Below are 144,179 nucleotides of genomic sequence, written 5' to 3'. Positions count from 1 at the left end.
GAATTCAACATGATGAACTAGAAACTGGAGAGGTAAGGAAGGGCAGAAGGAAGATAGGAAATTGTGTGAGGGAGGGAGGGAATAAAGAAAGGGCCAAAATGGGATGTGAGAATGAGAGGAAAAAGGCCGACAAAAGAAAGAGAAGACAAAGGGTTTCAGGGCAAAATACAAAAACATTGATATCTAAAATCAAACTGGCAGAAAATTGAAATTTGATGTAATGAAGAAAAACATAGTGAAGACAGAAGAGAGTGCAATGGTGGGAATAACGAAAGTGCTTAAAAAGAAAGATGAAAGAGGGAGACAGTATAGGAAAAAGGAACAGCAGAGAAAAGATTAAGGGCCTAATATGAGTTTGGCCGCACCAGCGGAACGCCTGCCGTATTCTGAGTTGGGCAGTCAGATGGCCATGGGACCGCTACTACCGGCAGGGATCCGCGATCCCTGTCAGTCTTGCAGCAGTCGGAGGCCTGCAATATTCTGGTGGTGCCGCTGTGGCACCGCCAAACATATTACAAGTTTCGTCACCACCACAGTTTTCATGGCCAGCTACAACATGTGCCCCACTGTCTGCATGCATCCCCAGTTCCTGCACGGCATGGACTTCGCAGTCCATGCCGTGCAGGAACGCGCTTTGGCGGTCCCAAGGTGATGCCTTGCTAATGCTCACATATGAGCCTTAGCACGACGCTGCCGTGGGACTGCCAAAGCAGGACCGCCCAACCTGGATTCCAGTCGGAATCCAGCGGGCAGTCTCAGTATGGGTTTGGTGGTGTGGCAGCGGGGCGCTGACGTGGCAGCCCGCTGACACACCTCCAAACTCGCAATCAGGTCCTAAGTCAGGTATGAAAAAAGGCAGCTGGGAAGGCAAGAGAGATAAGGGAGACAGTGAAGGGGAAGAGCAAGAGCTAAGGTAATGGAAAGAAAGTAAGAAAGAAAGAAAGAAAGAAAGAAAGAAAGAAAGAAAGAAAGAAAGAAAGAAAGAAAGAAAGAAACAAACAAACAAACAAACAAACAAACAAACAAACAAACAAACAACTATTGCTGGAGGGAAGAAGGATAAGAGAGAGAAAGAAAGAAGGAAAAATAGGAAGAGAAATAAGTAGAAGAAGTGCTGAAACACCGGAAATGCACCGGAAAACATGACATTAAGGAAACGATAAGGCGGACGGAAAGGGCAGGGGGGAAAAACACGGAGAGGAAGAGAGGGGGCAGAAGTAATCAGATTTTGTGTCAGAAAGACAAAGAAGCGGGAGGTGGGAGGAGCGGAGTCACGGCTGAGAGGCCCTGTGGCGCTAGTCTGGGCGGCAGAGCACGGCTCGAGAGCGGGGCGCCGCGATAACTTCCAGTTTCTATGTAAGCGCTGATATCACTCCAGCTGGCACTTGAAATGAAAGCTTTGGCGCATTTCTGAAAGCCGCTCCTTTGTGGCCCGAGCTCTCTTTGTTGGGCTAAACACAGGCCTGGGAGCTGCCTTTGAAAGCGAAAAATGAAGCAATCATGTCCTCTGGTTTCAGAAATCACCCGAGAACCGCTTATCAAACCGAGATTGGAGAAGGGGAGGGGGCGAGGAGCCAGGTGGTCCCGCGGGAGCTTGAGCCGACTATCTCAGCCTCCCCCGCCCCCCATCTTACTGGGGGGGGGGGGGGGGGGGGCTCGGAAAGGCTGGTGCTCTGAACAGAACAGGTCGCGCCGAGCCTCGTTCCAAAGCAATGATAATATGGCTGAAAATGCTCTTATCTTTCAGCCTTTCTCTGTGTATGCGGGAGCTGCAGGCTGGTGTTTACTGATGAATCCACCCTAAACTACCGCAAAGATTGCTCCGTGGGGTTGTGTGCCAGCTGTAGAGAAATGCGCACAACTTGCAGGTGCATTCCTATTTCCTACAGGGATAATCTCAGCCTTTCATCCATTGTATATATATTTATATACAGAGAGCACTGTTCTCCCATAGCTTGTACTTCAGTTTGGAAAAATCATAAAGGCAGCGCCCCAAATTATTTCTTGGGAGCTCACTGCTGCCGAATGCCTGGGTTTCTGAATAGTGTTATGAAGTGAAACGGACACGAAGGTAAGATTTCAGTCCTTTATTCTTCACTCCTCTCTCCATCAATGCTCCCTGTCACCAACATTCTAATGTCCCCTTCAGGGACATGGGGCAAACCATATACAATGGTGTGGTCCGGGAATGTACCAACTATGGTCATATCTATGGTAACTTGCCCTGGTGTACATAACATGGCGTTAACCTGGCAAACTAGATACGTCGTAACACATCTTCCCCCTTAACGTGAATGAACAGAATTAAACAATACAAACGGTTACATTTTTTTCCTACTTGTACCTAATCAAGTCTTTGTGCCACCCTGGAGCCCTGCATGATCTTCGTGTGACAGGTAACCCCTCGATGTCAAGGTTATGTTGCACTTCTGCTTGGACATTATTTTGGTTGTGTGTGCTTTGTGGTTTCACTAACCTGTCCATGCTCCACATTTGGTTATTATCTAGTATGGCTGTGTTGTTTCTTACATCCTTGATGCGCATAGGTCCTGTAAATTTGGTTTCACCTTCGCACCTCCTCGGCACCCTAACACATACCCAGTCTCCCACTTCCCACTGGGGAGCTTTGGTCCCGTGTTTGTTGTCATACTGGGCTTTGTATTTGCCTTGATGTGCATCAACTTTTTCCCTGAAAGCGTGCTTGTCCCTTGTTACCTGGGATCCCCCTCCTAACCAATACGGGAAGAATTTGGTACCTGGTTTCCTCCCTCTCAGCCCTGAAAAAGGGGAAACTCCCGTGACCGAATTGGGAGTGGTGTGATACGCCCACAACATTTCCTGTAACGCCTGTTCAGTGGGTATCATGTTTACTACCGCTAACTGTATGCACCCTTTGACCATGCTGTTCATTCTCTCCACCAATCCATTAGCTCTGGGACAGTACAATGCTGTTCTTAAGTGTGTGATATTAAGTTTACTCAAGAACTCTGTCATGGTATGGGATGTGAATTAGACCCCATTATCTGTCACTATTGAGGACGGTATCCCCTCCTGTGCAAATGTGTCCTTCAGAAATTGAATTACCGATATGGTCGTTATCTGATGGACCATTTTGACCACCGTCCAGTGGGAGTGAAAATCAATTAGAACCAGAGCAAATGGTTTCCCCACCCCCTTCAAGTTGAGGGGACCAATGATTATTATGATTATTATGATTATTATAATTAAAAAAAATTATAAAGCGCGTAGTCACCCGGAGGTATCCCAGCGCTAAGAACCCTACCTCTACAGGTCAGAGGGCGGGAGGGGAGGGGGGGGGTAGGAGATCGGGGTTCCGGAAGAGTAAGTTGCTTTTAGGGAAAAAGGTGGGTTTTCAACCGCTTCCTGAAGCGTAGGTAATGTGGTTCAATTCTCAGGTCGCGGGGGAGTGCATTCCAGAGGCGGGCGGTGTGGACTGAGAAACGTCTTCCACCTGAACGTGCCTTCTTAAATCTGGGAGTGATGATGAGATTCTCCTTGTCAGAGCGGAGGGATCTAGAGGATTTATAAGGTTTGATAAATTTTCCGAGAATAGGGGGGCCTTGATTTTGTAGCAGTTTGTGGGCTAGGCACAGGGCCTTAAATTTGACCCGCTCCCTAATTGGGAGCGAGTGAAGGAGTTTTAGTGCTGGTTTGGCCGTGGCTCTGGCAGGAGTATTAGTGAGAATCCTTGCGGCGACATTCTGAGTTCTCTGAAGCTTGTTCATTGTTGCTTCAGGGGCGCCCAAGTAGATCACATTGCTATAATCAAGCCTACAGAGAATCAGGCCTTGAATTAGCAATTTTTGCGAGTTGGGGGGCAAGAGGGGCAGGATCTTCCTCAGTGATTTCAAGAGCCCGAAGCACGTCCCGGCTACTTTTTTTGCTTGCGTGGTGAACGAAAGGTCTGTATCGAGCCACACGCCTAAGCTTTTTACTTCTTGTTTAGGGTCAGGTGGGGGACCCAGACATCCTGGCCAGATGTTCGGGGAGAGAGTGGGTCCTTTCTTGCCAAGGAGGAGAAGGTCAGTCTTTGCTCCGTTCAGTTTTAAGGCTGAACTGTTCATCCAGCGTTGAACCTGCGTAAGGCAGTTAGATAAATCTGCTGGTTGTTGGCTGGGATGGGATAATGACACAACTAATTGTGTGTCGTCAGCATAGCTGACGACGCTCACTCCGAACGGGGTGATAACCTCCTCCAATGGGGCCATGTAGATATTGAATAATGTGGGGCTCAGGGAGGAGCCCTGAGGCACGCCACATTGGAGGGGAGTTTCGGAGGAGCAGGTGTTGTTTTCCCAGACCTGGAAGGTGCGCTGGGCCAGAAAGGATGACAGCCAGGATAGGGCGGAGCCTTCCACACCGACTCTCTTGAGCCGCTTAATGAGAAGTTGGTGGTTGACGGTATCGAAGGCCGAGGAGGATCACTGCCACTGATCCTCCTTCGTCTAAGAGTGCTCTGGCCTCCTCTACCGCTGCCAGGAGGGCGATGTCCGTGCCCTGCCCCGGACGAAAACCTGTCTGTGAGCTTTTTAGTCTGTTGTTGTCCTCCAGGAACTGTGAAAGTTTCTTGTTGGCCAGTTTTTCAGCAACCTTGCTGATCCCTGGGAGAAGAGAGATTGGCCTAAAATTGGCCAGGTTTTCGGGATCAAGGGAGGGTTTCTTCAGTAGTGCTTTAACTACTGCCGCCTTCCAGCTCGGGGGCACGACTCCCTGTTGGAATGAGGCGTTGATCAGGTGGGTAAGGGGGGGAACAATGATGGAAGCTACTTCCTTAAGGGTCCGAAGCGGGGCGGGGTCCCTGGGAGATCCGCTTTTAATGGAGTTTAGAGTATTTCCCACTTCTTCGATAGTTACTTGACCCCAAGAGGGGAGGCAGATGGATGTCCGAGTATTCGGGGGGTCGTTTTCCTCGCACGAACTAACAGGGGGGATTGAATCAAGGATTTTTAGTATCTTTTCTTGAAAGAAGTTGGCCAACTGATGGCATTTTTCCTGATCGGCCTTAGGATCCGGGGGGTTTCTCGGTCCAGGATCTGGGGTCTTCAGAAGTTCTTTTAGAATGACGAAGGAGTCTTTACTCGAGCATACTGCTTTTTCTATTCTCTCCTGGAAGAATGCGCTTTTGATCTTACGAATGGATGTTTTGTAAGTTGAAAGGGAGGTAGAGTAAGCGTCTTTGTTAGCTTTGGACTTATCTTTCCTCCAGGAGCGTTCCGTTCTCTTACATTCCTGGCGTAGAGCTTTGAGCTCTGGGGTATACCACGGAGCAGAGGACACTTTTGGTATGCTTAAGAGTGTCTGTTTTAGGTATTAGTTTGTCTAGCGAAGATGTGATCCAGGAATTAAACTGTATATCGGCCGTACCAGGCTCGATGGAGAGCTCAGGGATGGTGTTTGAGAGAGTGGTGGCCCATTCCGTGGGTACAAGTTTGTGCCACCGTCTATCGGTGACCTGGATTTTCGTAGTTTGAGGGGTTATAATGGGGGCGTCCCAAGAGATGGGGACTAGGAAATGATCAGTCCATGGCAAAGTCAGGGGTGGACTGGTGGTGATGTTAGCGACATTGGTGAGGACGGGATCTAGTAGGTGTCCCTTATCATGGGTAGGCTCATTGTTGACCAGTCGGATATTAAATGATGACAGGTCCTGAAGAAGATCTGAGGCTATCCGATCAGTGGGGTCCATAAAGTGCAGATTCAGATCACCTACGATAAGGAAGTTAGGAGCAGAGGAGGCTAATTGTGAAACCGATTCGGTAACGGCATTAAGGAATTTCCCAGGAGCACCTGGAGGGCGATAGATCAGTAGTCCCGACAGGGTGTGGGCCGGGGAGGTATGGATGGAAAATTGGCAACTTTCACAGTCTTCGATGTGAGCGTTGGAGGTTCTACAGATAAGCTGCTCTCTGTAGATTAAGGCTAAGCCCCCTCCTCTCCCTCTGGGTCTATGTAGGGCTTGACAAAGATAGCCTGAGGGGAGAGCAATGACGATGTCTGAGTCAGAGCTGTCAGATAGCCACATTTCGGTAAGAAACAGCGCGTCTAACTCCTGATCTTGTATTAACAGGTTGGTCTCGTGTGCGTGCTTAGGAAGGGAGCGGCAGTTAAGAAGACCTATCTTAAGTCCGAGTTTGGCTGAGTTTAGGGTGGTAGGATTACAACGCCTACAGTTGGAGAAAGGTTTACCTGCGGTGTGCGTGTGGTGACAGGGCAGAGTTTTTTCCGGTTGGAGAGCACGGAGCATGTCTCCTGAATACACCAAGCGGTCAAGAGGTGGATCCGACAGCGTCCCTGGGCCTGGGTCCGGTCGGGCCCGGACGGGCCCAGACGGACTTGCCTTTGGCGCGCTGACGGCGCGCCCGCTGCGCCCGTCCGCTGCGCGTACGGAAGTGACACATACTTTTATACAGGTGAGGGGCGTGGCCTCCAAGGGGGCGTGGCCTAGTCGCACGCCGGCAATGGCGCCGTGTTTGTCAGGGGAGAGCCGTTGTCAGCGCAGGGCAGCTGAGTGGTAGATTTACAGGGTCGAGTCCTGTGCAGCCAGGTAGGAGATGATTATTTTTTAAAAAACACAAGAAAATAAAGTGACACACAATATCACACGTGCATCAAGTTAAAACAAAAGTCTCTGTCTCCCGGCTTCCGCCTCAGGAGTTTCTGGGTTCTGGCAAGCAGCGCTCGTGGGTCAGCTTAAGTACCAGATGAAAAAGGGGGCGTGGCCTCCAAGGGGGCGTGGCCTAGTCGCACGCCGGCAATGGCGCCGTGTTTGTCAGGGGAGAGCCGCTGTCAGCGCAGGGCAGCTGAGCGGTAGATTTACAGGGTCGAGTCCTGTGCAGCCAGGTAGGAGATGATTATTTTTTTTAAAACACAAGAAAATAAAGTGACACACAATATCACACGTGCATCAAGTTAAAACAAAAGTCTCTGTCTCCCGGCTTCCGCCTCAGGAGTTTCTGGGTTCTGGCAAGCAGCGCTCGTGGGTCAGCTTAAGTACCAGATGAAAAAGGGGGCGTGGCCTCCAAGGGGGCGTGGCCTAGTCGCACGCCGGCAATGGCGCCGTGTTTGTCAGGGGAGAGCCGCTGTCAGCGCAGGGCAGCTGAGCGGTAGATTTACAGGGTCGAGTCCTGTGCAGCCAGGTAGGAGATGATTATTTTTTTTAAAACACAAGAAAATAAAGTGACACACAATATCACACGTGCATCAAGTTAAAACAAAAGTCTCTGTCTCCCGGCTTCCGCCTCAGGAGTTTCTGGCTAACGCAACCTTCTCCCACGGTTTGTCCGGTACAGCTACAGGTGACAAAGGTGGCTTCCTGGTTACCCTAGACTTGTCACTGTTGGAGCATGTGGTACAACTCCTCACCTTTGCCTCTACTAAGGAGTCCATCTTGGGGAACCAATACCTCTCTCGTAACCTTGCTTTCGTCAAGCTTCTGCCCAAGTGGCCCTCATGTACCAGATCGATTATCTTATCCCTCATGGGCTCTGGCGGAACTATTTTCTCGTTTCTGAACAGGATGCCTTGATCCACACTAAGCTCCACCCGTATCTCCCAGAACGCTTTTAACTCTGCACTAATCTGGTCTGAAGACTCGGGCCAACCTTGTATGGTGTAATTAATGATTTGCTCATTTTGGTATCAGAGTTCATGCCTTCTAGCCACTCTTGCGTGGTGATGGTGTCTAAATTGACCTGGAAAACTGGGTATTCATGCGTTTCAAATTGTTCCTCTTTGTTAATGGGACTTCTAGACAAGAAGTCAGCTGCCACATTTTGAACCCCCGGTACATATTTGAGTGTGAAGCAGAACCCTTCCAAGCCAAGCAACCACTTCGCTATGCAGGGAGTGTTACATGGACTATTCTTGGGATTAAACATGAAAATCAAGGGTTTATGATCAGTACGCAAGCAAAATTGGATGCCCCACAGAAAGAATCTGAAATGTTTCACGCCCCAAAAACAAGCCAATGCTTCTCTCTCCACCACAGAATAGTTCTTTTCGGCTTTGGTAAGTGACCTTGACGCAAATGCGACAATTCTCTCCTTGCCCTCAATAATTTGTGAAAGCGTTGCACCCAACCCTTTCCCACTAGCATCCGTTGTGAGGAAAGTCTTGCGATTGTGCTCGAAGTTGCACAAAAATGGAGCAGATAGAATGCCTTCTTTCACTTTTGAAAATGTTGTTTCATGCTCTTCTGCCCACTTAAATTGCGTGTTATTTTTTGTGAGGTCCCTCAGGTTGGCCGTTATATCCGAGAAGTGGTCTACATACTTTGCCATATACTCGGCCAACCCTAAAAATGACTTTAGCTCGTCTTTGTTTGTAGGTGCAGGCGCGTCTCTTACCGCTTCCACTAGGCAGTGTTTGGGTTTGAACCCTTCCTTTGAAATGCAATGTCCTAAGTACTCCACTGATTCCACCCCAAACTGACACTTCTCTCTCTTTAGTGTTAGCCCTGCATTTCTGAATCTGGATAGAACTTGTCTTAACACATTGTCATGCTCTTCCATATTCGCACCATATATCAGCACGTCATCTTGGAAACAAAGCGTTTTCGGTACCCCTTTCAAGATATGCTGCATAATTTTTTGAAAGACCCCTGCCGCAGAAGCCAATCCAAACGGCATGCGGCAGAACATGAAGGTGCCCATGGGTGTGGTGAATGCGGTGAGCTTCTTGGAGTCAGGATGTAGCTCCACTTGGTGGTATGCCATGGAGAGATCCAGGACGCTGAAGTAACTTGCCTTCCCCATGGTGCTTAACATCTCGTGGATGCGTGGTAATGGATGTTTTTCCACTAGTATGCTATTATTTAGATCACGAAGGTTGATGCACACCCGAATGTCCTGACTATGACCTTTTTTTGCGATCACGATCGGGGCAATCCATTCAGAGCAATCCACCGGCTGAATGATGTTATGTTTTTCTAACCTATCTAGTTCCTTCCTTAACGGTTCACACATAAGATGTGGAATGGGTCTAGTTTTGTGGATCACTGGTTTAGCATTCTTTTTTAGCTGAATTTTGTGCTGGAAGTTCCTAAGCAATCCCAAGTTCTCCGAAAACACCTCTGGAAACTCACCAGCAATGTTCCCACTCAGACCTGAGGGATCTATTATCATCACTTGTTCTGGGTTATTCGGGTCCAATTTGATCCCTAGTTCCCTTTGATGCTGCCACCCCAGTAGGTTAGACCCGTTCTCCACTACGTAAACTTTACCTACCGTTCGTCTGCCTTTGAAGGAAATGAGCGACTTAAACATTCCCTTCATGGGTATGGGATCTCTATTATAGCCGCTAGGAGCTATATCAGCTTCATCCAGCTTGTCCTGTCCTTTCTGTAGAACAGCTTCAAAATCTGCGAAGTTCACCAGTGTGAAAGGCGAGCACGAATCGGCGAACATCTTCACACTTTTCCCATCAAGAGTCACCTCGCATACCGGGTAGCTCTGGTGCTCTTGAACCCCATTCTCATTCACTTGTAGTACTATTTTCTTTACTTGTGTAGGCGTCGTGGTGACTTGGCTTCCCCCCGATGTCTTCGGGAAGCACCCACAAACTCTCGCAAGATGCCCTTTCTTATTGCACTTCCTGCACCAAGCATGCCTCGCCTGGCAATTGAGATCATTTGCCAGATGGTTGTTGCTTCCACACCGGTAGCACTTGAATTTTCCATTCTCTGAGCTCGCCGTCTGGCCACGCCAACTTTCATTCTTCTTTGCCGAATCATGTTTGATTTTGTACACTTCAGCTTCTTCCTCCGTATTAATTATCTCTGAAACCTGCCCATTGGACTCCGTCGAATTTCTTTCTTTCATACAGATCGCTGTATGCTCGATCGATTTAGCAATTTTAATAGCTTCTATGAGATCCGGTTGTTTCTCCAATAGCTTCCTTTGTATTTCTTTGCTGTTAGTACAGCGAACTAACTGATCTCTGATCAGTGAATCATTGAGATCATTGAAGGCGCACAGTTTGCTCAAACCTCTGAGGACCGCAACGTACGTGGAAACATTTTCCTGCTTGCCCTGTATGCGACTGAAAAATTTATGTCCCTCGAAGACTACGTTTATTTTGTCCCCAAAATGATTCTGTAACTTAGTTAACGTTGTGTCATATGCATCGTCATCTTCTTCCTCTCCCTCAGGCTCCGGTAGTGATTCAAACATTTTCCTACCATTTGACCCCAAATTATGTAGTAAAATATGCTGTTTCCTGAAAGCGCTGAATTTTTCCCCTCCTATTGCCACTAGGTAAGATTCAAATACTTTCTCCCAATCTTCCCATGGAATAGTTGGTTCCCCCATCTCATTCAAGAACGGTGTCGGTTGTAGCATGCTTGCAGCTGTCATCATGAGAGAAACAAGATAGTTTGATTGGGTAAAACGGAACCAGGCGAGAGGCTTTAAAGAATAATGCCTAAAAGCCACCCCACTAATTACTAAGCAGGAACAGCCCTAATTGCATATGTACGTTAGGCAAACTGGCATACAATATAATCTCAGACAGTAGTAGCACTAAGCATGAGAATGGCTGAACATATGAGTTTGCTGTAGCGTCACTACCTAGCGAGAACACCAGAACTATGAGCTGCACTTCACCGATGGCTCATAGTAGAGTATCATTGCTGGAGGTGTGCGTGCCACCGGTCATAGGCACGCCCCAAGAAAACTCCAACTTCCTCCTCAAAGATGAATAGCGACTGTTTGAGAGTTGTCATGAAAATCAGAGGTGTGCGTGTCACCGAAATGCTGCCACGCAGAAATACAAAATTTCCACTAACAAGGTAAACGCACTGCCCCAGTTCTCTTATTGGTGAAATACTTCCAAAATCCCTTTAGAAACGTTGCCCCTACCAAATAAAGTGTACTCCCAAAAGAAGAAGGGACGTGTGCTGTGGTGTGCGCGTCACCGAAGATTTAGTTAGACACCCACAGGAGTGCGTGTCTCCGAAATAATCACGTTGCCTCTACTGACAAGGGGTGTAATGTGGTGTGCGTGTCACCGAAGAATGCATCAGGCACGCCAAGGAGTGCGTGCCTCCGAAAATAGACGAATCACCTTACCGGCGTTATGACCCAGGACAGCCTTCAGACTCACAGGCGAACGTCGGCTGGATGCTTCTTGAGGTAACCCGGCAACGGCGTTTGACGGAGGAAGTGTCTCCAGGCTGCTTCTGCGCACGCTGCCAGGAACCAGGAACGCCGTTCTGTTGAGAACTGCACCACAGTTCACTGCCAGCAACGGGACTCGGGTAGTTACTGACACATCTTAACGAGGCGATTTGCGGCACCAGGGCACTCCCAGCACCAGGGCACTCCCGACAGGTAGATGACCAGGTGGAAAGATCAGGCGCCCCGCAGTAGATTACGATTCCTCGGTGACCAGGAGACTGCCAGTCCAAACGTGAATAGAAGCTTTCCAGGAGCTTTGACTTCTCCACACGCTGTTCCCTGCAGAATCACTGCTTCCAGAGCTTGAACTTCTTCACACGCCACCGCCGATATGAACCGAAGTTCTCAGAAAGTACACCGTCAGTTCCGTGATTGATAATGCGGCATTGCGACACCAGATGCGACACCACACGAACAACTGATGGAGTGATGCAGAAGGGGAGGAGTGAGGTACATCTGCCCCCTCACGCAGATCGTCGCCAGTGTTATGAAGTGAAACGGACACGAAGGTAAGATTTCAGTCCTTTATTCTTCACTCCTCTCTCCATCAATGCTCCCTGTCGCCAACATTCTAACGTCCCCTTCAGGGACATGGGGCAAACCATATACAATGGGGTGGTCCGGGAATGTACCAACTATGGTCATATCTATGGTAACTTGCCCTGGTGTACATAACATGGCGTTAACCTGGCAAACTAGATACGTAACAAATAGCAAGGCTACCTACTCTTGATTCCACCAGATGGCCTCTTTCTTCCACCACCCTATCCCTTTGTCTCTTTGTCTCACTCTTGACGGCTCCTTTTCACCCCTTCCTTCTCCCTTTGTCACTGTTTTTCTACCTTCTTCTTCATCTTCCTTTCTTCTTTCTTCCTTTCTGTGCCTTTCTCTGTCTTGTACTTGGTCAAGGTCTAATGACAAATAATTAGTGCTGATCTCCATCACCTGCAACCACCAGCACCAATTAAGCTGGCATCATGGCGGTAGAAACCATAAAAAGCCAGGTGCAGGCCACCCAGCTCCAGAACTATGAGAAACAACTCTAAAGTAGCATCAAAGCTAATACAATTGGTGGGTCTTCAGCAGGGTTTTAAGTGGGATGAAAAAACTGAGGGGTCTCTCTAAGAGGCGTAGCCGGTGTATTTAAGGGTGTGGCTTAAAAACAATAAGGGCCTCATTATGATGCCGACGGAAAGCCTCCGTTCGACAGTCGGAATGTCCTAGACGGGTCGGAACCCTTCCGACCGACTCCGTCGGTTTACAGTCCGCCCGACCGATCATAATGTTCGTGGTGGTATTTAAACCTTGCGATCCTTCCGAATCGGTTCCGACTGGCTCTTGGAGAAGTCGTGTTGGTCAGAACCGCATTGTGCAGGTCCACGGACAGCGTTTCCGACAGACTGATTACGATGTCTATTTCCAGCAGCTTTCCGAGTCCGCCTGTCTGACACGAAAAGGCTGTCGGAAAGTGACTTTGGGGGCCCTTAGCAGGGCCCCTTTCGTCCTGCAGCCTCCAGTTGGAGGCCAAGGTGGTACCTAAGGGACCCCCTGGAAAACCCTGCACTGTGTGGCTGGCACCGTGGGGTGCCTGCCACAGGGTGCACTGTTTTCCACACACACTCCATTTCCCCAGAGGAGCCTGTGTTGTCGGTCGGAACACGGGCTCCCATAGGGAACAATGGGACTCTGACCGAACAGTGTTCGGTTGCATTGTAATCAGTCAGGCGGAACCGCCGACTGTGAGTCAGTCGGTTCTCGAATCTGAGACAGTGTTGGGCGGAAACTTTCTGCTCGACATTGTAATGAGGCCCTAAGCTAAAAATCTGTGCTTGGCATAGTGTGCTGCCTGACTGGTATTTTGCTGCTTCTCTCATTGCATCCAGATATATAATACATCAAGTAACATTACACCTACAAGAAGTCAGAACTGTTGGCTTTGTCAATGGTTGCCAGTTGCATATGATAAATAGGCAACAACTGTGGCTTTCTTGTATATAATATTGAAAATGCTTCAGTTGTGAAATAATGAGATTGTGAAAGAACTATAACAAGTCTTTTTGACCTTACATCAAAGGCAGTGAAGGGTGGTACTGTTGCAGAGTTTAAAAAAACAAACATATTCCACCCAGTGGATGAGGGCAAAAATAGAGAGCCCGATAGGTACCCGTCTCGGCACAGGCTTTTTAGAACTGCCGGTGCTGAGCACTGGCGGTACCCTGGCCACTTAAAGCCCTGGTCCTCACAATTCTAGGAAACTAACACCGACCCTCTGTAAGATGAACCCCAATTGTAAGTACATTTCTGAACTGTGGCCCAAGCTCTCGACTGCCACTGCAGTCGACAGAACCTTTAAACGAGGAGTCACCATAAGCATAGCCTACAAGCCAGATCTAAGGAGTCAGTATTTAATTTATAAAAGAAGAAGTGCCAGAGGCCAAAGTTTTGCTTAAAAGTCTGTTGCTGACATTACAGAACGCCCTAATGCTAAAGCTGTGTTGTCCTAAATCTTTCTCGTACCGCTTTCAACCCCAGCCAGGCACACTCTGCCCCTTTAATTCACTCTTGCAGGTTATTTTTTACTCCTGCTCTAAACCTTTATCACTGTTTTTCCATTTTTCTCTTCCTCCTCCATTCCCGTTTTGTGTTTTTCTCTCCCTTGCCAAAGTAGGAGGAGATTAAATAAGTTCAGGTCCCCAAAAATGAGTGTCGGTGGGCCCCACAAAACAACTAGTGGTTCAAATTAAACACTGTGAGGAGTCTTACCACCGCATAAGCGATTTGAAGACCGGTGACCAAGACCAGCCCAGTTGTGTAGTACGCACCATGAACAAAGCACAGAATTGATATAAGTACCTGCTGTTTGACCGGCAGCCGGCGAAGAGACCCTTAGGCTTCCAACACTTGGTCAAATTTATGAAGACACTATGCCAGTCTGTAAGAAGTACAAGTAGATTTTGAGAAGATCAAAAAAGGACAACTGACAGCACCACTTAGAAGACGTAAGTACAGAGCGGAGTGCTGAGGTCGGAAACAGCACAGAAGGATCTACACACGACTCTCAAATGCAAGCAACGCAATCATGAAAACAGTGCAATCAATGCCATGTGCATCTGGGGCCTAATCATCCCTACAGTTCCATCCACCATCATTGTACCTAAAATCAAAACGAAGCATATAATTTTTATAAAACTTAGACTAATCTTACAGGCATCTTTCCTGTGTCCTTACCATTTGTCATATAGATTAATGGCTTGTGGTCTATATGAAGGCAAACAACTTATCCCACAAGAATGTCTACAAATGTTCTACAGACCTTGCACAAGCTAAAGCTTCTCGCTTCATGGTTGAGTTCCTTTTCTTCACTGGTCTTAACACTTTAGAACCAATGACCCCTATTTTTAGGCCTATATTAGCCAAGGCCTGTTTATTTTGCTAAAATTATATGAATAATACACTTACTTGCAGGGGCTTTCAGCCATCCCTCTTCATCCATTGGTCTGTTATTGTGTCATTCACATTGTCTTCTATGCACTACAGTATACAGCATGAAGCAAAGGGTCAGCCCCCTTCAGGAATTGGATAACTTCACCAAGAATGATGGCAGAGTGCCTTTGCAGTAGGAGCACACCCACATACAAAATAGTTCCCCTAAGTGCCAGGGTCTACACTGTGTGCTTTTTGAAACTAATATTTTTACTTTTTAGCAAAAAATTTTGTTAGATTGATGAGGACCCGGCAGCTACCCCAACAATGACGTTTAACTAAAACCATGACAAAAAAAAACAAATATTGACAAAGCCAAAAGGTTAGCAGCAAACGACAGCTATATAGGCTTTGCCAATGCTTGTTTTTTTTGTTTTCTTGGCAAAATCACAATCAAAATGGATCTCACTCCTATTTTACTTGCATCACCGTCATAACACACTCCACAACCAAGTGCGGCTGGTGTGCGGGTGGAGTGGCAGGGCGGGGGGTGGGGAGGAGGGCAGGAAAATGGACAACAAATAAACATTTAAAAAAAAAGAAAAATAAATTACCTTATGCCTGCCACCAGCCGCTCTTTTCTGTGTCCTCGCTGCAGCGCAGGCTCTGGATGCCGTCTCTTTCATCCTCTTGGGCTCCGGTCAGCGCTGACTCAGTGGAAATGGAAGGATTTTCTCCCTTGTACGATGCGAAACCAACCAATGCAGCTCCAGGATTGGTTGGGGCAGGCTATCCCAGCGCTCGTTTTGAGGCTGGGGGCCGGCGGCTGCAATCCCTCGGCTGTTTCTCAGCCTTCGGATTGCAGGCTCTGAAGTGCGCAGGTCAGATTGGCCGGCTCTAGACAGCCGACCAATCTGACATGCACATTTGCAGGGGGCAATAATAGTGCAATTGCACTAATCAGCCCCACCCCTGCCATTGCACTGTAACAGTGCGAGCGTGGGACACATTAATAAAATGGTATTTATTACCATTTCTTTAGTGTGTGTTCCTGCTGCACTCGCAGCAGGCGGGGCGACGCTTCTCCACCATACGGAGGACTCGCCGCTGTCCACAACAAAAAGGACTAAGTATGTCAACTTGAGTAATAGCAGTTTAGCTTTCAAAACTCTGGCATAACTTCCCACTTCATTCGAACTCTTCAAGAAGGCTCTTAACAGGTCAGTCATTGATGAGAACCAGTGCAAAAAAGATATACATTTTTCGCATATCCCTAAAAATGACACTGTTTTTTCTTTAGATGCGGTAGGTGGTCATTCAGTAGCCTTCAATAGAAAATCAGTAAGCTTTACACCTCGAGTAGAACTTTGGTGCTCAAGACACTCCATGGCTTTTACCACAAACCTGCATTTTCCTTTTGTGTTGATAGCGTCCCTTTTCCTGTAAAATGGCAAGTACACTTTCTAATTTGTGCTCCTCATTGTTGATCAAGATTGTTCCCCGCCGCAAAGATGGTGGGCAACACGGTTTCTATTACTGATCATGGTATCCATGTATGCATCTGATCTTGTGTGCTGTGCAACTGTTTAATAAAAAGAAGTTGAAAAAAAAAAGTCTGTCCCCCACCATAGTCCTCCAAAAAACTGTACAATAACTTTTGAAACACAGAGGCTGCCGAGGGCATTCCGAACAGAGGTGGACATCAGGGCTTCATTTTAGCCAGTGGTTTCTAATATTCAGCACCGGCACTTCATTGTCAACACCAGCACTTATGACTTCCTGCGACATGGTGGCACTATTTGTGTAATTTGGAGATGACCACAAAAACAGTTGTTTATTAGTTCAATGTACATTAAAGCAACTAACACATGACACCAAAACCTTCCTTATAGCTTTAGGGGTCTGGAATCGTTTGAATTGTGACACTTGTAGCAGCGTGATGGTTAAGAGTTGTGTTGTTACTGACATTGACTGCACTGCCAGGAGCAATGGGTGGTGCAAGCTGTATCTTGACAAGGGCCTTGGCACTTGGAGCCTGATTACGATGCCAGTGGGGCACTGTAGTGGAAGCGGGAATGCCAAACTCTGAAAACATCCGTGCACCATGTAACAGGCACCCTGCAGTGCCTGAAGCATGGTGCAGGGATGCTTCAGGGGGCACCAGAGGTGCCTCCCAGGCCCCATAGCAGAGGGCCAGGGGAGAAGGTGGCCAAATCACATTCTGCCTGCCTTTTCATGGCGGTGAACCGCCATTAAATTGCGGAAAGGGACATTGTAATCCCTAAGCCTGAGCAGGCACTGCCCTTTTTGTAGGGATTACTGACCCTCTGACGCACTGAAGGGCTCCTTGGGCCCGTCAGAAGCGCGGCAGATGGTCCCTCCACCTGATATAATGCAGCAGGCAGACCGCAGGGGCAGATATCGGTGGGTCCGACACCCACAAGCCATCGGTGTTGGACCCACCGACATCGCAATGCCTTAGTCTTTTACAAATGAAGCACTGGTGGACACATCTAAAGTCCCAATACAGTATGACAAAGGTGGTTATGCATCTGCATTCAGGCACAAAGTCCACTTAATGGTATGCCCATGAAGGTCTCAGATGGAAAAGCACTTGGCTGCAGGGGCGTAACGGAGGTCCCTGCAGCCTCTGCAATGCTGGAGGGGGGCAGAGGACTCCTTGTTTTGTAAGAGACCCCCTCACCTCCAAAAGCCATGCCATTTCATGCCTTTCAGAATGCATGCAATTGCAAGGACTAAGAAATAGGTAAAAGCTTGGTAAAGCCACTGTGCTTTCCCGAGCAGGCCCCTGCAGCGTATGGGTGCTCAACCCCTCAGGGGGACCCCATTGAGCCCAAGAACAATGAATATCTGGGCGATCTGGGAGACGACAGGGCCCCTCATCACATTTTGCCCGGGGCTCCATCATTTTGTATTATGCCACTGCTTAGCTGGTGGGTAGTGTGGGAAGCTGGCATTAGTGGGTAGTTAGAGAAAATACACTAGTGGGCCATGTGAGAATCTGGTAGCCAATGTGAAGTTGGCATTGTTGGACCGAGTGAGGAAATGGCAGAGGTGAGCGATGTGATAGAGGGGCAGTGGGAGGCTGTAAAGGAAGATATTTGTGGGAAGAATGATAAGCTGGCACTGATGAGCAGAGCGTGACTCTCGGTTGGGAGGGCAGTAGGCACTGGTGGGCAGAGAGAGAAAAAGAAAATGTTGATCCATGGGAGATCATAGCCTCTAGTGCATTAAGTTGGCCCTGCGTGGCATAGAATGCTTTGGTGGTTAGCGAGTGAGAATCTATCTGTCAATCAGAAATGTTGGCATTGGTGGGCAGTATGAGGGAGTGGCAGTGGTATTAGTGGGCAATGTGAAAAGCTGTCACTGGTGGAAAGTGAGTGAAAATCTGGGTGCCTTCGTTGAAAGCGGGCAATGAGGGCAATGTGAGCTGGCATATGTGAGCAGTGAATAATAACAAGCATTTGCAATACAATAGGTCTTGAAAACATTACTGAAAGTTGGACCTATTGGCATTGCATTATTAATTGTAACACCAGTAGGTCAATCTTTCAGTAATGGAAGACCTATTGCATTGCAAATGCTTGTTTCAGAAGAATTAGGCCCGAAAACAGTGGTAGTCGGAAGCCCTAGACCGAGGATATTGATCGTCTGCAGAGCACAAGAATGTGGCATTTTAGGTAAGGAGTGTAAATCTTTCTCTTATCTTGCCACATTTGCTGTGCATTCAAAGACCGAAGTCTTTTTTTTTCTCGTGTTGTGTTTTTGCAGAAATGCTATGGAATTACACCAACCGCATACAGCAACAGACTTTAACGAACGCATTTTGACAAGCAATTAATGGAATTTTTATTTTCTTTAGACAACATGTCCCTGTCTTGCACCTAATATTTAGTTTTTTTTGCAATTTCTAAAAAAATGCAAAAGGTGCAAGACAGAGGCATGTTGACTAAGGAAAATAAAAATTCTAGTTTAATTGCTCATCAAAATGCGTTCGTTAAAGTCTGACCTCGGTCTTTGAATGCACAAAAAACGTGGCAAGATGAGAGCAAGATTTACAGCCCTGTTTACAACAGATCTCTGTTAACCATGAGCACTGGTCTCAAGTGCCCCATCTTAAAGAAAGAAATAGTACTCACAAGCTCTGAGTAACAACACATGTACCAGGGACAGTCCTTGAAAATGGGCAGAGCTTTTAAAGCTCATATCCTGAATACAGCATGTCTCGCAGGAACAGCGCAAGCGCTGCCTAGGCGAGACCTAAATGCCTTGTAAAAAAAAGGTTTTTTTTGCTGTTGTTGCAGTTTTATATAGCACGTACTCAACCCAAAGGTATCAGAACGCGTTACATGAGCACCAGCTGCATTGTCAGCAATTGGCACTGGTGAGCTGTGATAAACAGTGAAAGAGAGAAAGAGAGAGCGTGTGTGTGTGTGCGCAAACTTGTGTGCACATGCGTGTTTGTGTATGTTAGATACACATGGGCAATGAGCGCATAAAAAAGCTACTCAGCCATAAAGGAGCTGCTTTAGTGCCAGGCTGAAATAGTACTGTGCCCCCTCTACTTTAATACACTGCCAATACAGCTGCAGAAATGCTTGAATGAATGGCTGCTCCAGTTGAGGATTTTATACTTGGAAATATGTCTTGGTGAGTTAAGGAGTCACTACTGACATCTGTGTTTGACCTGCAACTTATGCATTTTAATGCCTTTCATCCTTCCAAGGTTGAGACGGTGGAAAACCTTTACATTAAGTAACAGTAACGTCTGTTATTGAAATTGCTCAGGAATCACAAAACTGTGATATGGAGCACTACATCAATAACCAATTATTTTAATTTGCACCAAATTGCCTCCAGAGGGTTTTTGCGCTTATTTCTCAATATTTTTGGGCAGGCACTGCATTTTAAAGGACATAACGACATTAACATCAGCCATTACCTGGTAAGAGTTGAATGCCACATCCCAGTTTGGTTTGGTTTTCCATCAGGATTTTGGGTGGAATTTGGTGCATATGGAGTGGTGCATTTTTAGGCACACTGGGCGGGCAAAACTGGTGACAGCTTTATAGGGGTTTATAGACAAAGGTCTTTCTGATTACCACCAACCCCAAGTATTTTTTTTTGTTTTTGTTTTTAGAAAAGTAGTAATGCATTTTAAGTACATTAAACAAGTATGTTTAATATTTACATCAAATTTAACAGATCATCAAAGATGGATGGGTGGAGGGTTTAACATAGCATACATAGCTCACAAAGAAACTTCATTTGACTAGTTTAATTAGCATTTGCTTGTCAAAAAATGCTCACACACAAATTCACAGCAGACAACTCGCCCCACCCCACATTGCGGTCTTTCTGGGACTGAAATCAGCGAGCTGCAATGCACACAAAGGCAACTGCAGCTATTGCCTAAACCCACTGAGCTGTTTTACTGCTGTTCGAATCTGCGACCTGACGAATGCATTCGGATCTCTTGAGCAGCCTTCCAAAGTGTTCGTTCAGTCCATTGCACTTCAGTGGAATCAAGGTGGACCAAGGTCAAGATCAAGGTCGGCTGCACACGGTGAGAGCCATGAATTGTTGTCTGTGACTTGACTGGAGACAGTCGTTTGTCAGCGCCATTTTATTTTTACATCACTGTCACATGGGCCACTTCTCGAGACACTTCCTATTAGTGTGTACTGCATTTACCAAGATGCAAAGGGGCGAACTGTGCTGGGACTGTGAGGCAGTGGGCTCCCAACCCCCATTTTGTTTAAAAGACTCCCTTGAGCCAGCAAGCTGACGAGCTTTGGAGATGCACCTGTGTGCCTGTGAGTGGTACTGTGACCTTAGAGGAACTTGGCAGCATTTCCAGCAACCTCAGATGATTTTTATTTGCTCTCTAATACTGCTGCTCTCTACTGATGATGGGCTCAACCCAGAAACACGTGTCTAGAGATATACAGCAATGTTTGCACCAACTTTGGTGAAAAACCCCAGCTAATTTTGAAGTAAGTTTGAACTGTGTACTGCATTTACCAAGATTCAAAGAGGCGAACTGTGCTGGGACCATGAGGCAGTGTGCTCCCAACCCCCATACTTCCCAATAGTGTGTTCAACAGAGATAACCCAATAAGGGGAGATGGTTTAAGATGTCCTGCCGTATCCCTAACAACGGACTCTACTGCCCCATCCATACAAAATCGGGTCTACACCCTATGAGCAGCACCAGTGGAATTATGCAAGTTTGCAGCCATGGCGTTTTCCGCATATATATGGATGTATCACACTTACCACATAATTCATCAATTGCTGCACAAACTGCTGAGTTTAACATGAAAAAAATTCTAGCTCCTTCTAGCTCCGAGGAGCCAAAAGTTACTACAAACGTGGCTGCTCATGTTGCCCTGCAGCGGAAGGCCATTCGCAAACGTTGACTGGTCACCTTTCTATTACCTATTGTTGTATACGGGTGCCACACAGGTACTAATGAGGTTAAACCATTGCCCAGGTAGTGTTAACATGTAAAAATGACAAAACAATGAGGTAATACTATTACAAAATCTGCATTATGCTGCATAATTTGCGTTTTCTTGCTACATAATTTAGTCAACCCTGACGCATAATTTGGTCCTCATATGTCACATAATTCCTGTGTCCCGGCCAATAAGTAAAGCGTGTAGGTGTGATATGCACTATGAATGGTGTTATCTGCAATTGCGCACCTCATGTTGCAAATTATCGCACTTCCTGTGCACAGCAGGCCATTCAGACTCTCTGTCCTTGGAGCAACCCCTGTAGTTGCTTTTCAGAAATTCCATGGTAGTTTCACTCCTGCAATGTTTCTGTCTGTAAAAGGGATTTAGCCCAGAGCCCTGTCTGAATACAAAAATTCAAACAAAATTAAATAAAAAGCAATATTGATGCTTGGTAGCCCTGGTCAGAGGTAAGCTGGCCACTGGTAGGTGTGTCTGATTTGTGCAGGGCTCAGCCCCCACCCTCTGGTCGCCTGTAGCCTATAATCTTTGTGATACAAATCACATCCTGGAATTGACAGCGAGTCCTCCTGAGGAGCCTGCCCTGCCAGCCTGACAGTCCATGCTTTCCTCAGTGGCTGGCTTCTCTCCTCCCGTCTACATTTTAGTTGTCTCAGCTCACCGTAGATTGCACCCATCTGCACTTCTGGAGAAGCTCTGCTGCTCCAGCTCCAAGAGGCATCTGTCCAGAAACAAGACTCTGAAAGCCGGGGAGGCGTCTAGCACTCTGGAGGAATCCTTGCTTCTGTGACCTTCCTGAAAGAAATGGGGATATTGCCTGGTACGTGGAGGGGAGCTGCCTCCTGAGTACAGGGAGCTGGGGAAGACCACTTAGGGGCGTTGGCCGAAACGCGTCATGATCGACTTCACCATTAACTAAAAATAAACGCTGCATTGGCAATTCAGCACATCAAGTTGTCCGTTTCTCTCGCCGTGCATGAATGCACACAGGAGTGGTAATTGGATATATATGCATATATATATATCTCGCAGGGTTCGCCTCAGCTTTTTTTTACCCGAGTGCATCGTGAAACACAGAGGACTTTCCTTGCTACAAATTTTGAATATTGGTGCATTTTGGGTAATGTGGGCTTATCGATGGGCCACTGACCACTAGGACCTTATTTAACTCACCTGTGAACAAGGCGCATGCGCGCCGAAACGCGTAAGGTTAAGAGTTGCAACTGCCATACACAGACCCAATAAAGTGTCAGCATGAGAGGATGTCGCATCTGTGGGCTCTTCATTTTCCCTATTGTTTCTAACAGGATTCTCCGTTCCTGTCTTAAGAGCCTGTCCTGCAGAGTTGGCGGCCCCGGTAAAATGGAGAAACTGGTGTTCATTTAATGGAGGGGCATGACTCGCTTGTTAACCACACCAACGAAAATGGACTTCCGTGTCGATTGGGTGTTGGCTAAGAGAAAGGGAGACGAAGGAGGTGTTTCCTCGATTTTCCGTCTCAAGCAAGTAATCTTTGTGTGTGGCAGCAAACAGCACTGTGCTTTTACTTTTTTACCCGAGTGCATCGGGAAACACAGAGGACTTTCCTTGCTACAAAATTTGAATATTGGTGCATTTTGGGTAATGTGATCTTATCGATGGGCCACTGACCACTGGGACTTTATTTAACTCACCTGTGAACAAGGCGCATGCACGCCGAAACGCGTAAGGTTAAGAGTTGCAACTGCCATACACAGACCCAATAAAGTGTCAGCATGAGAGGATGTCACATCTGTGGGATCTTCATTTTCCCTATTGTTTCTAACAGGATTCTCAGTTCCTGTCTTAAGAGTCTGTCCTGCAGAGTTGGCGGCCCCGGTAAAATGGAGAAACTGGTGTTCATTTAATGGAGGGGCATGACTCGCTTGTTAACCACACCAACGAAAATAGACATCCGTGACGATTGGGTGTTGGCTAAGAGAAAGGGAGACGAAGGAGGTGTTCCCTCTTTCTGACAGACTACGATTTTCCGTCTCAAGCAAGTAATCTTTGAGTGTGGCAGCAAACAGCACTGTGCTTTTACTTTTTTTACCCGAGTGCAACGTGAAACACAGAGGACTTTCCTTGCTACAAAATTTGAATATTGGTGCATTTTGGGTAATGTGGTCTTATCGATGGGCCACTGACCACTGGGACTTTATTTAACTCACCTGTGAACAAGGCGCTTGTGCGCCGAAACGCGTAAGGTTAAGAGTTGCAATTGCCATACACAGACCCAATAAAGTGTCAGCATGAGAGGATGTTGCATCTGTGGGCTCTTCATTTTCCGTATTGTTTCTAACAGGATTCTCTGTTCCTGTCTTAAGAGCCTGTCCTGCAGAGTTGGCGGCCCCGGTAAAATGGAGAAACTGGTGTTCATTTAACGGAGGGGCATGACTCGCTTGTTAACCACACCAACTGGTGTTCATATATATATATGTGTGAAACACTCCAAACTGCAGTCACCCCTAGTGAATCTGAATTGAGCTCCGCAATAGAATCGGATGTGGAACTGGCCGGTAGAGACAAACCTAAAGCACCAACGGTAGTACAAGAGTTTGGTTTTTTACGATTGGAGAGACTCACAAGTTTACGGCCGAGACCGCAAAGAACAGACAACGGCAAAACATCAACAAATCAAAAAATAGGAGTCGAAAAAACAGACGGTGGGGCAAAAGACAACCAGAACAAAAATACACGCACTCGCAGATACAACAAACGGAGATGAGTGCCAACATAAATACGGAAAACACAGTAATTAACCTTACTAATATGGAGCTCACAAGAAAAGATCCTCTCTCTCGGACTCAATTTCTGTACCAAAAACAACTTTGACTATGCCCAAACCAGAGTTGATCTGTTCCAATTTGTTAGGAATCTCAAACTCCAAAAATATTTTTTTCATGCTTCCAACCAGCTAAACAACACCAATGAAAGTTCAACCAACCTTAACCCACAGTCAAAGATATGGCTCTCCTTCAAGACCTAGTTAACATGGAAAATACACAGAACCCAGAAACATTAATCGATTTTGCAACTACATCAGGACTACCAGTATTTAATACTGTTAAGACACCTTTTAAACCGAAATCGACATTCATACCTATGATGCCAAAAGATGGTTTAGACATCTTTGCGGAAAAAGTTACTAAAGATCTGAAGGAATTGGCACTCAGCAGCAGCAAAAATTTTGTGAGTAGCAATCGCAATAAAATGACGAAATACAACGAGCTGATTGAAAAAATCAAACAAAGACAAGACGTAGTGGTCCGTTGGTCAGACAAGGGAGGCAATGTTGTCCTCTGGCCACTGGAACAGTACAACAAAGAAGCCCTCAAACAACTAGCTGACAAAGATTGCTACAGCCGTGTGAGCCCAAACATCATTGTGGGAATAAAAGAAAAATTCCACGAAGCCCTCTACGACTGGAAAAGTACAGGCCTTATCACCAAACAAGAGTTTGAATATCTTAAATGCAACTATCCTGTACTACCCCAACTCTATTTGATCCCCAAGATTCATAAAAATCCATTGGAACCTCCGGGAAGACCCATTATTGCTGCTATAGGGGGTTTGTTGGAAAATACCTCTAGATACATAGACCATTTTTTACAACCATCCGTCTGTAGTCTTCCTGCTTACATCAAGGACACAGGAGATTTCCTCAGAAAGATCTATGATGTGACATGGGAAAGTGACTATTTGCTGATGACATTGGATGTCAACTAACTGTACACCAGCATTAGACATACAGATGGACTGAATGCATTACACTACTTCCTGGGCAAAAGACCAAATGCCGATGTTTCAGCATTCTATGATGATTGTGCAGATGGCTGAAATGTGCTTGGAAAATAATGTCTTTATCTTTGATGGCTTGGTGTATAAACAACTGCAAGGTAGTGCCATGGGTACTTGCTTCGCCCCCAGCTATGCTAATTTGCATATGGGCTGGTGGGAGGAGCAGGTACTCATGGCAATGCACCCTGGTACGTTCTCAGAACAAGTAAGAATGTACGTCAGGTATATTGACGATATATTTATACTGTGGAAAGGTTCTGTAGAAAGTGCTACAGCTTTCTCTAAAGAGATAAATAACAATGCTTTAAATCTTAGCTTTACCTGTAACATGAGCAGAGAGAGTATACACTTTCTAGACCTTGAGTTGTATGTCGAAGGAGACAAACTACAATCCAAAACATTCAGGAAACCCACAGCAGGAAATGCTATACTGCATGCACATAGTTTCCACCCTACCTCCCTCAAAGCCAGTATACCCTATGCTGAATGCCTCCGAATGAAGCACAATTGTAGCACTAGCACCCGTCTTGAAGAAGCCACAGGGGAACTATGCGACAGACTAGCCCTCAGAGGATACAGCCAAGAAACCCTCGCCAAAGCCAAATCGAAAGTAGCAATCAAAAGCCGCAAAGAGCTCTTAACTAGGGAGACAGGCACCTCTGTGACAGCTAAAGAGTGTCCCACCATCAATACCCTGTGATTAGTTACTGGCTTCAATGCTTATCATGCCCAAGTTCGAAAAATCATTTACAGGCATTGGAACTCAGTCAAAAATGACCCCGTTCTTGGAGCTACTGTAAGCAAAAAACCCCAAATCACCTTCAGGAGAGCTAAATCTATGAGGCAGGAGATACTCAACAACGCCCCAGGCAGAACAAAATCTGAGAGCTCTTGGCTAAAGTCACCCAAAGGTTTTTTTTAAATGCGCCAAATGCAAGGCTTGTAAGCACGGCATCAACACCAAAGAGGTCACGTTACCGTTTAGGCAATCCCCGTATGTCATCAGAGGACATTACACATGCAAAACGGATTTTGCTGTATATGTTTTAACTTGTACTTGCGGGAAAATATATGTGAGTAGCACCATCCACCCAGTACACGTACGCATCTTACAACACCTGAGAGCGATCACGAACAACGACCTTACCTACCCCGTTGCAAGACATATTAACACGGCCCACAAAGGCAAGGCGCAAGATCTCTCCTTCTATGTGGTAGATACCATTCCCAAAAATTCCAGGGGAGGCAATAGACAACTAGCCCTTAGGAGATTGGAATCACGCTACATCATCCTCTACAATTCCAAAATTCCCAACGGAATGAATGCGGATGAAGCGTTAAATGTACATCTCTAATTGTGTCCCTCGCTGTTTTCTCCGCCCACCCTCCCGAAATCTGTCACGTCTTAAACACACTACTCTTCCTAAATAACCTATAGCGTTCTTTTTCTTCCTTTCACTACTCTGCAACTCTCCTTTTCTTTTTACATACGTCCCTTTCCATTCTGTATAACATTGCCCTAGGGAGCACCCTCTGCAGCAACTTTCATACTTTGTTTACGTTAACTATACAATAGATCTTCTTTTCGTGAGCCCACTCGGGCTGTACTGTCAATTTTCACCTCTTGACACTTTTTGTTAACAGACGCTTTCTTAGATCGTTTTTACATACGACCTTTGTACTCTTTTCCTTTCCCACCCCCTGTCTACTTTAGACCATATCGCTCCACATGGGATGTACTTTATCGATGTCAACATCCGGGTGGGAAACCATTGTCAGAGTCTTAATTTGTCTATTTCGAGTATATCCATCTCTTCTAGTTTAATATATGCAGACCGACTGTTTATTTATCTATTTTTTCATTTTACTACAATCTGGTTCCCACAGGGCACATATATGTTTTTTCTATGTCTATATTTGAAGACAGGACGTTTTTAATTAACGATCTGTAACCTGTCACTTTTTATTTTCTCCCTATTACCGGTAAATGTATGCAATTAATATATTTACTGAATGCTCGTGCTCCTTTTTCTAGCATCACTTTTAGCACAATTTGAGTTGCCATCTATTTTCTTGTTTTTTTGCAATGTCATGTTAGATGTAACATAGTGATCGTCTATGTCTATGATCACCTTTGTGAGGTTGCCCTGACGACTGAGTGAAACCTATTTATGTGTTACACGAGTATGTTCTAGACGTAGTGACCAAGGCGGTACGCCGCCGAAACGCGTCTAGCTTTTGTTTGGATTAAACTTTATTTTTGCCATTACTTCACGTAGTCTGTGCCTGACGGTTCGTCGCCGCCATCGATTGGGATTGAATATATATATATATATATATATATATATATATATATATACATATCTCGCAGGGTTCGCCTCAGCAATTCCAATTCCTCTATAGAAAGACAAAGAGCGGACCCAAGGTTCTTGGTGCAATTCAGCAAATATTTATTAAATGCCCAGCATATCCGCCATAACGCGTTTCGACCCCCTCTTGGGCCTTGATCACATGACGCGTTGCTTTGAAACTAGTCAACAATAGCCAAAAGGAAATAACAGGTTGCACTCCGGCATTGATTCTTCAAAAAGCATTCAATGCTTTATTTCCACAGATACTCCTTAACCCCTTCGGTGCTCATGACGGAACGGTTCCGTCATGAGCCACGGTTGAGCTGTGCTCATGACGGAACCGTTCCGTCATGACCACGCCCGCGCAAGATTCCGTCAGCACAGCGGCGGAATCTGCGCAGCATGGAAGGGGTTAAGGCAATTAGGCAACCTACGCGTTTCGGTCTCCACCGAGACCTTGTTCATGGTCAATATATATATATTTCTTTATTGTCATTTTTTATAATACACGAATACAACTTTAATAACGTACAAAGTACCCCACAATGTACCTCATAAACACTCAAATAAATAAGGTTCCAATAAGGAATAATGAGATCATAAGAAAGAAAGAAGAAAGGGAGAGAAAAGAAAAATGAAAAAGAAGATAAAGAGAAAAAGAAGAAACAGAAGAGACGTCACCCTTAACAAGCATGGTTTAAGCAATCCCAGGGGTCGTGTGAAAGAAGTGAGACACTCAGAAGCCACAGGGACCTTGCAACAAGGCTTATCAGAACCATGACTTGTTCTTTGTAAGAAGCTCAAGAGCCCTAGGACAGTGAGTGTGGTTCATCTGCATGACCCTCACCCTGGACCCTTGACATAAGTCAACGTTCCCCAGGCGGTACCAGGATCGAATGGATCCAGTCCTTGTCCCATGGCTGCCTCCATCACTTGGAGAGTGCATGCACCTGCAATTATTCACCACATACATTTACTTAACGTTTGTTACCTCCAAGGCGGCTACAGTCAGTGCAGCCCACTACCAGAACCAGTAGTCACCCTGTTTGTGTACTTTGACCTTTGTTATGTTATGTTATTTGGGAACTTATGTAAGCGCACGTTTACCAACAGGTCTCTTGGCGCTAGTAAGGCTAAGCAGAAAAAGAAAAGAGCACAAGAAAGAAAACCTAATTATAAGCTAAGGAGAAGAGCCAGGTTTTCAAGGCCTTCTTGTACCGCATATAGTCAGTTTCCAATCTGATAGAGTTAGGCAGTGAGTTCCAAAACTTCGGACCCAGATAAGAGAGCCGGGTCCCACCCATTCGTTTCCGTTTGATTCTAGGCACCTCCAAGAGGTTCAGATACTTCGATCTCAAATTGCGCTCAGGTCGGTGCTTTCTAATGCATTAGATAATAAACCTAGGACCAGTTTCTAGAATGGCTTTGAAAAGTATGCAGCCAGTTTTAAACAACACCCGCTGCTCGACTGGGAGCCAGTGGAGATCTTTAAGAAGCGGGGTGATGTGACATCTCCTATCCTTAAGACAGATGATTCTAGCTGCCTGGTTTTGAATCATCTGAAGCCGATGTCTAAGATATAATGTAATGCCAAGATAAAGGGCATTTCCATAGTCTAACTTGGAGAGGATAAGGGCAATCACAATTTGAATGCTGGCCTCTCTACTAAAAAAAGTCTGACCTTGCACAGTTTACGGAGTTGAACAAAGCAAGCAGAGGTTACTGCATTGTTTTGGGCGCTCATGGACAGGTCGGAGTCTGTATAGAGACCCAAATTCTTAACCGATGATTTATGGGTGGGGGCTGCACCTAACTCAGACGGCCAATATGATGAGTGATTTTATTGCTCGGGATGATTATTTCAGTTTTTTCCGAGTTCAATTTAAGTTGGTTCTTATCCATCCAAGTTTTTACATACATCATAGAATTCCCGATGAAATCTTTGCATTCGGGGGAGTTCTCCAGAGTAAAAATCAGCTGCATGTCTTCAGCATAATTAAAGATTTTTACCCCCCTCTGCCAAAGACTCAGGATAAGAGGATGTATGTAAATGTTAAAAAGAATCGGCGACAGGGAGGAGCCCTGTGGAACCCCACAACTCATTTCAACAGTATTGGATTTATAGGGCGACAGCCACACCGATTGTTTACGGTTTCTTGGAAAGGACCCAAACCAGTCCAGTGCCGACCCTCCAAGACCTGCCGCGGCAATACGATCCAACAAAATGTTTTGGTTCATGGTGTCAAATGCCGCGGACAGGTCGAGGAGGATCAAAGCCTGATTGTGATCCGTGTCAGCCTTTCCTTTAAGGTCGTCCAGGACAGATATGATCACAGATTCGGTAGAATGAGCGGGGAGGAAACCTGCCTGATAAATGTTCAAACACTTTGATTCTTCTAGAAAGGAACTGAGACAGGATGCCACATGAGTTTCCAGTAGTTTTGCTGGAAACTGAAGCAGTGAAATGGGTCGGTAGTTTTCCAACCTATTAACATCTAGGCCTTGTGTTTTTTTTAAGTGGAATAACTACCGCTTCCTTAAAGGCTAATGGTACAATTCCCTGCGACAATGAAAGATTGAGTAGCTCAAGGAAAGTGTCGGGGAAAGCCTGAAAAATTGCTTTCTTTATATTAATGGGGCATTCCTCCTTAGGAGAGCCAGATTTAACCTTTACAACCTGTTCCAGAAAGTTTATCCTATCTAACGTAGGAAAGATATCAAGTAAGGAGGGAATGGGAGGAACCTTACTGTCTTCCATATTGTTATTGCTGCAAACAATAGAGGTTTGAATTTTTTTAATTTTCTCAACAACAAAAAGAGTTCATATCATTACAGAGTTCCTGGGTAGCTTTGACACCGGATGTTGCAGTATTTGAGCTACCACTGACCTGTGTCCAGTACTCCTCCATCTCCCTGGCCACCAGAGCTCAATGCTCCCAATCACCAGCAACTAGGCTTGTAATTCAAGGCCACCTTTAGGTAGTGGGGTTGGGTGGGTTTAAATCATTGTTGTGCTTTCTGACAATTTAGGAAGGAGGTCATCTGCTCAAACCCAGAGTGGTTTCCACCCTTGCAGCTAGGGTGGCCAAGAAACGTGGACACCATGCTGAGGTGTCATAGCAACTCTGATACATTGCAGCATTCTGGCTGCCACTTGTTTCCATTCATTGGAGACAGTGGTCAAAGACCTGAGGACCAAAGTTTTCAAGGGATTGGTAAGAACTCACAAACCCGGCCCCACAGGATAACATTGCCTGTGTGGCTCTGGATATTTGAAATGGAGCACCTAGCCCAAAATTCTTGTTTCTGCCCGCTTTCCAGATATAAAAACTAACAAGCCCTTCAGATTTTTGGTGTTGTTGCGTATTTTCACTGCTCTGCATTCGCTATTTAAAATTACACTAGATCTACTCTAAACCCTTATAAAACCAGGACTACAAGTCCCAGGATGCACATACAATCTGGGATAGTCTTAGCTACTCCCACATGAACCAAAGAAACTTGAGAATTCTGGCTGCCTTCTGAGCGTTGCAAGGGTGTATGTCAAAACAATAGCCCACAGGGTCTGGGACACCTTCCAGTGTACAGATACGAAATGTGCTAATGCTGCCCTGCGTGGCACATGGGTGCCTGCTAGAGTTAAGGGGCATCGTGGCCTTCAAAAACGAAACACAAAATGATAATGGGCTCGGTGCAGCAGGGCTTCATCTCAGAACTCTAAAGTTTCTCAGATCAGTGTGTAAGTACCTCATCCATTCCGAGTTTTTGCTTTGCATTCTGGTACTTGTAGTCCTGGTTCTCTAATGGGATAAACAGGACAAGTCACAGAATACAAGAACATGGACAGGATGCGCTCCTCATGCATGGACGAGGTAAACTGAGCACACTGCCATCCCAGGCACATATGCCATTCCCTACTCCCTTGTGTGTGACTCAGTGACTGAATGGGGAGGCTGGAGTAGGGAATTATCCTCTCCCTCCTTCTTTTTGTGGCAATTTTACATATGCCATTCACCCTATTCATCGCGGTAGTAGCCCATGCATCGGTAGACAACCTTTCCAATTCCGTATGCTCCCACCTAACATTACCTCATTGTCCATCTTCCCCGCTACAGTCCTTACCTGTGAGATTCTATCTCAGTCCCGCAGAACCTGTTACCATGCAAGCATACAAAAAAATACTCACAACATGGCCGCCATTACTATGTGGCAGTAGAAAAGGGGAGGAGGAATGACATCACATCCTGCAAGTTACAACTAAACTCTATAACATAATCAATCCCAACCCACTGGGCGGGTGGGTGGGAAAAAAACAGTACTGTATCGGGGAAGACCTAGACTCGGAGTAATGAAGATTACCGGTAAGTAAGCGGGACAATCCATCTCTTATTATCAGCTGGAGTCTTTGACCGGCACCTGCGCGCCTTGAAAGGTACTTTACCTATTTTTAATTGCAGGCAGTCTACACGGCACCCCTCTACACTTACCTACTCCCTGCTGACGAGAGGCAACTACCTCGAAACACGTGTCCAGGGATGGCTAATGCGACACATACTTATTTCTTACACTTCGTAGCATAGGCGTACTCGCCGTCGCTACTACATCGCCCATAGTTCCATGGGGCAACTTGCTGGTATGACGAGCAGTGTGCGGCCATTTATACCTAATTCATTACGGCTCTCCTGAGCTACCGGACTGACGAGTCTTTGACCGGCACCTGCGCGCCTTGAAAGGTACTTTACCTATTTTTAATTGCAGGCAGTCTACACGGCACCCCTCTACACTTACCTACTCCCTGCTGACGAGAGGCAACTACCTCGAAACATGTGTCCAGGGATGGCTAATGCGACACATACTTATTTCTTACACTTCGTAGCATAGGCGTACTCGCCGTCGCTACTACATCGCCCATAGTTCCATGGGGCAACTTGCTGGTATGACGAGCAGTGTGCGGCCATTTATACCTAATTCATTACGGCTCTCCTGAGCTACCGGACTGACGAGTCTTTGACCGGCACCTGCGCGCCTTGAAAGGTACTTTACCTATTTTTAATTGCAGGCAGTCTACACGGCACCCCTCTACACTTACCTACTCCCTGCTGACGAGAGGCAACTACCTCGAAACACGTGTCCAGGGATGGCTAATGCGACACATACTTATTTCTTACACTTCGTAGCATAGGCATACTCGCCGTCGCTACTACATCGCCCATAGTTCCATGGGGCAACTTGCTGGTATGACGAGCAGTGTGCGGCCATTTATACCTAATTCATTACAGCTCTCCTGAGCTACCGGACTGACGAGTCTTTGACCGGCACCTGTGCGCCTTGAAAGGTACTTTACCTATTTTTAATTGCAGGCAGTCTACACGGCACCCCTCTACACTTACCTACTCCCTGCTGACGAGAGGCAACTACCTCGAAACACGTGTCCAGGGATGGCTAATGCGACACATACTTATTTCTTACACTTCGTAGCATAGGCGTACTCGCCGTCGCTACTACATCGCCCATAGTTCCATGGGGCAACTTGCTGGTATGACGAGCAGTGTGCGGCCATTTATACCTAATTCATTACGGCTCTCCTGAGCTACCGGACTGACGAGTCTTTGACCGGCACCTGCGCGCCTTGAAAGGTACTTTACCTATTTGTAATTGCAGGCAGTCTACACGGCACCCCTCTACACTTACCTACTCCCTGCTGACGAGAGGCAACTACCTCGAAACACGTGTCCAGGGATGGCTAATGCGACACATACTTATTTATTACACTTCGTAGCATAGGCGTACTCGCCGTCGCTACTACATCGCCCATAGTTCCATGGGGCAACTTGCTGGTATGACGAGCAGTGTGCGGCCATTTATACCTAATTCATTACGGCTCTCCTGAGCTACCGGACTGACGAGTCTTTGACCGGCACCTGCGCGCCTTGAAAGGTACTTTACCTATTTTTAATTGCAGGCAGTCTACACGGCACCCCTCTACACTTACCTACTCCCTGCTGACGAGAGGCAACTACCTCGAAACACGTGTCCAGGGATGGCTAATGCGACACATACTTATTTCTTACACTTCGTAGCATAGGCGTACTCGCCGTCGCTACTACATCGCCCATAGTTCCATGGGGCAACTTGCTGGTATGACGAGCAGTGTGCGGCCATTTATACCTAATTCATTACGGCTCTCCTGAGCTACCGGACTGACGAGTCTTTGACCGGCACCTGCGCGCCTTGAAAGGTACTTTACCTATTTTTAATTGCAGGCAGTCTACACGGCACCCCTCTACACTTACCTACTCCCTGCTGACGAGAGGCAACTACCTCGAAACACGTGTCCAGGGATGGCTAATGCGACACATACTTATTTCTTACACTTCGTAGCATAGGCGTACTCGCCGTCGCTACTACATCGCCCATAGTTCCATGGGGCAACTTGCTGGTATGACGAGCAGTGTGCGGCCATTTATACCTAATTCATTACGGCTCTCCTGAGCTACCGGACTGACGAGTCTTTGACCGGCACCTGCGCGCCTTGAAAGGTACTTTACCTATTTTTAATTGCAGGCAGTCTACACGGCACCCCTCTACACTTACCTACTCCCTGCTGACGAGAGGCAACTACCTCGAAACACGTGTCCAGGGATGGCTAATGCGACACATACTTATTTCTTACACTTCGTAGCATAGGCGTACTCGCCGTCGCTACTACATCGCCCATAGTTCCATGGGGCAACTTGCTGGTATGACGAGCAGTGTGCGGCCATTTATACCTAATTCATTACGGCTCTCCTGAGCTACCGGACTGACGAGTCTTTGACCGGCACCTGCGCTCCTTGAAAGGTACTTTACCTATTTTTAATTGCAGGCAGTCTACACGGCACCCCTCTACACTTACCTACTCCCTGCTGACGAGAGGCAACTACCTCGAAACACGTGTCCAGGGATGGCTAATGCGACACATACTTATTTCTTACACTTCGTAGCATAGGCGTACTCGCCGTCGCTACTACATCGCCCATAGTTCCATGGGGCAACTTGCTGGTATGACGAGCAGTGTGCGGCCATTTATACCTAATTCATTACGGCTCTCCTGAGCTACCGGACTGACGAGTCTTTGACCGGCACCTGCGCGCCTTGAAAGGTACTTTACCTATTTTTAATTGCAGGCAGTCTACACGGCACCCCTCTACACTTACCTACTCCCTGCTGACGAGAGGCAATTACCTCGAAACACGTGTCCAGGGATGGCTAATGCGACACATACTTATTTCTTACACTTCGTAGCATAGGCGTACTCGCCGTCGCTACTACATCGCCCATAGTTCCATGGGGCAACTTGCTGGTATGACGAGCAGTGTGCGGCCATTTATACCTAATTCATTACGGCTCTCCTGAGCTACCGGACTGACGAGTCTTTGACCGGCACCTGCGCGCCTTGAAAGGTACTTTACCTATTTTTAATTGCAGGCAGTCTACACGCACCCCTCTACACTTACCTACTCCCTGCTGACGAGAGGCAACTACCTCGAAACACGTGTCCAGGGATGGCTAATGCGACACATACTTATTTCTTACACTTCGTAGCATAGGCGTACTCGCCGTCGCTACTACATCGCCCATAGTTCCATGGGGCAACTTGCTGGTATGACGAGCAGTGTGCGGCCATTTATACCTAATTCATTACGGCTCTCCTGAGCTACCGGACTGACGAGTCTTTGACCGGCACCTGCGCGCCTTGAAAGGTACTTTACCTATTTTTAATTGCAGGCAGTCTACACGGCACCCCTCTACACTTACCTACTCCCTGCTGACGAGAGGCAACTACCTCGAAACACGTGTCCAGGGATGGCTAATGCGACACATACTTATTTCTTACACTTCGTAGCATAGGCGTACTCGCCGTCGCTACTACATCGCCCATAGTTCCATGGGGCAACTTGCTGGTATGACGAGCAGTGTGCGGCCATTTATACCTAATTCATTACGGCTCTCCTGAGCTACCGGACTGACGAGTCTTTGACCGGCACCTGCGCTCCTTGAAAGGTACTTTACCTATTTTTAATTGCAGGCAGTCTACACGGCACCCCTCTACACTTACCTACTCCCTGCTGACGAGAGGCAACTACCTCGAAACACGTGTCCAGGGATGGCTAATGCGACACATACTTATTTCTTACACTTCGTAGCATAGGCGTACTCGCCGTCGCTACTACATCGCCCATAGTTCCATGGGGCAACTTGCTGGTATGACGAGCAGTGTGCGGCCATTTATACCTAATTCATTACGGCTCTCCTGAGCTACCGGACTGACGAGTCTTTGACCGGCACCTGCGCGCCTTGAAAGGTACTTTACCTATTTTTAATTGCAGGCAGTCTACACGGCACCCCTCTACACTTACCTACTCCCTGCTGACGAGAGGCAACTACCTCGAAACACGTGTCCAGGGATGGCTAATGCGACACATACTTATTTCTTACACTTCGTAGCATAGGCGTACTCGCCGTCGCGACTACATCGCCCATAGTTCCATGGGGCAACTTGCTGGTATGACGAGCAGTGTGCGGCCATTTATACCTAATTCATTACGGCTCTCCTGAGCTACCGGACTGACGAGTCTTTGACCGGCACCTGCGCGCCTTGAAAGATACTTTACCTATTTTTAATTGCAGGCAGTCTACACGGCACCCCTCTACACTTACCTACTCCCTGCTGACGAGAGGCAACTACCTCGAAACACGTGTCCAGGGATGGCTAATGCAACACATACTTATTTCTTACACTTCGTAGCATAGGCGTACTCGCCGTCGCTACTACATCGCCCATAGTTCCATGGGGCAACTTGCTGGTATGACGAGCAGTGTGCGGCCATTTATACCTAATTCATTACGGCTCTCCTGAGCTACCGGACTGACGAGTCTTTGACCGGCACCTGCGCGCCTTGAAAGGTACTTTACCTATTTTTAATTGCAGGCAGTCTACACGGCACCCCTCTACACTTACCTACTCCCTGCTGACGTGAGGCAACTACCTCGAAACACGTGTCCAGGGATGGCTAATGCGACACATACTTATTTCTTACACTTCGTAGCATAGGCGTACTCGCCGTCGCTACTACATCGCCCATAGTTCCATGGGGCAACTTGCTGGTATGACGAGCAGTGTGCGGCCATTTATACCTAATTCATTACGGCTCTCCTGAGCTACCGGACTGACGAGTCTTTGACCGGCACCTGCGCGCCTTGAAAGGTACTTTACCTATTTTTAATTGCAGGCAGTCTACACGGCACCCCTCTACACTTACCTACTCCCTGCTGACGAGAGGCAACTACCTCAAAACACGTGTCCAGGGATAGCTAATGCGACACATACTTATTTCTTACACTTCGTAGCATAGGCGTACTCGCCGTCGCTACTACATCGCCCATAGTTCCATGGGGCAACTTGCTGGTATGACGAGCAGTGTGCGGCCATTTATACCTAAAACATGTGCAGACTAGAAGCTCACTGGGTCTCAACGCTTCAGTTTGCTCTGTTGAGCTAAAACGTTCTACCCATCTCATGCTGGTCTTTGTTTTGCTTGCTCTTCTGCAACAAAACTACTACCTAAGCTAGTCCGGGGTTGTTAGTATACGCCCAAAGACACACAGAAGTATGCAGCAGGGCTGACTAAATTAAGCAGCAAGGAAAGGAAAATTATGCAGCATGATGAGGCATATTTTCTCATAGCATTACTTGGTTATTTGGACATTTTTGCACAGATTAACACTGTCAAGGTAAATGTTTCACCTTATTAGTATCAGCATAACACCCAAATAGAGAAATAAGCAACAGAAAGGTGACAAGTCAATCTTTCCGAAGGAAGATTCATGGCACGGCAACACGTGTCATGCATTTTTAATAACTTTTGATCAGTTTGATCCAGAAAGGCTTAATGAGTTAAAATCTGAAGATTATGCAGCAGAGGATGGATTATGTGGTGAATACAGTAAATTCATAATTATGCGTAAAATGCAGTAGCTGCAAAATCACATAATTCCAGTTGCATAATGTGCATGTCTTCTGTGTTCTGAAAATGAATGGTAGGTTGAAGGACCAAGCCTTCTCGTCTTTTGCCGTAGGGTTATATTACATCTGAGGATTCTACTCCAACATTACTACTCTCCAAAGCGGAAAGGAGCACACTGCTAATAGCACCAGTTCTCCCTGATGCATTATTGTAGAAGCAGGTCGGGATTACAGTCACTTTAAATTACTCACAAGCAGTAGAGTGTTCGCCATGTGCTGGCTTCACCAATGCATTGTATTTCTAGACCCTGTATTTCCGGGTTCCTGTTTTTCACGGGCAGTGACTAACACATCGTTTTAGGTAGGGCTTAAGATGGTGCTCAGTGTCTCTCAGGTTAAGGAGCACTCCAGAGCACAGGTGCTTTGCACAGGCTTGTCAGCCATTGCTAATCCTGCCTAGAGAAGATATACCTGCAGCTCTCTTTCTAAGTGGATTTGCAAGCATAATCTTTTTTATGCCTTATGATGCTTGTTGGTAATATTTTGCAACAGGCATCTACCCATGACCCACTTTGGGAAACATCCTTTACCACGAACGCTTTACAACGCGGTACGTTTACTACGGTACACTTACCACGTAAACGTCTTCACCACGCATTCTCCTTCAACGATCGTCTTTACCACGCAAGTATCTTCTTTTTTTATTTTTTTAATTTTTTTATTGAAGTTGAATGGTGTCATACATGTACAAAATGTAAAATAAAATATATAAACAATGAAGAGATACTAAAGAAATACAGCCCACGACATCCTCGGAGAGCATTCCCTGCTTTCAACAATAAATATACACTGATAGTTAGTTTACAATTCTCCATACTCAGCAGGCGCAGAGATTATTTATAGAAATTAATCGAAAAAAGTCCCCCAAGTTTTTTCAAATTTCCTTCCCCCCCTATCCTCAAAGCATAGCTTCGCTCACTCCTCTTTACTTTCCGCATTTTGGAAAACCATTCAAGCATAGATGGAGATTGATTGGTACGCCAATTTTGAAGTAACAACGATCTGGCAACAGCCATACAGATATAAACTAGTTTAACAAATGATAAGGATAGATTAGGATGCGAATCGTAACCATGAAGCATCAATTTTACATTCAAGGATATCTGAATATGACAATTAGAGCTTAAAAAAACAAAAATGTCCCGCCAGAATGCTTTAACCATAGAACAATCAGCGATTACATGAGTCCAATTTGCAGGGGCGAAATTTAAACAACGAAAGCAATTTGGAAGATAATTACTATACATTTTGGCTATTACCGCCGGGGTGCGATACAAAAGCCATTTTCCAAAAAATAACATTCTACGCCAATTGGCTCCCCTTAATGTAGAAAAATTAAGCTTGTTAATGGTTCGCCATATAGGCGCTGTCAAGACATGATTTTCTTGTTCCCACCATTTTTTTTACAGCTATGGCACACAAATCCCTTTGTCTTAATTGAGCAAGACAGCATTTCCACTCTCCAGGTTTCCTTATCGACTTATCATTAAAAAAGAGATAATTATTTAAGGGAGAGATCTGGGTAAATGATGAGGGAACATGTTGCTGAAGGAATTGATAAATATAAGTATAGGAACCAGTCAACAAAAAATGTCTTGGAATTAGTAATCGCATCTCCGTCGGTGTTATCCACCTTGCGCCTTGTAGAAAATCACCCACTTTACTAAATCCGACCTTTGTCCAATGACCCATTAAATCAGAGCCAATCGCCTGTCCATGAAATACAAGTAAGTTAATCAGCGGAGATGAGGAGTGAAACAGGGATAGAGAATATCTTTTTATCATTGCCATACGTTTCCTAAAAAACCAGGCAATTACTTTGTACCTAACCAATTTGGGAGATTTAGGAACTTGAAGGGGGGGAGAAATCTGACTTTCAGAAAAAATTAAATAAAAAAAAAACTAATAAATAGGTTAGAATTTGATATTGGAGATTTAAATCGAGTCAAGTACTGAGCAAAGTAAGCATTATAATAATCTCTAATGTTAGGTAATGCGAGACCGCCGTTATCCAAATCCTCATAGAGAATATTCAGCGCAATACGGGGCGTTTTGTGTGCCCACAAAAAGCGCGTGAATAAAGATTCGATTTTAGTGAAAAAACGACCCGGAAGGCAGCATGGAATCGTTGAGAATAAGAAATTAAACAATGGTAAAATAGACATTTTAATCAAGGCGACGCGGCCCAAGATTGATAGTGGTAATTTATTCCAACGAGTAAGCATTAAGTCAACTTTCTGAAGGAGGGGTTCAAAATTAAGACTAAAGAGATCTGTAACTGAGGCTGTGAAAAATACCCCCAGATATCGTTTAGGTTTATTATTAATGCAGCCCCATAGGTCCGGAGATAATACGGGTTTATGATTACCACAGATCAATATTTTTGTCTTTTTTTTATTAATGCGATAACCTCCGAGAGACTCGAATTCCTCAAAAAGCTGAAATACCCTAACTTGAGACTGCAAATCCGATTTGACTAGAAGCTCACTGGGTCTCAACGCTTCAGTTTGCTCTGTTGAGCTAAAACGTTCTACCCATCTCATGCTGGTCTTTGTTTTGCTTGCTCTTCTGCAACAAAACTACTACCTAAGCTAGTCCGGGGTTGTTAGTATACGCCCAAAGACACACAGAAGTATGCAGCAGGGCTGACTAAATTAAGCAGCAAGGAAAGGAAAATTATGCAGCATGATGAGGCATATTTTCTCATAGCATTACTTGGTTATTTGGACATTTTTGCACAGATTAACACTGTCAAGGTAAATGTTTCACCTTATTAGTATCAGTATAACACCCAAATAGAGCAATAAGCAACAGAAAGGTGACAAGTCAATCTTTCCGAAGGAAGATTCATGGCACGGCAACACGTGTCATGCATTTTTAATAACTTTTGATCAGTTTGATCCAGAAATGCTTAATGAGTTAAAATCTGAAGATTATGCAGCAGAGGATGGATTATGTGGCGAATACAGTAAATTCATAATTATGCGTAAAATGCAGTAGCTGCAAAATCACATAATTCCAGTTGCATAATGTGCATGTCTTCTGTGTTCTGAACATGAATGGTAGGTTGAAGGACCAAGCCTTCTCGTCTTTTGCCGTAGGGTTATATTACATCTGAGGATTCTACTCCAACATTACTACTCTCCAAAGCGGAAAGGAGCACACTGCTAATAGCACCAGTTCTCCCTGATGCATTATTGTAGAAGCAGGTCGGGATTACAGTCACTTTAAATTACTCACAAGCAGTAGAGTGTTCGCCATGTGCTGGCTTCACCAATGCATTGTATTTCTAGACCCTGTATTTCCGGGTTCCTGTTTTTCACGGGCAGTGACTAACACATCGGTTTAGGTAGGGCTTAAGATGGTGCTCAGTGTCTCTCAGGTTAAGGAGCACTCCAGAGCACAGGTGCTTTGCACAGGCTTGTCAGCCATTGCTAATCCTGCCTAGAGAAGATATACCTGCAGCTCTCTTTCTAAGTGGATTTGCAAGCATAATCTTTTTTATGCCTTATGATGCTTGTTGGTAATATTTTGCAACAGGCATCTACCCATGACCCACTTTGGGAAACATCCTTTACCACAAACGCTTTACAACGCGGTACGTTTACTACGGTACACTTACCACGTAAACGTCTTCACCACGCATTCTTCTTCAACGATCGTCTTTACCACGCAAGTATCTTCATCCATCTTCATCGTCTTCTACGTTCCTACGTCCTGCCGTACGTCATTTGAGTAGTCCTTTTTTGATTTTTACTGTCGTCTTAGGTGTGTTTTCATGCTTGTTTCAGTGGTTGGTGGAAGTAAAGGCTGCTGGTGCAAGGCGTGCAGGTGAATATTGAATATAAATTAAAAAAATTAAAAAGGCATGCGGGAAAAAAAGGGGGCTTGGGGGGGGTCTCCCCCCCCCAAAAAAAGAAAATGTAAAAACGAAGGAAAGTTGTAACATATTGAATGCGTGGTAGAATGCTCCGAAGTGAAAAGCTGCGTGGTAATGTCACTTACGATGTAAAATTCACGTGGTAATGCCATACGTGCTACTTGATTGCGATGTAAAGTCATATATTCGATCCACTTTACCACTGAGATAGACAGTGAGGGTTATAGAAAGCAGGCTTTGACAAATTTGCTCGCCCACTCACTATGACGAGTCAAATTTTATCAGGGCGAGCGATATTTAGGGCATACTCACCTTTCCTGGCGAGCTGGCAAACAACAGGTGTTCTGTTCACTCACAAAGGGAAGGAGCATTAAAGATGCCTTTAAATCTTGTTTTTATCTTGTCACAACTATTCTGTGTTCAGAGATAGGGGCCAAAAATCATTTTACATCTACAATTACTTTTTCTTCTCTGACAGCAAAGTTCAAGAATTTTGTAAAGTGAACTCTTTGACAAACGTCCTCTACAAAACATGTGAAATGAAATGCTGTAGGGTGTCATCTTTTATTCTAACACACATTTAAATAGCTAAAAAGTGAATTGTACAAACATTTCCAAATACATTTCAGTAGTCATGAATACCCTTGTTTTGTAATTTGGTACGATGAAAAAAATATTTTAATAGGAGGAAAACAAATTAGAACACTTTACATGGTGATGTGCAAATGATTAATATGTTTGCTGAAACCCATTTTCCACAGATTATTGTTTATACACTATATAGTTTTATAAGTAAAACTGCATGTTGTTGGGAACGTTTTTGGACATGTCAATTGAAAATGTGCTGTCTGTAAATGACAGTGTACTACCACCTCATGCTTTAGTAATATATTTATAAGAAGTGAGTTTTTAAGATGAACTGAGAAACATTCCTGCCCCTGACCTAATGGCAATGCTATTAGTGAACAAAGAGGCAAGTGTGCGGTCATGTGTACACTTCAGACCTGGAAGCACACCATGAGCCTTCCCCTTTTGAAGATATCTAATTCGACCCCACCGTCTGGTCCAACTATCGGCTTATCTCTCTGTTACCCATATTGGCTAACATTTTAGAAAAACATGTCTGCAAACAACTCTCCACCTTTGTGGAATGCAAATGTTTTTTGCATGACTCCCAATCTGGGTTCAGAGTTGGACACAGTAACCCTCCTCGTGGTCACAGAATATCTAGGATGGCTCATTGATAAAGGGGAGACAGCTGCGCTGATTTTACTCGATCTCAGCACTGCTTTCGATACTGTGCCCTAGGATATGCTTTTGCTAAGATTGTCTCAATTGGGTATTCAAGGAACAGCACTTGTATGGCTGTCCTCTTTTCTAAAGGATCGGACCTTTCAGGTTATTTCAGGTGATGCCTCTTCCATGAGCCATGCTTTACCTTCTGGGGTCCCTCAGGGATCTGCGCTTAGTCCGGTACTTTTTAACATCTATGTACGTCCTCTGGCCAACCTGTCAGAACGCCGGGGGCTGACTCTTTTTTCCTACGCGGTTGCTATCCAAATCATCTTCTCCTTATCATCCGCACAAGATCATGACTCTGGATCTCTGAACTCCTGAATGTCTCATGTTGCCTCTTGGATGAATAGCAATTCGTTGAAATTGAACAGAGGTTCTGGGAAAGAATCTGTCCCTTTGGGGACCCCAACACTGGCTGATTGCTTTTGGTGATAATGCTGCTAGATGCTCAGGTTTTTATTAGGCCTCAGGTCACCCAGGTTTCTGCTGACTGCTTTGCAACCTTGAAATGGTTAGACAAATTTATCTGGATTCTTCCTAAATCTGCACCGAGAATAATCGTCCAGGCCCTTTTTCTATCACATCTGGATTGTGGCAATGTTCTGTATCTAGAGGCTGATAAAGCCTCCATGAGACACATGCAGGTGGTACAGTGCTGCTGCAAGGTTGATTTATCGAATGCCGGAATACACACCAGTCACATCTCTGCTTCCCGACCTGCATTGGTTAAAGGTGGAGAAATGCATTCAGTCTAAGGTGTTATGTTATGTTTTTAAAGCAAGGACAGGAATTGCTCCTCATCACATCACCAGTTTGATTACTGCTTACCAACCTGCTGGCTGCTTGCGCCCTAGCAACCTCTCGCGGTGTACTGCCCCCAGAATCAAATTGTCATGCATGGGAGGTCGCTCCTTCGGGTATCTGGGCCCCAAACTCTGGAATACCCTTCCTGATCACCTCCGATCGTGCACCTCTTTCATCACCTTCCGCAGACAACTGAAAACTTGGCTTTTTGATCCTTTGGATTGAATCACCTCACCTGTTGCCTAAGCGCCAAAAACCCCGTGTTGGGTAGCTGTTGTGCTATACAAGCTCTTTAAATAAATAAATGCGTGGGCTAGATTTTTATTATGCATAGAGCAAATGTTTAGTCTATTAAATCAAACCAAAGGAATGCTGAACTCACTTATTGAATGATGCTGTCATATGTGATAATGAAGAAAAAGATGGCCCTGCACAATAAAATGTTTGTCTATGATCACATAATGAGACCAGTTTATGGGACACGTACATTACATCTAGGTCTAGTAGATTATTCAGGTTACAAGACCAGCAGTTCTAATAAAATGTTTATGGTTTTTCGAAGCCTGGGAAGGGTTGCTCTTTAATTGAGAGGATGAAGTGTGGGCCTCTAAAGGCAGATAGCTATCACCACCTAGAAAGAGGTCATGTGTGTGATCGGTTATTTACAATCTCAGGATTCTTCATGAGCAGTAAGAAGATGCATCCAGGTGGTGGTGAATTATGCCTCATGCTTGGTATTGAGTTATGCCTCATGCTTGGTATTGAGTTATGCCTCATGCTTGGTATTGAGTTATGCCTCATGCTTGGTATTGAGTTATGCCTCATGCTTGGTATTGAGTTATGCCTCATGCTCGGTATTGAGTTTTGCCTCATGCTCGGTATTGAGTTTTGCCTCATGCTCGGTATTGAGTTTTGCCTCATGCTCGGTATTGAGTTTTGCCTCATGCTTGGTATTGAGTTTTGCCTCATGCCCGGTATTGAGTTTTGCCTCATGCTTGGTATTGAGTTATGCCTCATGCTCGGTATTGAGTTATGCCTCATGCTCGGTATTGAGTTTTGCCTCATGCTCGGTATTGAGTTTTGCCTCATGCTCGGTATTGAGTTATGCCTCATGCTCGGTATTGAGTTATGCCTCATGCTCGGTATTGAGTTTTGCCTCATGCTCGGTATTGAGTTATGCCTCATGCTCGGTATTGAGTTATGCCTCATGCTTGGTATTGAGTTTTGCCTCAAGCTTGGTATTGAGTTTTGCCTCATGCTTGGTATTGAGTTTTGCCTCATGCTTGGTATTGAGTTATGCCTCATGCTTGGTATTGAGTTTTGCCTGGTATTGAGTTGTGCCTCATGCTTGGTATTGAGTTATGCCTCATGCTTGGTATTGAGTTATGCCTCATGCTTGGTATTGAGTTTTGCCTCATGCTTGGTATTGAGTTTTGCCTCATGCTTGGTATTGAGTTTTGCCTCATGCTTGGAATTGAGTTTTGCTTCATGCTTGGTATTCAGTTATGCCTCATGCTTGGTATTGAGTTATGCCTCATGCTTGGTATTGAGTTATGCCTCATGCTTGGTATTGAGTTATGCCGTTATGCCTCATGCTTGGTATTGAGTTATGCCTCATGCTTGGTATTGAGTTATGCCTTTGGTATTGAGTTATGCCTTTGGTATTGAGTTATGCCTCATGCTTGGTATTGAGTTATGCCGTTATGCCTCATGCTTGGTATTGAGTTTTGCCTCATGCTCGGTATTGAGTTTTGCCTCATGCTTGGTATTGAGTTATGCCTCATGCTTGGTATTGAGTTATGCCTCATGCTTGGTATTTAGTTTTGCCTCATGCTCGGTATTGAGTTATGCCTCATGCTCGGTATTGAGTTGTGCCTCATGCTCGGTATTGAGTTTTGCCTCATGCTCGGTATTGAGTTATGCCTCATGCTCGGTATTGAGTTTTGCCTCATGCTCGGTATTGAGTTTTGCCTCATGCTCGGTATTGAGTTTTGCCTCATGCTCGGTATTGAGTTATGCCTCATGCTTGGTATTGAGTTATGCCTTTGGTATTGAGTTTTGCCTCATGCTTGGTATTGAGTTTTGCCTCATGCTCGGTATTGAGTTTTGCCTCATGCTCGGTATTGAGTTTTGCCTCATGCTTGGTATTGAGTTTTGCCTCATGCTCGGTATTGAGTTATGCCTCATGCTTGGTATTGAGTTTTGCCTCATGCTTGGTATTGAGTTTTGCCTCATGCTCGGTATTGAGTTATGCCTCATGCTCGGTATTGAGTTATGCCTCATGCTCGGTATTGAGTTTTGCCTCATGCTCGGTATTGAGTTATGCCTCATGCTTGGTATTGAGTTTTGCCTCATGCTTGGTATTGAGTTATGCCTCATGCTCGGTATTGAGTTATGCCTCATGCTCGGTATTGAGTTTTGCCTCATGCTCGGTATTGAGTTATGCCTCATGCTTGGTATTGAGTTATGCCTCATGCTCGGTATTGAGTTTTGCCTCATGCTCGGTATTGAGTTATGCCTCATGCTTGGTATTGAGTTTTGCCTCATGCTTGGTATTGAGTTTTGCCTCATGCTCGGTATTGAGTTATGCCTCATGCTCGGTATTGAGTTATGCCTCATGCTCGGTATTGAGTTTTGCCTCATGCTCGGTATTGAGTTATGCCTCATGCTTGGTATTGAGTTATGCCTCATGCTCGGTATTGAGTTTTGCCTCATGCTCGGTATTGAGTTATGCCTCATGCTTGGTATTGAGTTTTGCCTCATGCTCGGTATTGAGTTATGCCTCATGCTCGGTATTGAGTTATGCCTCATGCTCGGTATTGAGTTTTGCCTCATGCTCGGTATTGAGTTATGCCTCATGCTTGGTATTGAGTTTTGCCTCATGCTTGGTATTGAGTTATGCCTCATGCTCGGTATTGAGTTATGCCTCATGCTCGGTATTGAGTTTTGCCTCATGCTCGGTATTGAGTTATGCCTCATGCTTGGTATTGAGTTATGCCTCATGCTCGGTATTGAGTTTTGCCTCATGCTCGGTATTGAGTTATGCCTCATGCTTGGTATTGAGTTTTGCCTCATGCTTGGTATTGAGTTTTGCCTCATGCTCGGTATTGAGTTATGCCTCATGCTCGGTATTGAGTTATGCCTCATGCTCGGTATTGAGTTTTGCCTCATGCTCGGTATTGAGTTATGCCTCATGCTTGGTATTGAGTTATGCCTCATGCTCGGTATTGAGTTTTGCCTCATGCTCGGTATTGAGTTATGCCTCATGCTTGGTATTGAGTTTTGCCTCATGCTTGGTATTGAGTTTTGCCTCATGCTCGGTATTGAGTTATGCCTCATGCTCGGTATTGAGTTTTGCCTCATGCTCGGTATTGAGTTATGCTTCATGCTTGGTGTTGAGTTTTGACTCATACTATGTGTTGAATAAAACACTGCATTACAGAATAAGAAAGGTGTGGCTTTCCCTCTCAGGGAAAGAGTTTGAAAGTGAATACTGTGGTCAAGGATGAGGTTTCACGACAGAGCCTTGGCCGGTAACTGTGCCTCGTCCAGCACTTTACCAGCCATGCCCCCCCCCCCGCCCTCCCAGTCTTAGTTAAGACCTGCAAAGACGACATTTCGACGTTGAGTGCTCGGTCATGCCCCCTGAGAGTTCCTGCCCTGTGCCACTCGAGTGCCCAGTGTGTTTTGTTCTTTACTAATGATTCGGCAGTCTTAATTGCATGTCTTGGAGAGGTCCTTAACATATGGATACCCTGTTTAAAGGTTCACTTTAGTGACCTCATGAGGATGACAGTGTATTGACCTCAGAAGGATGAGAGGCCTGGATCAGGCCCGCTGTTTCATAGTCATGTGGCCTGTAGACCACAAACTGATCTCCCCAATCACCACTCATCTTAGCTGTGCATTGCCCGTGCTCCACTGGCATGAAAGCATATCTGAGGTGCTCGCACATGCACACTGCATAGCACCCAACGCCCAATGGTGCACAGAGCTCCTCCATTGACTCACGGAAAGGCTAACAGCACTATGTCCAGCACTTTCATCTGCTGTACAATGCTGCTACGTTCTCCCTACATTAAGTTTAAATGCCTCTTATGCAGCCACCAGCCATCGCCCTTCTTGTCCACATATGCACGCACCTGCATACCGCACCTGCATACCGCCGTGGGCCAGGGAACAGTGCTTTTAGGGCTCACGACTAGCGTCAAGTTTTAATACATCACAAGAATGCAGGCCCGTCACATGAGGCCTCAAACGTTTTGACATCTTATTCTTATGGCACTTTATTTATAGATGTTAAAGCCAAATCACACACTTTATTAATGACGAGGTAACTAACGTGGCTAACACCACTAGATTGTGTCAGATGGTGGCTATGCTGCCTTTTCCCTTACCCAACAGGACATATTTTTAAAACTTTGCAACAGGTGCTCTTTCCATGAGGGACCAAGCTTAAATTTGGTGGCCTGGGTCGCGCAAAACCTTTCAACATGCTCCCATGAATGGTAATGACAATCTCTGCAGCTGCAACGCAGCCCACTGAGCTATCTTTCCGGCACTTATTGCCCATTAATGACAGTGGCCAGCTGTGCCAGAGGCAAGCTGCCTGATATCATCTTATGACATCATCACCTGGGAGTCAGCGGCCTTTCGCTGAGGCGTCCGGGTGTCTGAGGCTTTCACTCTGTAATGGCTGGGTTGGGATTTGGGTCTATTACACAATTAAAGAGTGCATTTTTGGGGCACTTCTGTCTTTCCTGCACCAGGGGCCTGCAAGAAACATTAAGAACCCAGCCACACAATGTAGAAAGAAGTCCTACTTCCTTGTCAACCATTTATGTATGTGACCTGCACATAGCTCAACTCCAGCAACAAAGCAACGCAAAGATGTCCGCGACAGAGGTCTGACTGTGGACATCTAATGGGAGACAGTTTGCAGTGGAGAGGGTAAGGATGCTGAGGCGAGGCTGGCAAAGTGGATCAGGCAAGGAGAGGATTGGACATGGCTCTGGCTGGGAGGAGGATGCTGAGGGGTGGAAGTAAGAGCTCTTCAGGGGTGGTGTGGCATCAGTGCTTGATTTGTAAAATTATAAGTGTCGGGCCATGACCAGGAGGCCAATAAAGCTTGCACTACCCATTGCATCTGTCATCGCTGCCAATCACGGTACCAAAACAACTACCAACCATCTCTCTCGTCTGCCAGTGCGACAGTTCCGATTATTCCATGTCCCCAAAGCTAAAGGAGTGACTGGGGAGGCAGGTATTATTTATTTTTAATATATAATGAATTCATAAACAACGGTTGTTCTGCTAATCTCTAAATTAGATGAACAGCGCCACCATGTGGCAGATTGTCCTCAGTGTGGTGTTGACAATTAAGTGCCGGTACCCAGCACCGGAAACCACGGCTCAAATTAAGCACTGTGTGACATCCCAGTGGTTACCCACTTACAAGGCGCTGCTTGAAGAGAACAGTTGCCCACTCCTTGAAAGGAAAATGGGAGGGGGAGATTCACATCTACTCACACCAAATATTTCATGTTCTTTACACCTCTTGTGGTGTTTACCAAGCTGCTAACAGTGCCCTCCTGTCCGGTCCAGTGGCTCAGTGGACTATTGCACCCTCTCGGGGGAACTGGGTTTGACCTCGTGCTCATAGGTTTTAATCCCATTGGGTCCACTTCTCTGCCTTTCATCCTTTTCAGATTAATAAAAGGAGTAGCACTGAGTTCTATAACAATTAGTGGTTGTGTAACTTGTTTTCATGAAATGCAAATCCGCCATTTAACACAAAATGCGTCCTCACATCCATTTTTTTCCCGCAGGGATGTATATCGTGCTACAAAAAGTGTGAAAAACACAACGTCATCAACAAGAGCTGCTGGATGTTCACTTTGTTCTCACACTCCTGTGCTATAAATGTGCATGAAAGGGGATGTAATTATGTGACTTTGCATAATGGATTAATTTGGGGAATTTCATGTAACAAGCATAACACAATTTACAGAAACTATGCACAATATACCGATGTAAGTCACATTCGGCCCAGGCCTAGCGACAAAAAACATCTGTTATTGAGCACCAACATGCCCCAAGAAACCAATATGTGCTTCACAAATATACATTTTGTAGTCTCCATACGCACTCAGATGATGTTTATTAATTTGTATGGTACTTGAATTCAATCAGTCAGTAGATTTGTAGAGCGCTCCTTGTCATCTGTGACGGTTTCGAGGCGCTTGAATTAGGGCTGATAAACTGTATCCAAGTGCTGATTCCTGGTAGTTCCTGGTGAGCAGCCCTACACTTCTGCTGACACAGCCTGAATGAAAGGAGGGTGGAAGGACAGACCATCAGATGCACGAACACATCGGTATATTATTGGCTGTTCATTTGATGGTTTGATTCATACATTGAGGAGTTGTGGTCTGAGTCGAAAGGTACGCCAAGGGATATGCGTAGGGAAAGCACATAGATACAGATCGGATGAATGTGTCGATGAAGCGGCTGAGGAACAGAAAGATCACTGGCACAAAGGGCGGAAAGACACGTGGGTGGAAATATAGAGACACATGACTCGATGGACAGACAGGGATGTCCAGGGATGGCTAACGCTACACTTACTTGCACTCATGACTCGGGCATAGGCGTACCCGCCGACGCTGACTTCAGGGACCACAATTCTTTGGGGCAACACGCTGGTAGGTAGAGCAGTGTGCGACCAATTGGACTTTTGTTAAAATTCAGGCTCCTTGAGCCGGTGGAGCTGACGAGCTCATGGTCACGCACCTGCGCGCTACGAGAGGTACTTTACCTGAGAACACTTATTTTAGCAGCCTACACAGCAACCCTACACACTCACCTACTCCCTGCTGACGAGAGGCAACTACCTCGAAACACGTGTCCAGGGATGGCTAACGCTACACTTACTTGCACTCATGACTCGGGCATAGGCGTACCCGCCGACGCTGACTTCAGGGACCACAATTCTTTGGGGCAACACGCTGGTAGGTAGAGCAGTGTGCGACCAATTGGACTTTTGTTAATATTCAGGCTCCTTGAGCCGGTGGAGCTGACGAGCTCATGGTCACGCACCTGCGCGCTACGAGAGGTACTTTACCTGAGAACACTTATTTTAGCAGCCTACACAGCAACCCTACACACTCACCTACTCCCTGCTGACGAGAGGCAACTACCTCGAAACACGTGTCCAGGGATGGCTAACGCTACACTTACTTGCACTCATGACTCGGGCATAGGCGTACCCGCCGACGCTGACTTCAGGGACCACAATTCTTTGGGGCAACACGCTGGTAGGTAGAGCAGTGTGCGACCAATTGGACTTTTGTTAATATTCAGGCTCCTTGAGCCGGTGGAGCTGACGAGCTCATGGTCACGCACCTGCGCGCTACGAGAGGTACTTTACCTGAGAACACTTATTTTAGCAGCCTACACAGCAACCCTACACACTCACCTACTCCCTGCTGACGAGAGGCAACTACCTCGAAACACGTGTCCAGGGATGGCTAACGCTACACTTACTTGCACTCATGACTCGGGCATAGGCGTACCCGCCGACGCTGACTTCAGGGACCACAATTCTTTGGGGCAACACGCTGGTAGGTAGAGCAGTGTGCGACCAATTGGACTTTTGTTAATATTCAGGCTCCTTGAGCCGGTGGAGCTGACGAGCTCATGGTCACGCACCTGCGCGCTACGAGAGGTACTTTACCTGAGAACACTTATTTTAGCAGCCTACACAGCAACCCTACACACTCACCTACTCCCTGCTGACGAGAGGCAACTACCTCGAAACACGTGTCCGGGGATGGCTAACGCTACACTTACTTGCACTCATGACTCGGGCATAGGCGTACCCGCCGACGCTGACTTCAGGGACCACAATTCTTTGGGGCAACACGCTGGTAGGTAGAGCAGTGTGCGACCAATTGGACTTTTGTTAATATTCAGGCTCCTTGAGCCGGTGGAGCTGACGAGCTCATGGTCACGCACCTGCGCGCTACGAGAGGTACTTTACCTGAGAACACTTATTTTAGCAGCCTACACAGCAACCCTACACACTCACCTACTCCCTGCTGACGAGAGGCAACTACCTCGAAACACGTGTCCAGGGATGGCTAACGCTACACTTACTTGCACTCATGACTCGGGCATAGGCGTACCCGCCGACGCTGACTTCAGGGACCACAATTCTTTGGGGCAACACGCTGGTAGGTAGAGCAGTGTGCGACCAATTGGACTTTTGTTAATATTCAGGCTCCTTGAGCCGGTGGAGCTGACGAGCTCATGGTCACGCACCTGCGCGCTACGAGAGGTACTTTACCTGAGAACACTTATTTTAGCAGCCTACACAGCAACCCTACACACTCACCTACTCCCTGCTGACGAGAGGCAACTACCTCGAAACACGTGTCCAGGGATGGCTAACGCTACACTTACTTGCACTCATGACTCGGGCATAGGCGTACCCGCCGACGCTGACTTCAGGGACCACAATTCTTTGGGGCAACACGCTGGTAGGTAGAGCAGTGTGCGACCAATTGGACTTTTGTTAATATTCAGGCTCCTTGAGCCGGTGGAGCTGACGAGCTCATGGTCACGCACCTGCGCGCTACGAGAGGTACTTTACCTGAGAACACTTATTTTAGCAGCCTACACAGCAACCCTACACACTCACCTACTCCCTGCTGACGAGAGGCAACTACCTCGAAACACGTATCCAGGGATGGCTAACGCTACACTTACTTGCACTCATGACTCGGGCATAGGCGTACCCGCCGACGCTGACTTCAGGGACCACAATTCTTTGGGGCAACACGCTGGTAGGTAGAGCAGTATGCGACCAATTGGACTTTTGTTAATATTCAGGCTCCTTGAGCCGGTGGAGCTGACGAGCTCATGGTCACGCACCTGCGCGCTACGAGAGGTACTTTACCTGAGAACACTTATTTTAGCAGCCTACACAGCAACCCTACACACTCACCTACTCCCTGCTGACGAGAGGCAACTACCTCGAAACACGTGTCCAGGGATGGCTAACGCTACACTTACTTGCACTCATGACTCGGGCATAGGCGTACCCGCCGACGCTGACTTCAGGGACCACAATTCTTTGGGGCAACACGCTGGTAGGTAGAGCAGTGTGCGACCAATTGGACTTTTGTTAATATTCAGGCTCCTTGAGCCGGTGGAGCTGACGAGCTCATGGTCACGCACCTGCGCGCTACGAGAGGTACTTTACCTGAGAACACTTATTTTAGCAGCCTACACAGCAACCCTACACACTCACCTACTCCCTGCTGACGAGAGGCAACTACCTCGAAACACGTGTCCAGGGATGGCTAACGCTACACTTACTTGCACTCATGACTCGGGCATAGGCGTACCCGCCGACGCTGACTTCAGGGACCACAATTCTTTGGGGCAACACGCTGGTAGGTAGAGCAGTGTGCGACCAATTGGACTTTTGTTAATATTCAGGCTCCTTGAGCCGGTGGAGCTGACGAGCTCATGGTCACGCACCTGCGCGCTACGAGAGGTACTTTACCTGAGAACACTTATTTTAGCAGCCTACACAGCAACCCTACACACTCACCTACTCCCTGCTGACGAGAGGCAACTACCTCGAAACACGTGTCCAGGGATGGCTAACGCTACACTTACTTGCACTCATGACTCGGGCATAGGCGTACCCGCCGACGCTGACTTCAGGGACCACAATTCTTTGGGGCAACACGCTGGTAGGTAGAGCAGTGTGCGACCAATTGGACTTTTGTTAATATTCAGGCTCCTTGAGCCGGTGGAGCTGACGAGCTCATGGTCACGCACCTGCGCGCTACGAGAGGTACTTTACCTGAGAACACTTATTTTAGCAGCCTACACAGCAACCCTACACACTCACCTACTCCCTGCTGACGAGAGGCAACTACCTCGAAACACGTGTCCAGGGATGGCTAACGCTACACTTACTTGCACTCATGACTCGGGCATAGGCGTACCCGCCGACGCTGACTTCAGGGACCACAATTCTTTGGGGCAACACGCTGGTAGGTAGAGCAGTGTGCGACCAATTGGACTTTTGTTAATATTCAGGCTCCTTGAGCCGGTGGAGCTGACGAGCTCATGGTCACGCACCTGCGCGCTACGAGAGGTACTTTACCTGAGAACACTTATTTTAGCAGCCTACACAGCAACCCTACACACTCACCTACTCCCTGCTGACGAGAGGCAACTACCTCGAAACACGTGTCCAGGGATGGCTAACGCTACACTTACTTGCACTCATGACTCGGGCATAGGCGTACCCGCCGACGCTGACTTCAGGGACCACAATTCTTTGGGGCAACACGCTGGTAGGTAGAGCAGTGTGCGACCAATTGGACTTTTGTTAATATTCAGGCTCCTTGAGCCGGTGGAGCTGACGAGCTCATGGTCACGCACCTGCGCGCTACGAGAGGTACTTTACCTGAGAACACTTATTTTAGCAGCCTACACAGCAACCCTACACACTCACCTACTCCCTGCTGACGAGAGGCAACTACCTCGAAACACGTGTCCAGGGATGGCTAACGCTACACTTACTTGCACTCATGACTCGGGCATAGGCGTACCCGCCGACGCTGACTTCAGGGACCACAATTCTTTGGGGCAACACGCTGGTAGGTAGAGCAGTGTGCGACCAATTGGACTTTTGTTAATATTCAGGCTCCTTGAGCCGGTGGAGCTGACGAGCTCATGGTCACGCACCTGCGCGCTACGAGAGGTACTTTACCTGAGAACACTTATTTTAGCAGCCTACACAGCAACCCTACACACTCACCTACTCCCTGCTGACGAGAGGCAACTACCTCGAAACACGTGTCCAGGGATGACTAACGCTACACTTACTTGCACTCATGACTCGGGCATAGGCGTACCCGCCGACGCTGACTTCAGGGACCACAATTCTTTGGGGCAACACGCTGGTAGGTAGAGCAGTGTGCGACCAATTGGACTTTTGTTAATATTCAGGCTCCTTGAGCCGGTGGAGCTGACGAGCTCATGGTCACGCACCTGCGCGCTACGAGAGGTACTTTACCTGAGAACACTTATTTTAGCAGCCTACACAGCAACCCTACACACTCACCTACTCCCTGCTGACGAGAGGCAACTACCTCGAAACACGTGTCCAGGGATGGCTAACGCTACACTTACTTGCACTCATGACTCGGGCATAGGCGTACCCGCCGACGCTGACTTCAGGGACCACAATTCTTTGGGGCAACACGCTGGTAGGTAGAGCAGTGTGCGACCAATTGGACTTTTGTCAAATTAAGCACTGTGTGACATCCCAGTGGTTACCCACTTACAAGGCGCTGCTTGAAGAGAACAGTTGCCCACTCCTTGAAAGGAAAATGGGAGGGGGAGATTCACATCTACTCACACCAAATATTTCATGTTCTTTACACCTCTTGTGGTGTTTACCAAGCTGCTAACAGTGCCCTCCTGTCCGGTCCAGTGGCTCAGTGGACTATTGCACCCTCTCGGGGGAACTGGGTTTGACCTCGTGCTCATAGGTTTTAATCCCATTGGGTCCACTTCTCTGCCTTTCATCCTTTTCAGATTGATAAAAGGAGTAGCACTGAGTTCTATAACAATTAGTGGTTGTGTAACTTGTTTTCATGAAATGCAAATCCGCCATTTAACACAAAATGCGTCCTCACATCCATTTTTTTCCCGCAGGGATGTATATCGTGCTACAAAAAGTGTGAAAAACACAACGTCATCAACAAGAGCTGCTGGATGTTCACTTTGTTCTCACACTCCTGTGCTATAAATGTGCATGAAAGGGGATGTAATTATGTGACTTTGCATAATGGATTAATTTGGGGAATTTCATGTAACAAGCATAACACAATTTACAGAAACTATGCACAATATACCGATGTAAGTCACATTCGGCCCAGGCCTAGCGACAAAAAACATCTGTTATTGAGCACCAACATGCCCCAAGAAACCAATATGTGCTTCACAAATATACATTTTGTAGTCTCCATACGCACTCAGATGATGTTTATTAATTTGTATGGTACTTGAATTCAATCAGTCAGTAGATTTGTAGAGCGCTCCTTGTCATCTGTGACGGTTTCGAGGCGCTTGAATTAGGGCTGATAAACTGTATCCAAGTGCTGATTCCTGGTAGTTCCTGGTGAGCAGCCCTACACTTCTGCTGACACAGCCTGAATGAAAGGAGGGTGGAAGGACAGACCATCAGATGCACTAACACATCGGTATATTATTGGCTGTTCATTTGATGGTTTGATTCATACATTGAGGAGTTGTGGTCTGAGTCGAAAGGTACGCCAAGGGATATGCGTAGGGAAAGCACATAGATACAGATCGGATGAATGTGTCGATGAAGCGGCTGAGGAACAGAAAGATCACTGGCACAAAGGGCGGAAAGACACGTGGGTGGAAATATAGAGACACATGACTCGATGGACAGACAGACCGGTGAATGGGCAGTTGGATAAACTGGTGGACATCAGGATGGAAATGTTGGAACCATTTTGGAAAGATCCCTCCGTCCCTCCCCCACCCCACCACCCGGCTTCTGCAAAGCACTGGGATGCCATGCTGATGCCAGAATGTGCATAACACGAATAACAACGACATATTAATACCGGGAAAGATGCAAAGGAAGACACGTGCATGGGCTGAGAGGTGGAAAAATAAATAGGGGACAACACGCTGATGGATGTATAACGGGATGAATGGTGATTGGTGGATGAATTATTGGACCGATAGATGAAGGAATGCACACATATGTAGGAGGATGGTTGGTAAATATGATCCGAGGATGGGTAGATGAAGGGCAGGGCCGTCAGATGGATGAATGTATCAATACATGCGTAGTTGCTGGACAGTTGCAGAGAGGTGAGGATTACATAGGCAATCACATGTTTGATAAATGCACGAAAGGATAAATGCATGGGTGGACGGAGGGGCAGAGGGACGGGCATCTTCTACCCTGAATATGCCCACGGGTGGGCGAATAGATGGTATGTGGACAGATGGGCAATAGATGGATGCATGGGTGGGTTGACAGGTAGAGGAGAATGAAGGGATTGATGGACAGGCACATGGATGGAGTGTGGATAGGTGGGTGAATCGGTGGTTGGTGGACTAATTGATTTCTGGATAGGAACATGCTTGGGTCAGTAGGTGAATGAATGGATGATTGATGCCCGGATATTTGTGTTACTGAATGAATGTATATAAGGATAGACACGGGAACGAATGTGCAGTAACAGATGGAGAGGGACAAGATCTGCGCTCCCGTTCTCTCTTCGCATCTCGCCCCCTCCCCCGGTTTATCTTATCCCTCGTGGCTTCCCTCTCACCTTTCCCCTTCTCTCCCCACATAGCGCCTCACCCTTCCAGGCCCATCTTCTCTCCTCTCCTCCACGCCACCTTGTCCTTAACCCCCCCCTCATCCCACCTGCTTCCTCCCTACCTCCATGGTCCTCTCCCACCATCCACCCGCCCCACCCCGGCCTGCACCTCGCCCCTCGTGTCCCCTCCCCCTGCTTTCATCTCTCCCCCCTCCCCTGCCTGCCCATCGCCGCTCCCGTCTTCCTGTTTCCTCCCATCCTGTCTCCTCCCCTGCTCTCCATCGGTCCCCTCCCCTCATCCCATCCTCTCCATCCCCCCACCTCTCCCGGCCCCTCCGGAAGTCTCTCCCCTTCTTCTCTCCATCATGGCCGCTAAGTCGGACGGCGGCGGCGGCGGTGGCTCGGCGGGGGCGGTGGGGGCCCGGGTCCCGCGGGAGTACCGGCTGCGGGACTGCCTGTGGGTGCTGCTGGCGCTGCTGGTCTTCTTCTCGGACGGGGCCTCGGACCTGTGGCTGGCGGCGGACTACCTGCTGCGGGGGCAGCGCTGGTGGTTCGGGCTCACGCTGCTCTTCGTGCTGCTGCCCTCCCTGGTGGTGCAGATGCTCAGCTTCAGGTGGTTCGTCTACGACCACTCGAGGCCGGGCCCGGCCAGCGCCGCCGTGCGGGGCCCCAGCCTGAAGGAGGGCGGCACCAAGGACAGCGCCCAGCCTGCTACCATCTCGGCGGTGCCTCCGGCCTCGGCCGGCGCCAGCTGCTGCCGCCTCTGCGGCTGGATCCTGCAGAGCATCATCCACCTGCTGCAGCTGGGCCAGGTCTGGAGGTGAGAGGGGCCGGGGGAGGGCGAGGGGTGCGCCGGACACCCGTGGGGCAGGCAGGGAGGTCTGAGGGTGATGAGTGGACCCTGCACTGGGGAACGGGTGTGGGGGCACCCAAGGGGCAGGGAGGGCACAGGGTCCGGGGTGGTGGGTGGACCATGCACTGGGGGTGTGGTGCACACCCAAGGGGCAGGGAGGGGTCTGGGGTGCTGGAAGAACCATGCACTGAGGGTGTGGTGGATACCCAGGAGGCCTGGAGGTCACAGGGTCTGGTGGGGTACACCCATGGGGCAGGTAGGCCACAGGGTCTGGGGAGATGAGTGGACCATGCACTGGGGGTGTGGTGGACACCCAAGAGACATGAGGTCCCAGGGACTGGTGAAGGACACCCAAGGGGCAGGGAGGTGTGGTAGTAATGAGGGACCATGCACGAGGGGACGGGTGTTGGGGACTCCCAAGGCGCAGGGCGACCACATGGTCTGGGGGTAATGGGTGCACCATGCACCGGTGAATGGGGCACAGGGATGCCACCGGGTGTAGGATACTGGTTGGACCATAGGTTGGGGATCATCGCGAGCGGAGGCCACATGGTTTCGAGATAAGAAGGGTTGGGTCCCTGAGAGTGAACCACTCTCAGGGACCCAACCCTTCTTATCTCGAGACCCTGATTCTCCCACTCGTGAAGATCCCCAACCTCCGCATATGGTCCTATCAGTATCCTCCATGGGGCCACCATGCGCTCCATGAGTGGGTTACGGCCAAAGGTCAGGAAGAGCACATGTTCTGAAAGAAAGGGGTGCGAATAATAGGGGCACATCTACTGTGTCAGGTGTCGGCTTGGCAGCTCTGGATGGCGAGACCTGGACACTGGTGCAGCGCAGGGCAGGTCTGGCGGTGAGAGAGATCTGGGAAAGGTGGAAAGGGGGTGCTAGGTGAGACATCCGCTCCCTGGAACAGCCGCAGTCCTGGGGGAAATCAGCCACGGGGTACTGTGGGTGAACAGCCAGGAGGAGGTCTGTAGACGAGTGAGGTCTGGAGAGACACATCGCAGCACGGGGGGAACGGCGTGGAGATCAGACCAGCCTGGAGGTGAAACCATTCACAGAACGGGGGTGAACCAGGCAGAGTGGAGATGTTAAAATACAGAGTTCACAAGGTAAACCGCCATTATGAAAGGAGTAAACCATTTCAATGGGGACTGTAAACCATCCCCGGGCCGGGATAAACCATCTCGAGGGCAAATGGTGAACCATCAAGAGGGCGAGGGTAAGGTAAACACACCCATGGCAGAGTGCAACCACCCCCAGGGCACAGCGTAAAGCATCCATAGTGAAGGGGAAAGCCATATGCGGGACAGGGAGTGAACCATCCATGGGTAACATATCCAGGTCAAAGGGTAAATCGCTAACAGAAGAGAATTAAACCATACCCAGGCCAGGATGTAAACTGTCCACAGAGAAGGATGTGAAGCATTCCAAACGCACGTGGAGAACCATTCCTAGAGCACGGTTTAGACACCCCTTTGGCAGTGGAGCAGTCCCCAGAGAAGGCAGTAAATCACCCAAGGTGCAATCTGAAAAAAATTCTATTAGATTAAACCATCTGCAGCGCATGTGTCATGCGGGGGGCTTCCCCAAGGGCGGCAGCATTGACTTTACCCAGGGCATGGGATAAACCATTTCCATAGTAGGGGGTTACACCAATTCACGAGAAGGCCATAAACCAAGTCTATGGCAGTGTGTACATCATTTAAAGAGAATGCAGAAACCACACTTATTGGAGGGTGAATTATATATAGAGGAGAAGGTTGCCCATCATTCGGGCAGGTGTAAGGCAGAGTAATGCCATGGTCTATGGGAGTGAGAGCTGTAGTCTAGGGGATGAATGACTTGTCAGGCTTTCACTGGAGAATTAGATAGGGCCAAAAATGGGGGGTACCTACGCTCCAAAGTCACCATACAGTCCCAGCGTGTTAATCAAGGCCAGTCTGGCTTCAACCCTTAATAGTGATTGGTTTTCCTATATTACATCATGCCACACTTCTTCCGGTCTTAAACGCTGCTTATGTATCGGGTGTTACAACTATTAATTTAATGAATACAGTTTACCGTCCTTTGAAAGATGGAAGGCTGAGTCTGCCCTGTTCCGACTCAAACCCGTGACTGTAAATTCCTTTATATGTCAGCTTCAGACTGGGCGACGGGAAATAAATGGCAGTGAAGGACCAACATATGCGACAGAGTCGACTAAACAATGCAGCACACAAAGGTCAAATTATGCGGCACAGTTAGATGGCAGCATTATTTCAGTATTTCAGAATTACTGTATAGGAAAGGATTCCCCTTACTAGTTTAACACCCACACTAGGAACCCTGCAACTAAAAGTTGACCAGTTATCCTTTGCGAATGGTCTAGTACTGTACAGCGCTGTTTTTTGCTCTTTTTTCCCCAGTAGCTTTAGATCTGCTTGAACTCAAAACATTTTTGTTTCAATCTCAAAATTATGCGGAAAATGGTGGTTTATTTGGCACATGCAGCATAATCATATCTATGCGGAAAGCATCGTGGCTGCAATATCACATAATTCAAGTGCCCTTGGCCATAGGGTACAGATTCAGACAAACCCAGGGTTGTCTGGAGAAAATATGTGCTTACTAACATAGTTTTCCTGGCCTTAAAAGCGTCATATTAAGGATTATGAAAAAGAATGCCAATATATGACATCATATAACCTAAAAGAAAACAGACACAGTCATAGCCAAGTTACAATGGTGTCCAGTGTTTAGTCCACGCGGCGCAGTTAAAGGCAGCTCTTTTCAGCACTAGAATCCTTTGCTGCTGTCCAGGGTGCTGAAGTTTGGCTGTCCACAGCCGTTGTGGGATGGCATTAAGTGCTGGCGCTGCCCCTGGGGCTGGAATACAGTTCTGAAGCACGAAGCTCTTACAGGTGTAGAATGGCTGGCTCTTGCTGTAGCACCGGTATCCACCTCACCGGCTTCCAGGCGCCTATTCAGACGACCTCTAGTCCACATCCATGTGGCGAGCACAGTTCCACTGGAATAGCTTTGAAATGATATAGCGCTTCATACCCCTGGCTAGGAGCTGGAGTGCTTTGAAGATGGGAAGTCTGCTACTTCGCGTGATGTGTTTTGTTGGCACAGTGTGTGATTGTAGTGTGTCCCACGCAGGAGTGTTTCGGTGTAGTGCGCGAGGGACAGAGCTGGCCTTCTGCTTGGCATGTATTGGGGTGAAAAGGAGGGAGAGTTAGGACGCTGAAGGTTAGAACGCATTTGTATCTGGCTGGAAAAGAGGTGTGGGCGTAGTGTGGCGTACGTGGGAATTGTTTTGGTGTAGTGCATGTAGGGCAGGTGCTGCTCCTACTGTGCCACTGTGGACGTGTAGCTGCACACAAGCACAGGCGCAGCCATGGAATGCGAGACCCACTGCCGCAGGGGTTCTTTGTGTCTACCCATCATGAGGAGACATGTCTGAGTATGATCCGGAGCACTGTAGCATCCATGTCCTGCTTGGTGGGTTAGAGTGCCGATTCTGTGTTCTGATTGGCGGGGCCAACATCATCTGGGTAAGAGTCAGGTCTTTATTGCCCTCCTGAATTCCAATTGGTTTTGGGTCTTTCCAATGTTCCACACATGTCCTCCCTTCGGCTTAGCTTTTCCCGAAGGACGTGTCTCATTTGAATATAGACATCTACAGCGAAGTGTGAGGGCATATGGGCTTATTTACAAGCCCCTTGCGCCGCCGGTATGGTAAGGGGTTTGTAAATAGGCCCCACAATGTTTAAGCATTCCTGGATGGGTGATTGAAGTTTGAGAACACAATGCCTCAATGTTTAATCGTCCCTGGATGGGTGATTTGAAGTTTGGGGACGCAATGTTTCAGCCTTCCTGAATGGGTGATTTGAAGTTTGAGGACACAACGTTTAAGCATCCCTGGTTGGGTGATTTGAAGTTCGAGGACACAATGTTTAAGTGTCCCTGGATGGGTGATTTGAAGTTTGAGGACACAATGCTGCAATGTTTAAGCGTCCCTGGATGGGTGATTTGAAGTTTGAGGACACAATGCCTCAATGTTTAATCGTTCCTGGATGGGTCATGTGAAGTTTTAGGACGCAATGTTTCAGCGTCCCTGGATGGGTGATTTGAAGTTTGAGGACACAACGTTTAAGCCTCCCTGAATGGGTGATTTGAAGTTTGAGGACACAATGTTTAAGCATCCCTAGATGGGTGATTTGAAGTTTGAGGACACGATGTTTAAGTGTCCCTGGTTGGGTGATTTGAAGTTTGAGGACACGATGTTTAAGTGACCCTGGTTTGGTGATTTGAAGTTTGATGACACAATGTTTAAGCATCCTTGAATGGGTGATTTGAAGTTTGAGGACACAATGCCGCAATGTTTAAGCATCCCTGGTTGGGTGATTTGAAGTTTGAGGACACAACATTTAAGCCTCCCTGAATGGGTGATTTGAAGTTTGAGGACACGATGTTTAAGTGTCCCTGGATGGGTGATTGAAGTTTGAGGACACAATGTTTAAGCGTCCATGGATGTGTAATTTGAAGTTTGAGAACACAATGCCTCAATGTTTAATCGACCCTGGATGGGTCATGTGAAGTTTGAGGACACAATGTTTAAGCGTCCCTGGATGGGTGATTTGAAGTTTGAGGACACAATGTATAAGTGACCCTAGTTGGGTGATTTGGAGTTTGAGGACACAACGTTTAAGCCTCCCTGAATGGGTGATTTGAAGTTTGAGGACACAATGTTTAAGTGTCCCTGGTTGGGTAATTTGAAGTTTGAGGACACAATGCTGCAATGTTTAAGCGACCCTAGATGGGTGATTTGAAGTTTGAGGACACAATGCCTCAATGTATAAGTGTCCCTGAATGGGTCATGTGAAGTTTGAGGACACAATGTTTAAGCGCCCCAAGATGGGTGATTTGAAGTTTGAGGACACACTGCTGCAATGTTTAAGCGTCCCTTGATGGGTGATTTGAAGTTTGAGGACACAATGTTTAAGTGACCCTGGTTTGGTGATTTGAAGTTTGATGACACAATGTTTAAGCATCCTTGAATGGGTGATTTGAAGTTTGAGGACACAATGCAGCAATGTTTAAGCATCCCTGGTTGGGTGATTTGAAGTTTGAGGACACAACGTGTAAGACTCCCTGAATGAGTGATTTGAAGTTTGAGGACACAGTGTTTAAGTGTCCCTGAATGGGTGGTTGAAGTTTGAGGACACAATGTTTAAGCGTCCTTGTATGGGTAATTTGAAGTTTGAGGACACAATGCCTCAATCTTTAAGTGTCCCTGGATGGGCCATGTGAAGTTTGAGGACACAATGTTTAAGCGTCCCAGGATTGGTGATTCGAAGTTTGAGGACATGATGTTTAAGTGTCCCTGGATGGGTGATTTGAAGTTTGAGGACACAATGCTGCAATGTTTAAGCATTCCTGGATGGGTGATTCGAAGTTTGAGGACACAATGATGCAATGTTTAAGAGTCCCTGGATGGGTGATTGAAGTTTGAGGACACAATGTTTAAGCGTCCCTGGATGGGTGATTTGAAGTTTGAGGACACAATGTTTAAGTGTCCCTGGTTGGGTGATTTGAAGTTTGAGGACACATTGTTTAAATGTCCATGGTTGGGTGATTTGAAGTTTGAGGACACAATGTCGCAATGTTTAAGCGTCCCTAGATGGGTGTTTTCATGTTTGAGGACACAATGCCGCGATGTTTAAGCGTCCCTGAATGGATGATTTGAAGTTTGAGGACATTATGCCACAAAGTTTGAGCATCCCTGGGTGGGTGATTTGAAGTTTGAGGACACAATGTTTAAGCATTCCTGGATGGGTGATTGAAGTTTGAGGACACAATGCCACAATGTTTAAGCCTCCCTGGATGGGTGATTTGAAGTTTGAGGACACAATGTTGAAGCATTTCTGAATGGGTGATTTGAAGTTTGAGAACACAATGCCTCAATGTTTAAGCGTCCCTGGTTGGGTGATTTGAAGTTTGAGGACACAGTGCTGCAATGTTTAAGCAGTCCTGATTGGGTGATTTGAAGTTTGAGAACACAATGTTTAAGCGTCCCTGGATGGGTGATTGAAGTTTGAGGACACAGTGCTGCAATGTTTAAGCAGTCCTGATTGGGTGATTTGAAGTTTGAGAACACAATGTTTAAGCGTCCCTGGATGGGTGATTGAAGTTTGTGAACACAATGTTTAAACATCTTGGATGGGTGAATTGAAGTTCAAGGATACAATGTCGCAATGTTTAAGTGTCCCTGGATGGGTGATTGCAGTTTGAGGACCCAATGCTACAATGTTTAAGAGTCCATTATTGGGTGATTTGAAGTTTGAGGACACAATGCCACGACGTTTAAGCGTCCCTGGTTGGGTGATTTGAAGTTTGAGGACACAATGTTTAAGCATCCCTAAATGGGTGATTTGAAGTTTGTGGACACAATGTTTAAGCATCCCTGGTTGGGCTATTTAAAGTTTGAGGACACAATGCTGTAATGTTTAAGCGTCCCTTGTACGTAATTTGAAGTTTGAGGACACAATATTTAAGCATGCCTGAATGGGTGATTTGAAGTTTGAGGACACAATGTTTAACCGTCCCTGGATGGATGACTGAAGTTTGAGGACACAATGTTTAAGCGTCCCTGGTTGGGTGATTTGTAGTTTGAGGACACAATTTTTAAGCATCCCTGAATGGGTGATTTGAAGTTTGAGGACACAATGCTGCAATGTTTAATCCTCTCTTGATGTGGGATTTGACCATGTCCTGCCCTGCTTACGGTTGTGCAGACTCCTGTAGCAAGGGCGCTGGCTCAGGCAGGCAGCATCAGTTTGTCAGACTTGAGCTTCAACTCTACAAGATGGGTTTCACTGTGGTACTTCATGATGACCATCCTAAAAGAAAAGTACCACCATCACAGTGAGTTTTCAGAACACTCTGATGTTAGGTGGTTGTGCTGCTTCTTGGATCTTGAAGCAAGAAAGATACGCTGTCGGGTTAGAGATAGCGCTGGTGTTAGGTAGACATGCCCTATTAGGAGCATTGATCTGCAGTCAGCTGTGTTTCTGGTGTTAGTGTGGGGATCACTTTCATTTAGTGCCTGGATTGTTGTGTTTGTGACAGCTATTAGAGTGGAAGCGCCACTCTTGAGTTTAAAGTAGTGGATGTTCTAATTCAACATTTGTTGGTCATTCTGGCGAGAGAGATTTTCATGTATTGCTTTGAAGTTTTGCGATTGGTTTGAGATCTGGGTTTACACTGATGTTAATTCTGAGGAGCACTGGTTTTATAGTGAGTGCCCTGAAGTTGCAGTTGTTGCTCTGGTGTTAAGACAGACTTGCTCTAGTTTCAAGGTGATTTCTGTTTTGTTGGAACAAATTTGTTCTGGTGCTACTTGGGTTCATTTTGTGTTAGAGCTGGATTGCTCCAACATTAGGGTCAGGACTACTTAAGTGTAAAGGTTGGCTTACTTTGGTGTTAGGGCTGGTTTACTCTGGTGTTAGGGTTGGTCCACTCTAGTGTTAGGGTTGGTTTAGTCTGGTGTTAGGGCTGTTTTACTCTGGTGTCAGGGTTGGGTTACCTTGGTGTTAGAGTTGGCGTTGGTTTATTCTGGTGTTAGGTTTGGTTAACCCTGGTATTAGGGTTAGATTACCCTTGTGTTAGGGTTGGTGTCTGGTGTTAGGATTGGTTTACTTTAGCATTATGGTTGGGTTACTCTGGTGCTAATTTTGGTTTACCCTAGTATTAGGGTTGATTTACTCTGGTGTTAGGGCTGGGTTTCCTTGGTGTTAGGGTTGGTTTATTCTGGTGTTGGGGTTGGTTTAGTCTAGTGTTAAGGTTGGTTTACTCTGGTGTTAGGGTTTGGGTTATGCTGGCATTAGGAGTGGGTTACCTTGGCGTTAGGGTTAGTTTATTCTGGTGTTAGGGTTGGTTTGCACTGGTATTGCAGTTGGGTTGCCCTGGTGTTGGGTCGGTTAAGTCCGCTGTTAGGGTTAGTTTACTTTCCTGTTAGGGGTGGGTTATCCTGGTGTTAGGGTTGGTATAGCTGTTGTTCAGGTTGGTTTGCTCTGGTCTTAGGGGTGGGTTACCCTGGTGTTACCGATGGTTTACCCTGCTGTTGGGGCTGGTTTAGCCTGGACTCAGGGCTGGTTTAACCTGTTATTAGGGTGGTTTACCATGGTGTTAGGGTTGGTTTACTCTGGTGTTAGGGCTGGGTTACCCTGGTGTTACCGATGGTTTACTCTGCTGTTAGGGCTGGTTTAGCCTGGACTCAGGGTTGGTTTAACCTGTTATTAGGGTGGTTTACTTTGGTGTTAGGGTTGGTTTACTCTGGTGTTAGGGCTGGTTTACCCTGGTGTTAGGGCTGGGTTATCCTGGTGTTGGGGCTGGGTTGCTCATGGTGTAACAGGTGTTATAGAGATTATTTTGGTGTTCGGGTTTGATTGCACTGGTGTTGGAGAGATTTCTTTGGTGCTATTGTGGTATTAGGGTGGGACTACTCTAACAAGTTCCTGGGTGGGTCATGTGAAGTTTGAGGACACAATGTTTAAGTGTCCCTGGTTGGGTGATTTGAAGTTTGAGGACACAACGTTTAAGCCTCCACGAATGGTTGATTTGAAGTTTGAGAACACGATCTTTAAGTGTCCCTGGTTGGGTGATTTGAAGTTTGAGGACACAATGCTGCAACGTTTAAGCGTCCCTGGATGGGTGATTTGAAGTTTGAGGACTCAATGCTGCAACGTTTAAGCACCCCTGGATGGGTGATTTGAAGTTTGAGGACACAATGCCTCAATGTGTAATCGTCCCTGGATGGGTCATGTGAAGTTTTAGGACGCAATGTTTCAGCGTCCCTGGATGGGTGATTTGAAGTTTGAGGACACAACGTTTAAGACTCCCTGAATGGGTGATTTGAAGTTTGAGGACAGAATGTTTAAGCGTCCCTAGATGGTTGATTTGAAGTTTGAGGACACAATGTTTAAGTGTCCCTGGTTGGGTGATTTGAAGTTTGAGGACACACTGCTGCAATGTTTAAGCGTCCCTTGATGGGTGATTTGAAGTTTGAGGACACAATGTTTAAGTGACCCTGGTTTGGTGATTTGAAGTTTGATTACACAATGTTTAAACATCCTTGAATGGGTGATTTGAAGTTTGAGGACACAATGCCGCAATGTTTAAGCATCCCTGGTTGGGTGATTTGAAGTTTGAGGACACACCGTTTAAGCCTCCCTGAATGGGTGATTTGAAGTTTGAGGACACGATGTTTAAGTGTCCCTGGATGGGTGATTGAAGTTTGAGGACACAATGTTTAAGCGTACTTGGATGGGTAATTTGAAGTTTGAGGACACAATGCCTCAATCTTTAAGTGTCCGTGGATGGGCCATGTGAAGTTTGAGGACACAATGTCTAAGCGTCCCAGGATTGGTGATTCGAAGTTTGAGGACATGATGTTTAAGTGTCCCTGGTTGGGTGATTTGAAGTTTGAGGACACAATGCTGCAATGTTTAAGCTTTCCTGGATGGGTGATTCGAAGTTTGAGGACACAATGATGCAATGTTTAAGAGTCCCTGGATGGGTGATTGAAGTTTGAGGACACAATGTTTAAGCGTCCCTGGCTGGGTGATTTGAAGTTTGAGGACACAATGTTTTAGTGTCCCTGGTTGGGTGATTTGAAGTTTGAGGACACAATGTTTAAATGTCCCTGGTTGGGTGATTTGAAGTTTGAGGCATAATGTCGCAATGTTTAAGCGTCCCTAGATGGGTGTTTTCAAGTTTGAGGACACAATGCGGCAATGTTTAAGCGTCCCTGAATGGATGATTTGAAGTTTGAGGACATAATGCCACAAAGTTTAAGCATCCCTGGGTGGGTGATTTGAAGTTTGAGGACACAATGTTTAAGCATTCCTGGATGGGCGATTGAAGTTTGAGGACACAATGCCACAATGTTTAAGCCTCCCTGGATGGGTGATTTGAAGTTTGAGGACACAATGTTGGAGCATTTCTGAATGGGTGATTTGAAGTTTGAGAACACAATGCCTCAATGTTTAAGCGTCCCTGGTTGGGTGATTTGAAGTTTGAGGACACAGTGCTGCAATGTTTAAGCATTCCTGATTGGGTGATTTGAAGTTTGAGAACACAATGTTTAAACATTTTGGATGGGTGAGTTGAAGTTCAAGGACACAATGTTTAAGAGTCCCTGGATGGGTGATTGAAGTTTGTGAACACAATGTTTAAACATCTTGGATAGGCGAGTTGAAGTTCAAGGACACAATGTCGCAATGTTTAAGTGTCCCTGGATGGGTGATTGAACTTTCAGGACCCCATACTACAATGTTTAAGAGTCCATGATTGGGTGATTTGAAGTTTGAGGACACAATGCCACAACGTTTAAGCGTCCCTGGTTGGGTGATTTGAAGTTTGAGGACACAATGTTAAAGCATCCCTAATTGGGTGATTTGAAGTTTGTGGACACAATGTTTAAGCATCCCTGGTTGGGCTATTTAAAGTTTGAGGACACAATGCTGCAATGTTTAAGCGTCCCTTGTACGTAATTTGAAGTTTGAGGACACAATATTTAAGCATGCCTGAATGGGTGATTTGAAGTTTGAGGACACAATGGTTAACCGTCCCTGGATGGATGACTGAAGTTTGAGGACCCAATGTTTAAGCGTCCCTGGTTGGGTAATTTAAAGTTTGAGGACACAATGTTTAAGCCCCCCTGAATGGGTGATTTGAAGTTTGAGGACACAATGCTGCAATGTTTAATCCTCTCTTGAAGTGGGATTTGACCATGTCCTGCCCTGCTTACGGTTGTGCAGACTCCTGTAGCAAGGGCGCTGGCTCAGGCAGGCAGCATCAGTTTGTCAGACTTGAGCTTCAACTCTACAAGATGGGTTTCACTGTGGTACTTCATGATGACCATCCTAAAAGAAAAGTACCACCATCACAGTGAGTTTTCAGAACACTCTGATGTTAGGTGGTTGTGCTGCTTCTTGGATCTTGAAGCAAGAAAGATACGCTGTCGGGTTAGAGATAGCGCTGGTGTTAGGTAGACACGCCCTATTAGGAGCATTGATCTGCAGTCAGCTGTGTTTCTGGTGTTAGTGTGGGGATCACTTTCATTTAGTGCCTGGATTGTTGTGTTTGTGACAGCTATTAGAGTGGAAGCGCCACTCTTGAGTTTAAAGTAGTGGATGTTCTAATTCAACATTTGTTGGTCATTCTGGCGAGAGAGATTTTCATGTATTGCTTTGAAGTTTTGAGATTGGTTTGAGATCTGGGTTTACACTGATGTTAATTCTGAGGAGCACTGGTTTTATAGTGAGTGCCCTGAAGTTGCAGTTGTTGCTCTGGTGTTAAGACAGACTTGCTCTAGTTTCAAGGTAATTTCTGTTTTGTTGGAACAAATTTGTTCTGGTGCTACTTGGGTTCATTTTGTGTTAGAGCTGGATTGCTCCAACATTAGGGTCAGGACTACTTAAGTGTAAAGGTTGGCTTACTTTGGTGTTAGGGCTGGTTTACTCTGGTGTTAGGGTTGGTCCACTCTAGTGTTAGGGTTGGTTTAGTCTGGTGTTAGGGCTGTTTTCTCTGGTGTCAGGGTTGGGTTACCTTGGTGTTAGAGTTGGCGTTCGTTTATTCTGGTGTTAGGTTTGGTTAACCCTGGTATTAGGATTGGTTTACTTTAGCATTATGGTTGGGTTACTCTGGTGCTAATTTTGGTTTACCCTAGTATTAGGGTTGATTTACTCTGGTGTTAGGGCTGGGTTTCCTTGGTGTTAGGGTTGGTTTATTCTGGTGTTGGGGTTGGTTTAGTCTAGTGTTAAGGTTGGTTTACTCTGGTGTTAGGGTTTGGGTTATGCTGGCATTAGGAGTGGGTTACCTTGGCGTTAGGGTTAGTTTATTCTGGTGTTAGGGTTGGTTTGCACTGGTATTGCAGTTGGGTTGCCCTGGTGTTGGGTCGGTTAAGTCCGCTGTTAGGGTTAGTTTACTTTCCTGTTAGGGGTGGGTTATCCTGGTGTTAGGGTTGGTATAGCTGTTGTTCAGGTTGGTTTGCTCTGGTCTTAGGGGTGGGTTACCCTGGTGTTACCGATGGTTTACCCTGCTGTTGGGGCTGGTTTAGCCTGGACTCAGGGCTGGTTTAACCTGTTATTAGGGTGGTTTACCATGGTGTTAGGGTTGGTTTACTCTGGTGTTAGGGCTGGGTTACCCTGGTGTTACCGATGGTTTACTCTGCTGTTAGGGCTGGTTTAGCCTGGACTCAGGGTTGGTTTAACCTGTTATTAGGGTGGTTTACTTTGGTGTTAGGGTTGGTTTACTCTGGTGTTAGGGCTGGTTTACCCTGGTGTTAGGGCTGGGTTATCCTGGTGTTGGGGCTGGGTTGCTCATGGTGTAACAGGTGTTATAGAGATTATTTTGGTGTTCGGGTTTGATTGCACTGGTGTTGGAGAGATTTCTTTGGTGCTATTGTGGTATTAGGGTGGGACTACTCTAACAAGTTCCTGGGTGGGTCATGTGAAGTTTGAGGACACAATGTTTAAGTGTCCCTGGTTGGGTGATTTGAAGTTTGAGGACACAACGTTTAAGCCTCCACGAATGGTTGATTTGAAGTTTGAGAACACGATCTTTAAGTGTCCCTGGTTGGGTGATTTGAAGTTTGAGGACACAATGCTGCAACGTTTAAGCGTCCCTGGATGGGTGATTTGAAGTTTGAGGACTCAATGCTGCAACGTTTAAGCACCCCTGGATGGGTGATTTGAAGTTTGAGGACACAATGCCTCAATGTGTAATCGTCCCTGGATGGGTCATGTGAAGTTTTAGGACGCAATGTTTCAGCGTCCCTGGATGGGTGATTTGAAGTTTGAGGACACAACGTTTAAGACTCCCTGAATGGGTGATTTGAAGTTTGAGGACAGAATGTTTAAGCGTCCCTAGATGGTTGATTTGAAGTTTGAGGACACAATGTTTAAGTGTCCCTGGTTGGGTGATTTGAAGTTTGAGGACACACTGCTGCAATGTTTAAGCGTCCCTTGATGGGTGATTTGAAGTTTGAGGACACAATGTTTAAGTGACCCTGGTTTGGTGATTTGAAGTTTGATTACACAATGTTTAAACATCCTTGAATGGGTGATTTGAAGTTTGAGGACACAATGCCGCAATGTTTAAGCATCCCTGGTTGGGTGATTTGAAGTTTGAGGACACACCGTTTAAGCCTCCCTGAATGGGTGATTTGAAGTTTGAGGACACGATGTTTAAGTGTCCCTGGATGGGTGATTGAAGTTTGAGGACACAATGTTTAAGCGTACTTGGATGGGTAATTTGAAGTTTGAGGACACAATGCCTCAATCTTTAAGTGTCCGTGGATGGGCCATGTGAAGTTTGAGGACACAATGTCTAAGCGTCCCAGGATTGGTGATTCGAAGTTTGAGGACATGATGTTTAAGTGTCCCTGGTTGGGTGATTTGAAGTTTGAGGACACAATGCTGCAATGTTTAAGCTTTCCTGGATGGGTGATTCGAAGTTTGAGGACACAATGATGCAATGTTTAAGAGTCCCTGGATGGGTGATTGAAGTTTGAGGACACAATGTTTAAGCGTCCCTGGCTGGGTGATTTGAAGTTTGAGGACACAATGTTTTAGTGTCCCTGGTTGGGTGATTTGAAGTTTGAGGACACAATGTTTAAATGTCCCTGGTTGGGTGATTTGAAGTTTGAGGCATAATGTCGCAATGTTTAAGCGTCCCTAGATGGGTGTTTTCAAGTTTGAGGACACAATGCGGCAATGTTTAAGCGTCCCTGAATGGATGATTTGAAGTTTGAGGACATAATGCCACAAAGTTTAAGCATCCCTGGGTGGGTGATTTGAAGTTTGAGGACACAATGTTTAAGCATTCCTGGATGGGCGATTGAAGTTTGAGGACACAATGCCACAATGTTTAAGCCTCCCTGGATGGGTGATTTGAAGTTTGAGGACACAATGTTGGAGCATTTCTGAATGGGTGATTTGAAGTTTGAGAACACAATGCCTCAATGTTTAAGCGTCCCTGGTTGGGTGATTTGAAGTTTGAGGACACAGTGCTGCAATGTTTAAGCATTCCTGATTGGGTGATTTGAAGTTTGAGAACACAATGTTTAAACATTTTGGATGGGTGAGTTGAAGTTCAAGGACACAATGTTTAAGAGTCCCTGGATGGGTGATTGAAGTTTGTGAACACAATGTTTAAACATCTTGGATAGGCGAGTTGAAGTTCAAGGACACAATGTCGCAATGTTTAAGTGTCCCTGGATGGGTGATTGAACTTTCAGGACCCCATACTACAATGTTTAAGAGTCCATGATTGGGTGATTTGAAGTTTGAGGACACAATGCCACAACGTTTAAGCGTCCCTGGTTGGGTGATTTGAAGTTTGAGGACACAATGTTAAAGCATCCCTAATTGGGTGATTTGAAGTTTGTGGACACAATGTTTAAGCATCCCTGGTTGGGCTATTTAAAGTTTGAGGACACAATGCTGCAATGTTTAAGCGTCCCTTGTACGTAATTTGAAGTTTGAGGACACAATATTTAAGCATGCCTGAATGGGTGATTTGAAGTTTGAGGACACAATGGTTAACCGTCCCTGGATGGATGACTGAAGTTTGAGGACCCAATGTTTAAGCGTCCCTGGTTGGGTAATTTAAAGTTTGAGGACACAATGTTTAAGCCCCCCTGAATGGGTGATTTGAAGTTTGAGGACACAATGCTGCAATGTTTAATCCTCTCTTGAAGTGGGATTTGACCATGTCCTGCCCTGCTTACGGTTGTGCAGACTCCTGTAGCAAGGGCGCTGGCTCAGGCAGGCAGCATCAGTTTGTCAGACTTGAGCTTCAACTCTACAAGATGGGTTTCACTGTGGTACTTCATGATGACCATCCTAAAAGAAAAGTACCACCATCACAGTGAGTTTTCAGAACACTCTGATGTTAGGTGGTTGTGCTGCTTCTTGGATCTTGAAGCAAGAAAGATACGCTGTCGGGTTAGAGATAGCGCTGGTGTTAGGTAGACACGCCCTATTAGGAGCATTGATCTGCAGTCAGCTGTGTTTCTGGTGTTAGTGTGGGGATCACTTTCATTTAGTGCCTGGATTGTTGTGTTTGTGACAGCTATTAGAGTGGAAGCGCCACTCTTGAGTTTAAAGTAGTGGATGTTCTAATTCAACATTTGTTGGTCATTCTGGCGAGAGAGATTTTCATGTATTGCTTTGAAGTTTTGAGATTGGTTTGAGATCTGGGTTTACACTGATGTTAATTCTGAGGAGCACTGGTTTTATAGTGAGTGCCCTGAAGTTGCAGTTGTTGCTCTGGTGTTAAGACAGACTTGCTCTAGTTTCAAGGTAATTTCTGTTTTGTTGGAACAAATTTGTTCTGGTGCTACTTGGGTTCATTTTGTGTTAGAGCTGGATTGCTCCAACATTAGGGTCAGGACTACTTAAGTGTAAAGGTTGGCTTACTTTGGTGTTAGGGCTGGTTTACTCTGGTGTTAGGGTTGGTCCACTCTAGTGTTAGGGTTGGTTTAGTCTGGTGTTAGGGCTGTTTTCTCTGGTGTCAGGGTTGGGTTACCTTGGTGTTAGAGTTGGCGTTCGTTTATTCTGGTGTTAGGTTTGGTTAACCCTGGTATTAGGATTGGTTTACTTTAGCATTATGGTTGGGTTACTCTGGTGCTAATTTTGGTTTACCCTAGTATTAGGGTTGATTTACTCTGGTGTTAGGGCTGGGTTTCCTTGGTGTTAGGGTTGGTTTATTCTGGTGTTGGGGTTGGTTTAGTCTAGTGTTAGGGTTGGTTTACTCTGGTGTTAGGGTTTGGGTTATGCTGGCATTAGGAGTGGGTTACCTTGGCGTTAGGGTTAGTTTACTCTGGTGTTAGGGTTGGTTTGCACTGGTATTACAGTTGGGTTGCCCTGGTGTTGGGTCGGTTAAGTCCGCTGTTAGGGTTAGTTTACTTTCCTACAATAATTCTTTTGAATCCCTAGCACACGTGAGTAAGTATTTATAACATAATTCATAAATTAAGAAGTATGAACATTTAGTAAGTAATCGCAGAGGACATGAGTCAGATCTTCATTCTTTCTTTAATATAGACGTGTTCTTTAGAAACTCCACAGCCAACACGTGTTTCGTCGTTACGGGAAGAATGGTCCCACGACTTTCTCAAGGCTATTCTTTCTCGTTTCTCGTTTTCAACACGTGTTTCGTCGTTACGGGAAGAATGGTCCCACGACTTTCTCAAGGCTGTACAAGCAAAGAAACATCAATGAAGAGCGATACAGTCTTTCATATATTCCCAATAAAAGGGTCAATAGATAAAGAAGTAAAATTACAGAAATCCAACAGGAAAATGAAACAGAAATGTGACCACAAATGAACAAAATAGAACTATGATCCCAAAGGATGGAGAGAGAAGAGGAAATGAAAAAGTGAATGAGACGATCCTATAGTATGGGTTCGAAATCGTGGTCCGCGCCTTACGGGTGAAGGAGTCATGTGAGTTATGTGATAACCGAACAAAAGGCAGTACGAGACAGAATAGAAAGCCAATGGCTAGCGTATTTCCAAAGTGCTATAAAATTCAAACACAACCGTGAAAACTCGTGTGAAACACCCTACGTGACCAATTGTGATCAAATACCTATTCTTTCTCGTTTCTCGTTTCTAAAATAATCAGAAATATAAAGAAAACACATCAGAGGGAGTTTGTATGTGGGATGCCAGTGCCCAAACCACATTAAATTAACATCATATGTACAGACACACACTTCCATTACGAGATAAGAATTTTACGTGTAGAGGGCGCGTAGAAAGGTTTGTCACTGTAATTAGTAGTGACGTAGAGAGTTGGGCGTTGAAGGAAACGTAGTGGAGGATGGCTATTTGATTATATACTGACAGAGAACTTGATCAATTTCAGTCCATATTCGGAGGACTTCCGATTAACGGCTAGTCTAATAACGCTATTTATGCTGCCACTGGTTCTTGTTACTCAAACCGATGCGGGTTTTTATTTATTTTGTTTACAGCACGATCAATAGACCTCGTAACGAAGGAGGGATCTGCATGAAATTATTTCATTACATCGTCCACGAACAGAACCCCGTGTGGTCCGGAATTTGTACCACGCTTCGAGTATGTACATATGATGTTAATTTAATGTGGTTTGGGCACTGGCATCCCACATACAAACTCCCTCTGATGTGTTTTCTTTATATTTCTGATTATTTTAGAAACGAGAAACGAGAAAGAATAGGTATTTGATCACAATTGGTCACGTAGGGTGTTTCACACGAGTTTTCACGGTTGTGTTTGAATTTTATAGCACTTTGGAAATACGCTAGCCATTGGCTTTCTATTCTGTCTCGTACTGCCTTTTGTTCGGTTATCACATAACTCACATGACTCCTTCACCCGTAAGGCGCGGACCACGATTTCGAACCCATACTATAGGATCGTCTCATTCACTTTTTCATTTCCTCTTCTCTCTCCATCCTTTGGGATCATAGTTCTATTTTGTTCATTTGTGGTCACATTTCTGTTTCATTTTCCTGTTGGATTTCTGTAATTTTACTTCTTTATCTATTGACCCTTTTATTGGGAATATATGAAAGACTGTATCGCTCTTCATTGATGTTTCTTTGCTTGTACAGCCTTGAGAAAGTCGTGGGACCATTCTTCCCGTAACGACGAAACACGTGTTGAAAACGAGAAACGAGAAAGAATAGCCTTGAGAAAGTCGTGGGACCATTCTTCCCGTAACGACGAAACACGTGTTGGCTGTGGAGTTTCTAAAGAACACGTCTATATTAAAGAAAGAATGAAGATCTGACTCATGTCCTCTGCGATTACTTACTAAATGTTCATACTTCTTAATTTATGAATTATGTTATAAATACTTACTCACGTGTGCTAGGGATTCAAAAGAATTATTGTTGGTTTTCTTTGTAGAGTTTGTGGTTCCTCTACACCCAGTAGCACCGTCATAGAATAGCGTACGAAACACAAGTGCCAATCAGATGAGGCGCCAGTACACCTTTCGCCAATACCACATAGTTACCGATTTAGTTTACTTTCCTGTTAGAGGTGGGTTATCCTGGTGTTAGGGTTGGTATAGCTGTTGTTCAGGTTGGTTTGCTCTGGTCTTAGAGCTGGGTTACCCTGGTGTTACCGATGGTTTACTCTGCTGTTGGGGCTGGTTTAGCCTGGACTCAGGGTTGGTTTAACCTGTTATTATGGTGGTTTACCATGGTGTTAGGGTTGGTTTACTCTGGTGTTAGGGCTGGGTTACCCTGGTGTTACCGATGGTTTACCCTGCTGTTAGGGCTGGTTTAGCCTGGACTCAGGGTTGGTTTAACCTGTTATTAGGGTGGTTTACTTTGGTGTTAGGGTTGGTTCACTCTGGTGTTAGGGCTGGTTTACCCTGGTGTTAGGGCTGGGTTACCCTGGTGTTAGGGCTGGGTTGCTCATGGTGTAACAGGTGGTATAGAGATTATTTTGGTGTTCGGGTTTGATTGCACTGGTGTTGGAGAGATTTCTTTGGTGCTATTGTGGTATTACAGTGGTATTAGGGTGGGCCTACTCTAACAATAGAGTGGGTTTGGTTTACTCTCGTGTTAAGGCTCTGTTTTTCTTATGTTACAAGGCTTGCTCTGGTGCTGGGTGGCTTTGCTCTGATGTTTGACCTGGGTTGCTTTGGTTATGGGGGTTACTGTAACTGTAGTGTTAAAGTGGAGTTGTTGCAGTAGTACAGTGTTTGCTTTAGTCTTATGGTGGCGTGTATCTGTTATCAGGGAGGTGCTCTGACCCCACACATGTCGTCAGTGTTATTTGCGATTTCATCTGTGACATCATGTGAGGCCAGAAGCAGTGCATGGGGGTATTGCTGTTCAGTTATGGCTAAAATTCTAACCCCCGCTGCCGAACTGCAGGTTTTTTTTAGTGAAAGTATAATGTTCCTGGAAAAAAATGTTTTAAGGGAATTTCTATTTTTGTAACAATTGTTTTCCAGACTTGTGAGTACTTAACATCAACTTTGCACTGAGTATGTGTGTGTGTGAATGTGTAAGAGCACTTGCATAGTTATGGTTAGAGTGTTTGTTGCTACCTACTTGGGATCCGGTTCTCAAAGTTGTACACAGCTTTCCTCAAAATAAAATGCGATGCACTTTTATTCAGTGTTTAAAAATGTCATGCAGATTTGTCGGGGACTGCTTACGTCATCAGTGAATTTACCATTTTTAACTCGCATTGTTAGTGAGTTTTATGGTGAGCTATATGCATAGTGGGATGCAAGTGCGATTGATAGTCTCATTTTTGGGTAACTGCTGCGCTGATATATAAATTTAAATAAATATATAAAATTGTGAATTATTGATTAGTTGGAACCCAAAAACCATTGTTTTGCAGACAGGACTGGGGGAGGTAATGCCTAAAGGGTGTGGTCGAGATCCACACCCTGTGGACACGCCTGCTAAATATGTTATGTTATTATATTTATACAGCGCACGAATACTAAGCGGTGTCTTGGCGCTAACAGCCTAGAAGCGAGCTGGAGCACTTATTCATTGAACAACCAGGTCAATATGGCGACGGCCCCGCCCCAGCGGAAGAGGCAGGTCTGAGTGCGCGGTGAGAGGGGAGGTTCCATGCTGTGGAAGCCCCAGCAGCTCCTGCGGCGCATGGGGCCCTCAACTCTTAAGGAGGCCTCCAACCCCGTTAAACGAATAACTGTGATATGTGGGAGACCCAGGGGCCCCTCATCGCATTTTGCTGGGGGTTCTTCCTCATTTTCCGTTGGGCTTGGGCATAGGTTATTGGAAATGGGCGTGGTAGGGGGTTCATTTGTGCAAGGCACGACTCTGTACATGAGGCTGTATACCTCTCTGTGTATCTGTGGCTATGTCTCGCTGGGTATTTCTAGCTGTGTGCCTTTATGTGCACTGTCCTTCACATTGCATCTTTGTGTGTATCTAGCTGTGTCTCTCAGAGTCTGTACCCAGCCGTGTGTCTCTAGGTGCATACTTCAGCTGTGTGTCTCACTGTGTATATTCAGCTGCTTGACTCTTTGTCCCCGTGAGCCTTTGGACGCCTGTCTCTTTACACGTATACTTTGCTGTGTGCCTCTGTGTGCGTCTAGCTGTGTCTCTGTGTGTAACTCTAGCTGTAGGCCTAGACTTAGCTGTGTGTATCTAGCTCTGGGTGTGTGTTTGTATTTAGTTGTACACTTATATTTAGCGGTGCACTTCTCTGTGTATATTTGGCTATGACTGTGTATCTAGGTTTAGACATATATCTAGTTGCGTGTCTCTGAGTAGTACTCACCGAGACACACAACTCACTGAGTACATCCAGCTGTGTGCATCTGCGTGAATACTTCAGCTGTGTGTCTCAGTGTGAATGTGTAGATGTCTGACGCTGTATATCATCTGTGCACATCTGAGCCTTTCTCTGTCTATCTAGCTGTTTTGCTTTGGTGTTTTTGAGTCGTAAATATATATGAAGCTGAGTGCACATCCGGCCTCATTTCTAAATGTGTCTTTGCTAACTAAGTGCTTATGTGCGTATACTTAGATGTGTGCTGGGTGTGTATTTTCTTTGCGTGTCTTCGGGTCAACTTACATCGGGAGTCGGTGTCTAAACCTGGTTAGGTATTTAATGTGCACAAATGTACCAATGCAAGCGGTTCTACTGGCCGAGGTGGCGCGAGGACAGCGCGCGCCTCAGGGCGAAGGACGGCGGTCAGCGCCAGTACGTCTCGGCGTGCAGTCCCTCTTCACTTTTCCCCGCTGTCATAGCCCCACCCACTGAGGAAAAAAAAAAGATCAGCAAAGCCAGTCGGTGCGATTTGTCTTTCGAGTGGTGGCTGAAGCGTGCAAAAAGCCATCGGTACTGGATAAAAGAGATGACTTTCGGATTACAATGCATGCGTGAGATAAATACGTTAATAAGCAATGGTTTGATGTCCTATTGAGATGTATAAATAGCCACCGGTGAATTGTACTGTTGGCATTTCATAGGAGGCGGAACGATACACCTAACAGCCAATAGTTTGCGGTGATAGTGATTTGCGTCTCTGGGTGGGTCCAAAGGCCACTCTTTGTATATGTGAAGGAATTGATAACACTGTGTTTCAGAAAGCTCTGCTCTTATGCCAGACCTAAAAGGCAGCCCTGGAAGAGTGTACACCAGCCTTTTGTTACACTACACACATGAATGTAGAGCGTGTGTTCGTTTGCAGATGTGGTCAGGGCTATAACATGGGCCCTCTTCACAAAGCCACTTGTGCACTCAAATTCAGTTTACAGCAGAAAAAGGCTTGATTTAAGAGGGGAAATTCACTTTTATTATTATGTGAGAGTCAATCTGCTCCCATGGGTGTTGAATCCACATGGCTGGGCAGGGATACCGTGGGAGAATAGCTTATCACTGCTCATTCGCACTTTGGAAACGGTCTGAGATTTACACCTATCAGCAGCAGAAGAAAATCTGCTTCCTGGTTGGGATTAGGCAGGAAACACCACACAAAATGCAGTGCAGGGGAAAGGTTTAACTTCACATGTGTTCAGTTCTATTATTCGGCATGCCTGCTTTACTGCTTACGCTTGAAGCTCCAACTGTCGCTTCTTCCCCAGAGTATCTCTTGAATAAGAAATGAAAAAGTATACACTTCTTTCCCCTGGCACAACGGTGGCACTTGGAATACTGTGACTGATGCCTACTATTGTCCTATGTTGGCCGCCCTTGACTTATGAATGGCTTATCTGATACCTGCTGCTTCCTGGGAAAGAGTGGGGGTGTATGTTTTTTGTATTATACTTTTACTGTGTGTTTGGGAACAGATGACTATTTTCAAACAATACCAAGTTATTGTTTTGAAGGACGCAGGGCCCGATTCACAGAACTAACTTAAGACAAAATCCTAAACGTACTACCATTTTGGTATTCACAGAAGGCACTTACTCATTTCGGTATTCACAGAAGGCACTTACTCATTGATGAGTAAGTGCCTTCTGTGAATACCAACATGAGTAAGTGCACTTACTCATTGATGAGTAAGTGCCTTCTGTGAATACCCAAATGAGTAAGTGCACTTACTCATCAATGAGTAAGTGCCTTCTGCGAATACCAAAATGAGTAAATGGTAGTAAGTTTAGGATTTTGTCTTAAGTTAGTTCTATGAATCGGGCCCTCAGTACATGAAACAAAAATGAAATGCTGGTATTTATGAGGAAAATATGTGTTTTTTCAGAATACTGACACCTATTGTTTGAGGAAAAAAACATTTATTTGCATAAAGGAAAGATTGTATTTGGGGGACAAAATATGCGTCTTTTAAGAAAATGACAAGCGGATGTTGCTTGAGGCCAAAACCATTGTATTTCCATAATATAGTTAAAGCTCATGCAGAGTTGGGTACTTATTCAGATGATGTGATTTTCTTGGTGCCATAGGGCACTTGCTGCACTGGCTGTTATCCAATAACTGTTGTGGAAGTGGGGTGTCATCTAAGTTGATAAAGCTGTTATGGTGTTTCATAGCATTATCATACCTACTTCTGTCTTCGATGTGTGCCTAAGGCACGTGTCTGCGGCCTAAACATGCAGTTTTTTTTAACCACTTACCTGCCGCATTGCTGTCCTCTCCACTGCAGGCACAGGCTCTAATAGTTCACTGCGGCCAATCCTGATTCTGCTTTCAGCAGCATGAAATCAGAGTCAAGATTGGCCTGAGCGCCCTCAATATGCACTCCCAGTTAGACCGGGAGCCTGTGCCTGCTATCTTCAACCCGGCAATGCAGCTAGGGTTGGAGAGAGCTTCAGTGAGCATGACAATTTGGCCGGCCAAACAGTCATGCGCACTGATAACAATGCAAAGCACTCCCCCTAGTGCCTCTCACCCCCCTTGTCTCTGCCCTCAAGCCTCGGCTCTGAAAGCAAAAATAAAACTATAATAAACAAGGGTTTATTGTCACTTAATTTTTTATTTTTTGGGCTGCTGGCTAAGGGGGGGGGGGGTGGAGGGCGATGCTCCTCGCTAGATACGAGGCTATGTCAAAGTGCATGCCCAGATTATTTGACCTGCTGTGAAACCTATTTTTTTTATTTTACAGAGTTCTATATAGCGCAAACTTGACCCGAAGGTACCGGGTATCAGAGTGCTTTACATAACACCAGTTGCGTTACATGTGGACACATTCTTTTTTTTTTTGTTTTGTTAGGCACAGGGAGATTAAGTGATTTGACCAGAATCACAGGATGATCAGCCTCGTTGCCGAGACTGGAACCCAGTTCCCCAGATTCGAAGTCGACCGCCCTAGCCATTAGGCCAATTCCTCTCCCCTATGTTATTTTTTATGGACTTCTGCTGAAAGATGCACTATTATACCTGCATTTTATATTGTTTTTGTTGAGGGGTGCAACTACCCCCAATATTAACTGGAGGCTCAGGATATGTTACATTGACCTAAAACATTGTCTGTAAAACCTGTAGCTTTGAAGCAAATGTGTTTGAAAAATGTGCTGTAAAATGCATGCATGGGTCCTTGTTTTACAAAACAGTTATTGAAGGTCGCTCTCCCACAAACCATCTAGCGAACGTTGGTCTTGGACGCCTTGCTTGGTCAGTGAATGTGAAGGTGGTAGGTCTATTTATGGCCTATCACTTTCAAAGTTTCCAACCACCTCTGAACTTTGTCATTCCACAGTCAGAGGGTCTGGTTCAAAAGGCATGTAAAATCTGCTTACTGGGTTATTGATCCAATACCAGGCCACCAGCTCAAATTCCTTTTTTAAGAAATCTATCTCAAGCATTTTTTCTTTGTTCATATGTTCTATTTAACTTCTCTGCTTCCAATGGTTCAGGAATCACTGAGGTCCAAGTTCCATAAAAAGGTTTGGCCAAGATGACAGGTCAACCTGGTAACTTAGCAGGCAGTGCAAACTCATTGAAAGACTGCAGTCTCTGTAATCCCTCTTGGACCAGCAGAGTCCAGTCCATATCCATTCATTGCTATTTTGCTAGTCCTAGCGTCTTCTTAAAAGTTTGCAGGAATATTTCCACTTTGATTGCGCTATGGCCAACGGGGTATGACACACTGATGATGAATTTCAAAAGTTTTAAAGATTCTTCTGGATTTTTTTTACTTGTGGCCCACTGCATAGCTTCTTACCCAGTTTTTTTAGTTACTGCAGCACCTCTGCCGGTGTGAATGATACCAGTTTGAATTCTGGGAAACAGGAGAACGCAACCACCGGGACCTCCAATTGTCCACCATCGAGGATGTCACAGAAGATGCTGCTGGCTATCTCTCATGGCTTTGAGCTGTGTCCTCTGTGTTAAGAGCTTGTTTATTCTATGAGTCTTTGCTTGGAAGTGAGGCACTTGGAGGTCAAGCCTTCAGCCATGGGGTCCACTCCCGGGAGCCAGACCTTCTTTCAGACTGGTGCTTTGGTCTTTAACATTCTTTGGTGGCCACCATGTTATATGCACAGTCCACTCCATAAATGAGCCAGGTTTGGCCCCATGACTTTCTCTGATGAAAAGCCCAGGGGCGTTGCTTGGTTACAAAGACTGGGGGAGTGTGCCCTGCAGATTTTCCAACAATCACTCTGGCATGGAAAGTTAAATTACATTATAAACAAGCAGGGCGCATGAGAAGGGGCTTTAGGGGCAGTGGAAACAGAGAGGAATGCTGATGGGTGGGAGTACTAGGTGAGAGAAAACACAATATTTGGTCAAATAATCAACACTTTTGAAGGCTTTCAAAACAGAGAGGGAGAGAGTGTGTTTGCCTTTTTTGTCTGTATGTATGTTAATCTGCCTTCTGAAATCTGACAGACTCCTCACCATCCCCGACTAAAAGCACCTGTACACAACTAATTACCAGAAAATACATTTATTGGGGGTGGGGGGTAACTCCCCAAACACCACACCTGAAGCTACGCCCCTGGAGAAGCCTTAGACCAACACAGGATGCTCTTGCGGGATATTCGACCAGTGCTTGTAATATTTGACCTGGTTCCAAAAATACGCACCGAGGGCTGCACCTGCACATGATAGGCATCCTCAGTAACCGAGCTCAGTGCCCTCAGAAGCCTTCTGTGTATCTCTTCACAACTAAACGTCAGGAGCAGGACGTGATTTTTTCCGGAGTGCATATCCAAAAGTGAACTTGTGCATTGGGTCCTTCATAGCTGCCATCTTAGGGGAAGTAAAGATGGCGCCAACTGCAGGCTGAAGGTAGAGAGCTGAGAAAGGGTGTTGACAAGTCCAATCCCATTCTTCACCAGTGTTGAGTGGCACTCGAGGTGGTACAACGCTCACCACAGCCAGCGTACATACACAAGTTAGAGAAGTGTTCTAGTGATGAGAGTCCCCTGCCTAAGTGCAAGTACCTCCAGTTATTAGTATGTTTACTTGGCTCAGTGTCATGGGTGCAAGGTGCCTGGAGGTGCATGTGTGCATTGGCCATGCCTCTTGAGGCTGCATCTCCTTGCATGTTGCATAGATGCCTCCACCGTCTTCTTTGTCTGAGGGGACTCGCCACATGAAGACAGGGACAGTGACCTAGAGTTCTTGACATGGCCAAGAGGGCGAGGAGTTTGGAGGTTGTTCTGAGATTAGAATGTGGGATGTATTCCCCCGTCATTGGCAATAAAGCCCGCAGGAGTAAACGGCCATCAAGCCACAATTTCGCAATTTGAAAAGTGGGCTGTTGCATTTAGAATGTACCTGTCTGTGCTTTACAATGCGATGGCACCACTAGCCGGTGACGGCAATATATAACACCCATTCGTAAAAAAAAATATAGGCCTGGCACTGACTGCGAGCCTTTAAGCTTTCTTATTGCGTGTTTTTATAAAGTTATGGTTTATGCAAATATTTCATGTTGAAGAAGCTACCAGACCTTCTCCAATCTATATAAAAACTGCAAAAAAATAGCATTTGGCTGAAGGCAATACTATTTTTTAGTCTCAAAAACACACATTATCACAGTAGTCTCTGGCACTGCAGGAAACTACTTTGTGTGCGGATGTGCTCCTTATGAAAGGGCAGGATGCTGTCACTCACAGTGAAGTTAGCCAATGGCTAAAATGGGCTGACCCCTTGCTTCATGTTGTATGCTGTAGCGGGTGGAAGAAAAATTTGAATGGCTCAACAATACACCAATGAAAAAAGAGGGCTGGCTGGAAGCCCCTGTAAGTAGGTTGCATATATAGTTTTAGTAAAATCAAACGAAATTGGCTAACACCAGACCTAAAAATAAATGACTTACAAGTTTCCAGGGCTGTCTTCTTGCTTGTTGCTAAATTAGATCGGTGTTGGACAACACATCGCCCAGACATGCTGCATTAGTCTCATATTGCAGTTCTTTCCGTCTAATCTTGGGATTAAGTGGTTTATCCTTAAGTACACTTTCTTCAATGAATGAAGCTGGCCTGGTCTCTAAGGGCAGGATTAGGGCCGTCCTCACTCTCCTGCAGTTAAGACCCTATGAACAGGTTCTCTTGCTGCTGTGGTCCCTCTCATATTAGGCAAGTGTTTTATTTGTTTATGTTTTTGATTTTTCTGTAGCGTGGACTCAGACCCAGGGGACGGCAGGTCGTGTTACCGACATAAGTGAGACATTTATCTAACAAAACACTTTACATGTCCAGCATTATGAATAATATATATAATACAGATGTGAAATAGCACAGTGTGAAAAGGGGTGCAATTAGCGTAGACATATGTGAGACACTTATATTGCATAAACCTGATGATATTGCTCAATGCACTTTATGAACCGGTTTACATTTTTGCCCTTCCAGGTTGGCGGGCAATAAGTATCTACCCTCACGCCTTGTAACCTTGGTTTTGGACTAGTGCCTGGTAGGCTCTGTAGGCCAGGCACACTCTTCCCATTAGCAAACTTCTAACATTTAAGATTAATTGTCTGGTCCACAAAACCATCTGTGGACACGGTCCACATTATCTTTCAAATAAACTGATCAGGTATAATCACTCTAGAACCCTCAGATCGGCTAACAAACATCTTCTTACCCCATTCAAGATCCACACCACCAGAAACGGCGGTAGATCTTTTTCACTTCTTGCCCCTACGCTATGGAACTCACTCCCTCTGCATCTACGTATGGAGACCGACCATAGAACATTTAGTAAGGCCCTCAAAACTCCGCTGCTCTGAGCTCTTTCCTTTCTGCCTGCTTTCCTCCTTCTCCTCCACTGTTTCTCGGGATAGGCTAGCGCTTTGAGACCTTCGGGTGAAGTGTGCGCTTAACAAAATCTCATAATATAACACTCTAAAATGATCCTTATGACCTTGATTACAAACAGCATGCATGTTACTCACTGTATTGCCTATTCTGAGTTCATGGTTTCTTGTCTAGTGATTTAAGTCCTTAGCATCAAAGATTTACAAAAGGTGATCTCTGCCCCCCGCCCAAATCATCGTACCAGCGGTTCAGTGGCTAGTTGTCAAATCTTCTTACTTTTGGGATGCAGCAACTCCGTCAAACTCTGCAACTATTTCAAAGTAGATCTCACTGTATTCTTTTACGCTGAATGTTGTCAAGGGATTGAGTTGGCAGAAAAGTGCTTTATTTTAGTGAAAGTTTATTTTATACATCACGATTTTACTGGTGACTGGAAAAGATGTGACGAGTAAGCACTTTCATGACACATTGAATTGACAGTTGTGTGTTTTGAAGTGGTCAGTTGTGACTTTATTGATTCTCTTTCCTTTCAATTGTTTTACACTTTCTTGCTAAATTGTTATGGTTTTAAATAACTAGAAACAATAAAAATGCACTTATTTACCTATATTACATAATATTGTTCAGGTATAGAAAAATGAGTTCTAACTATAAGAGACGTGTCAAATAACTGCAGAAAGAGGGTATGATTAACCTAGACAGAGATAGGACGCTCATTACCTAATACTGTTCAGATATAGGACATTCACTTCTAACTATAGTAAGAGAGATGTGAAGTAATGCTGTAGAAAGAGGGCGGGATTAATCTAGACAGAGATAGGACACACATTACATAATACTGTTCAGATATAGGACATTCACTTCTAACTATAGTAAGAGAGATGTGAAGTAATGCTGTAGAAAGAGGGCGGGATTAATCTAGACATAGATAGGACACACATTACATAATACTGTTCAGATATAGGACATTCACTTCTAACTATAGTAAGAGAGATGTGAAGTAATGCTGTAGAAAGAGGGCGGGATTAATCTAGACATAGATAGGACACACATTACATAATACTGTTCAGATATAGGACATTCACTTCTAACTATAGTAAGAGAGATGTGAACTAATGCTGTAGAAAGAGGGCGGGATTAATCTAGACAGAGATAGGACACACATTACATAATACTGTTCAGATATAGGACATTCACTTCTAACTATAGTAAGAGAGATGTGAAATAATGCTGTAGGAAGAAGGTAGTATGTAGGTCCAGATTTAGAGTATGGCGGAGCGGGTTACTCCATCACAAACGTGGCGGATATCCTGTCCGCTGTATTATGAGTCCATAATCTCCTATGGCACTTGAAATACGGCGGACGGGATATCCGTCATGTTTGTAACGGAGTAACTCGTCCGCCAAACTCTAAATCAGACCCTTAGACATGGATAAGGCACATATGTGTACAGGTATAGAAGATGCACTTCTAACTTTACATGTAGGAGTGATGTGAAATAACATTAGGAAGAGAAGGGTGATTTGTCGACATAGGCGAGGCACTTCTATTACATACTAATGTTCCGGTATCGAAGGTACACTTCTAACTGTATGTGTTGATGAGATAATAAATAACACAGCAGGAAGAGGAGTGTGATTTGGTTAGACATAGATGAGACACTTTCAGCAGCGGTCCGTGGAGGGAGTTCCGTGGGGCAGAAAGGCGGGGCGGGGGAGGGGCAGGGTGGGGGGTACTAAACACCGGAACATGGATAATTGGAGGTAAGTAAACAATTAAATAAATAAAACAAATTTCGTAGCGCGCCCTGCATCACAAAATGCGGTGCAGCACGCGCCACGAAATTCGTTTTATTTATTTAATTGTTTACTTACCTCCAATTATCCATATTCCGGTGTTTAGTAACCCCCACCCTGCCCCTCCCCCCGCCCCGCTTTTCCGCCCCACGGAACTCCCTCCATGGACCGCGGCTGGACACTTTTATTACGTAATACTGGTCAGGTATAAAGAGATATCCTTCTAACGATCTGTGTAAGAGAGACGTGAAATGTCACGGTAGGACAGTGGTGTGGTTCTTTAGACATAGATGTTACAGTAATGTTACATAATACCGTACAGGTGCAGAAGATTCTCTTGTAGCTATAAATGTACGAGATGTGGAATAATGCTTCAGGAAGAGGGTAGTTAATACTCTAGACATAGATAAGACACACATATTACTGATCAGGTATAAAAGAGACACTACTAACTAGCAGTAAGAGAGATGTGAAATAACTCTTTACAAAGAAGGGGTGCGATGGGTCTAGGCATAGGTGAGACACATATCACGTAATACTGTGCGGGTGTGGAAGATGCACATCTGACTATAAGTGTAAGAGAGATGTGACATGATGCTGTAGAATGACTTCAGTAATCAGTCTAGAAATAGATGACACACATATCACATAATACTTTTCAGATATATAAGACAAGTATGTGTACTAGGGATGTGAAATAACACTGCAGGAAGAGGACAGAGATGTCCCCTTCATTGTTGCTTTAGGGATTGCCACCCCACAACGCAGCCCGTGCGCCACAGGTATTAATTGGAAGTGCAATTACTTTTTCATTTATTTGACCCCCCCGCCCCCTCCCAGCCATGGGTCTGTGTTCCATGTTCCATGGGTATCTTAGCACCACAAGGCCATTCTCCAGATTGGCCGCCTGGAAGGCAGTGGGGATTAAGTCAAGTGCGCATGTCAGGCTGGACCGCTCTCTTACTGTGTTCAATTCGACACGTGCCCTTCAGGCCTGTCAAACTTGCACTATGTTAAGCAGCCAGGGGAAAACAGCACAGCCCCCTTGGTCTCCTTTGGAGCGCAGGGTTCACCTGCTCCAACCAATCCATGCATTACTCTTGTGCAGTGTACTTCTATAAACAGCATTAGAGCAATGCAAGGATTGGTTCTGGTCAGGGAAGTTCAGTTTTGCTTATCGCTAGGGGGGTATGGGAATGTACCTGTCCAGTGCTTAATTTGTAAAGAAAAAATAAGCGCCAGGGCCCTTGCAGGGGGGCCACTTCAGCTCGCCCCACCCATTGACATTGCCAGCACTGCCAATGACATTACAAACACACCTACTAACCATCACACTCCTACAAGTGTGAGAATTCAGACTAATTCAGGCCACCAAAGTTATTAGAATGGCTTGGATGGCGGGTATTAGTAATTTTCAATGCATATTGAATTTCTAAACAACTTTTGTTATGCTACTCTCTAAATAATATAAACAGGGCCACCATGTGGCAGACTGCCATAGGTGCCGGTGCTGACAATTAAGTACAGGTGCTGAGCACCGGAAACCACCTGCTTAAATTAAGCAGTGTCCCTTCTGAATTGTGCAATGCAGTTCCCATCACATGCAGCACCAGTGATGGGATTGTGCACAAGGAGAGTTGAAGAAACCAGTAACTACATTGTCTTAATCTCTTCAGCCCAGAGCACATGTTTCCAGACCCTGCTGAGGTGCAGTCCAGGCCTGAATTTTGGATTTGTTGGCAGCAGAAAAGTTGAATGAGTCCAGTACACAGCACCTTACTCCAGCGTGGTTCACACTTCATTCAGAAAAAGCATTTCTTGTTTTATTGTTGAAGTGTCTTAAGCCTAGTTCCCACTGCAATGTATTTAGAATAGGTTCAGTGCATCTCATTATGCTGTGTCAGTCTTGATTTAAAGCATCACGACAAGGCCAGCTGGAAGGTGTGAAACTGAGATACTGTCAATCAATCAGGATTTATAAAGTGCAGCTCATCACCCGATAGCGTATCCAGGCGCTTGTCAAGGGGTCCATTGATGGAAAACACAGGTTGACCTCTTTTCAGATTTCTTTCACATCATTGGCCATTGTCTGCAATGTGTGTTTTGTGGCTTTTGCTAGCTGTTTCGAGCCATTGATAAACAGAGCTAGGGTATGGCTCTGACTTTGTCTTTTGTCAGCGGCGTTTCGCTAAGTATGTTTTTGCGACATGACTGAGTGCAGTGCATCTGGTGGGTGTGTCAGTGGACCAATCCACCCTTTGCAAGGGGTCATGGTGATCCATATTGTCACTGCTTTCAATTTCAGTGAGTTCAATAGACCATTCGCCGCTGGCATAGCATTAGCCCCCAGACCCCTCGCTGTGCGGGGTGGGTCCCCCGTGCTCTAGGGGGGCCCCTCCGGCACTGTGCACGGGCCCCTGGCCTAAAGGCACATGACTCGTGGGGGGGGAAGGGGGTGTCCCGCCATGTACTTTGCAGAGGGGCCACCTCAAATTTCATAATGTCACTGCCATTCGCCCACCACAAGTCGATAAAGTGATCACCTGGGGATGTAGAACAATAAGTATGTGCTATCAGCACCAAGAAACTGGTTCTGTGGCAAAATAACTCTTTTATAAAGGCTTTTTTCGGGAATGTAGCATTTCACTGCAGAATCATTCCTGGTAACCAAGATCACTTGTAAACTCTTTCCTTTGCTTGTATCTAGAGGTGGGCGAGGCACTGAAAGCTCAAGCCAGCCTCGAGCCATACACCTGACTCTCACTCAGCACAAGGTCCTCTTTGGCACTCGAGCCCAGAACGAGCCGAGTCTCAATGTGGCTTCTGCCTGCCACCCGCGCTCCAGCCTAATGTGCCAAGATTTAAAGAAGAAATATGAATCTTTGATGCAAAACAAGAGACAGAAATAGATATCTCTCTGGTGGCTGAATGGCTCAATGTGAAATCGTAAAACCTAGGAATTTTCCAGACTTCGCTGCTTGAACAAACTGTGTGATCCTAGGCAAATATTTTATTTCACTGCTTCTTTTTTCCATAATGCCTTTGAGAGCACTTTGAAATAGAGAAGCTCAGGGTGTGTGCTATACAAGCACCTCTCTTGTGCTGGATTCAAATAGACTAAAATGTTGCTCTATGTAAGAATCCTGGCCACAAACAACTGACTTGTCTCCCAATTCACTAATGACACTGGGGAGTGGCGTGAGGGAACATGGATATTTTTTAATTCATTATTAAAAACTGTCACTTTCAATAAATGCCTCTCAATGTAGTGATATAATCTGATGTTCTTTGTTGAAACGCTTCTGTATGATAAAGAAATGCAGTTTTTTTTATTTCGAAGCGCTTATCATATATTTATATCACGTTGGTTGCACAGTTTACATGCAAACATTTTCAGGACACGGCTCGTGCATGGACTCTTAGAGCCCAGCCAGACCAAGGGGCTTGCCCATCTCTACCTCTATCACACTTCATTTAAGCTGTATCAGTCTGCAGTATCTGTGGGGGATGACATCGCAGAATATTTCAGCAGAAAGGCCTTCATATCTTAGTGGACAGACACTTTCATAAACCATGTGTTGATTTCTTTTTACGTGTATCCCTGCAGTGCCTGAAAAAATACTATGCACAGCCTCTCTCGGGATTTCTGCAGAGATAGCCTCGTAGGACAGCTTTGTGAATCCCACATGAAAAGCACCGATACAGCAGAAGTGGTGGTTTAACTTGTTGCATTTAGATCTCTCCTTGATCCCTCATTATATATTTCCTATTTCTTATACCTCTCGCTGTTTTGTCTCTTTCTCCAGCACTTTCTCTGTCGCTTTCCTGTTTCTTTGTCCGAGTTACTCATTCTTAATATCTTTCCAACTCTCTCTCTGCACTCCCTCTTTCTCCCATTCTCTCTATTACTCCCTCTCTTTTTAGGTCTCGTCTAGGCAGCGCATGTGTGCTGCCTATTCGAAACATGCTGCATCTACGATATGGGCTTCAGGCACCGCTCATCTTTTTCATTGGTTACTCTTACTGCCCTTTGTAAATGCCGACTTTTGTTTGGTGAATACGTTTAGTAGTCCCTCCTTTTGGACTTTTGTATCCTCTCATGAGGACTGCTCCCATTACATTTGCTCTTACTCTTAAAGTTATTTAAGATAATTTGTAAGCACTCTTTTTTTTGTTAGCCTACCTCAGCCTGTGTTAAGTGTTTGTGTTTTGTTTACTTTGTGCACCGCCTTGATGAAAGGAATGCAGTCACTTCATTTGCCGTGCTTGGTCTTTCTTCACCCTCTCCTCTAGCTGCAGCTGAATCCCCATCCCTCCGGCTTGTTTACTTTAGCTGTTCACATTTGCGAACGCTCGCTCCCTCTCCCCTCCCAAGTGCAGCTTTTTGAGGAGACGACCAGGTTAGTGCATGTTTGTCATACGCGAAGAATCCGAGGGTTGAGGACGCAGCAATCATTGCATCCAAAAGAGATTTGGAATAGGTAGGCGGAGTGGAGGCTGTCCCTTATGTAAATATTGTCATTTGCATCAGCTCGTGCTTAGCTGATGGCTTCCTTTGTTCACACTGGTTACTCTGATTGTCTTCGCTCAAAAACAAATGCGCTCCACTGAGACCATTATTTTTCTTTTAAACACACACAGCCTTCACGTTTTATTTTTTGGGGTGAGAAACACACTGGTTACTTTCCCTTCGCTCTGAAACAAAGTGCTCCGCTGATGGCATTATTTTTCTTTTTTTTTAACACACACAGAGTGCACGTTTGATTTTTATTAACAATAAATACACGGGTGGAGCTTATGCTGAGACCCTACCCACACCCCGTTGTCACTGAACGTGAAGGAAGGGGATGCAAGAGACTAGCTGCAGCTTTCCTCTCTCACCCGCTAGCATCGGCCTCCCCGTCTGTGGTCCTCCTCCTCCAGCCTCATTTGCTCCAGAGCAGCAGCTGGTCAGACGCTTGACACCCCACCTCAACCCGGTCTCTACTCCACACCCTGGATCCGCATGCAACAAAAACGAAACACCCATCCAAAGCACACCCAAAAATACTTCTCTGAAAACACTGGCTAGGAACGCGGACCCGCACTGGCCCGCCCCCCACCTGGTGAAGCCGTAACCCCAGAGTCTGAACTATTAGAGTGCTCTCTGAAGCTAGCTCTCCCTCCAGAATGTTTGAATGGTTTCGGACTTCTCCGTAACGCTCTTCCTCATCCTAGACTCCTGCAGCTCCAGCCCAGGTAAGCATGCTACGGGCAGCTGCCTTAAAGTACGCACTGCAAGAAGGGCACACTAAGGGGCATATTATCAAGAAACGGCGATAAAATGATCGCCGCTTTAGCGGCAGAAAACTGCCGCTAAAGCGGCGATAATGGGCTTGATAATATGCCCTTCAGACTTCCCATAGAAGCCCATGTTCTGCTGTCAACATGGGCTTCTATTGGAATTCTCTGCGTCATATTATCAAGCCCATTATCGTCGCTTTAGCAGCAGTTTTCTGCCGCTAAAGCGGCAATCATTTTAACGCTGTGCTTGATAATATGCCCCTGTGAGACCACATTTACTCCAGCCTGGCCGGAGGAGCCATCTGCCGCAAACAAACGCGCTGTGCAGGGCGCCTCGCCAGACACTTAACAATCATTGTCAGCAGGAGTGCAGTGCGTGATTTAGAGTTGAGGGGCTGGTACATTCCCAAAGTTGGATCATAGTTGTGTTTTATTGTTATCCTAGAGCTCGAGCAACTTGTTCCGCACGCTTCTGAAGGCAACTTCTAAGTGACATAAAAGTAAGTCCAATGAATACTTGACTAGAGGGCCGGATTTTCGAGGCAAGTGGCATCTGTAGGCTAAACTATTCAGTTTTCACGGGATGTTTACTTCTTTTTCGCTGTTTACTATATAGCCTGAACTCGACCGGAAGGTATTGGAGCGCTTTACAAGAACGACACTTACTTTACACAAAGTCACGTTCATTTTGCTTTAGGTACGGGGAGCTTCAGTGATTTACTCAGAATCACAGGGTGTTGAACTGACGCCGGGACTCCCGGCTCGCCAGTTCCAAAAGCAGCAGCTGTAGCCCTAAGCCAGATCTCATCTCCACCCTTTTCCTGTGTTGAGCTTTCTGTCTGCACATTACTCTCCCCCTGCTTTCACCTGCACGCTTCACCCGTCCCAAGACACTTAATCGCCACCCTTTACACAACTGCTCATTACGTCCAGAGGAGCATCTCACCTGTACACTGCATCCCCTCGCATGCCTCCCTCCAGTTCAGGGTCCTCATCGCGATACCTGGGTTTTCTAGGAGAGATACTAACCTACCCCTAACTTGATCTCAGTTGAGTATTTAATTAATTCTAAACCCGGCAATGGGCAGCCAGGTTCTTTCCTCCACTAACACGGCGCTCTCCAGCATTCCTCCGCCCCCTTCGTGTGAATGAATGTAAGGCGGGGGCTTGTTTCACTCCTAGTTTTGAGAGGTGAATCTTTTCATCTGTATCAAAGGTGTTGAGAGGGTGGTTTTAATTATTTGACCTCTACGTTCCTCTAGTTAGACAAGGTCATTTTGGCCAGTTTAAAATAATAAAAATACATGTGGAATGCGTACTTCCAACAGATGGATGCAAAAGATGCTCCCTAAGTATCCTCAAGGCCTGTGGTTATCAAGGTTCTTTGATTATTATTATTTACACCAAATAATTAGCCATCCGACTTTTGGTGCCACCGTAGGAGCCTTTTTGGTGCTAGCATGGCACACGTGCGGCAGTGCTGGTGAAATACAAGTCACAATGTGCATAGTGATGGCGTGGAGCTGCACAACAAGGGTGTCCTTTCTGTTCTTGGAACCTTTTTTCTCTAAAGGCTTACATATTCTACCCAGAGTATCAGCATGTTCTTTAAGTTAGTTTGCCTCTTTCCTCCCGAACTAATACACATGCCAACACTGTCAAAGGACTTTAATTAATGTCTGCTAGTAATAGGACCAGTATATCATAGATGATTTACCACAATATTTGATGTCAGGAGAATGTGCTGCATGGCTAAACACTTATAAGGCCTCAAAGGCGAGACCTGTTGGCTATGCCAATGCCTGTTTATCTTTCCTGTCTCCTCTCCTCAACCCTCTCATCTACTCTCCTCTACGCCAAAATCCCCTCCTCACTCCTCCTCCCTTTTCACCCTGTTAGTTACCACAGGAACTGATGTATGTAAAACCTTTTTAGGTCTCCCCTGACCCAGCGCATGCGCTGGTCTGGCAAGACATTTTGTGAGGGCTCCAAAAAGTGCTACCAGGCCAGCCTAGAGCTACAGTGCATGTGCGCGGGCGCGCCTGTCGCGCTTTACCGCGATTACTTTCACTTTCACGGCCGCTTTGATGTTTGACCGCGATCACTTTCGCAGCCGCACGGCCGCTTTGATGTTCTCTGTGAGACTTCAATAGATTGCAGCAGTTAAAACAAGCATTGGCATAGCCAATAGGTCTCGCTTTTGGGACCTTACAAGTGTTTAGTTATGCAACTGTTGCATGGCTAAACACTTATAAGGTCCCAAAGGCAAGACCTATTGGCTATGCCAATGCTTGTTTGCCTTGTGGCTCTCTCTGAGAGTATCCTGTGTTTCTGCTTCATGGGTTGTAATCCTAATACTGAAGTAACAGACGCTTCTGAAATCTCTAAAGTTTTAAGTATTTTACATAACAAAGGCCACCGACAAGACAAACACATCCAGTTGTAGCAATGTACCCCTAAGCTAAGTGACTGTGAAGCGCTAACACAAATATGCCCGTCGAATACCCCAAACCACATTTACATGGTTTTAAATAACTTTTAAGATCTCTTTAGTTTAGCTGCTGTCTGTGGAAAAAAAGGTTACACGTGTGTATTTATACTTAATGAAGCCGTAAAGCGTTTCAACGCCTTCTCAGGAATAACTAAATCCAATGCAATACAGTGTGAATCGTGACAAACACCATAAATATATCACAAAACCTCCCACTCCACCACCTGTATTACTTCTAAAAAGAAATCATTTAGCAATGATCCATGATATATAACACCAAAATCCACAAAATGTACAAGTTTTTAATACGAAAATATAATTTATTTTCACAGTTCATAATAAATATACATATTCTTTGTATTACTCAGATAACTCATTGTCAGATGCCCCAAAATCGTATACGTGCACACCAGTGACACCTCACACACTACAAAATCCAGAACGATCCAAGGAACCCAATGACACCCAATCAGGAAAGAACATATTAGTTATCTATTCTATATCACTGGGTCTTAACCAATGGACCCCACTAAGAAACGTTCGAAGCACGTTTCAGCGTTTTTTTTATTTCTGTAATACTGCCTTCCTCAGGACAAGGTAAACTTAAAAATGTATTTCTTTGCTGGGTCAGTGGCTTGCAATATCTAAAAAAATACAAAATACATGTATAAAAGTAATTTTCATTGATCACTGAATAGATAACTTCATTAGTTAAACACATTCTTTATACACAAATATACATATCCAAACCTCTCCAAAGTGATATGCCAAAGAGTATAGACCAGGACCATCACCAGTCACCGTATCGCCCCTGTAGCAAACATGCATGCATGTGCTTTGATGTGTCTTAATATCAAGCCCAGTCGATATTACTGCCTCATTATATTGTGTTACACATTACTTGTCTATATTTATAGACATGGCCTTGATGCAGTAAATGAGGGGTTGTTCACCCTAAATAAATTGTGATGATAGAACACACCCTTGTACTCAGGACTTGATGTGAGGTAAAAAAACATCACCGTAATTCACCTTTTACCCATCTATATTTTATGTTATGTATAGATATAGACGGAGGCAGGGCACAACACAATATGAAGAGGAGTGAACTACATCTAGGCGTAGGCGAGACACTTATTACAGAATGCTTTACAAGTCTGGCAAATTGGTGTTAGTTGGGTGAGGTTGGAGGACTCTACTCAAACTTTAAACATGGGCAATTAAGAGAGGCTTTAGTTCAATATAGAACATCAACTTCGCAGACCTCATGATGGTCCCAGATTGCTGCGGACCGCTTCACATTCCACCCACATATGCAGATCTTTTATCGTTGAAAAATATAACAAAACTACTAAAAAAAATTACAGCATACAAATGAAAGTGTCTCTGTATCCATGTTAAATGTATCTACCCTTTTTTTAGGCTTTCCCAAAAATTAATATGAGCTTTCATATGAAGCCCTCTATTTTGGGACACCCTGATCAATCAACACAAGATATTCAATGATCACATTAATAAGACAGTGGCTGTGTATTATTTACAAATGGAAATTGATTTATTTCTAGCATTTGCACAAATCTAGCCGCAATTAGTGATTTAACTCAGGATCTTTGTATAACACTTTGTCTGAATCCATCCAGGAGACAAGGTTTTTGTAGAATAATTTTCTTTAAGAATGTTTGTTCTCTGCTACAGCAAAAACTGTTGAACAGAATTACACAACCTTGGCTTGAAGAGAGAACTTTACACAGAATAGGCAATTTCAGTACTTTAACGTACACCCAGTGGGTAGTTTTAGAAAGCCCAACCAAAAAGATGTGAGGTGGACTTCGAAGGGTGTATATTTCGACAGGCAATCCATGATATGTCACCAGACGTGCGGGGAATCTGAGAAGGAAAAACAAAAACATATTCAAACATGATTGCCAAAAGCACGTTTTACTCTCAGCTTTCAGGATTGGCAGATCCTATTAGGATTTGTGGATCTAAGCAATCTGATTGGCTGGTTCTGATATTGCTACCACCATTGTGTGATACAAAGGATCTGTGGACCCTGTGTCCTAAAAATATAATTAGGACCGTGAACACATTCCTGCCCCTTGGAGAGTGACTGAAAATAGAAGAGTCTGTCCATGAAATCAACAGGAAAGATATGTTTCTTTGTGAAATTCGTGGATCCAAGCTGGGATTGTGGAATGTGCCATTTTGTGTCTTGGCATGGCAGAAATCATATAGGTTGAAGTATTGTATCTGTGGATCTCATTTGAGATATGCTGTGCCCTGTGCGCAGAGCCTAGTGTACACAGCTAAAGGGATGTGACCATCAGGTCCCGGTGGTATTGGGTATAGTCTCGGTAAGTGGCCACAGGCAACGCCCTAATGTCCAGATCCCACTGTGTACAGATAAAGGCTGTGCCCAGTGAGCTCTGTGTGCAAGCCGTAAACGAAATCTGGTGTTCCACATTCCTTCTCCTACAGATTACTGTACTTGTTTTTGTCTATTCCCACTACATTGTGAATGCACCACCTGGTTCTCGGATAGAACCTGCACTGAGAGCCCCAACCTCAAAAGCAGCTTCATTGAGGATGATGACGCCTATTGTGATGTCATCTTTGAGGTCATGGCAAGGTTCAGGGTAGTGCGTTGGACTGGCATTGGCTGTGATGCTCACCTTAATTTGTGAATTCCATCAGCATTTAAGACTAACTATAATGTCCCTTGAACTCAAGTATTTCAGGTGAATTTGTATGATATTATTTTTATTTAAAAAATATCTTTTTGTATCTCAGTACAAAACAATAACTTCCCTTGAACAAAGTTTATAAGTAGAAATGTGTGTGTGTGTGTAAAACAAAAATATATATGTACTTGCTAAAACAAACCATGTTAATGAATGCTATCGTTCCATAATGCTATAAAAACATTTTATTTAAATTAATCAGTTGAAGAGTAATTAGTTATGCTTGATTTTCTACTCTTGGCTAACAGACATATTTTGACACTACCTTTGCATGTTGACAACTCTCATATTTTGCTTGGAACTAAGTTATATATTCACCTGTCACCCATGCAACCACATGGCGTCTACTGGTTACGTTGATACTGGGGTGAGGCCCCTCGATAAAGGGCAACATGGAGCCTGGTGGTGTTTTGATCATCTTAGGTGAGGCAGGGTTTTTTCTACTTAATTGCACTCCACAGGTTTATTTATTTGTTTGCAGTTTTATATAGCGCGTTATTAGCCCCAGGGCAATAAACCGCGTTACAAGAGCACAGATTAAATTGCATGTCTTTTTTAGGCACGGGAGAGTAAGAGATTTGTCCAGATTCTCAGCTTACTGGGCTGAATCGGGCACTCAAGCCTGGTTCCCCAGTTCTTAGGTCAACTGCTCTGGCTATTAGGCCACGTCTAGTGGCATCGTTTGGGGTGGTTATGAGGGAGGGGCTAGTGGGGCAGGGCCGCATTGGTAAATGTTCTGACCCCCTCTTGTGCCTCACCACAGATGACAGCTGCAGCCAGTAAACAGGGCCGGACTGGCCGTAGCGGGCATCGGGCGTTTCCCCGAGAGGCTGGAAGGGTGGGGGCTTTTTTTTGCAGCAATATCAGCCCCCAGTAACTAAAGCAGCGAGGAAGCATTCCCAGCCTTGCAGGGCCAGGCAGTGCTTCTTCACCAGGGATTGGTAGAAAAAAAATGCCAGGACTGCTTTGAGTTCCCAGTCTGGCGCTGCCAGTAAAAAAAGACTCTGGGGCAGATTTACAAGCCCCTTGCGCCACTTTTGCGTCACTCTTAACATGGGAAAAGTGACGCAAAAGTGGCACAAAAGGCTTGTGAATCTGCCCCTCTGTGCTCAACCTGGGAAAAGTGATGTTGTTCCTGTTTACATTTCATGTTTTACTTATGCTTGCATTCTCGCAGGAGTATTTGCTTTTCTCCAGGTTGGTGCCTTTCTGTTCGTTCATTTTTCATGCAACATATCGCTCATTGATACATAGAGTGAAAAAAGTTATTCCTATATAGCTGCATGAGATCAGGTTGTGGGTGGGCCACGGTTGAGACCTGTGGAGTTTAGGCGAGAAGTAGTCGAAATTCTCACAGTACCTATCAGTGGGTCATAAAGGGGTTTGGAATATTGTGCTCATCCAATCATTGGCCTCTCTGCAGAGTGCACAGAGCAATGGCCAGGTGTGCCAATTGTAGTTATGATTATTTGCAAAAGTGTGTGTAGGAGGTGTCAAAATAGTGACAGGGCGAAAGTTATGAAAATGCAGGGTATACAGGTGGGTGGGTACATAGTGTCTGTGTGAGGATTGGTTATTTGAAAGAGATGCAAGACAGTGCGTGGCGGAGAAAGTGAATAGAGGATGCTAGAGAGGAAAGAGTTAAGTGAGAGATATGCAAAGTGAAATTTTCAGAAAGATATGAGGACAAAGAGAGCGTAAATGTCTAAAAAAACAGATTGCAGAAGTGAGTGTGAAGTGGAGAACAGAAGTGATTGATACACTCCGAAGCCCTTACCCCTTTCATAGGCCATAGTCAGGGCCACTCGAATTATGCAGTTGTGCGGATGCGGCGAATTTCGCATAGTTGTAGATTTGCCGCATTTGCCACATAATCCATCATCTGATGTATAATCTGCAGATTTTAACAAAAAAACTTGTTTCTAGCTCAAATGATTCAAAAGTTAGTAAAAATGCAGTGACACATGTTGCCGTGCAGTAAAAGACCTTTTGCAAAGATTGACTGGTCACCTTTCTGTAACTTATTGCTATATTTGGGTGTCAAACTATTACTGATGAGGTACAACCAGCCAGGCGCGTAGCTAGGGGGGGGCGGACCGCCCCAGGCAGCACTATATTTAGGGCGGCGGTCTTTATAATTTATTTAGGGACACAGTGTCACTAAATAAATTATAAAGTCCGCCGCGGCCGCAACGCGCGGCCGGGCGGCCCACTTTAGTGCAAGCAGCGCGTTGATGACCGTTAATCTGCCCGCGCGGCGCCGCCCGCGTATACTGTTCCCATCCCGCTCCAGGGCCGTCAATCTTGGAGAGCGCGCCAGCGCTACCAATGACGGCCCTGGGCTACATTTTTGCCCGGCCCTCGCGATGAGAACGTAGCGGTGACGCGTCACGCGCGTCACCACTACGCACTCTCGTGAGGACCTGGCCTGGAGTAGTCTGCTCTGCTGCGTCCGTGGATAATTCAGTGCAGTAGTAGGTAAGAGAATGTGTTTATTTTCTTTAAAAAAAAATGCGCAGGTCCAGCAGGACAGGTACTTCGTGTGCGCTTTATTTTAATAGTTTTTATCATTATCATGGCCGATGCAGGACAACAATAAGACAATAAAAAATGCCGCAATAACGCTGGTGATTAATGATTCGCTGGAGAGCAATTATTTGTCTGTTAGTAGTTTTTAAATACAGATGGACTGTATTTTGTGTGGAAGCTCAGTGGGTTGCTGGCTGCCTTTGCCACAGAGATCCTTGTGTTACTTGCAGTTCAGAAGTTACAATCCTAACATAGGGCAGTGACCAATGAACTGTCACCAAAGAGCTGCATACAAACATGAATGGTATAGATTTGTTTTGTGATATAGTTAGAACTTCCTCAGTCTTTCATCATTCTAATGTTGCTAAAATGAGTATGTTTGGGCAGAGATACATTTTTGTTTACTCAGACCAAACCCTCTCAAAATATACTGCCCACCAGTATGGATGACATGTGATTCCTACACCTTGTAATCCTCATTAGCTTATGTGACATTCCCTGTAGACTGATTTACATACTTGTATGATTCATTGTCTCTGTATAATGTGTTCGTGGTGTAAAGTGCTGACACACTACACTGATATGAGTAGCGCTATACAACAAATGCATATGAGAGAGGGGCTACGGAGCGATGAGGGGCACTGGTGGAGGGTGGCAGTGAGGGAATCTGAGGAGGAGGTAGTTGGAGGGGCTGTGGAGCGATGAGGGGCACTGGTGGAGGGTGACTGCAGGGCTCGAGTCGGGGTACCAGGCGGGTGGATGGCGTCCCCTCACTTATTTTAACGGGAGCTCGATTACTGGAGCAAATGGAGCCACACATTTACTCTTTGGCCTCTCTGGGGCGAGATCGGAGCTCATTCAGAACGCTGCTCACGCGCTGGCTTCCCTGATGCAATGGCATCTAAGGGGTGAGCGAGGGGAGGCAATGAGTCTGATGGTGCAAGCCACCTTTCGTGACATCAGTTGCTGTTGTGACGTCAGCGTCCCCCCACTTCTTTTTTTAGGACTTGTGCCCTGGGTGACAGTGAGGGAATCCGAGGAAGAGGTCATGGTGTGGAGGGGGAGCTAGGATGAGATGAGGAGCACTGGTGGAGGGTGGTAGTGAGGGAGTCTGAGGAGGAGGTCATGAGGGGGAGAGGCTACAGAGAGAGAGAAGGGGCACTGGTGGATGGTGGCAGTGAGGGAGTCCAAGGAGGAGGTCATGAGGGGGAGGGGCTATGGGGTGATGAGGGGCACTTGTGGCGTGAGGCAATCTGAGGAGGAGGTCACTAGGGGGGCCATGGAGGGATGAGGGGCACTGTTGGAAGGTGGTAGTAAAGGTATTTACGGAGAAAGAGGTTATTAGTGTGGCGCCAAAAAAGACTTTCGCATCAGCGCTAAAGCCGGCCCTGTCATGGCCTTTCTGTTTTTGTTTATTTAATTATCAGTCGGGTCATAAGGGCTACTGTGGAACATACTTTAAAGTGCATGCTAATTATATTTACTGCTATATTCAATGTTTTAAGTTTGAAGGTGATTTTACTAATGTTTTTACTGGGAAAAAGCAAAGTGGAGCCCGATGGTGCCTGATATGGGGCTGGGGCCCAAGGTCAGCTGTGAGATAAGGTGCACTGGAGAGAGGAGTAGTGGATAATCAAGCCTGTAAGGGAGAGCGTTGCCGAGTCCGGGGTCAGGTGGAGGTAGTAATGAAGAGGGATTCTCCCTGAAGGCTCGCACAGAGGGAGCCTGTAAGGGAGTGCGTTGCAGAGTCCGGAGTCAGGTAGAGGTAGTAATGAAGAGGGATTCTCCCTGAAGGCTCACACAGAGGGAGCCTGTAAGGGAGTGCGTTGCAGAGTCCGGGGTCAGGTGGAGGTAGTAATGAAGAGGGGTCCTCCATGAAGGCTCGAACAGAGGGAGCCTGTAAGGGAGTGCGTTGCAGAGTCCGGAGTCAGGTAGAGGTAGTAATGAAGAGGGATTCTCCCTGAAGGCTCGCACAGAGGGACCCTGTAAGAGAGTGTGTTGTAGAGTCCGGGGTCAGGTGGAGGTAGTAATGAAGAGGGATTCTCCCTGAAGGCTCGCACAGAGGGAGCCTGTAAGGGAGTGCGTTGCAGAGTCCGGGGTCAGGTGGAGGTAGTAATGAAGAGGGATTCTCCCTGAAGGCTCGCACAGAGGGAGCCTGTAAGGGAGTGTGTTGCAGAGTCCGGGGTCAGGTGGAGGTAGTAATGAAGAGGGATCCTCCATGAAGGCTCGAACAGATGGAGCCTGAGTAGTATCACTTGCCTGATACTCCCACCTCAGAAACCTCCTCTTCCCATCAAAGGAACCTTACATGGAAAGTGATAATATTTAGAAAGAGATTTGGAAAAGAGTGAGTTTTACTGGTCCTTATAAGACTAAGAAGAGATGTATGGTCATTTAATGTCAGCTGTAGATGAAGGTTACATGAACAGTGTCATGTGTGTGCATGTTTGCATTGTGTTGAGGGGATTACCAGGTAATTGTTCACGTAGCTCTCTGATGGATGTCACATGCGGTTTTTCTGAGTCCCCAGATAGATCATGCAGTCTGTGTGTTCTCTTTTGTACTGCCAGTCACGCTGTATTCAACTGTGTAGCCTTGGACCGTGTCATGTATGTGCATGTAAGTTGCATGATCAAGGTAACTATTAGCGGCGATACTACGTGTCTCTCGGACCTCTTTGAAGTGCATGCCTCGGGGAGGGGGGGCGGCAATCTGAGGGATAGCCCCGGGCGCCACATGCTCTAGCTACGCCACTGCAACCAGCTGCAGTCCATGAAGGTAAGAGCGGTGGGGCCGGGTTGGGGGGGGGGGGGGGGGGTTAATTCGACAGACAACCACAAGGGGAAATCAAATAAATAATTAATTTTGCCCTCCTCGTCTAGCGAAATTTCCCCTCACCCGGCCCCACCTCTCTTACCTGCACGGGCCACGGCTTGGTACAACGAATGCCCATACAGTGTTGAAAAGCTTAAAAATGACAAAACAATGAAGTAATATTATCACAAATTGCACAGTACAATGCCGCATAATTTGCCATTTCTTGCCGCATAATTTACTCAACCCTGAGGCATAATTGAAACCTCCCCCACCTCTTAATTCCAGTGGCCCTGACTTTTGTAATGTTTGCTTCACCGGCTGTTAAAACAAGTTGAAACTGCTTTGTGTACATGACACACTTGAGCCCAGTCTTCACGATTGCCCGTCTGTTTCATCTGTGGCCCACTGTGTGCACCCCTGAAGCTCAGGCCCAGAGATACCACCTGCCACATCTTCTCGTTGCCGTCACGCGCCCCTTCTGTGAGGTGGTTTGGTTGCACCAGCGGCTAGGTTGCACTGCACTTCTTGGCATCATGCTCCGCAGAGGAGGGGCACCTGTTGCAGGCGTCTGGCTCAGTCATTAGCTGGTGTGTATAATTCCAGGCGCCCCCTCCCCTCCCTTTGTCCCTGTAATGACAATGCTGTGCTCGCAGCTGCAGCCTCTCTCGGAGTGGGAAGGAAGGAGGGCTCCCAGGAAGATGAGACAGCCTCAGGCGGCAGGCAGTCCCCCTCTCTGCCTCTCCCCAGGAGACAGAGCTAATGAGAGACCAGGGGACACCAGCAGGAGGCAGATCCGCGACCTCATCAGCAGGTCACCCTTTGCAAGCGGGGGGAGGGGGATGCTCCTGGGGGGTCGGACTCTTGTATTTCTCCATCTTGACTGCTGGGATTTGAATGCCAAGTGAAGTGCTGCAGGGTAAAATGTATAGATTATTGGTATATATTCCTTTGTAAGGTGCACACAACAAATCGAACCCCATCTGTGCGCAAAACTAAGGACTAGGGCGCAGCGGGGCAGATTTCCAAAGGCTTTGCAAGGGGATTTAGTTTCCAGCACTCAAGGGCCCAGATTCTCAAAGGTGTAACGCAAAACTGACGCTAACCCTTTTTGGGGATTCTCAAACCAACGCAAATTGGCATTTGCGCTGGTTGGTATGGAAAAGTGATGCATTACTTTGTGTCAAGGGGGCGTTACATGGGTGTAACTGTGCTACCACACTTTATTTTTCCCGCAAAACCCTATGTTCAAACATAGAAAGGATTTAGCGCCAAACATGAATGCTGCTGAAAAGCAGGCATAAACGGGGAAATGTTTTCATTTCTCTGTGCTTCTCCAACTCTGCAGTCACATGCAAGGTAGGAAAAGCTTTTCCACTTGTCTAAGCATGGTATTCTGTACAGGAAGGACACCCTTCCTGTACAAAACTTATGCTAGACTCACGCACACACCCTAGCGCTATGGCGCTAGGGTGTCTGTTTGGTGCTCAGCAGCTGAAATCAGTGCCGGTGCCAGGGAGAGGGAAGGACAGAGCCATTTCTAAGTAAATATGGCGCTCTCCTGCCCCTCCCTGTCACGCAACGCAGCCTCTTCGGGTGTTTTGTTGCGCTGCGTTGCCTGCCAGCTTTCAGAATCTGAGCCATGGTATTTTTATTTTGCTATGGAAAATGCAATTTTTTGTGCGCAAACAGCACTTTGTGCTGCTTTTCGCTACTATCCATAAAGGTGGTATTACATGGCTGTGGAAAGGGCCGATCACCGCAAACACCCACATTTTTACCCAAAGCCGTGTCCACTAAGATAGACCAGGCTTTGCATCACAAACGTATGCTTCATTGAAGCACGTGCTTACTTAGAGAAATGGTTTTATTTCTCCAAACATTCCGCACATTGCATAAGTGCTGCACTGTGCAGCACACATCCAGTCGGAGGAATGTATTGGATTTTGTACTGAAAGGGTATGGGGAGGATTTTGTATTGAAAGGGTATGTGTCCAGTACAAATCCTATTCTAGACATCAGGCACACATCTCTGCATCATGGTGCAAATATTGTGCGAGGCACTAGGCAATCTGTTTGGGTGCAGCGCAGGGGATGAAAGAAGCAGCATTTTCCTAGCCCTAAACAGGGCTAGACTGGGACCCCAAATCAGCCTTGTCAATTTTGTAAGGCCAACCACCCCCCATCCCCCAGGGGTGGAGGGGTGCAGTGGGGTGCAATTGTGAAGCACTGCTGCTTTTGTTACTGGGGGCCAATATTGCAGCATGGCTGCACAGCGGCCCCAGTACCATTAAAGCCCCCCCCCCCACTGCTGCAAAACCAGCCCCCATCCTTCCAGCCTCCCGGGGAAATGCCTTACCCTACTTAACTAAATGTATTGCATTTGAGTTAAGGGGACTAGTGAGGTAATATTATTGAGGTAAGTGTGTCAAGGTAAAGGTAATCGATGAGGGGAAGTCCAGAAGCTACTGGTATATCAAGGGAAATGAAAGTAAGTGTGTGGAGGGACCACTGAAGAAGTACCAATGCAAGCACCTAACATTGAAATCCCTCCACAAGGCCCTAAAGGAACAACTAATACAATTCAAGGCCATATGCATGGTACACCAATGTTTTGTGGAAGGAGATTTGGGTTACCTAAAAAAAGTAGCAGCCAGGAACCGACTGTCCAGACATACCAACAACATGGTTAGACTGTCTGAAGATGTCCGAAAGAAACAAACTTGGAAGAAGAACTGTAAGTGCAACGGTGCCAATATTTGAACCATCTGCATGGTCACAAGATGGTCCAGAAAGAGCATTAAACGCTACTTAACCAAGTTTTCTGTAGCTAGTGGCACAGTGAAAGAGCTCGGCCTCCCTCTCGCCAATGGACTGGCCCTGTTCCCTGCCATATCTGTTTTTTCCCAACCTGCACAGAATCTCACTACTATGCAGAACCACCTGACCAACATAAATAGCAGATGCCAACTATCTCGTCTCAATACTTTAGGCACGAGAAGCTTACCAATACCTGCATTCTGCTGCATTACAGATTGATGAACAGAGTTCATTCAAGCAAACATGAGAAAGCATGCCGCACTTTAGAAAACTTGTAAATAAATACTGAGAGCGAAGACACAGCCCTCCAATAGCGGGCTGTGGGGACACATCCCTCATAACAAATTGTTGTGATTCTGCTACAACAGACTGTCATGGCCCTTTGAACAAGTGTCTCATGTTCCCCCATGTTGAGTGTTGAATCTCCAGCAAACCCTGCTTTATTTTACGATCCACAATTTTGAGACTTGTAGAATTGTTTTTTCCAACTCCCAACATGCTACATCCAGTTGGCCAAAAAGCCAGGTTTGGGTGAGGGCGTTATGCATGGGGTGGGTGTCGTTGCCTGACCACCACCAGCAGTAATGCAAACCAAACTGGTGGGTGTCAAAGCCTCCTACAACTTACTATGGTGTTTTGAACTTCACTGTTTGGAGAGCACATCCAAGGGGTTAGACTGGCCTATAGGGCAGACTGTGCATGCCAGAAGGGCTGGTTTGACAGACACGTCAGTGTGTGGGTCAGTTTGTTGGCTGTTTGTGGGCCTTTTTTAGGGTCTGGTGAGACAGTTTTTACTGTTGAATTTCTAGATATTGCCATAAGCCTTGCCAGCAGCAAGCACAAATCCATGCTCCCATATGTTGAAAAACAGCTATACAGCTTGTCTTTACAAGTTTAAAACTGCCCTGATTTGCAAACATAGGCCACATTTTAGGTCTCGCCTAGGCAACGAATGCACTGTCTCTTCGAGACATGCTGTCTTCAGCATGTGTGGTTTCCACTTGCTGCCGTTTCATTAACTTTTCTGTAGTTCGTTAAAGTGTGCTTTTGTTTGGTCAATTGGCCTTATCTGTCCCACCTTCAAGTGTTCGGCTGCTCTCCTGGAGTATTAGCCTATTACGGCAATCCTTTCTCTCGAGGCTTTTTCCTTTTCTGTTTCGGCACTCTTTTTATTAGTAGCTTCTACGTTGTTGATTAAGCTTCTGCTGCCACTTATTCTCCTCTTGCTGGCCCCTCACCCCTCCCACAACACTGCTTTTTTTGTTGTTGTTTTTTACACCTTTGCCGCCACTTAATCTCACTGTGCCGCCCCCACCCAGCTTCACCCCTCCCACAACACTGCTTTTTTTATTTTATTTTTTTGCAGTGTTATATAGCACAAACTCGACCCGAAGGGATCAGATCGCTTTTCAAGACCACCAGTTGCATTACAGATGGACACATTCAATTGTCAGGCACGGGGAGATTACATTATTTGTGCATATTCACAGGATGCTAGAGCAGACGCCGAGACTCAAACGTGGTTCCCCAGCTTCAAGGCCGGCTGCTCTGGCCTTTACACCACATCTGACTGCTGCTCCCTCCTCTCCTGTTCCTCCCTCTTTCCTCCTCCTCATGTGGTCACTTTTCCTAGGTACACCTCGCTCAAGATTTGCCAATGCTTGTTGTTATTTGGCACAGTGCTGACATTCACAGGATATCTAAATAGCAGTAATATAGTATTCAATGCAGCTACAAGCCCTAAAGGAACAGGCTCAGAACATTTAAGCACAACAATGTTTTTACACTCTGAAATAACAAATGCTTTTCGATTTCACAGGCACATTTCAGTAAATGCAGGGTTTTTAATAATCCCAAGGGCTAGGGGATAAACCGTGGCAGGCGCGAGTGGCAGTCTCGGCATACACATAGCATTTGGGCTGTGTAAGCAGCCTTTGGTGGCACTTCCACACAAGCACATTGTTACCATTTGTAGCACATGAACACATCCTTCAATCAGGAGTACGATTTCAAGCCACTAGTTAATCTCCCCGTGCTGACCCCTCCCATAACACTGCTATTTATGTTTTAGGCACCTTTGCTGCCACTTAATTTCCCTGTGCCGCCCCCCCCCCCCCCCAGACACCCCTCTCACCCCTCCCATAACACTGCTTTTTTATTTAATTTTTCTTTGCAGTGTTATATAGCGCAAACTCAACCCAAAGGGATCAAAGTGCTTTACATGACCACCAGTTGCATTACAGATGGACACATTCAATTTTTTGAGGCACAAGGAGATTAAATGATTTGCGCACAGTCACAGCCAAAGCAAAAACTCGAACCTGGTTCCTCAGCTTCAAGGTCAGTCGCTATGCCTGTTATGCCACATTTGACAGTTGCTCCTTCCTCTCCTTCATCTCCTTCCTCTCTTGTTCCACCCTCTTTACCCCTCCTCACGTTGTCACTCCTTTAGGCACGCCTCACTCATGGTTTGCCAATGCTTGTTGTTATTTGGCACACAGCTGACAAACACAAAACTTCTAAAAAGCCGTAATATAGTATTCTACAGGAGGTTTGCTTGAGGGGTTTCATCTCGCTACCCAGCCCTCATGCAGCACCGGCCATGTTGTTTTAAAGTTCCCAGCAGCGCTATAGATTCGGGTGTTTATTCGGTTTCAGCTCTCGCACCGTCTCTCCATTCCCCCCTTCCCCCACTTCTCTTCCCATTTCTCTCTTGGTCTCGGTGTCTCCCTCCCTCTCTCTGGCTCCTGCCATGTGTGCCTGTGACCTTCTGTGTCAGTCCCAGAAGAATTTTCATTAAGTCTGTGTCCAAGAATGCTGACTACACCCAAACTACTCCTCACTCTCTCCTCTCCATCTATGCACCAACTCCCCCATCTCTCTCTTTCATCCATTCTGCTCTACTCTCTTCCTCACAAACTCACAACCGCCCTCTGTTTCCCACTCCCACTCTCTCTCATATTCCTTTCCAATTCTTTTCTAACCATCCCGTTCTCCCCGGCACTCATGCACACCTCTCTAAACCTTCATTCACTCTCTCTGTCTCTTACGCACATATCCTACTCCGGTATCACGCTCTCTCCTGTCATGCATTATCCCCAACCCTTTACTGCAAACCCTTCCCTATTTGTTTAAATTCTTTTTTCCATTGGTATCATTTATTTTCCTCCTGCTCTCTCTAGCAACCTATTTCCCATTTTCTGGTTCTCCAGTGCCGTATGGGCATACAAATGGCAACAGCACAATGCAAATATGATCACTCCACTGCAAAGAAAAAAGAAAAAGTAAAAAAATATTCCTATTTACAACGCCAATAGCTCTAACTTTCACAAATGTGAGACAGATTGCATTGCAAATGCTTGTTTAACTATCTGATTTGGTAATGTGGGCCACTTTTATTTTGATGCCCAGACCTCATTCCTGCCCCAGTCTATTTCTAAACACCCAGATAGATCACCCAAGAGGACTTATGGGTATTGTACACTTTTCAGCAAAAAGGAGAACTGGTAGGTGTCTGCCATACCTCTCTCTAACTGGTTTTACTCCTTTAGGCAGAGAGTATTAGCATTCCTATAATCCTGTCCGAGTATCTCTCATCTGCAGGGGGTATTTACAAAGCAGAACCCACCCTAGTCCCACAAAACAGTAGGCACACACAGTGATTTGTATTTTAGAATCATTGGTTATTTATTATGCACAAATCATCTCTAAAACAGAAGTGTCAGATTTATGGTAATTATTACTAAAAGTTCAGCATTCAGCACTAAAGCCATAGCCAACCCGATGAAAGCCCCAACCTGCCTCATCACACATCCCTGTTCTAATTAGTATAGAATATCTATCTGTTATTCAATAGTATCATCAACTATATAATTACTTGGATGTATGACTGAACTATTTTACAACATGCTAAGTCTTGTTAGTTTCCCCACATACCTTACTTTGCCAAGTCATGTTCGTTTCCCCACATACCTTACTTTGCTAAGTCACGTTCGTTTCCCCGCATACGCATACCATCCTTCGCTGCTGGACCTGCAGTTGGAAAGCGACGTCTCCTTCAGTATCTGGTCCATGTGTTTAGCCCCTCCTTTTTAGGTCAAGCCTGGGCAGCGCATGCGCTGCTCTGTGAGGCATGCTGTATTTAGGTAGGGATTTGAAGCCCCACCCACATTTTTCATTAGCTTGTGTCGTTGTCTACTGTAAACTGTGGTTGTTCATTGGTCAAAAGGCTTAGTAGTCCCTCCTTAGTACCGCCTTGTCTCATTTTGTAACCTCCCATGTCGACACCCCATGTTACCTGTGTTGTTGCTTGGTAGGCTATAATTACAGCCTCCGAGCACTATTTTCTCACATAACTTCACGATCTCTCCTAACGCTTTTTTTATGTTCAGAGCACGCATTTGCAATAAATAGGTCTCACATTTGCAAGAGTTTAAGCTATTGGCATTGTAAATGACAATGCCTTTTATTTATGTTTTAAAAACAACACATAAATTAAAGGCATCGTCAATTACAATGCCAATAGCTCAAACTCTCATAAATGAGAGACCTATTGTATTGCAAATGCTTGTTTGCGCTTCTCTTTATGCATTAGCTTCCACTGATTTCCTGGAGAGTGGGCACATTTGCTGATACTTCTGTATGCAAACCATGCTGTCTTGCAGAAGTGCATATTTGGCAGATATGTAACAACTATAGTTCCTTCCAAGCTAATTCTGCACAAGGGGCGATCGCCTAATGGCTGCAAGCACTGCATGCATCTCAAAGAGACGGGAAATTCCTTCTTTGAACACTGCTAAAATGGATTTTCAAAAAGAAAACATGCTGATTATGCACACATTTATTTTCATCAGAATTCAAACAGTTTGTATTCTAAGCCTAATACACACATACTCTTGTATTGATCGTGTATGCATTACAAGACAGCCAGCCAAGCACAACAATGGTGTTGACAGGGCTCTCTTTCAGGACCGGTCTGCCGTAGGAGGCACCAGGCATTTCCCTGGTGAGTCGGAGGGGTGGGGGGCGATTTTGTGCCCGTAGGGGCCTGTTTGGTCACCGGGGGCCGGGTTTCGAGCAGTGCTGCAATATCGGCCACCTGTAGCAAAAGCAGGAGCGGTGCTTCTTGCTAGCACCCCCGCTCCCAGGGCCGGTCGAGCAGCAATCTGCCAGGGCTGGTTGCTGTTCCCAGTCCGGCCCTGCTCTCTTTCATCAGGCTGTTGTGCGCGTGTCTCTGTGCCCTCCGTCCATCCCTGCACTCTTAGTCCTACCTCACTCTCTGGGGCTGCACACTGTGTTCTCCAGACCGGAGGAATGGCTAAAATTAGCACCTCATCTCCATGTGCATATTAACAAACCATTTGTTGTAATGCAAAGAGACCCACGAGGAGCGGATGTGGGTCCGGATGGAAGGGCGCGTGAGCCCGGCAGGAGCACTGGCATCTAATGAGACTGCGGCTCAACATTTATCTGCTTCCACTGCACAGGGGCTTAGGTAGGTTAGGAAAGACCTGGGACACAACTCAGGGCACAGTGTGAGAGGCCTCATTATCAGATTCTGTGTCCCAGGAGTAACTCCAGGTGCACAGAATTACGCCCAAATATTCTTTTAAACATATAATTGTAAATATTTTCCTGTTCTAACGTTTGAGGATTAAAACTTTCTGCTCTTGTAAAGGACTTTCGAGTGTGCGTGTTCATTTGGGAATCGTTTGGATTACGAGGTCTGCAGGTGGTTCCACCGGCATCACGCACCACCTGGCTGTGGGCTCGGTCTCAGAAGCAACCTCTCTGCAGTAATCTTATATATCTATCTATATATATATATATATAGAGATATATATCACCAAGTTCCCAAAGGATTTTACAACACACTCCTCGGACTCAAATTCCTTTAAAACATTTTTATTCATTAGGGGTCAGATGTATCAAACAGTTTTAACCATTCTGTGTCTATGGGAAAATGTGTTCATACATCTGACCCTAGGTCAGACCGGTTTAGGCTTTCTGCCTTCATCAATGCCTAATATGCACGTAAATCACATTGCTCCCGTTTCAATATCCGTAAGTATCTTCCTATTAGTTCAGGAGAATACGGAGAGTGACGACGGACCACAATGCAGATGGTCTCCTGTGTTTACTCCGTCTCCATATTAGCGTGGGTGATCCTGCATATACTCTAAGTGAGAGTGTTTCCATGCTTCGGCAAGTTCATTATTGTAATGTCTTTCCTTCTGTGAACGCATGCATGTACACTTGTTTGGAATCACCACGCTTGGTTTCACTCGCCACAGGGGCTTTTCAAAGAACGCTCCTCGCCCTGCCGTGCTCCACTTGGCATCAGGGTAAAAACCGGGAGTTTTTATATATAATATATAATATATATATATAAATACACACACGATTATAATAAAATATATATATATATACACACACACACACAAATACATATATGTGTCTCTTCAAATAATACAGGGTTGTGCTGTCCTTTTCCTAGCCTAGCTGCCTAGCTGTTACAGTCACAGCCTTTATTACAGTCACAGCCTTTACTGAAGGTTCCTTTTCACTCCCATCCATCCAGGGCTCTTTGGGATCCTTATAGTGGGTTAGCCCAGGAGAAATACAATCTCCCTGGTTCTCTCCACCCTCCACAGTCTGGCCTCCTCCTTCTCACTTTAGTCCTGTAATTGGCCAACTCCCATTGGGACCTAGGCCCTTCCATCTGAAAAGAAGAGGCGGCTAATGTTAGAAATAGCGTTGCCTCCCTGCCATTCCCCATCACTACTGGGAGTATCTTTCAAAATTAGGAAGTAACATATTTTGATATCCTACAACAGTTTTGCAGAAGGCTTTCAAGGAAGGGTATCATCATATGTACTGAAAAAGGCAAGTTGTTCAACTCTCAGGTGGACTATCTTGGTCACGTTATTTCTGCCAAGTGTGTAGTTTTCAAAGAATTCTTGGTGAATGCCCCTGACAACAGGGACAAATTAAATTTTTTAGTATAATACTATAGTAACTTTGTAATGAACTTAGCCACAGTAATGGAAACTTCATGTATGCTTCTAAAGATAGTAGTAGAATGGGAACAGGATAACAGGGTACATTGGACTTCATTAACAAATATATTGTCAAAGCGCCAATTACAATCCTTATCTATTAGGAAACTCTGTATTGTTTCTGTTGATGTGACTGTGAGCACATATGGTTTGGGGGCAGTTCTTTCCCAAAGTTACTGCAAGAAAAAACGGGAAGTGGTGTTTCATACAAATAATTTAATGAATATGAAAGATTATATTCTTTTATTGAAAAGGAGCTACTTGCATATGTTTGGGCCACAAACCAATTCAGACACATTTTGTGGGAGAAAAGATTTTCTGTACATAGATATCACTAGCCTTTGGTACAGATTTTGTCACCAGGAGGAGGATTGGCATCAAACAGTGTGTATTGCCAGCCTTAGTATGAAGCTTCAAGAGTATAGTTTTGACATTGCATATGTACCAGTTCACAAAAGTCAACCAACTGCTTAACTAGATTGCCATCTGCTAAACCCAAGGAGGAAACATTTGTTGATGAAGAATAGAATGTTGTTGCCTACACTGATGATCTGCGTGCAATGTGAGGAGAGTGAATGAGGAGGAATGACTTTTTAAAGATGAAGGAGATAGGGAACTCAATCCAGTAAAAAAATATATTCACGAAGGCTGGCACTTGAGCAAGACCATAGAAGGTTCTCTGCATTCTTTTTCACAAGTGGCACCAGAGTTACGTGTAATAAGAAATGTTGTCTTTTGCAACGAGAAGTGCGTTGCCCCGGAATGTGTGAAGTCCTCCTTAAATAAATTATTGAGAATTAATTTATGGTGGCCAGGAATGGATTTTGAAGGGTTAACATTTGGTCAGATTATGTGAAATCTGCATTCATTCAGACATGAGTTGCAAAACGCCCATTCCTCCCATGCATCCAGTTCCATGGACATATTTTGTCCAAAATAAGTCATTTTTCTGGGGAAAGTCATTCTCACGTTCAAAACGCTCTGGATTTTTTGTCTCCTCTGTTCCTCTCAGGCAGAAACTTGATCTGTAGATTATGGATCTGTTGCTGATCGCCTGAATTATGTACCTAGGAGAAAATCCTTAAAAAGTGACTGCCTTGGTCACCTTTTGATGTTAAAGATGGGAAATGTGTCATATTCAATCCATTGTTATTGTTTTGGCTCCCATTTTCTTTTCCTCCCCTGCACCTCTTCCTTTAGTTTAATCAGAATGTTGGATTTCGTCAAAGTTGGAGGCGGTAGTTAAGGCAGTTATTGTGACGCCGACCTCCGTAGCGTATGCCCCACCTTACCTTACCTCTTATCCCTGCATCGGTCCTTCATCACATCGCAATAGGTGTGTTTCAAGAACAAGTGATGGAGGTACCTGTAGAGAGACATGTTGTGCAGTCGGGTTCTCTATATGAATTTCTCATGCATTTACTTGATTGACCGTAGCTGGTTTTGAGAGTGACTATCGATCTGTTTTCTGCATCAATGGAGCGTGCTGTAGCTCCATTGTTGGGAATAGCTGTCTTCTGTTTGGACAGCTAGCCAGAGGCATTCGGAAGGCTGAGCATGCTTGGAGAGTTTGAATTTAAGTGTCAGTTGGAACAGGAGAGGTTCGGACAGGGTCCCGAGGCCAGTGGTGCTGAAACAATTTTCATAGTGGAGGTGCTATCACCATTGTTACCTCAACAATGTCAAAGGACTGGGAAAATACAACTGTCACACTAAAAACAAGTGTAGTAAAAGAGCCAGCCCATTCAGCAGGAGAGTGGTAAGGGTAGTATGTGTCGGGTGGCGCATTTTGGGGCACACGGTCACAGATATAGTAATAAAGCATTCTGTCGTAGCGCATTGTCATTTAAGATAGCACAATTTCCACTAAATTCGCACCAATATACGGTTTTATTGATAAGATGATATAGCACACATACGATGTGTGGAAGACAGGTTTCCGCAAATAAATATCATTTGTGCTTCACCAAGAAATTCTCTTGGTTTGTTTAGATTCTATTAAAATCTTTGGTTCCATCACACTTCAGAACTAAACATGGGTGGGCCTCATGTATGCTTTCCTTGGAGGTGATGCTGACACATTTTGAAATATTTGTACACTTCATTTACAGGCATTTAAATTGTGCTGTGTGTTAAACAAGGCTTTACTTTCACGCTCCCTGTACTCCAGCAAGATAGTCACATATCACTAAACAAACTCCTCTCACTTTGGAGTAAGCAACATTCTAAAGACCAATATCCCTTTTAAAAAGATAAGCAGCATTTGATCAGGAGACAGCTAGACATATGTACCCCTGTCTTTGGACGCATAGCAAATGCGTCTTTAAAGGCTTCGTTATTGCTCATTCACCTTCTGAAATCCAGCATGGGTATTTTGGGGGTGCCGCAGCACCCCCATGGATTTTATACAAGACAACGCTATCTATTTGGGCGACAGGCTCCCGATTTTCAAGCTAAGAATGTCATTTTGAGGTTTCTACCGCCTAAAACTCCCCCCACTCCAATGCAAGAAAATAAGGAAATTGAATCTCCCCACGAAAGGTTTTCTCCACCCTCCTCCCCGGTGCTCATAAGGAAATTGAATCTCCCCACGAAAGGTTTTCTCCACCCTCCTCCCCGGTGCTCTCAATGGTGTTTTGTATGGAAGCCTTTCCTTCCGATATTCCCTGGTCCGCTCTTTGTGAATTATGGTGGGAGAGGCTCTTAACTTTGCATTAAAATACCCCTTATTGGAGAAGCCATTCCTTTATCGCATACGAAGCTGGGTGAGAAGTAAAGGAGTTCGCGCTTTATTTCGAAGTAGGTTGATTCCAGTTAAGCACAGGAGTGTCAACGGTGACACTGACACACTCCCAGACTGAAGACGTCTCTGGTGAGACACAAGCATTAAGTATGAGGGCGCGAGTTGGTGACTTCACCCCTCAGATTCTTGACATAAAGCAGTTGGCAGGGGCAGAAAACCTGCCAAAGTTATACTACCAGATGGCCAAGGGACTTTCTGAATGTTTTAGGTGCATCTTGCTCTGAACTGAGGACACTAGTGTTTCTAACCTCCTTCAGAGGTGTTCACTTCATCAGTGTCTGCTGAATTATAGCCTATGGAATTTACTGTTATGGTTGCAAAACCCACACCATTATCTTCTACGGGAGCCCGTTGGTGACAACATCCTTAATTCAGGTGTGCTCCAGAATGTTTTTGACATTGATGATATACTTACAAAAGCTTCTTATGTTGAATTTATCTTAAAGAATCGAGTTCCGTGAGAGCCGTGTCCAGACAGAGTCTAATGTTCAATATAATGTACTTGCAAAGTGCCATATGTTAATTTGATGAACACACTGCAAAAAACATTTTCATTCATGAATTTTCTCATGTTTGATTCACCGGCCTGAAGAGTGCAAACAGTACATGCAAAGCAGAGAAGGAAAGGGTAGTAAAGTAAATAGAGATTTCAAATTCAGTCAAGCAGGTGTAAACTGAAGCATTGCTTACAATGTTCAGAAATGAATTCTGTTTATGGACTTAAAGTTAACCCACAGTTGATGTTCAGGTTTTAATTGAAAATAATTTTGGGGTTATATCCAGTAATGCTAATTTATATTTTATTCCATTCGACATTGTTATATTGTGTATTTCAAGATAACTCCATCCCATAGTTCCCCTGTTACGCGGACCTCCCCCCTCGTCAGTAACAAGACCCTTCATCAATAATTCATTATATGGAATGTGTTTATTGTCCTGGTGTATTTGCGTTATTTCGTGCTTTAGAAAACTGCATTAATAAGTTATGTCTGTCTGCATCTTGTCTTTCTGTTCATCTGTGTGGGTTGAATGCTGTCTTTGTGATCACCTGTTTGTTTCCTCTCTCTCATGGACTTCAATTAGAAGTAGTCAGGGATATCACCTGCTACTCTTGACTTGCCCTTTGGTACTCTAGCTAGCCCTGGGGTCAACCCTGTGGTGTCATTGGGAAGAAGAGCCTGTAATGTGTCATTTCATAAAATTGATGGCATATTGATGAATGGGCGTCCATCCTAGGTCTCCGAGTGCCTTTAAATCGATTTCCTGTTGTTGTACGCGCCTGCGTGAATGTGGATTCTGTGTCCCTGTCTGTTCGCCCACATGGCCTTCACCAGAACAATTCCAATCTTCTGTATTAGTCTGTCTTCTTTTTCTATGGGGGACTTGCTGTGACGTCGCCAGATACTTCATTCTCTCGTTCTTTTCCCCTTTTGATCTCACTTCAAGCTCTGTGCCAATTCTGTTACTCTCCTTTTCTTAGAAGGCAACTAGGTTTCTATTTCACAGCTTCTTAATTTAGACAGTTGCTACTTCTTTACCAATGTTTAGAGCTTTTTGCTAGACATCCTTTATACCCTTGACCAGTTTACTCCTCCCAGAATTAAGTATTGTTTGCTAACGTTTTAGGTCATGGGGCATGTCTCCTCTCCTGCAGAATATTTCCAAGATTACCAAAATGGTCTCAAATGATCTATCCTTCCTGAACCTCCCCATCAAATGAGCGCGCTCATGTCCCTCCTTTATGTGAGATTACGCAGTGTACTCTAATTCCATATCGCTGCAGCTACTGCAATTTTCTCTAGGCAGGTTTGGCCTTTCCACCCTCAAAATGGAGTTACTTCAGCCCTTTTCTGTTGCAAAATTCAGACCCTATTGAAGATGGAAATGGGTGGCTTGTGAATGCTCAAAAAGTCTCCATTTTCTGAGTGTTCACAAATTGACAAGGTAAACCACACCTTGTTCCTGTCACTCCCCACCTACTAATGCATAATTGAATGCACCCATGGCAAAGAATTGTACATTGTTAAAGATTGAAAGATATCCTTATGTAAATGGCTGACATGTGAAAATCGATATTTATATGGCCTTAAACGTAGGCTCACAGCTGTAAATGACTTTGTGATTCAGGCCCTTCGTTAGTGGTACAGGCTTATGGAGCTAAGCCCAAGTAAATGTACATTTGCTCTGATTGAAATGTACTCGGACAAATGAATGCACATTCGGACAAACAAAGGCATCTCTGCTCCACTGGATGCACATTCAGGGCAACAAATATACGTTCATATCAATTAATGTATGTAAATATGCAGGAAGCAAACAGACCGGAAACGAAGCCATTATGATTCCGGGAAAAGATCATTTTGCACATGAGTACCACTAAACAAATGTGGGAATAGCACATATACTGACTAGAGAGTCTCTGTGGACTATGTAACATAACACAACTTGGACATTGTCATATTTTTTTAAATAGGAATGACTTTTACAAAATGCTCATTTTGAGTAGAGTGCAGGTAATAAATGTATGTTAGCTGCTTTACCATAAGAATGAATGAATGAATTTGGCATTTATAGATCGCCTGGTTACTCCAGACGGCGTGTCCCCACGCTGAGCAGTAGCATCTTGCCAAGGTCAGGAAAGTATACATCACCATTATTGCAAAATACAATGTTGTGGTAAAGTGCTTCTTTTTGCACAGTTACCCAAATTTTTTGTGGACGGATGCAGCTGTTGTTTTGGCTCTGTGAACTGGGGCAATGCTAACCAGGCCCAAGTGCATGTAGTCTCATCCCTAAAACATGTCGAAATTGGCTAACTCGTGATTGGCATATTTAACTTTCCTAAAAGGAAATTCTATCTAATTCTCAAAATACACCAATGGCATGGAAAGTTAAATGGCAACTATGGAATACAGCACTTCTGTGCCACCAACCAGTGTGGCCAGGCAAACATGACACCAGGCATACCGCTTTAGCCTGGCTGCTGCAGTTTAACCCCTTCGCCGCGGCGGGAATTCCGCCGCGGCGCTGGGGGGTGCGGGGGGGGGGCAGCGCGGTGGCGCTGTGCTCATGACGGAGCCGCTCCGTCATGAGCCACGGTTGAGCTGTGCTCATGACGGAACGGTTCCGTCATGACTCCGCCTAGTTGCGTTGTCCCCCCGCACAGGCGGGGAAACAGCGCCGTGTGGGCGGAGCGGCCGCCAACGGTCGTGGCATGACGGAACCGTTCCGTCATGAGCACACGGCAACCGTGGCTCATGACGGAACGGTTCCGTCATGAGCGGGGAAGGGGTTAAAACCTGCAGGCTGTGTTGTCAAAATAACCCCTTTTGAAATGAGAAAACCTTCCTTTTACATATTAGTTAGTCACAACTTTATAGGACTTGTAGCTTACAAGGCAGGGTGCATGGTATTTAAAAGGACATGCAGAAATTTTAACTGCCCATATCCTTACAATGACTACCACCCCAAAGATATGTTCACTGTAGCATGGCAAGCTAGGCCATAGAGAAGCACTGGTAAGCTATATTAAATATGAATGCTGTCATTCCTGGTTAGGGACGAGCTATAAAAATGATTAAACAACTATTTGTAATATTTATTAAAAGCCCAACTCAATGATGAAATTGGATTTTTAATAAATATTAAGGTAAATTAACTTTTAGAAAGTTACCTTTTCCCTGCCTGAAGCACCTGGGGGATAAATTGCTTTAGCTCTCCAACTGTTGGCTAGCCAGTGGATAGCCCCTGATTAGGTGTGAACAACGCCCCCACAGCTGAGACAAAGGCTTGGGTGCTGGAAGTGTTTTTGATCCCCTGACAGTAAGACCAGTTCGGGTTTGCCCAGGAACTCAGTTTATTTCAAGGGGGCCTTCCCTGTCACAAGCAAATGCTAGGTGACCCTGTAAAAAGGCCCCAGCTTTTGTCTTCCAAGTCAGATAGGCAACAAAGCTGACCGACCGCTATCCTAATCGGGCCCTAAGTTCCAAGGTGAAACCTCTGATCTAGTCGAACCTGATTAGTGTATCTGTCCTGTGCTCCATTGCAGTCTACCTGAAATTGCACCTAGGTCCCGGTCTACCGTGACCATAGAGTATCATTGGCACTTTGATCTTTTGGGTGCTATTTTTATCTAAACATTCATATCTCTGGCTTCATTTAATAGATTTTTATCATTTTGGTGTCATTTTGTTCATGAAATTATACTCATATTTTTCTATGTTCAGAATGCGGCAGCCAGGTTGATCTATAACATTCCTTATCGCCACTCGATCTCTCCTTTCCTGAAGAAGCTTTACTTGGCCTCCCAGTGACCAAGTACATTCAGTTTAAGTCGATGGTTTTGGCTTTTAGAACATTGCAGGGTAAGGGCCTGGCCTACCTTAGAGCTCGGCTTAAGCAAGCTTAGTCTACCAGCTCTCTCAGATCTAACCATCTTCGCCTTCTAGTGACTCCCCGTATTTGCCGCGCCAGAATGGGCGGTAGAGCTTTTGCAGTGTTCACCGCCAAACCTTGGAAAAGCCTGCCATTGTCCTTGCAGATGGCTGAATCTGAATCTATTTTCTGACGTGACTTGAAGACCTGGCTTTTTTTACAATTCTTAGCCTGCTATAAGTACTCTAATCTATCGTCTGTCCTAGCGCCGGGACACCCCCGTTGGGGGTAGCTGCGCGCTTCTGTGTTCAATTTCTGAGTTTTAACTGATTTGATATAAATGCTTTACACATTCTCTCTAAGTTAAGCCTGTCTGCTCTTAGCAATAGCTACCAAGGGTTAAGCTCAAGTTTAAATTAATGAAACCTTTAACTGGACCTAACAAGACAGTAACTCTATTGCTTGTGGTGGACCTCCACCCACCCCAACTAATAAACCACTTTCTATCACCAGTAAATCCTCTACAGGTGATGCAACTCGTACAAGTGATATACTAAACAGTAGCCTCTTTTGTGAACTGTCAAGATTTCACCAGCAAAACGTTGGTTGTAATTCTGCAGTGAAAAGTGTGCAACGGAACATAATTACGGTGTATCATAATTAATGCCTCATTTTTGTTTTCACATCTCAAAGTCCTGAGTCTGGCAATAACATTAATCCTGGTTCTCAATTTTACTTCCTAATTGTGTGCTGTGACCTAAGTGATTACTAAATCTGAAATAATGAAATACATCACATAAAAGGCTTTTTCAACAAAATGCTTTTGAGAGCGGGGAATAAACATTCACTTGCTGTCAAGAATATCACAAAAAATGCTGTAGAGATCATCGCCAAAGTGAGCATGAGCAAACAGGCCACTGCATTTGGTATGCTTTCTTGGATTAGTGTAAATCTGCCCAGCATTTTTTTTAAAAATCCCCAACATTTTGAGAATAAAAATAATTAATATTTTGGTATTGTGGTTTGCAAATTAGAAACTGCAATCTTTGAACCTCAAACTTTGAATCTGAACTGCATATTTCATTGGCAACCTGGAGCTTAACATTATTTGTGACAGCCGCCTCTTTAACTTTTTGGAGGAATTATGCACATTTTAGACTTCTCTTACTCATTCGGTATCCTAAAATGCTACCAAAGTCACCGACTTCAACTTGGTTCTTAACAAAATTCTAAAGAAACATAGAAGCCCTCATTACAAGTGATCTGGAAAATGGAATTAACCATACTGAGGGGATTGGTAATTGTTGGTGTGGAAATCAAGCCCATTGCTAGTTGGGTCTTCTAGGAACTGAGGGCCAGATGTAGGAAGCCAATTTGCAATCGCAAACGCTGAAATTTGCAGAATTTCAGCGTTTGCGATTGCAAATTAGCAGTGTGCAATGTAGCACACAAAAACCCCCTCGCAAAATAAGGAATCTCAAAATTTGCAATTCCCTATTTTGCGATTGCATTTAAGGAATCGCAAATTGCGATTCCTTAAATGCAATGTAAGAAGCACAAAAGAAAATGCGATTTGGCCTTAAGTAATCGCAAATTACCACCAACTTCAAGTTGGTGGTAATTTGCGATTGCCTTTAAAAAGCACTATTTTGCTTTTTTTAAAGTGCCATGTGACCTTAGGGCATGTATGTGTGCCACATGTGCACACATGCACATTTCAGGGGTGCAACAGGGTGTCCCTCTGGAACCCTTGCACCCTTGAAATTGCGCACGGAATTTGCGAGTACCTATTGGGTATTTGCAAATTGCGTGCGCAATTCCCATTCATTCCTATGGGTTTCTTGGCCCATAGGAATGAATGGGAAGCTATTCCTTGATTGCGAATCGCAATTTGCAATTTGCATTTAAGGAATATTAAGGAATCGCAAAAATATTGTGCTTCCTACCTACATAGCATTTTGCGAGTTCTTAATAATGATCCCCTAAAATTCGCTGTTAAGGACTTGCAAAACTGCTTTTACCTACATTTGTCCCTTAGTAAATACCATGGAAATCTGTAATGTTGGGTCCTTAATTTGCCCGGACTGCCTTCAGCAGCGAAAATCTTTGAGTGAAAGTTAACAGATCAGTAGAGTTCCTGAAGATCACACGATTTAAGACAATGGGTTTCCTTGTAGAGACAGCTGGTATGAATACTGTTCCAAGGACATAGACTGTAACAATGTCACAGCTGTACTGAAGGCATGGGTAGAGCGCAAATGGAAAGTCAAATGGCCTTGCCATTTGCGCAGCACCTACAGGGCATGGCCATCGGCCATGCCCTTGGGTTACTGCAGGCAAGGGTTTACCACAAAGAAAAACTGTTGAATTTAAAATGTGCCAGTCTGACATTTTCTGTGCTCAAATATAAATATTCCACATACGTATTAGACTGAGAGCAGTGCCTTTCAATACTGTAGAATTTGCTGTTCTCCACCATCCGTCTGTGCCACCAAACCCCGTTCTTCATGCGGTCTCTTGTTTTCTCTTCCTTTCACAAATGCCCATGAGACAAGCACCCTGGCCTTCCCTCATCACCTGTATATCTCCATCCTCACCCTTTGCCCATTCCCCAGCCCTCGTTGTCCTTGGGAATGCCTACTTTCCACACCGCTTGAGTCTGCTGGGTTGCTGGCTCTCTACGCTCCCCTTCTGCCTTGGCCTTCTAACCTCAGTGTCTACCTTGGCCTGAAGATATCAATTCTCATCCGTTCTCTGAACTCTGTCCCTTTCATGACTGTCTGATAGTTCAGATATTCATGGTTTGATCTACATTTGTCTCTTGCTTTCTCTTAGATGCGGGAATCTCTTGCCTCTCTATCTTGACCCCCTCACTCTCTGTCCAGCCTCTTGCACCATACCCTCAATGGATAGCAGCAGACCTCTTACACTGGCCAGTCGCCCAGCTTGCAGAACTACATGTTTACCCTATGTCTTGCCTCTTAAGTCTACCTCATCAGAAGCTGCCTGAGTGCCTTCTACGCTAGAACTCTTCTTTGACCTCAAGACAACCACACTCACTCCTTGTCCGATTGTTTGTCTCTTCTCTACTCTGCAGGTACCTGCGGGCCCTCTACCTCGGCCTACAGAGCCGCTGGCAGTCTGAGCACCGGCAAAGACACTTCTACTGGAGGATGATGTTTGAGAGTGCCGACATCAGCATGCTGCGCCTCCTGGAAACATTCCTGAAGAGCGCCCCTCAGCTGGTCCTGCAGCTGAGCATCATGGTCCAGCAGAGCCGCATCGATCCGTTACAGGGTAACGTATTCCCTCCTCAACTCCAATGGTGCTCTGGTCATTTTGGCTACTTGGTATATGGCTGGTGGGCTCTCTGGTCCAAAAGTGTGATAAAAGATATGTAAGTAAATCCATGGTCACAAAACCCCCTTCGGATATAGATTTTGTGATGAGATTATTACAACATTTAATAATAATGAGACAGGAGGAATTATGGGAGCATATACAAATGGGTGCAAATGCAGGGATGTAGGCCCGCAAAGGCCAGCAGACCCCATCATGTCATGTGCATCCTTGCCACCACAATTGCGGTGACGCCCCTTTTGTGCCGTTCCTAATTGTGATTCAGAATGGATTGATAAAACCATATTGCGGCATTATGTTGTGGTCGCAAAATTTTGGATCTGGCAAATTTCATGCTTTGCAACCACAAACGACTTTCGCTGACCCTCCACCTCATAATAAATCGCCCTTCTCAAGTTGACATCTGGTGTGGTGTTTAAGGTAGACATTAGTAAAACTCCCATTGGGCTACCAGTGGTAGCCTAACCCAGCCACCTCTTATTACTTCTTCAATCGAGTCCTTCTATTCAATTTAGCATTCCTCCCTCCACTCACTTCTATGGTGACCAGATTTTAAAAAATAATACTAGGACATTCCACAAACATAGATGTAAGACTACAGGTTTCCATCGACTGAAGGGCGCGGAACAACTTAATTGACAGCACTTTCCCGCATTGGAAGCACAGGCATTGAGACATTAAGGGTACTTAGATGCAATCTTTACACACAGTATTAATTGTGTTAGTATAACGACTTTCTGCTAGGGGGTGCTGACTAATTTTGCTTTGCAACTCATGAAATGTTGCTTCCCTCTGTGTTCGATCAACCCTCAATTAAATCTTGGATATGTGCAGAAGCCGCTGGCATCTACCGGGAAGTGGGGGGGGGGGGGGAAATAGGGGGCACAAAAATAAAAAATAAATCTTACCAGGCATACGCAACGACCTCCGCTCCGGACCTCCACAGGAACTGGAAGCTGGAGCCTGAACTCCTTCTACCAATCAGGGTGCTGCTCTCATACTGTGAGAGCAGCACCCAGATTGGAGGGAGCAGCCTTACTCTGCGCTCTACGGAGGCTTGCACTGACTCAGAGCTGTTTAAAGTGCGCATGTGTGTCTGGCTGTCTCAAGACGGCCGACCAAAAAGGCATGGACACTTTAAACATAAGTACACAGACAGCCCACCCTCCTCCTTGCTGCTGTCACTCAGCAGCGCCCTGCCCCCACCCTGGCGCATGGCTCAGGATGGGGATGAAAAATAAAATGGTAATACATTACCATTTTATTTTTCATGGGGTTATGGAGGTATTTAAGTGGGGCGACGCTCCTCCGCTGTAAAGGAGAAGCAGCCTCTGGATATGTGCTAAATTTAGTGAATTCTGCGGGACAGATGATGAAAAACCCAAGACTGTCCCAACAAATCCGGAAGCATGGCCAGCCTACTCATTTCATTATCCTCACAGAAGTGCTCTCCATCATTCAAGCTATGTACATTGATGGTATGTGTCACGAAGTGCAGGCATTGCATAAATGGGAGGCCCTGAAATGCATCCTAGTATTGCACAGGGGTACCTTTTTACTTCGTTTATGTTATGTTTTTTCTCTCTTTTACATAAATTTACAAATTCTCCCTGTCTTTTAAAAAAGATTTTAACCTATTCTCTAACCACGTCTTCTCGCTTCCACTTTTTATTTTTGGTCTGGCTCCTCTGTTTCACTACTCTCACTATTTGGGGGGGTCTGGAGCACCTCCGCACTATATAGTTCCCATCTTCTAATGAGGATTTGGAGCCCCGGTGCAAATGCATTCCAACCCCATACATGTTTGTCCTGGTGTGTAGTTGAGAATCACCCCTATTGGGATGCAGATGGCCCCCCGGGTGCCACTGCACTTGCTGCACTATTGATGGATACACTATTGACCCCCTAAGCACCCGGCTGACTTGCCACAACTCCTTTTAAACAATCTTCATGTGTCTCATGAGTTCTTCCAGATTCTTATTTTTCTTTGACAGCTAGGACCTTTCTCTGGCAGCTTTCCTCAGCCCTTCACCTCCTGCCTGTACAGCAGGAGTTCATTTCCTGCCTCTCACATTTCTCTGAGACTTATGTTTACCAGTACTGTAGGGAGTGCCGGGATCATGAGCAGTCTTTTTTATGTATGACTCATTTACATCAGGAACTGTAAAGGATTTGCTTCAGTGGGGCTGAGTACTTTTTGGGGATTCACCCTCTGCCAGATGTCTGGGGATTTCTCTTTAGGAAACAGAAGGAATTTAATCAGGCCATTTGTCCAGGTTTGGGGAAGTAAGAGGTTCTGACCTATGCTTGTGATAAGGGTTGCCAGTCATCCCTGGACCCCAGGGACTTACTACTGTGCATCTCAAAGAGCAGAAGAGAGCCTTCCTTTGGGGCACTGACTCTCAGAGTCTGGCGAGGTCACTCAGTCAAAGTCCACTCTTGAAGGGTGAGATTTAAAAACTCAGATGCAGTTGATACTTGAACAATGCACAATAATCTAATGAATGTGTCCCTCTGTAATGCAACTGGTGCTCATGTAAAGCACTCTGATACCTTTGGGTTGAGTTTGTGCAATATAAAACTTCAAAAGAAAACCCCCCAAAAACCTGAATGTCCAGTTGCTGCTATTTCTTTTGAAAAAAGAGCAACTCTTTTGTTTACATAAGTTTAACTAGCCTAGTAAATTGCAGTAGCTCAATATTTACATTGTTCCCAAAAGCTTGGGACTCTGAGTGTTTTGACAGATATGAATGCATTAATTCTGGAGCAAGGTGTACCACCTTGTGTTTGTTCTATTTACTCTGGCATGGTGATGTGCATCTTATTGGGCACGAGTAGTCCAGAGAGGTTTTCCAAGCGTTTCTCAGTTGAGACATTATCATCTTCTGATTAGCACGGGTGTGCTGTGGCAAAGGCGGCTAGGTCATCCGTTTCGGTGGGGACTAGGTCAACAAACTCAGGTGGAGCCCCTCTAGGATAGGTTCTCATCTCTTTTTCACCGTAGCATTTGTGGCCAACCCAGAGTCACCAAACTTGAGATGCACGGATATATGCATTGGTTGCCGGGGGTTGGGGAAATGGGCTGCAGCAGTTACCAAAGGAGACATCTACTAAAAACGTCTACAAATCTCTGCCATCAAAGCCCTCCATTTTAGGACCGCATGAATGCATGTACACACACACACATACCCTGAAACCCAGTCAAATAGGGAAAAACGAGTTTGTATTTAGTTTTCTGAAGCAAACTCTCCACCAACGGGAGAGGTCCCAAGACTTTGTTTACTATATTTCTTCATTCTGTGCTAGATTGCTGTGGTGCCATATTAAATACATGCTGGGCAACTGAGCAGAGGATCACAAACAAAACAAAACGTCACAAAACATGATAAATCTTACAATGCAGATGTAAAATATCCCAATAATATCAAACGGATTACAATATACAGAGACGCCTTCTTTCGATGGATGTTTCACAAGACCACGCCTGCTTTTGAGGTTTTTGTAGTAAAGAAAAAATAAAAGTCAAAATAGCCAAGTGGTTGAACATGTCCCAAGACAGCTGACTCCAAACAAGGTGTACGGATGCTCACAAAGGTTTCTCTCAGTTAGTGTTTTAGTTGCGGCCTTTCTAGACCTTGTTTTCTCTCTGTTGAGTGGGTTGAGACAAATGATTCAGTCCAAGCAGTGCTCTATGATGGCTAATGTATCTGGCCGGAGCTCAAAGTGTATAGACTTTTGCAAGAGTTGGAAAAACTCCTGCAGTGAGAAGGTGGTGGAGCAGCATGACAAGGTTGCATCATTGTATGAGTATTGCTAGCACTTCACTCCAGGTACTCAAATATCTTACATTAGGGAGGCGGGTAATCAGGGAAAGCAGCAGGCAAGACAGCACTAGTGTTTCAGAAACAAATCAGGTAGTTGACTGGTTGAACTCTGGTTGATAGGAATCAGTACATTAGGATCTCTGGTAGGGGCCAAACAGACATCTTCTGTAATTAGCCATTTAGAGTCTGTAGAACTTCTGGCAAACTTACTGGGATCCATCAGAACACTGGCTGGGTGAATAACAGATTTTATTAATGTGCTTTCCAAGCCTGAAGTGTGCCAAGGATAAAAGTACCTTAAATAGACTTCCACTTTTACTGTCAATTAATCCCAGCAAATCTAATGCGTTATCTTCTGGTCTACTCCTACTAAACATGGTTGTAGTCCCAAATATCGACCACAAAATTACCTAACCAAACAAATGTATCAAGGTTAAAATAGCTGTATCCAAGTTATTGACATTCCATACCTATGTTATAGTTGACAAAAATGCCTACTGCAAAAATATTGACACTTAGTAGTAGTACATCTGAAAATATTTACCACCAATATATCATTTATAACTATATGCAAATTTAAAATGAACATTATACATAAGAAAAATCTACTAATAAAATAGTGTTCCAAAGTATCGATATCATTATGAAAAATATATTTATTTTTAAGTAATAGTATTTAAACTGATTAAAATATTGTAATTATTTTAAAATATATATAAAATATTTAAAATATAAATACATTTGTCATTTATATAAATAATTAAAAGTGCTATAAACGTTTTATATTTTAAAAAATAGTTGACAAAATATACTTTATTATAAAAATAATCTGATGAATTTTGTAACAAGTATGTTTGGTCTAACAGCATAACGAACACAAAATGTTTTTATTAAATAATGTACACTATTTATTTCCAACAATATGGAAATACTTAATTGTCAATAGACATAATTTAAATATGAACACAAATCTCAAAACCTACACTCAACATTCATTCTATTATTGTAAATTATTAAAATAATAAATTGCTGTATATCAAAATTTTTTAAAACATTTTCTAAATAAATAACATGAACACTATAAAATTGAAAGTACAAAAAAAGTTACAAAATCTGATATGATAATTACAATCCTACCAACCCAAATAATATTTATAATATGTGAGGTGGCATTTGGTGTTCTAACTCCAAATAAATGAACACTGGGGAAAGTGCATATGTTTGGCGAGGTCATATTTAAATGTTCGAGGCATATGAGCTGCAGATTCCACACTTGTGCATAGATCGCCATCTGGTGTTGGGCCTGGATGTTTTCAGTTGTTTTTCCTCTTGGAAAGTCTTTCGAAGTCACGAGGTCGGTGACTCCTCCTTTGGATCGTATTGCGCATGGGCTTCGGCTCCATCCTCAGATTGTTTTTTTCCGCCATCGGGCTCGGATGTGATCTTCGCGCTCCGGTTCCCAACAGGTTTCCAGTTCAATCGACGCGCAATCCTCACCCCAATTTGCGGTATTGTTTTGATCGCGATCTCCACACTCGGCGCGGCTCTCATCGATCAAGAACTTCGATTCCAGTCGTCGACGCCGGCCTTCGGGCCTACCCAAGCTCCGGTCCTTGCTCATGGAAAGGACTCCCTTCAAGAAGTGCCCTCGATGTGGGTCCAAATTCCCCCACACCGATCTCCACGAAGTATGTAATCTCTGCCTCTCCCCTGAACACGAGGCTCAAGACTGTCCAGCGTGCAATTCCTTCCGGTCCAAGAAAACTATTCGAGACCAAAGGGCAAGAAGAACCATGGCACACACGTCGACAGCGATTCCAGATGACATCTTCGGAGAGGGCGTCGACGCTCCAGAAGAATACCACACCGACGAGGGCCTCGTCAACACCTCCGAAGCCGACGATTCAGATGTGGAGGACATTACTCCGGCACAGAGGGTCATGAGTACCAATTTGCCCCCCCCCACACACTCGCCGGCACCGAAAAAGGCTTTGATCACGCCTTCGCCTCCGGGCCTAGGTAAGACCAAAGACACTGCTTCCCACACCGCACCTTCAGGACCGGTAAAGAAGCTGATTAAGCCTTCCGGTGGCTCGGGCTCGAGCCAGCCCACGACAAACATTCCTCCACACCAACACCGAAAAAGAAAATGGCCTCCTCTTTGGCACCGAGCCCCATACCGAAACACTCGGTGCCGAAACCCAGTTACAGCTCCTCGGTACCGACTCCATCCCCGGAACCGACAAAAGCACACAAGGCCACCGGCACCGAGATCTGGAAGCCAAAACCCATCTCGGCACCGACCAAACAAAAAGCCCTTTCCAAGCCGCATACTTCCAAACAGGACACTAAAGCCAGAAAACCAACAGCCCCGATGCCTTCGGCGCCGACGGATAAACCACCTTCAGAAGAACTCTTTACGCCGGATCCCTTGCAAAAGACATTGATCAAGGATCCCAAAACCGGACATTTGATGCTCAGCATCAAAAAGAGACAGCTGGAAAAACCTGCCCCAGCTCCACCTCCAAAAAGGAAGGACTCTGCTACCTCACCTTTCAGAATACCTTCCCCACCTCTTCCCCCCCTCCACCTTCTCCTTCTCCACCCCCTCCTCATCATTCCTCAACACCCCCTCTGGATGATGATGATCATGACAACACATATGATGACATAGGGGACGTACCCCATGACTTACCCACAGGGGACTCCACTCCCACAGGCTCCCCAGACCCATTGGACGACTATAACATCCCCGACATCCCTAACGTCCCACAAGATGATCTCTATCCTTCGAGACCATCCCCACCAGATGGGGTTCAACCATTTACTCCAAAGGGCTGCACACTATGATGGGGTAGATCTCCATACTGACCCCGTGGAGGAGGATTTCCACCTCGATACTTTCGACACCACGCATAGGGCCACCTCCATACTGCCCATGCTCAAAGGGGTTATAAAACATGCGCCAGAGGTCTTTAAAGACCCAGTCAGCCAGGGTCTTTAACCTGCGCATCGAGAAGAAATATAAAGCCGCCCCTAGAGATCCCTCCTACATCAGAGGGCCAGCACCACTAGATTCCCTGGTAGTGTCCACAGCACGAAGGATGGACAACTCCCAGGCGTCAGGCGAAGCACCACCACCTGACAAAGAGTCAAAACTCTTGGACGCATCCGGCAAGTGCACTGCATCACAAGCTGCCAACATATGGCGTATCGCCAATACACAAGCGCTACTAGCAAGATATGACAGGGCCCATTATGACGAACTAGAAGCCATAATGCAACACCTCCCTGACAAACACAAAAATAGGGCAAACGAGTTAATTCAGGAGGGAAAAACCATCACTAATACCTCCATCCGTTGTGCCCTAGATGCAGCAGACACCGCCTCCAGGGCCATCAATACTAGCGTCCTCCTCCATCGCCATGCCTGGCTCAGGATCTCAGTATTTAAACCAGAAGTACAAGCTTCCATCCTGAACCATCCCTTTGACCAGGAACATCTGTTCGGCCCAAAAGTGGATGAGGCCCTTGAAAAGATGAAAAAAGACACGGACACGGCCAAATCTATGGGAGCCTTACAATCACACCCTCCCAGGCGTTCCTTTCTCCGTTCCTCCTTTCGGAGCACATCTAGAGGCTACTCCTCTGATACCGCTTCCACTTCATATAAAGCTCCTACCCAATCCACCTTCACAAGGGGTTACTAAAGAGGCGGCTACAGGGGCAACAATAATAAAGGCAAGACAAACACCGCCTGCTCTGCCTCCACACCTACCCAGTGACTTCCCTCCACTCCCCCCAGACCATCCCACTCCGGTCAGGGGCAGACTCCAAAATTTCCTTCATGTCTGGGCTACCATCGCCTCAGACAAATGGGTAACACAAATAATTCGGTCAGGCTACTGCCTAGAACTAATGTCTACCCCCCCCCAAACATTCCACCCAGACAACGCCCAATGTCACAGGAACATCTAACATTACTAAAGCAGGAGGTAATCTCCCTTCTACAAAAAGGGGTGATAGAACACGATCCTACCAACCAACGAAATCTGGGGGTTTACTCCCTATATTTTCTCATACCAAAACGGGACGAGACTCTACGGCCCATCCTAGACCTCCGGCCCCTAAACACATACATACACTCAGACCATTTTCACATGGTAACACTTCAGCAGGTACTTCCCCTGCTCTCCCAAAACGACTTCCTGACCACTTTAGACCTAAAAGACGCTTATTTCCACATTCCTGTACACAATGCTCACAGGAAGTTCCTCAGATGTGTAGTGGACAACCAACACTACCAATTCAAAGTACTCCCATTCGGAGTCACAACAGCACCACGAGTATTCACCAAGTGCCTAGCAGTCGTGGCAGCACACCTCAAGAGACAACACATCCATGTCTTCCCATACCTAGATGACTGGCTGGTAAAAGCCAGTTCATACAACCAGTGTGTACAACACATGCATGCCACTATCCAGCTACTTCACCAACTGGGCTTCACGGTAAACCACACAAAGTCCCATCTGCAACCGTCCCACGTAAAACAATACCTCGGTGCCACCATAGACACCTCAAAAGCGCTAGCCTACCCCAGTCCAGCCAGGATCACAAGCATTCAGGCTCTACGCGCAAAATTTACGGCACAACACTCCCTTCCAGCTTGAGTGTTTATGCAACTAATCGGGATGATGGCCTCTTGCATATTCATAGTACCTCACGCAAGACTCCAGATGCGTCCTCTCCAAGAGTGCTTAGCGCACCAATGGAACCAGGCCCAGGGTCAATTAACAGATCTGGTGTTGGTAGACGGTCGTACCCATCGCTCTCTGCAGTGGTGGACCACCAAAAACCTTTCCAAAGGGCGACCGTTCCTGGACCCGGTTCCTCAGATAATACTGACAACGGACGCATCGCTCTCCGGCTGGGGAGCTCACCTATTACATCACACCATGCAGGGCAGATGGACACCTCAACAAACGTTACTCCACATCAACCATCTGGAGTTACTAGCCATATTTTTAGCCCTAAAATCATTTTAAACACAGATTTCAGGCAAGGCAGTCCTAGTCCGCACAGACAACATGACAGCCATGTACTATATACAAAAACAAGGCGGCACACACTCTCCACAGCTCTCTTACCTAGCACAGAGCATATGGAGATGGGCCATACCCCAGAAAATCTTTCTCCTGGCCCAACATGTCCAACACTATGGCCGATCTACTCAGCAGACAGACACAACAGATCCATGAGTGGGAACTACATCCACAAGTTCTTCACCCGTACTTTCAAATGTGGGGGCATCCGCAGATAGACCTCTTCGCCACCCACAAAAACACCAAATGCCCAAGCTTCGCCGCCAGATACCCACACCCATTGTCCAAGGGCAATGCAATATGGATGAACTGGTCAGGCAGATTTGCGTACGCTTTTCCGCCTCTCCCACTCATTCCATTAGTGGTGCGCAAACTACAACAACACTCCCTCACACTCATCCTAGTAGCTCCAACTTGGGCCAGACAACCGTGGTACACCACACTGCTGGAACTATCTGTAGTACCGCACCAAAAGTTACACCTCTCTCCACACCTCTTAAACCAGAACCATGGAGAGATCAGGCACCCGGACCCAGCTCAGCTCAACCTAGCGATCTGGCTCCTGAAATCCTAGAATTCGGTTACCTCAATCTTCCCCCTGACTGTATAAACGTCATCAAAGAAGCTAGGCAACCCACCACTACAGCGTGCTACGCTGCCAAGTGGAAACGTTTTGTTGTCTATTGTCACAACAATACCATCAATCCCCTAGATGTGTCCGTTCAACACATTATAGGTTATTTACTACACCTACAAAGATGCAATCTAGCCTATATGTCTATTAGACTGCACCTCACAGCCATAGCAGCTTATCTGCAAAACAGGCAACATCTATCACTTTTAGAGTACCTGCTATTAAAGCCTTCATGGAAGGCCTTAAAAGAATAATTCCCCCCAGACTACCACCCTCACCTGTGTGGAACCTAAACATCGTTCTCACCAGACTAATGGGGCCTCCCTTCGTACCTCTGCACAAATGTGAACTTCAATTTCTAACATGGAAAACCACTTTTCTTGTAGCCATCACTTCCCTCAGAAGGGTCAGTGAGATACAAGCACTTACCATTCAAGAACCTTTTCTCCAAATGCACCATAACAAGGTTGTTCTCCGTACCAACCCAAAATTCCTCCCTAAAGTCATTTCTCCCTTACACCTAAACCAAGCGGTAGAACTACCAGTATTCTTCTCGCAACCACAGACCGTTGCAGAGAGAGCTCTTCACACACTAGATGTCAAAAGAGCATTACTCTACTACATACAGAGAACACAACCTTTCCGTAAGACCAAACAGCTGTTTATCTCTTTCTCTCCACCACACAAAGGCAACCCCATCTCCAAGTCGGGAATAGCTAGGTGGATTGTCAAATGCATTCAAATTTGCTACCACAAAGCAAAACAAACGCTATCCATTCCCCCTAAAGCCCACTCTACACGTAAAATAGGGGCTTCAATGGAATTTTTAGGGAACATCCCATTAGATGATATCTGCAGAGCAGCTACATGGTCAACACCGCACACTTTCACTAAACACTATTGTGTAGATGTGCAAACTAAGCAACAGGCCAGTGTGGGCCAGGCTGTACTCAAAACATTATTTCAAACCACTGCCACAGATACGGGTGGTCGCCGCTAAGGGTGGGTACTGCTATATAATCTATGCACAAGTGTGTAATCTGCAGCTCATATGCCTCAAACGGAATATGCTACTTACCAGTATGCATCTGTTCTTGGCATGTAGAGCTGCAGATCTACACACGCCCACCCGCCTCCCCGGCTACCTTTATCTGTTCCAGTTTATCTTATTTAGATACAACACACATGGGCATCTTTCCTGTTATTACTACGCTTCATCTTTCCCTGTCGGCGAAAATCTGAGGATGGAGCCGAAGCCCATGCGCAATACGATCCAAAGGAGGAGTCACCGACCTCGTGACTTCCAAAGACTTTCCAAGAGGAAAAACAACTGCAAACATCCGGGTCCAACACCAGATGGCGATCTATGCACAAGTGTGTAGATCTGCAGCTCTACATGCCAAGAACAGATGCATACTGGTAAGTAGCATATTCCATTCTAACTCCATTGCCATGAGCATTGGGGAAAGCGCATATATTTGACATTGTATAAATAAATATTCTTACTGCAGTCCCAAAGACACCGGCGAAAGAGCACATCATTTAGGGTTCATGTTTACTGTTCTAACTCCAGTCCCACACACATTGAGGAAAGTACATATATTTTTCGGGGGATTAAATATTATAACTCTAATCTTCTCAAACAATGAGGTGAGTGCATATTGCTGAGGGTTGTTTGAATTGGAAATAGGTTTGCTGTTCTAACTCTAGTCCCAAAAATAGTGGGGAAAGTACATACGTTTGGGGAAGTGAGGGTCTTAGTTAATATTATAAATCCACTCAAACAAACATTGGGACTGTTAATATATGTAGGAAGAAAGATTAAATATGTTATATACAGTCCAAGAAACATTGGGGAAATTGAAAATATTTTGAGGAGAAAAGATTTACTATTCAACGCCAGTCTTTCAGACATTGGGGAAAGTGCTATATTTGGCTTAGAGAGGGCATATTAAATAGACTCAAGTCCCATTAACACTGGAGAGGGTGCATATAATTGGGGGTGAAAGGTGGTTTAATATTTTATCTGCAGTCTTTCAAACATTGGAGAAAATATATATATCTAGGGTCGGTGGGGGCCTATTTACTATTTTAACTCCACTTCCACACACATTAGGAAAGCACGTCTGTTTGGAGGAAGAAGATATTAGATTAAACAGTTTAACTCCAGTTCCACAATCATTGGAGAAAGTGCATATATTTTGGGGAGTCAGATATAAAACGTGGGTATGTGTATTTAATTGTGCGGGTCATGATAACTACCAAATACAATTTAATTATTCTGAATTTCAATATAATATTTCTGGTTTATGCAGTGTGCCCCTCCATATTCAAATGGCCACGCAAAGCTACCCTGCATGGCTCTTCATGGCCTTGTAAATAAGGACCCTTTTCACGCAACACTTTGCATGAAAGGGCGTGCCATGGGTGTTGCTGTGGGTGCTCCAACGCATAACCCATGGATTCTGCCCTATTCCCAGATTTACAATGTTTCGTAAACCTGGAAATGCGGCAGAATCCTACGCCTCCCAGGGAAGGCATAAGGAGGCACAACGAGGAGAAATACTTTTATTTCTCCTCATTTTTTTCCTCTATCTATGCCTGCTGCATTCTGCAGCGGGCATAGAAAGAGGAAAACGCCATCAATGATTGTCTTTGTGAAGAAAGGTTTCCCTTCTGTACAACAACAATCATCCCCACAATGCAGGCACCCCTGCACCATGGTGCAAGGGTGCCTGCATTGGCACACGGCAGCCAATTATGATACGTTGTAAATATGTCACATCCCTGTGCTTTTAAACTGATGCAGCTTGGTGCAGCCAAATGGCTTGTGGTGCCATACTGCATCATTTTGTTGTAAATGAGGCCCTTTGTGTTTCGTAAAGGCAGTGGTCTCTCTGACCCATCCATGCCTTCTGCCCAAGGGTCCTGCATATTTCCTTGTGACCCAGGAAGTTTTTCTTCTCTCAGTTTCTCAGAACTTCAGATGCACAGTGAATTAATTCATAATCTGGATGCCAGGAGGGCTTTGGGTTTCATCTTGATTGAACTAACACATCAGGCAGGCTTTTTGTTATGTACAGTAGCTCTTCTACAAGGCTTGTATAGTTCACTTCAATATGTCCTTCATTTTAAAATGCTATTCTATAAAAGATTCCCCCTTAAAAAGGTATGGTAGGGGCCTAGGCAACATTGCTGGCTCTCAGCAGTGTGTAGTGCTTGATGTAATTTTAGGAACATTTACATGACTATGCCACATACATACTATAAGCTGTATGCATTCAATACAAACTAGACACTGAATGTATAGGCACCTCTTGTGTTCGTTTTGCTGCCTCCTCATGATGATTAGAAGTGCTTTTTAATCTTCCGATTAGTGTGAAGTTAGGGAAGTGGTGACTGTAGCCTCCTTTTCACCATCAGCAATCCCTTCTCGCTGGAGATCTTGGGTGTGGATAGAGAGTAAAAACTACAATCTAGTTAAGTGTTGGTGATTTGTCCTAGATGGACCCAAAGGTGTGAGTAGGTGGGGCCAGGCCTTCCTAAAAAGGTCAATTTTGAAAGATACTTCTAACCCCAGATTTTTCACCTTTAGAGTATTCCTTTAAACAGCATTGCTGCTGCCCTCCGGTTCAGCCTGCCTATTGGTTGGCTGCATTGTAAATCTAATTTTCCTATTTAAATAGCTTGCCGTCATCATTGACTGTTATATCCTCTTTACCATCCTTTTTAGATGACTGGTACTATTCCACTGCTCACATTCAGGGAACTACTTTTTCCTTTCAGCACTCCATGAGAGTGTAGGTGTTTGCTAGTTCGCTCTCTTGTGTTCTGCTCCCTCCATCGCCCCATCCTAGTGAACTGTCACTCCCTTGTTCTTCTCCCCAAGCGCTCCTTAGCTTTCCCCACCCCCAAACCTTTTCATCCCAGTGAGCTATGTCACTCCCTTATCCCTCTCATCAAGCTCTCTTTTGCTTTCCCCATCCCTCCTAGCCTTTTTTAAAGTTATTTGTTAGGCCTCCCGCTAGCTAAGCCTAATGGTCCACCATTGCCCCCTAGCCCCCTGCCCACTACCGTTAGCTCCCATCCCATATACACCCATACCTAACCCTCAGTTGATCCCTGAACTTTAGCATTGTTTTTTAAATCATTTTTTGGAGGATTCATTTTTTGGAGGACCAATCAGCTGCCATTTGCAGCTTAGGTCACTGGCAGAGTAAAAAGTGCTTTCACTTTTGCACAACTAATTACTTTTTTTCATTTACGAATCCAGATGGCTTCTGCATTTTAGAGTGGTAAATAGATGAAAGAAAACATGGTGCCTGTGTTATTCCCTCAGCTCGTGCAAGTGTGGTGCTGCATGTGTGCCCATACATCATCACACATGTATACTCTTTAGAGAAGATGCATCCGCCAGCATCATCCTTGTGCTTGTTTGTTTCTTCCTCCTGTTTGCCAATGTTACGGAGCATCAGTAAAATGCATTTGGAAAGCCAATAAGTCAAAAGTAGAGAACCTATGACTTTGCCAATGCTTATTTATGTTGTGTTTTAGCGTAATAAATTATTAAATACTGTCCCTATTTCTTTCTCCCTCCTGCATTATTTTTACTTTCCCTTTCTCATAAACTTTCACTTTACTATCTCTTCATTCTTTATTCCTTCTTTCACTTACTCCTCTTTTCTATAAACTTTTCAATGTTCTTTTCCTTTCTTTCTTAATTTCTGCTCCTGCAGGTCCTTCCATTACCATCAGTCAGCTTTCTCTTTTTCTCATCTCCTACACATAGGCAGTGCATCTATTAATATGTTTCCCCACCTCAGATCCATTTCCCCTCTATTTCCTGCTATTTACATCTGTGACACATCCTATAAACATTGCTCCATTCACCTCTTCACAGGCCTACAAGTCCTATATACCACTTGTTCTATGCACCTATCCCTTTCTGTTTTCCCCTCTTATCTTTCCCTCATTTTTAATAGCACCTTGTCATACTCTCCTTCTCTTCATGTCTTACCTTTAACCTTATATGGTGTTTATATGGAGCTCGTGGGATAGAATACAAAATTCTATACTGACAGATTATTTTTTTGGGCGACAGTCTCTATTGGGTGCTAGTTTCGCCGGAAGTATGTTTTATGCCTTTTTATGATATATTTTCCTGAGTCCTACCCTACAATACCCTTTATTCTTTGTCCTTGCGGATCTCAGATGAGACTTTCTTACGTTTTCTCTCATTGCAGGTCTGTCAGCATCGGCCTCACTGGTCTCGCTGGCCTGGATGATTGGCTCCTACCAGAAAGTGCTTCGCGACTCACGAGATGACAAAATGCCGATGTCCTACACGGGGGTGCTTGTACAGATTCTCTGGCACCTCTTCACCATCGCTGCACGTGCCATCGCCTTCTCCCTCTTCGCCTCTGTGTTCCAGCTCTACTTTGGCATCTTCATTGTCGCCCACTGGTTCTTCATGACCTTCTGGATCATCCGTGACGAGACAGACTTCTGCATGTCCAAGTGGGAGGAGATCATCTACAACATGGTGGTTGGCATCATTTACATCTTCTGCTGGTTCAACGTCAAGGAGGGTCCCACGCGCTGCCGCATGACCACCTATTACCTCATTGTGCTTTCTGAGAATGCGGCACTCACCCTACTCTGGTTCCAATACCGTGAGATTCACCACAACAGTATCTCAGACTACAGTGCACTTCTTATAGTCTGTGTAGTGACCTGCAGCTTTGCCTTGGGAGTCTTCTTCATGTGCATCTACTACTGCCTACTGCACCCCAATGGGCCTATGTTTGGAAGTCAGACTCAGGGCTCAGTCTTCCAGGAGGTGCAAGAGGTCTGTCCAGGGACTCCTGGGGAGGTGGTTACCAGCCCACCAAGGTCTCTGCCTCGGACTACAGGCGCTGAGCGGGAAGGCATAGCAGGAGACAGGGACAGCTGCATACCTGTCTTCCAAGTGCGGCCTAGCCTCCCACCCACACCTGTGGCCCGTACTCTACGGACAGAAGGGCCTGTCATCCGGATAGACTTGCCACGGAAAAAGTACCCTGCATGGGACGCACATTTTATAGACAGGCGCCTCCGTAAAACCATTTTAGCACTGGAATACTCCTCTCCAGCCACGCCACGTCTGCAATACCGCAGTGTGGGGGAGGCTCAGGAGGTGATGGAGTACGAGACCACCGTGTAGGCCACAAGAGTGCTACTGCTGACACCATTCTCTGCTTAAGAGAAGCCTGAGGGGCCACTACTCCTGACTGCTTGTCCAAGTGCAGGTGGTCGTTGCTTGACAGGGTTGTGGTGCAACCTCCTCTTGGCCACTGCGCCCTTGCTCAGAGGGACTGTCACATTATCTCCTTTGCATTTCACCTCGTTTTGTCCTTTGTTTGTAATAATTGAACCAGGGAAGGTGGGAATAGAGGTGAGGAGATATGTGAAGGGTTCTGAATTTAGGTACAAGTAAAAAGGGAGAAAAAAGGGAGACCTGGAGAGCATGTGGTGCTCAGGGTGTGCTCATTCAGAGGGTTTGCATTGTAGGCTTTCATGCTTTGAACCAACTCTGTGTCAACAGGGCCCAGAAGGGGGACGGAGATCTCTTCTGCACTAATATCAGGACAGCATAGACCTTGTGTGGGGTTGGTTAGCATAAGCAGAGCTGGCAGGACATACAGCACCCATGTAGGAGAGGCCAGTTATTACCAGATTCCACCAACAAGGGCATGATGATGTATTGTTAAGATATGCAAGCAGTGTTGCCTAAATGCCTGGCACCAGAATCACAGGCTGCAGAAAGAATAATATACCAACACAATATGGTGCTATTCCAGGATCCGCCCAGAGCGGCATTAGGTCCACAGTGCTAGGATGCTGGCCTTCAGCCTGGTCAGGTAAACTACCCATTGTAATGGTGCTACTTCTAACATCAAGCATGTAGATGCACCTTAACAACCACCTCCACAAGGCTGAGATACTCATGACCTACCTGAAAAATGTGCAACTCCCAGTGTCCAGAAAGAGGTATGAATCTGAAACTGAACCAGAAAATAGTCATGATCAGCATCCATCAGCAAGAGATGGCACTCTGAGCCTCTACCTTAAAGAAGCACCACGCAGTCTCCCCCTTCAAGGGTACTATGCTCTGCCTCTCAGGGGAAAGCTATAATGTTCTCTGTCACAAAGGTGACAATCTTTGCCTCCTCAAAAAGTATGGGTGTTGCTCCCACCTTTACCATGCAGAACATTAACCCCCCAACACACAGTAAACATAACTGCCAGTCGCGTCAAGGAAGGAGTGTTACATTTTGCCTTTAACCTAATATGTTGTCATGCCCACCCTCCAGAGGAAAGCTATCTTACTCCTATTGCTAGGGCAGAGCAGTGCCAATCGCAGCTAGCAGGGGGTGCCACAGTGGCACCAAACCTGTTCCAGAACTCTACCTCTCTAGTCAATCCCGACATCGTTTCCATACACACTGCGGATAGGCTTGGATGCCAAAGGGAAAAACACATTCTTTTTGATCAAAGACACTGGTTTTGTGGTAATGCAATAAATATTTATCTGTCCAGTTTAGCTATGCCCACATTATTCAAATAGAAGAGCAGTCTACTTTGAGTCGACAAATGGACATGTATTGTGCCCAGCACCCTGGGTTTCAGGAGCAAGTTGGGACCACAACATCAAGCAGTTAGGTCTTTCATCAAGAAGGTAGGACAGACGATGCTGGACCTCAGACACCCAGAGTTGTGGTCTCAGGAGGATTTTACACACCAACAAATGGATATGTCCTTTCCATTTAGCTTAGAGGGCACCTCAGCTCATGAGTGGATGGTAGCCTTGCCAGTCATGTGCCCATTGCCTTGATAGCTGGTTCATCCTAAATAGCTATAATGGTGCAAATGGGTTGGAAATGGTTCTAATCCGAGAGGAAGAGAAGGGAGCTTTTTCAGCGTTATTCTTGTAGAGTTGAGGTGAAAAGCCTGCCCTGATGAGGTCATGGTGGGCTACCATAGACACCTAAATAAACTGAGACTTAGACGTTGCTGAAAAATGTCTGGATCTGAAGAGTACTGTTCAGGGGCATAAACACAGAATTGATACCCGGCTCTCGCACAGAAATGATACCAGTGGCCATCGCTATAACTGTACAGATGAGCATTTCTGGTCCCTATCCCACACTGCAGCTTCCAGTAGGATGCTCTGAGGGATCTCCTACACTCCGCAATACTACAGTCACGCCGATGTAGAAGACTTCCATACTCATACCCTTGTGTGGTTCTAGGTGCAGGCCACTTTTGAGGGGCCTACTTGCCTCTCTTTGTGTGTCATCCAGATATGGAAAAGAGAACAGAATCAGAATGGGTAAAAACGAGTCCCTGACTAATAAAAATAATAATTCCTGTTTGCAAAGCACAAACAAATCACCTGCATAAGGGTTTCAAGGTGCAGGGTAGAGTCGAGGAGATTAAGTGAGCTGTTGCCCAGAGTTACATGATGCTGAGCTGCTGCCAGGGATCGGACCATGAGCCCGGTGCTCCAGAGTCAGCTGATCTGGCCACTGCATCACACCTCTCCCAAATCCTTACTAAGAGCAATCTTGTGTGCCTTGTCACCGGTGACTGGCCCTCCAGCACAGAGACGGACTATTCAGCATGCATGGAATGTGTGCGGCCCGGCAGTGGCAGCAAACCTATGGCAGAGGTGGCTGACACACCAGAAACAAACTCCATGCTGCAGCAATATGTGCTGTTGCCATTGGTTGAGCAGAAGACAAAGCTTTACTGTTCCTCGCATGGACAGTGCAAGTTCACTGCAATGACTCTATAACTTTACCACTAAAACTCTTTCATATAAATGAATTATCATCTAAAACATAGTCTGAATGCTCTAAAGTAATTGGTGAGCCCAAACAAGAAACCCTGGTCTTCCTGAAACTGTGATCAAAAAGAATATATCACCACATTGTTGATTTAGATGTTTAAGAAAGTCATATCTGAGGTTGGGTGTGCCGTGGAGTCGCTGGATTTCCAATTGAGTTATGTGAAAATGTCCCCATTGTTGGGGTTGGAGCTCTGATAATGTCACTGGATTCCTGATTTAGGGGTTCTCGAATGTCTCTTGCTGTGTCTTTGAAAGTTGCTCTCATTTCACTTGATTTCTGTCTGAGGAGTTGTAGAGTATATGTTGCTCTTAGGTTCCAGGTCATGTAATTTTTCCAAATATTACTTTGGAAGCTCCTTTCATGAAACTGTGATGGCTTGCACGCCAATGTTCCACATTCTACTGCTGACAAGTCCATTATGGTTCAAATCGGAAGGCTGGAATTCACTTGTTTCTAGCTAAAGGCTAGGACTACAACCAAAGTCGACACAAAGCTGAAAGACCTATTCAACAAGTATACAACTGTGCCAGGTACCAGCATGCCATATGCAGGTATCTTTCTCCTTATGGGTCACTGGAAGATCCCAGTCACAGTGCCACCAGTGCACCAGAAATCTCATTGCTGAACAGTGGTAGACACAAATTCAGTAGTTAGTATCCGTTTCTAAATAAGGAACTGAAACTGAGGTCCAACAGTATAACTTCTGGTGTTCCAGGCAAGAACCGGGTAAAAAAACAAGTCTACCCCGTATCACCATACTCAATTAAAAAGAACGTGAGACTTGTGTGGTGCCAAGTTATATTACAAACTACACTTTTTAAAATGTAGACTGAATGCTACTTGTGTCATATATTGCTATTTCCAGTCAAAGCCACTAACTCAAATCTACTTTCCGAGTTTGGTGAGTGATAGCGCTGGCCTGGCTCGTGTATTGGCATAAAGTATACCTGTCTCCCGTTAGGACACTGGCAGGTCTAAGTCTTAAAAGCACCAGCTTTTGATAAAGTGCTGGGATTATGCCATTCGTTGTTTATTGGGGTGCTAGAGTTGTGTCCTCCATGTTCTGAAGGTAGTGAGATATTCTTTTTTATGTATTTAGTTTAAGTTTTTCAGCTCTTTCCCATTTAAGCCATTCTTGTTCTTGACATACCCCTACTTCCCTTAAGAATCTCAAGGTGGATAATGTGTGATGTTTCTTTGCAGTCTCTGAAACTAGATGGCATCATTTATATACCTTTAAGACCAGTTGGCTCTTCAGGGAAATAATTGATAAAAGTTGGAACCTGCAAAGTGTTAACCAAGTCAGCTGTGGTTTCCATGCTAAAAGGTGAAGTCAACAGTTGCTTCCAGTTTGGCCTGTCAGTGTCTGCAGAGAATCTGAAAGACTAAACAGTACATCCACAGAATAAGCAAGATGAATGGGTGCCTCCAGGAAGTTACTAGACCAGTTGGTCTCTTTAAGAAATCCGCAGTGCCAAAGTATGCCTCCAGGGGGACAGTGGAGTCTATTGCTACATCCAATCAATCACCAAGGTCAAGCTGAGTCTCTGGGAAGCCAGTAAAATGGTGCATTCGAAAAATAAGGGAGGTAACCTAGTTTGTCTACATAGTGAGGGGGGTGGACTGGTGCCTCCAGGGAGTAAGAATAGTCAGCTGGTGCCTCTAGAGGGTCATCAAGGTTAGACGGTGCATCTGGGGAAAGAGCAATGGTCAAATGGTGCTTCCAAAGCATTGGTATAGTCAACTAGTGCTTCCATAGACCCGTCAAAGTCAAGCAGTGTCTGTAGAGAGTCAGAAAAGTAAAGGGGTGGCTCACAAGGTCACTCGAGTCTCCAGAAAGTCAATGTGGTCATATAGTGTCTCCAGTAAGTGACTGCAGTCAACCAGTGCCATACATAGAATGTGTAAGAACAACCACTAACTCCATAAAATCAACAAGTTCAAAGGGTGCCTGTCATGTAAGTAAGGAAGGAAGGCTACTGTGATCCTCTGGGAGTCAATGGCATCATTTGGGCCCTCTAGGAAATAAGCAATGCCAAATGGTAGTTCCAGTGAGTTAGTAAGGGCCACTGATGTATTCACTAAGTTGATGAGGTTACCAAGTGTTCCCAGAAGTGCATACAATAGGGCCACCTGAAGGTGAGCAAGATTGACTTGACTATTGTGAGTCAATAAAAGTAAAGAAGTGGTTCTGTGGGGTGAGCTATGGGACTGGTGCCTCATTTAGTTTACACAATAACATGGATTTCTGAAGTGTAGGCATTGTTAACTAGTACCTGATGTGAGTAAAAGAAGGAAGCTGGAGTCTCCATGAAGCCAGCTTGGTCAAACTGAGCATACAGGGAGCTAGGAAGAAAAGATCAATATATTCAGCCAGCTCCTCCCAGTATAAGCAAAGTTGACGTGTGCTTTAGGGCTAGTCAAAGGGTTAACTGGGCCATTCAGGAGTGAGCATTGCAGCTGCTACTTCCAGTGAGTTAGTAAGGCCCACTGGTGCCTTCATGGAGTTAGTGGGTTGACCAGTGCCCATAGATACTCTATGACCCCCATAGGATGTGTAAGGCTGACTGTGTCTCCAGGGATCCTGTGAGGTCCAGAGGTCCCCCCAGCAGGCTTAATGTGTGCCTTCAGCAGGCAGAAAGGTCAACTGACCACTTCAGGTCTTTCAATGTTTCATTTGTACATTCAGAGATTACGAAGGGCAGCCAGAGCCTCCATCACATCAGTAAATCTAACTGTTGGTTCTAGGGCATCACTGAGACCGTCTTGTGCCCCCAAAGAATTAGCAAGGCCAAACAATTCCACCCATACAACTTTCAGAACTTTTCATTGCAGGAATGG

The 144,179-nt window shown here is 45.5% G+C and overlaps 1 protein-coding gene across 1 annotated transcript; it reads left to right on the top strand.

Annotated features, from left to right (window-relative positions):
• The first annotated feature begins 57,033 nt into the window (after positions 1-57,033).
• On the top strand, positions 57,034-140,858 carry XKR7 (XK related 7). The gene is made up of 3 exons (XM_085619506.1): positions 57,034-57,554; positions 122,625-122,824; positions 137,691-140,858. The coding sequence occupies exons 1-3, from the start codon at positions 57,100-57,102 to the stop codon at positions 138,647-138,649; spliced, it is 1,614 nt and encodes a 537-aa protein (XP_085475632.1). The 5' UTR covers positions 57,034-57,099; the 3' UTR covers positions 138,650-140,858.
• The last annotated feature ends 3,321 nt before the right edge of the window (positions 140,859-144,179 follow it).

The sequence above is a fragment of the Triturus cristatus genome, chromosome 7, assembly GCF_964204655.1.
Source record: "Triturus cristatus chromosome 7, aTriCri1.1, whole genome shotgun sequence".
Lineage (NCBI taxonomy): Eukaryota > Metazoa > Chordata > Amphibia > Caudata > Salamandridae > Triturus > Triturus cristatus.
The sequence above is the reverse complement of the archived record's forward strand: the minus strand, read 5'-3'. Positions and strand labels throughout refer to the sequence as shown.

Coding starts and splice junctions, on each gene's coding strand:
- XKR7 (XM_085619506.1), top strand. CDS start 57,100: ATGGCCGCTAAGTCGGACGGCGGCGGCGGCGGTGGCTCGGCGGGGGCG. Junction 57,555..122,624: donor CAGCTGGGCCAGGTCTGGAG/GTGAGAGGGGCC, acceptor TCTACTCTGCAG/GTACCTGCGGGCCCTCTACC. Junction 122,825..137,690: donor CCGCATCGATCCGTTACAGG/GTAACGTATTCC, acceptor CTCTCATTGCAG/GTCTGTCAGCATCGGCCTCA.